Source organism: Mauremys reevesii, unplaced genomic scaffold (assembly GCF_016161935.1).
Source record: "Mauremys reevesii isolate NIE-2019 unplaced genomic scaffold, ASM1616193v1 Contig35, whole genome shotgun sequence".
Taxonomy (NCBI): domain Eukaryota; kingdom Metazoa; phylum Chordata; order Testudines; family Geoemydidae; genus Mauremys; species Mauremys reevesii.
In genome coordinates this window covers 313,741-456,668 of record NW_024100846.1, presented here as the reverse complement: position 1 = coordinate 456,668, position 142,928 = coordinate 313,741, and the positions used below count along the sequence as shown (strand labels likewise).

General features: G+C 50.7%; 1 long non-coding RNA gene, 5 other non-coding genes and 1 pseudogene across 6 annotated transcripts; 2 read left to right on the top strand and 5 right to left on the bottom strand.

The window, feature by feature from the left end:
• Nucleotides 1–4,785: 4,785 nt before the first annotated feature.
• Nucleotides 4,786–4,879, bottom strand: TRNAI-UAU. Its single transcript has 2 exons — nucleotides 4,842–4,879; nucleotides 4,786–4,821 (listed from the first exon to the last, which is right to left on the bottom strand). It is a non-coding gene; the product is annotated as a tRNA-Ile (tRNA).
• Nucleotides 4,880–64,029: 59,150 nt separating this feature from the next.
• On the bottom strand, nucleotides 64,030–64,103 carry TRNAI-AAU. The gene has a single exon. It is a non-coding gene; the product is annotated as a tRNA-Ile (tRNA).
• A 2,682-nt stretch (nucleotides 64,104–66,785) lies between these two features.
• TRNAF-GAA lies at nucleotides 66,786–66,858 on the top strand. Its single transcript has one exon. It is a non-coding gene; the product is annotated as a tRNA-Phe (tRNA).
• Nucleotides 66,859–80,276: 13,418 nt separating this feature from the next.
• LOC120393856 lies at nucleotides 80,277–87,094 on the bottom strand (annotated as a pseudogene).
• Nucleotides 87,095–95,966: 8,872 nt separating this feature from the next.
• On the top strand, nucleotides 95,967–96,040 carry TRNAT-UGU. The gene has a single exon. It is a non-coding gene; the product is annotated as a tRNA-Thr (tRNA).
• Nucleotides 96,041–97,103: 1,063 nt separating this feature from the next.
• TRNAK-UUU lies at nucleotides 97,104–97,176 on the bottom strand. The gene has a single exon. It is a non-coding gene; the product is annotated as a tRNA-Lys (tRNA).
• A 23,405-nt stretch (nucleotides 97,177–120,581) lies between these two features.
• Nucleotides 120,582–123,635, bottom strand: LOC120393854. Its single transcript, XR_005592144.1, has 3 exons — nucleotides 123,377–123,635; nucleotides 122,296–122,450; nucleotides 120,582–120,701 (listed from the first exon to the last, which is right to left on the bottom strand). It is a non-coding gene; the product is annotated as an uncharacterized LOC120393854 (long non-coding RNA).
• Nucleotides 123,636–142,928: the final 19,293 nt, after the last annotated feature.

Genomic DNA, 142,928 nt, shown 5'->3' with positions numbered 1-142,928 from the left:
ACAGTGAACTTGGCACACCACTTCTGAAAGGTTGCTGACCCCTGGTATAGACTGACCATATGTTGTACTAAGATTCTCCTGCTTTTTTTTTTCCTGTGAGTCAGTATAGCTTTTGCCAGCCCAGAAGTTGGGCAGCCAATGTTTTACGTTTTCACAATGTTTTCTCCAACTTTCATAAAGTAAATATATAGTTAATATAAGTTAAAAAGGCCAGGGACACTTCCTTGTGAAGAATCTGTACAGCAGCTCATGCTAGAGCTGTGAAAATGTCAGTTTTTGATGGAACTTTAGAGGCAGTGATTTATCATGTATTTTATCATGTGAATGTGCTGCTATTGCTAATGTCTTTCCAAACAAAATAAGGCACAATAGGACTTCTGTAACATTTCTGTGCTACCTTAATCTAGATGAGATGATTCTGTGCTGACTTCATTTTGGTCACTTTGTGCTTTACCTAGCAGTAAAACTAGGGTTATATTTTCCCGCTGTTTGGAAACCCAGCTTATTAAACTGATTTTGCAGCCAAAAAAGCCAGAAAGATTGCTTTTAATTAAAAACAAATCTTTGTTTCAATACCTCTTCATAGAAATTTCCAATAAACAAAGCCACACAAAATATAGAAAGAACAAATCCACACCAAAAAATACAGCAAAAGCCCACAACAAGAAAGCACAAAACCCACATACCAAAAGAATACTTAGCAAAAAACAATATTCATGCAAAAATCATACACACACCCATGCACACAAAACTATGCAAGGCATCCACCAAAATCACACAGGACCCACATGCACATCAACACGACAGATGAAAACTACACCAACATACAGAAAGCCAGGTAGGGTTTGAGTCTCACAGCGAAGAGGGTGAGCACACAGGTGGTTTGGGGAGCAAAGACTGAGGGGGAGTTGGGGGCAGTGCTCTGGGCTCTACTCGACCCCTCCTGACACAGGCGGCTGGTGGAGAGCAGAGCCTGGTAGATCTGTGGAATCTGCCCTGCTCTCTGTAAAGCAAGGGGACCTCGGTGTCTTCTGAGCTGCAATTGTATTTTCTGCAGGGCAAAATGATTGGCAGAAGCCATTTGCTTAAAAGAAACTAGTGCTGTAGGTGAGGTTTGAACTCTCAACCTCAGCATGATTCTACTCAGCACTGTTCTATAATTATTGGGCACTAACCCATTGCACCACTGGGCCCTGTTTTCAGGAGCTTATCTCCATGTTTCATGGATGGATTAGCAAAGTGGAGGGATTGCATTAGCTAAAACAAATCCATATTAAAGGCTGCAGGATGGCAGCAGCAGAGGTGGGGAGCCTTCTTCCATGTGATAGAGCTGGTTGCCCCTTCCGTTGCTCAGGGGAAGGTTGGTGCTTTGAGCCCACCCGGTGCTGGAACGTCCCATGGGTGAGATTAATGGGACTCTTGGGAAGGGAGGGGAAGTATTTTCTATGCCTGCCTAGCTCCATTGGTCTCCTGTGGCCCTTTCGGCTCTCTGCTCCCCTGTTGGGGAGATGCAGAGACAAGCCCCCATCTGGGTGAGTCACCGAGAGGCTGTGTCCCATGGCGTGTGTGGGGGAGAGGGGTAGGGGTGGGATGGGGCTCAAGGGGAGAAGGTTGTGTGTGACAGTGTGTGGGGGAGGGGGAGGGTGCATTCCTTAGGATAGAAATAATGGAAAACACAGGGGCAGTGACAGTGGAGCCCCGTGTCTGAGTGTTATGACCCTGTGTGGTGCTGCCGTTCACCTTCCCCTCCTATGGGCTCAGCTTTCATTGAATCCAGCATTTTTTCACCTGTCCTCACCACAGAGGTGTCCCACATGCCTCAGCTACGGAGTGTCCCTCTTAGAGACGCGGAGGACTGGAACTGATTTCAGCTGCTGGACAACTCTGCCAGGTCTTTATTCATTTGTACAGGAAAATGCTGAGTGTTTAAATTCATTTCAAGCCCCCGCCCCCATTCAGCGAACTCCTGAACATACTGGAGATGGGTCTGGAAATCGATTTTCATTCAAAAAAGTTTTTAAAGGGAATCACTTGGATTGGAACTAGGAACCCATTACCCTGCAGGGAAACATTCACCCACTGAGCTCTACTCTCAACAAAGAGTGTCATGTATAGCCCAGAGCAAGAACATTATTTAACCTGGGGGTTAGTAAACTTTATACAAACACCACAGCTTACAAACTCCCCACCCCCGCTCTGTGTCACCAGAGCACAACAACAACTCTCCTTGGGGCACACACAGCTCCCCAGCTCCCTGCCCGTCAGTCTCTCCAGCGTTGCTCCAATCCCTTAAAGCAGGGTCTCAACCACAAGTTACCTTAGGGCCGGTGCCAGTCCTCCAGTCCTCCCAGTGGCCAATAATGTCACTCATACTGCCCAGAACCCGCCCCCCAAAACTCTGCCCCTCACCTGTCTAAGGCTCTGGGAGGGAGTTTGGGTGGGGGGAGGAGGTCTAGGGTGCAGGCCCTGGGCTGGGGCTGGGGATTGGGGTGCAGGCTCTGGAGGGAGTTTGGGTGCAGAAGGGGTGAGAGGCTGGGATCTGGGAGGGAGTTTGGGTTGGGGAGGGGGTGAGAGGTTGGGCTCTGGGAGGGAGTTTGGGTGGGGGGAGGAAGTCTAGGGTGCAGGCCCTGGGCTGGGGCTGGGGATGGGGGTGCAGGCTCTGGAGGGAGTTTGGGTGCAGATGGGGTGAGAGGCTGGGATCTGGGAGGGAGTTTGGGTTGGGGAGGGGGTCTGGGCTGCAGGCTCTGGGATGGAGTTTGGGTGCTGGTGCAGGCTCTGGGCTGGGGCAGGAGGAAGGGGGAACAGGAGTAAGGGTGGGGTTGAGGGCTGTGGGAGGAAGATTGGGGTAGGCGGGAGGGGGGGTGTGGGAAGGGGGGGGGGGTGCAGGCTCAGGAAGGGGGTCAGGGGGGTGGCACTTACCTGGGGCTCCAAGGCAGGGTGGGCTGGGGGTCCTCTGCATGCTGCTGCCCCCAGGCATCACCCCCACAGCGTCCCATTGGCTGCAGGGGCTCGGGACGGGCAGCGCGTGGAGGCACAGATCCACCCTGCCCTGCCATGTGGGAGGGGCCGGCAGCCACTGGAGTGAGCAGGCAGATGACTGGAAGGGTTTTCCCATCCCTGTAATAGCTACATGAACAGAACAATTCTTCCTTTTCTTTAGCACTATCTAACCAGGGCTTAGGTCACCTTAACTCTATGTGTTTGGGGTGGGTTTCACACTCTAAGAGACGTTGCGCTGCCAGTTCAGTGCCCAGCGTACACCAGCCCTTAGATCCCTCTTGGTATTTCAATGCAGGCACTGACCTGTGAGAGGAAAACATCAGCTCACAAACACAGAGACTGAATTCCCCACATTTAATCTCGCTGCACTTTCCAGAAAGTCACAAAATTCTATTCATTCTTGCTAGGACAGAGAAAAAGTAAGTGACATTAAGTTTTCGGCTTGGTTAAATAAAATTAAGTGTTTAATTAATATAGTAAAAATATGTCCTGATTCCTCTAACTAACACTACAGCGTGAAATAGGAACAGAGACAAAGCTTGTCAGTGACGACTAATTTTGCAAATGATCTTCCCATTATTAATTTCCACGCTGCCCCCATTGGAGGTCTGGGCATCTCCAGTGTCATTGCTCTGCATTCACCTTCCCCTTAGACTTGTTCTTGGACATTTGCCTTCCTCTGCAGCATGGGGCTCGGGTCACTTGCTGGAGGATTCCCTGCACCTTGAGGTCTTTAAGCCACGATTTGAGGACTTCAATAACTTAGACATAGGGCAGGGGTTTGTTACAGGAGTGGGTGGGTGAGATTCTGTGGCCTGCATTGTGCAGGAGGTCAGACTAGATGATCATAATGGTCCCTTCTGACCTTAAGTCTATGAATCTATTAATCTTTACCCAAATTTGGAAAATTGTGCAGTTCAGAATGTGAATAGTGACCTCGTCTCCTTCCTGCATCTGCTCTACATTGCTCCACAGCAGCTTCTCCACTTGCAGAGTCACCCCAGCCCTGCAGTGCAGCCACCCAGGGTTCAGCAGGGGCCCCTGGCAAGGACCGTGCGTGCAGCTAACAGCCCGGTGTGCCTGGCCGTGAGGCAGCTGTAAAAAAGCAACACCCCCCCCAGAAGTACAGAGACTGAGTTTCCCAACTATAACATCATGACCCCCTGTAGAAAGCTGCACGTGTCAGTTGTAGTTTCACAGGGAGATGCTAAAATCAAGTGACACCAATTTTTAAGTTGAGTAAATAAAGTTGAGGAGATAGTTATTAACTTCCCAAAAATATACTAAAGATCCCTCAGCATAACACCTGAAGGCAAAATATGAACAGAGACAAACCTTGTCAGCAAAGGCTCATTTCCCAAATGATCCTCAAAATGTTACTAATTCCCACCCCTCCTCCACAGGAGCTCTGTGCAGTGTAACTGTTCTGCAGGCAGCTTCCCATTAAATGCTGTTGTGGGACATTCCCAGACCTGGAAATGTACCAACGACAGAATTTGAAGAGCAAACCTGGCTCCCCACACCAGGCGGGATTTGAGTGTTTTGTCCCTGTCACTTAGTGTTTGTCAATAGTACAGACGCCAGGGGCAGGACTCCAGGCTCTGCTTGAGGGATCCTGGCACAGGGGCTGGGAGTAGAAAGGATTGTAGAGTCTGACCTGTGCTCTGAAGAGGAGGTAATAAGTGAAGGGGGCATTTTTGAATCCTCCTCAGTCTCCCCCTGGCTGGAATTCTACATTCCACAGGCCAAATGAGGGGGTGATGCCCTGTGGTCAATGAAAACCAGTGCTCCAGGTGAGGCTTGAACTCACAACCTCAGCATAGCTCCTCTCAGCACTGCCCTATAAGTACTGTGCGCTAACCAATTGTGCCACTGGAGCACCTGTTAATTATGATGGGGGGAAGGGATGGAGAGCGGTGAGAGGGAGGTGGGATCATTGGGGAAGAGGCAGTGTAGGAGTGGGGCCTTGGGAAGTGGGGTGGTGCAGGGGTGTGGGCTTAAATGGAAGGGATGGGGCTACTGTTTGGGCTCTGGTGGCCACCACTTTTAGGCAGGGCCATCCTGGTGAGGCAGATGGGACAATTTTCCCCAGGCCCTGACCCCACAGGGGCCCCACAAGCCCTGGCCGAGAATCCCTTCCCTGGCTAGAGGCGCCTTTTTAATTTTTACTCACCCGGCAGCGGTCCGGGTCTTTGGATGCACTTCCGCAGAGGGTCCTTCAGTGCTGCCAAAGACGCGGAGCGAGTGAAGGACCCGCTGCCACTGAAGACTCGGCCGCTGCCCAGTGAGTAGAAGCATCGCAGCGGGTGGCACCTTTTTTTATGTCCGCTCTCCTGCTTTGCCCCAGGCCCCCGAATCCTCTGGGCAGCCCTGCTTTTAGGGAGCCTGCCCTGCTTCTGGTGGGACCACAAGACGTCCCAGAGCAGAGAGGGTGGCCAGCAGAGCGGTGACAGGGTGGAACAGCAAGTGACTGGCAATGTGGCCAGACAGCGGAGGGAGAAAGGGGCTTTCCCCCCATGAGGTGAGAGGTGAACTCTGGGTTTTCACTGATCCAGGACAGCAGCTGTGGGTGAGGTGCAGTGAAGGGAGGGGCACATCCAAAGAGCTTCTGGTGTCTGGATTTAGGAGCCCGAGGCAAAAGGCCACTGCCCAGCGCACTGTGGGGGGGGTGTTTTGCTCATAGTGTTGTTTTATGAATCCTCATTGTGGTGTTTTCCCAAGTTAATACAAGGTGATTTTCCTCCTTTTTATTAAAGTTTCTTTTCTGCACTCAGTGGTTGTGAGTGGGGAAAGTATCGCCTCTTGGAGGCACCCAGTGGCCAGGGTTAGTTTCCCCAGGTTACTGGGTGGGGGGCTTAGGCAGATTGTGTGTTGCATTGTTGAGGAGGAGCCCCAAGCACCCAAACAGGGAATTGTAACTTCAACCTTCAGAGTAAGAGCCAGAGGTGCTGCCAGCTGAGCTAGCCAGGCCGCCTAAATGTATTAACCCCTTTTACCACAAGAGCAAAGACCGGGTACTTCTGTGCTTCTCAGCAGCTGGAAAAAAGCCTCTTGGGGGAAATGTCTCCTGCCCCACTGCCAAAAGGAGCCCCTGGAGTGGGAACGGACAGAGGCTCCACTCGGGGGCTGGTCCTGCTTTCCAACCACCTTGTGATGCTGCTGCAGAATGAATGCTGGTCTGTGGGTGGCCTTCAATGGGGGTTCGGCATGCCAGGGAGCAGGGAGCAGGCTGGCCAGGTGTCTTTGTGGCTATCTGCTGGCCACACATAGGCATGGTTCTCCCCTCCTCTTGCCCTGCCCTTGGTTGCTCTGTGGCTTTTAAGCCTTCCCTTGGAGCTGTCAGCACCAGCCGCCTCTGCTCTAGGTGCCCAGAGGAGGAGAGGTGCTGGGCTCCAGCCTGGGACTCTGCCTCCCTCCTGCCTAGCCCTGACTGTGAAGCCTGGCCCTGGCCCTCCTTCCTTTAAATGCCATGTGGGCAAGAGGAAGAGTGTGGCAGCTGCAGGGACCAAAGTTGTGGGCATCAGGTGAAGCAGCGAGAAACAACCATATGGTGAACCCACAGGACTCTCTAGCCAGACTGTTAAGTTCTAGGACCCCAACCTATAGCCGCCAGCCCATTGAACCAGCCAGACCAAAGACCTATCTCCAGTGGGAGGGAAAAACTCACTCTAGTTCACCCTGAGAGAGGGTAGCCAAGCACATTGAGCTCCAGGGCTTTGCAGCAAAATTGCATATTTCCAGGAGGTCCCACTGAGATTTGAACTCAGATTTGAGGATTCAGAGTCCTGAGTGTTGCCCATTACACCATGGGACCTGCTGCTGTTTCATTTTCTAGACCCCTGTGACTCTCAGCTGGCTGGTTTGCACTCTGCACTTATTGCTTCCCACCAGCAGCTTCCTCTCGTGGGACTCTCTCTCCTCCTCCAGTGACTGTGGTCCTGCACTACCGGATCCACGGGTCCTGCCCTGAGTCCCTGCATCCCCCTGCTTTGTCTCCATTCCCTTCACTCGGTGCTCCCGCTCATATCGGCCAGCTGCAGCCTCATCTCCTGGAACTCGGGCAGCTGTCGCTTGATCCGATTGTACAGTCACACGCTGACTGGCTCCCCTGCCTGGATGCTCTTGTGGAAATCCCACAGGTGACACTGCAGGACTTGGCTCTGTTGGTTTCTTTAATGTTGTGGTGTTTCCCCGGCCACCGGAACAAAGCCCCCAACTCCTCTCTCACCGACTCCCATCAATCCCCCTGGTTGCCATAGAACCCTCTGATGCTTTCCTGTTCTGCCAACACTGACAGGCCTCACCCCCCTGCTCCTTTATCTTGCAAGGTCTGGATGTTCAGATTCCAATATCCTCTGCCCTGGGTCAGGGAATTGCCCACATTGAGCACACAGTGAGAGGTGTGTGATCCGAACAGTCCATTGGCACCACTCTGCACTGGGCTGTCGACGTGCTCTCCTTCACGTAAATCCAGTCAATGCAACTCCTGGTCTGTCCCTGCAGAAAGGTGTATCCCCTCTGCGGCTGGTGTGAGCTCGGGTCAGAGGAATAGGAGGCTACCGCCCGCCCTCCACTGGTTCCACTGTGCAGAAACACGTCCTCTAAGCCGACCTCACTACAGACCTGCGCCAGGTAGTGCTCATCATAGAAGAGTTTCCTCTGACAGTTGGGAAAACAGGACCAGCAGTCCTCAGTCCGGTGCAACAATTGAAATCCCCCCTGACACCAAACACCGTGCGGTCCAGAGGAAGGGAGCCATTTCCTTCCATAGAACTTTCCTTTCACGCCTTAACTGGGGACCATACACACTAATATAGCCATAACCAGTGCTACAGAGCACATCGCCCACCAGTAATGCCCCCCCTGGTTGGAGCTCCAGCCCTTTCTGTACTCGCACCATGAATGTGAAGAACAAGACTCCAACCCCATCATTCTTCACTGGCCTGGAGGACCAGAGAGATGGGCCCTTCCACCAATCACCATCAAGCTACCCTAGAGTTGTTAATGTGCATTTTATGAACACCCACCCTGTCTAAGTCCAGCTACTCCAAGGCAATGAACATCAAGTGCTGCCTCCTGGGCCCCAAATCCGTTCCACCTTCCACATGGCCATTTTCACAGATGACTCTTCCTGGCACTGCCCTCGCTCAGCCGCACAGAGGAGTTTCCATCCCCAGTCCCTGCCTGTCACTGCCTAGCAGCCCTCTGGCACCATTCCTGAGGGTCACCCTGCCTTGCTCTCTTCCTGCCATGTTGGGAAAGACAGCTCCCATCTCTCCTTGTCAAAGGTCAGATGGGCCAACTAGGGGCAGAAGCCCTTCTGTGTTTTCCTACTGCAGAGCAAAGATCAGAGACTCACCTTCAGTGCCACCCAGAGGGGGGGCAAGTGGGGCAATTTGTCCCAGGCCCTGCAGGGGCCCCATGAGGGCCAGCCTCCGTCACTCATTTCCTGCCATATTGGGTCCACCAATAACTCATGTAGGAGAGACAGTTCCTGTCCCTCATTGTTAAAGGTCAGGCAGCCAACTAGGAGCAGAAGCCCACAGTATCTTTTCCTACTGCAGAGCCCAAGCTCAGGAACTCACCCTTGGTGCAGGCACCACTGGGCTCCCAGAAAACAAGCCACCCCTGCATAAAGAGGGATGAAAGGGCCTGCCAAAGCCTGGGATTGAACTAGGGACCTTCAAATCATCAGTCTAACACTCTCCCAACTGAGCTACTTTGTAGTAGTCTTTTGGCCTGTTGCTTCTCTGCCTGGGATGTTTTTGCAGCAGTTGCACACAAAAAGGACGTCATTGGGAGCGGCCCATGAAGACAAGACTCACTTTGGCCTGCCTTGCTCAGCTTGACTTGCTGCCTCACCCCGTTCCTGCCCTAGTGCCCGGGTTGACCTGGTGGTGGAAGGGAACTGGGGGGCAGAGGCGCGGGGAGGAAGTTGAGCTGCACCCTGAGCTAGACTAGACCCTGGCGGTGAGAGTCTGGCCACCACTTGCCGCCCCACCCTGTTGTCCTGGCTTCCCCCACTGGGTGTCATTTCGGGAGGGAAGTGGGGCTTCTGCCTCCCCTCCCCAATTTTCACACCGCAGAGGAGTGCGAACAGGAAAACGAACAGCTGCTCCACACCCCACCGGAGGAACCCGACATAACCTCAGGATTAAGACCTAAGGACTCAGGCTGAGAACTGATATAACTCCACTCATGTGGTATTTAACAACTTGTTTTCCACGGAACAGGGCCAGATCCAGCGTTTTTCCTGCCCCAAGCATCAAAAAAAAAAAAAAAGAAGAGTCCACAATCGATGGCAGCTCTACTTTTTTCGGCAGCAAGTCTTTCCTCCGAGAGGGACTGAGTGGGCCAAATTGCCGCTGAATAGCTGGACGTGCCTCCTCTCCGTGGGCTGCCCCAGGCACCTCCTTGCTGTGCTGGCAGCACCACATGATGTAGCAGGCGATACCTAACCCAGGTGGGGACATGACCCCACACACCTCATTCAAAGGGCCTCTGCCATGTGCGGATTCTCTGATGTTCAGAAAGGGATGAGTGAGTGTGGAAAATGCTTCACTAACACCTCAGCGCTTTCTAAACATCAGAGAATCCATAGAGGGAGTGGCCCTGTGAATGCCCTGTGTGAAAAGCTTCTCTTGTCACTCAGCCCCTGTGAGCCATCAGAGAATCTGCCAGGGAGACCAACACCATAAACACCTCTCGGGCTCGCCAGACTTTTTTTCTTTAATATTTTTCCTGATTCCCAGACAGTAACTTTTGAAGCTGTTTGAATTGTTTGCAGCACCGTTATCCTCAGTCTGACCAGATGAGTGGCCCATTTTGCCTTTTGCAGTTTGCCCTGTTTTGAGGTGGATACATTTGTCCCTCTTCTGGCCTTTGTTCTGTTTCCCAGGCAAATTGGTCACCTGGCCTCCACCTCTCTCTTTGTTCTCTGAAGGACGTAAATCCACAACGTGTAGAGGTCAAGCAGAGGAGTTTATTACACACAGCGCTGGCGGAGTGTCACCTGGCTTATTAGGCTCAGAGGCACTGTCAGTCAATTGATTACAATAGAATATATAGGTTTTCCATGGGTGGGGGAAAGTGATGGGGAAGGCAGTTCCACACCCGGGACAGGTTTTGCAGCAAGACAAGATAGCACAGTAGCCAATTGTTAACAGGTTACATAATGTCTCCGCCCATGGTCTCAAGTTAGCAAGTTAACAATACTTTGATAAAATATTATTAGCATAAAATATGAATCTTGAATTCTGATTTGGGGTCCATAGGAATGGAGCAACTCCTTTGATTGTCCAACAGGTACATTCCTAGGGGTTAAAGCAAAGAAACAATGAAAGTATATGGCAATAAAGATTGTTTTTTGTGTGTTTTAAGGCAGGCATTGGTCCCTGGGAAGGGAGGTGGAAGGATGCCATATCTTATACTGACATGTGCCAACTTCTCGTAAACTCAAGGTTGTATCTGTGGGAAGAACGTCTCCCTACAGAAGAGACTAACACAATAGGAACAGGGATTCTTTGTTCAATCTGCAACTCTGAATAAAACACAATTCTTTAGTTCTTAGCTCCAACACCTGGCAATTTGCTGACCAGGCCTATCTTAGCAAGCAAGGCTTTCTGTTTACCCAGCTTTCTCTTAGCTGATCACGATTTGCTAGGCCTCTGGTCCCTTGACCATACTCTAGACTTTGGCTCTGGAAAAGAGCTGGCAAAATAAACCGGGTTGTTATATAAAATGCACATGGATTTTAACCCTTCACATCCAGTAATGGCAAAGTTCTTGGGTCAGGCTTGTAGCAGTGATGGAATAAACTGCAGGTTGAAATGAAGTCTCTGGAGTACATCCACACCTGGGATGGGTCATTCAGTCCTTTGTAGAGAGCTTCAGTTTGTAGCAAAGTCCCTCCAGAGGAATGAAGCAGGATTGAAGACAAGATGGAGACGAGGCATAAGCCTTTTATAGTCTCTTGCCATGTGGTCTTTGCTTTCTTTGTCCTAAGGACACTCTATCCAGCACATGACATAGAAAAAAACCTTAAAGTTCTGTCCATAGGCAGGTTCCTGCATACCTTGCTGAGTGACAAGGAGTATCTGCCTTCTCTCAGTGGGTCAGTTGTATAACTCATGGTCCTTAATGAGCCATCAAGCAGGCTAGGCAGAACTGACACCAACTTGTCTGGCTGGGGTGTTCCCCAGAAGCATTGCACAAGTTTGAAATACGGGCAGCATAGAGCCAAAATTCATAACATCAACTACAAAAAAGATGCACATCTAGAGATAGTATCATTATAATCAGCCAATCAGAACCTCTCCATAGACCCCTTACACGACAATCTTTCTACAATATTGGCTGCAAATATATGAGTGGTTGCAACAGTGAGCTATAGTTACAGATTATGTCAATAACGTCACAGGAGGTGACACGGCATCAGTGAGATTGATACTGGAATACTGCCTCCAGTTTTGGTGTCCTCATTTGAAAAAGATGTTGTGAAATTGGAGCTGGGGCAGCAAAGAGCCACCAAATGTTCTGAGGGCTGGAGAAAATGCCTTCTAGTGAGCTATTGAACGAGCTCAACCTGTTTAGCTTATCAAAAGAAGATTGAAAGGTGATTTCATTGAAGTGCTGAAGTGCCTTAATGGAGAGAAAAGATTGGGTATGAAAGGGCTCTTTAATCGAGCAGAGAAAGGCATAACAAGACCCAATGGCTGGAACGTGAAAAGAGACAAATTCATATTACAACTAAGGCACAAATATTCAACAGCGAGGATGATTCACCACAGGAACAAGCTACCAAGGAAAGTGGTGGATTCTCCATCTCTTGATGTCATTTAATGAAGACTTGCTGCCTTTCTGGAATGTGTTTGTCCCAAAAGTAGCTATTGTGTCATACAGGAGGCCTGTGATATGCAGGGGGTCAGATTAGATGCTCTAATGGTCTCTTCTGGCCATAAAGTCGACTAATTTCTGAAAAACTGAGTGTAGCATTGGGAGCAGCATCTGATGTTTTCCTGTCTAGCCGGCTTGCTTCCTAGAACGAACGCTCCTTGAGTGGGGTGATCCACAGGGAGTAGCTCAAACCTCCAAAGTGCCTGGCCTGGGGCAGGACATTGGCCCAGCAAGGGAGGGGGTGTGGCAGTGACATCACAAAGGCCTTTTGCAGGACCTCAGACTATTGGTCAAAGATGGTGGGAAGGTGGTGACCTCACAGAGAGATGCTGACATCAGCCAGGCAGGACAGGGGCGAGGGGTCAGGGAAACCTCAGAGACCCTGTGGCTTTGCTTCAGCAAGTCTCCTTCTCCAGGTCTCTCTTTGAGGACTGAGAGAGTATTCGGGTTCACGTACTTGAGCGCCAGGAGGGGCCTCTTTCAAGTTTTCTCCTTCCCTTTTCCTGATTTTACTGGAAAACAGATGTCCCTGTTTAGAAGGTAAGAGCCTCCTCAAGGTTTGAAACCTGTTCAGTCTGATCCATCAGGTGACAGTTGAATTCTAGGCATGGAAAACATGAGCTTAAGGAGGCTGAATTTTATTCTGCACCTGGAATTTTGTCCCCTAGAATCACTGGGGACATTAGGGTTTGTCCTTTTCGTTTCACCTTTTCCTCCATCCATCCCTCCCTTCCTCCTTTCTCTTCTTCTCTTGCTTCTTTTGTCCTTTCTCCTGTTCCCCTCCCAACACCAGGAGGGGGGTGGTGTGTATGTGTGTGTGTGGTGGTGGGGGGAGTGCTCTGCAGCTCCCACTGTGGCAGGTCCACCCAAAAATGTGGGGCTGAAATAGTGCTCGGGCAGTCAGGGCTGGATTAACCTTTTTTGAGCCCTGGCGCTAAACATATTTATGGGCCCCTATGTAGTCACTGTGGGCTCCGAGTGTGGACCTGGTGGGGCAGTGCCATTGGTGCCATAGTATAGCCAGTACTGAACCTCAGAGACATTTTTCATTTTGATCACACCCCTACATGACTATATGCATTGCAATACACAGCTCCCTCAGCCCCCAGGTTTTCTCATTGAGCTGTACACCCACATGGGTTTACCAGTGTCCACAGTGAGTAGAACTTTCACAGTGACCAAGGAAACTTCCCAGATGTATCTCCTTCCTCATTTAGACCCTCTCTAGCCATGTCTCCAGTACCCCCTATGTCACCAGCCACGGCATGTGGTCCTAGTCTCAGCTCAGAGTTCTAAAGCCAGCAGATACCTGATCAGTTCTGACAGATCCCTCCCTCAGCCCCCATCCTGCCATGTGAGCCAGCCACCTGCAAACACCATCTCCCCAAAGTCAGGACAGCCCTTGGGAATCTGAAGTCACCAGCCTCTCTCCCTCTGCTCCCGTCTACATACTAGTCTGCTACCTGGTCACCACCACCTCTCCCCAGGCTTGTTTCCTTTCTACTTTGGACATGCTCCCACCCAGCTGGAAGCTCCCTCTGCAAGCCTGACCTGCTCCCTCTTTCCCTGCTCCCCCTGACATTCCTGTCCTACTGGTGACCTCTGTTCCTTGAGGTTAACTCCAGTGTCTTTAGCTGCTCTAGCTTAATGGCCCCAGTAGTCACAGAGCCACTTGTAGCTTCTCTGGCTACAGCCATGGGGCCAATTACTAGAGGCCAGCCTTAGCCAGCTGCAGCTACCAGCCGCAGGAGGGATGGCAATGCCAGGGCTGAGCATGCTTGAACCTTGCAACGGCAGCACTAGGGACTCTAAATCCTCAGCCCTGGCCCTAGGCAGCTGCAGACTCTGGAGTTAGGCACTTCCTCCTCTAGGCCATGGCTTTAAGTACCTGAGCTGCCCATCACTGCAGCAGAGGCCACCAATTCCCACGCCCCCCTCAGCCAGCACCTAGTCATGCAGAAAGTGCAGCCTGAGTGATTTTGGAGGCTGGGGTGCCAGGAGGTTCCCATCCCTGAGCAGCAGCTCTGCAACAAGCTCACAAGCCCCTCCGCTGTGGGACCAGGACCCTGTGCAGACAGTGGAGTTACCCTGTGTATAACCAGTTCTGGCCAAAGCCTGTTGAAGTGAGTGGGAGTCTTTTCATTGTCTTTAATGGGCTGTGTATAGAAGCAAAGGGCCCATTCTAGACTCTAGGAGCAAAGTGCATTCTGTGCAGCACTGGTTTACTAGTGTAACAGGAAGGTCTCACTTCACCTAGTGAATAAGCAACACCTCCTACAGCACTTAACGCTTTCTGAGAGACTTCCCATCCAATTACTAAATGAGAACCTGCTTGCCTCACAAGGGCTGAACATATCAGGTGGGATGGTCACAAAAGCAGGGCACTTCTGCATTCAGTAGGGATTTTGGATGTGCACAGAACACAGACAGGACTGGTTCCCGCATGGTTACAGAACTGCAGTAAAGTGGAACAATTTTCAGCTTGTGTGTTTGGAAGATGTTTGGATCCAGCTTATAAGACTGTCCTACCTAAATGAGGAAAAGTTGAGGTGCCTTTATTATTCTTTTGTTCCATTCTTTGTTTCTATGGGGAATTTGCCAGTGCAATATCACTGTCTTCCTTTTAAACAAACAAAACAAAAAAAATGGTAATGGCTGTTGAAAATAGCAATTCCAGCCCTAGTTAGCACTGGGAAGACCCCAGCATTTGTTGCTCAATTGTATCCTACTTTTTCTACAGCAAATGACAGTGGATCAGCATATTTGATTTGGGAGAAATGAAATAACAGTTGCCCAAATTGAGCTTGAGCACTCCTGAATTGTGAGGGTGTTCAAATCTGGAAGGCAGGTGCTAGATTCTCTTTCTGAATATTAGATAAATCTGGAAAGGAAAAGTCAATTTCTATTTTCATGGCTCAGAAGTGGAAATCCTCCTGTGCTGTATCTGAAGCTGCCCAGGCCCTCTAGTAGAGCCTCCCCTCCCTTACTTACCATTTTAACTTCTGGTGGGATTCACGTACCTCCCTTGCTAGGCTTCAGATAGAGAGGGGCACTGTCCATTTAGTCCACCCAGTTCCTTCTTTGGGGGCTGCCAAGAGAGGTCACACCGGCATCCCTAAACCAGTCTGGGGAAGTCTTCTGAGGGTGCTATCTGAGCCAAAGCTTTCTACTCCTTGGGCACACTTGTTCCCCATTCACGCTGCCACCCCCTTCTAGCAGCCAGCTCTCCATTCACAGCAAGCTGCAGTGCATAGAGTCTCTCAGCTTCCCTTTCCTGTTGATACTGCTCTTGTGTGGATTGGTCCAGGCTGAGGTTGATGGTGGGATGGAAATTGTTGAAATCCTGGTGGAATTCCTCAAGGGCTTCTCTTCCATGGGTCCAGATGATGAAGATGTCATCAGTGCAGAGCAAGTAGAGATGGGGCATTACGGGACAAGAGCTGAGGACGCATTGTTCTAAGTCACCCATAAAAATGTTGGCATACTGTGGGGCCATGCGAGTACCCATAGCAGTGCCGCTGACATGAAGGTATACATTGTCCCCAAATCTGAAATAGTTATGGGTGAGGACAAAGTCACCAAGTTCAGCCACCAGGTTTGCCAGGACTAATTGGTGAGGGTATACTCTCAAGCCTACCCAGGAAAAGGGGTGTAGGGACTTGGGGGGGGGGGATTAGTCTCAAGGCTGTCCAGGAAAGGACAGGTTAGGGACTTGGGAGATATTTGGGGAAAGGCAGAGTTCCAAGTGGCTCTCCCCTAAGATTTGGAATACACTTGGTGGTGGCACCTTACTGTTAACCTAAGCTGGTAAATAAACTTAGGGGGTCTTTCATTCAGGTCCCCACATCTGTACCCTAAAGTTCAGAGTGGGGAGGGAACCTTGATAGGGGAAAACGGATTCCCCACTTGTCGCTTGTGCACTGTCCTCCTCCTTCTCCTCTTCATCCTCCAAAAAGTCATTCTCCCTGCAACTCCTGTAGAGAAATCTCTGTATTAACAATCTCTATAAATCTTTATGACGTTGCATTGTGTTATTTTGTATTAAGTATCTTTATGACATTGCATCTTGCATGATGTTATTTTGTATATCATATGACTTGGCATTGTGCCTCTCTGTTTTCATACAACTTTGTATTAGATCCCTATATAGAAAATTGGTAGAAAACTTTGTATCAAATGTTATAGCCCCTAAGCATAGTATAGTTACAGTAAAAGACAAATGTGCCTTTTTGCTAGAAGTAGAATAAGATCTTCCCCCCACTCTGTAATCAATTGCCCTATTGACTGAATGAGGTGTGAATGAGTGAGGCTTGGAAGACCCCCACCTCCAGACAGCTACAACAGTTGCAGAGGGAATGGGAGCCGGAGCAAAGGACAATACAGCTTGTCAAGTGGGCCCAACAAAGAAGAGCAGACATATTGACGGCCTCAGGGATTAGAAGCCAGCACCTTCTTTAGAAAACACCCTCTTTGAGCAGCATTGGGACAACACCCAGAGAAAAGCAGCACAAAGACCAACGGACACAGACCAACGGACACAGATCCAGATTTTGAATCTGGTCTAGATTTGCATAAGAGGGAAGCTGCTATAAATGTGAGGTGTCTTGCAGAAGGACCCCGGGTCTCGTCTTGTCACCATCGGAGCATCGATCCGGATCGGCAGAAGCCCGGCTCCATCCCTCCCCCATCTAACTCACCTCGCCAGTGCAGTTAAGGGGAGCAACTAGTTGGTAACAGCAGCAAGACGGAGTGTGTTTGTGTCTGTGTGTGTGTGTGAATGCATGACTGTGAGATATCTCATATGCATATCAGAGTATTAATTGATACCTGTATTACTAATAAATGTGGCGTTTTGCCTTAATCCCCCTGAAAAGATCCTGTATAGTACTTTGAGTACAACACTCCCAACTTGCATGTGTCCATGGACAGTGGTGGGGTAGTGGTGGCATCACCCCCCATAATTGCATGCAGTTCACGGTAGAAGCAGCATGTATGGGGCTGTGACCCAGAGAGCCCATTCGCCTCCCTAGCTTTTTGATACGCTTGCTTGAGCTCCTTGATTTTTACATGACACTGCTCTGTGTCCCTGGAGTAGCCTCTTTCCCTCATGACCCTGGAGAATTTAGCGTACATATACCTCTACCCAATATAATGCAACCCAATATAACATGAATTCAGATATAACGGGGGTGGGTGGGGTGCGGGGCTGACTCCGTGGATCAAAGCACGTTCAATATAACGCGGTTTCACCAATAACACAGTAAGATTTTTTGGCTCCCGAGGTCAGCGTTATATCAGGGTAGAGGTGTATTTGTGTTTCTTTTTTTGTGTTTCCCATAAGAGATGAGTCTCCCCAACATGCGATGAGATCCAGTACCTCCCATTCAGACCATGCTGGAGCTCATCTGTGAATCCAGGACTGCGTGGGCTCTCATGATGATGGACTCTGCATGGTCGCCTGTGATGGTGGATTGTCCTGATGGTCACCTCTGCTGATGAGCTCACCACAGTGGCCAAACAAGAAATGAAATTCAAAAGTTCCCGGGGCTTTTACTGCTTACCTGGCAAGTACATCGGAGTTGAGAGTGTTGTCCAGAGTGGTCACAAGGAAGCATTCTGGGATAGCTCCCGGATGCCAATAATGTCAAATTGTGTCCACAGTACCTCTAATTCGGAACTGCAATCTCGATTTTAGCACTACTCCACTTGCTGAGGTGGAGTACAGAAACCGGATTAAAGAGCCCTTTAAATTAAAAAAAAAAAAAAGATTTGGGCATATAGACGGAATCAGTTTTATTTTGAATTAACTCGCTAATTCCAAAATAACCACATACTGTAGACCAGCCCTAAGGTTATGTCTACATTTCAAACACTGGAAGTATTCTTCTGACAACCCAACCCAAGCCTGTCTACACTGGGGCTCACATTAACTACTTCTCTGTGGAGTAGATTTTTCACACCCGAGAGATGTGGCTATGTCAACATAGCTTTTCATTGTAGATCAGCCTCTAGCCGGCTTTTAGACATGAAAGGCAGTGGAGTCCAGCCTTTTCCTTGATATTGATGGTTGACAATTGCAGCTTTCCTACCTGTTAGACACATCCTATGACAGATGTCAGGCCTTTCCTTTGCAAATTAGAGACGTGGGGAACTCAGTGACCCTTACAGGCTAAGTGGGTAAAAGTTATACAACTTGTCTCCTCGAGTAGTTTTCCTTTTAATAGAAATAGAACGTATTTTGCTTAGCTTCAAAGTTTATCTGAAATACAAAAAATTTAAATCTATACTGGGCCAATATTCTCATACACTCTTTCTCACACACATTCTCCCATCTCAGCCTTTGGAGGGAGGTTTTCTACCAGAACTCCTTACACTACATGTGAGTTCATATATCCCTGGCTCTTTTGCCATGTGTGTTGGTGGAAGGGGTTTCTTATATAGGAATGTTTGCATCATGGGGAAAAATAACTCTCTTGTCACACTTTTTAATCTTTCAAAGAGAAGTGATGTAAATACATAAAACAAGAGAAAACTAAGGTCTAGTCTACACTAAAGACATTTATTGGTGTAACTATATTTCTCAGGGGTGTGAAAAATACACACAGGTGAGAAATGTAGTTACAAAACCCTCCTCCCCTGTGAAATAACACTACATCAGCAGGAGAGCTTTGCCTGCCAACATAGCCACCGCCACTTGTGGGGGCTGGACTAATAAAGTCCTAGGGAAGAGATTTCTCCCATTGGTGGAGAGCATCTGTAATAGCAGCGCTACAGCTGCACCAACATCAGCTTTATTGTGTAGCCAGAGCGTCAGACACAAAACCTTAGAATCAGGACTCAGCATGTGAGTATCCAGAAGTCTGAAATTGGAGCTTGACACATTTGTTGCCTCATTGGTTACCATCATTTCTACAGCCTGAAAGTCCTTGTTACCCACTCAGGCAGCCAGTTTGGGATCCACAGGGAAGGACTGTCCTATGAAGCACTCTCTCTTTGCATCCAAACGGTGAAGGATGATTGTTCTCAATCTAACCCTGGTATCCTCTGGAACGGTAATGAGACACACTGAACTAGGAAGTGGAGTTGGACAAAATTTCTTTGGGCCCTAAGGTTTTCCCACACTCACTTTCATAGGTTCTCTCACTTGTGTGGATTTTCTGATGCCTAATAAGGTTCCAGCTGCAACTGAAGGTTTTCCCACACTCACTGCATTCAAAGGGGCTCTCCTGTGTGGAATCTCTGATGCCTAATAAGGTGCAAGCTGCGATTGAAGGTTTTCCCACACTCACTGCATTCATAGGGGCTCTCCGCTGTGTGGACTATCTGATGCCTAATAAGATGTGAGCTGAAACTGAAAGTTTTCCCACACTCACTGCATTCATAGGGCCTCTCCCCTGTGTGGACTGTCTGATGTCTAATAAGGTGTGAACTGCGACTGAAGGTTTTCCCACACTCACTGCATTCATAGGGCCTCTGCCCTGTGTGGACTGTCTGATGTCTAATGAGGTGTGAGCTGCGACTGAAGATTTTCCCACACTCATGGCATTCAAAGGGCGTCTTCCCCATGTGGATTCTCTGATGTGCAGAAAGGGCTGAGCTCTCAGTGAAGTATTTCCCACACTCACTGCATTTATAGGGCCACTCCTCTGTGTGGATTCTCTGATGGGCAATAAGCTTTGAGTGGCAATAGAAGGTTTTCCCACACTCACTGCATTTATAGGGCCGCTCCCCAGTGTGGATTCTTTGATGGGCAATAAGGTTTGAGCTGCGAGTGAAGTTCTTCCCACACTCACTGCATTCATAGGGTCTCTCTCCTGTGTGAATTCTCTGATGATCAGAAAGTGCTGATCTTACAGTGAAGCATTTTCCACACTCATGGCATTTATAGGGCCGCTCCCCTGTGTGGATTCTCTGATGAGCAGAAAGGGTTGATCTTCGAGTGAAGTTTTTCCCACACTCAGTGCATGTATTTTCCCTCTTTCCCATGAGGATTTCCTGCTGTGTTGTGGTTTCCTTGATGCTCTTCTGAGTTCCCCGACAGGAAATAAATTTACCCATTTTCTCTCCTGGCTGGTTTCCCTGCTCTCTTTCTGGTGTGTGCTGAATCTCACAGGATCTTCCCTGCTCATGACTCTTCGACAGATTTCTTTTCGATCTTTGCGATAATTCTCTGTGTTTATCCACTTGCTCAACATTTTCCTGCTGAGAATTCTGCTCCTCTTTCTGACATACCATTGCGTCACCTGCTGCGATAGAGACAGAAACCTCAGACAGGGATGGAAAGGGGAAGGCCAAACCAAAACAAGTGCGGAAGGGAAGTCAAATAAAAATCAAGAACTGAACTCCCCCAAACTCTTCCCCCAAACAGGAGAGAGGAGGGGATCAATTCAGCCTCCACATCCCATCCAAGTTCACAGGGGGAAGGGAGGAAGCTACTGTCTGGTGTCTGCTAGGATCTACAGGAAGCCATGAGCTATATTTACCCTGAGGATACGACCCCTGCTAGGGACAATAATGAACTGAGAGACCTTCCAAGGGCATTGTAGGACATCCCAGATGATTCCTTCAGGCACTTACAGATTCTGAGTTGCTTTAATGTTTCCTCACCTGTGCAGGGAGCTCTCAGGATCTCTATTTCCTCTGAACCCTGGAGGTCTGGGACCCATGGCTCTTCCCCTTGTTCCAGCTGGGAGATCACATCAGGTTGGGAAACTGGAAACCCTGCTCAGATAAAAGAAAACAAAAGGAGTTCAGTGGATTTCTGAAGACTTGGTCATAAAAAACATTCTATTAATTTATCTTCAGTGCTTAGTGTGACCTGGTGTGCCTGGGTCAGGGCAGGTTGCAAAAGGGGAGCAGATGCTCCCCAAACTGGTGGTTAACACTGAAGTTAAACTCACTGACCAGACACAAACTGTGCTTCTGATCCCCCACACGGGTTATTGAGAAGCTGAAAAAAGAAATCACACGGCCCCCTTTATTGCATTGCACTTCTCTGACTCCCAGTCAGCACCTAGGTCCGGTACAGTGAGAGGTTATTTAAAAACTCTGCGCACATAAACAAAATGTTCTTTTGACCCCAAAGGGTCAGCCACGTTACCAAGTCAGTATGGGTTTGGATCTTACCAAAAATACCATGATGCCAGGCAATACTTTAGCATCTAAACTAAAAGTTTAGATAAGAAAGAGAAAGGAACCAGAAACAGAAAGAAAGTTGTTAAATGGGAAAGGAGTCAGATACATTCAGAAATCTATATATCAGCTTCTTAGCAGTATTGGTAAGTTGCCGGCTTGAAAGTCGGTTTGGAACACAGCCACAGCTTGGATGGGTCATCCAGTCCTTTGTTCAAGGCTTCAGTTTGCACAGGTGCTGACTTTTGGTTTTGCCGGTGGGTGCCCCATCCTGGCTTCGCCCCCTTCTCCAAAGCCCCGCCCCCACTGTACTTCTTCCTGCCCCATCTCCCTAGACTCTCCTGAATGCCGCCTCCTTACCGACCCCCTGCCCTAAATGCCTCCCACCTACCGCTCCCTCCTTTGCACCCCTTCCTGCCGTAAGGGCGAGGGTTCTTGTGCTGGAGGGGGGCTCTGCCAGTTTTGAGGGGAGGCTATTTTCAGCATATTTATACACTTCCAGTGTACTCATTGAAAGTGTGTCTATAACTGGTATCTCCCCTTCCTGATGTTTCTCAGTTCTTGTTCTCTACCTGGGACCCTTTTCCCATCTCTCTCTTTCTGCTCCCCACCTCCTGGTGCCTGTTTAGTGCCCGCTCCCACCCACGCACTCAAAGCAGCTCTGTCTTCCCCAAGCCCCACCCACTGTGGCCAGCCCAGGAACTGCCCACCCTGAGCCAGAGAGAGAAATTTAATTCAACAGCCCAGCATAGAAATGGCCCATTTATTCATCCGGCTGTATGGGCTGCTGTGTCACTCCAGCTCCTCCCAGTGCCCCAGGCTGCAGCCCACCCCCACTTTGAAGCTCGCTCGCTGACTCCTCACCCGCTCTGCAACGTTGTGGGCGGGAGCCCTGTTGGGAGCTTGGCCAAAGGCAGGGGGAGGGGTTGCTTCCTCCCCCGGGCTGCAGCAGCCCAGCACCCTGAAGGAAGACAAGCTCAGACATCCCAAGGTGAAGCAGGGCCGTGTCTCCTGCCTTGAAGCTCATACACGGGGGTGAATGCAGCTCCCAGGGAAGAGGAGATGGGGGGTGGATGGATCCAGGGGAAGGAAATCAATCTTTCCTGATGCAGATGCTGGTCAGTGCGGGAAGGGATAAACTTCCTCTCGGGGAGGAAAAGCCCCTCAGCCAAGCTTGCTCTGGGCAGGGGAGGGGGAGACAGCTTTGAGGGGGGCAAGCGTTACTTTCCCAGGCATGAGAGCCGGCCATGGAGAAGAGCCCACGGGGAGGATGCGGCTAGAAGCACTGGTGGTGTGTTGGCCCCTCTTGTCCCCCCACACATGGGGGAATGGATGCAGAGCCCTGGGACCTGGGTCAGAGCCGTAGGGGCTGGGAGCTCCCAGAGCCCCCATGGGAGGAGTCTGGGCACAGGCAGGGTCCGGGCGGGGAAGGGGGGCTGCTCATCTGCACCTGGGGCTAGGGCTGCAGTGAAGCCCCTCTCCCCTTTGGCCATGGCTGGGTGCACCCGGCTGGCTGGCTGGAGCACGGGGAGGGGGCGAGCAGCTGGCCTCAGGCCAAGTTCACTCATCAGACACCAGGGCAAGCTTTTCTTAAAGGAGCAATGTCTTTTGGTTTGTCCCCCTGCCCAGCACTAAGGGGGCCCACCGCTGGTTTCTCCTGGCTGGAGGGGGAAGCACAGGTCCTGGGGGAGACACCAGGGTGGGCTGAGAATGGCTGGCTCACTCCTTGAGAAACTCCCCCCCAGTCCGTACTGCTCCCATCAGCCCCCTGGGGCAAGCCGAGAAGCTGCCCAGCCGTCTCCCCCCAGCCCTCTGCCGCGAGGCTGCCCACCCCACCCCTAGCCCAGAAGCTGCCAAGCCCTGAAAATTAAAAGGACTCACACACACGGCTGCAGTGGAGCTGGGAGCTACAGCAGCTGCAGGGAAAACAGCTGATAGGCGGGCGTTGGCGCCAAACAGCTGATTGGCCACAGCCAGCCAAAGAGCTGCTGAGGGCTGCTGAGCATGCTAAATAGGGGATTGGCAGTTGCCAACAGCTGAGCTCCTGGTGGGTGCAGAGCCCCCCCAGAGTCGGGGTCTATGTCGGTTTGTAGAGAAGTTGCTCCAGAGGCAGGAAGAGGGATTGAAGACAAAATGGAGATGATGCAGCTGCCCTTTATATTCCCTTTGCCATGTGGCTTGTACTTCCTGTGTCCCAAACACAAGCTTCACAGCACATGGCATGGAAAAGCCTTGGTGGTCTCAGTACACAGGCATATCCCTGCATGTCTTGCTGAGTCAATAGGTGTATCCCTTGATCCTTTCAGTGGGTTCATTGTACAGCTGATGACCCTGGATGGACCATCAAACAGGGTAGGCAGTGCTGATGCCAATAGATCTGGGTGTGTCACCCAGAATCACAGTCCACAGTCTGGAATACAGATATACCCTACGTATCTATAGCTCATACTACAAAGGTGATACAAACAAAATGATCATACTTGGAAAATTATAACATTTTCCCTGACACCTAACATGGCATATCTAGCACAATTCATTGCAATTTTATCAGATTGGAATAATAAAGTAATAATAATATAAAGTGTCGCACAGTTCCAGACAGTGTCACACTTAGTAAACCAGTGAATTCCCAGAACCAGCTGCCCAGGTCCTTGAAGATGCAGAACACTCTGCTTAGGAGGGATTGAAATAGCCACATATCTGCTGGGAACACACACAGACAGGCCCTGTGTCAGTCTGTAATCCTATGTTCACTCTTCTGGAAAATTATGATCAATTTTGTACACAGTATGGTTTGTGAACTATCACTTGAAATTGCATAATCTACTGAATATTATCCTCCTGTTAAAATGTGTAACACTGTATGTAAAGTTATGAGATTTTACTGTATGATATTACAAAAAGTTACAATTCTGGGGAACACCCACAGACCAGTTCCTCAGAGACAGCAAGGCAAACCGCTGGTCAAACAGCCATTCGCTGGCAGGGGGAAGGTGTGAAGAAGACATTTACATTCCATCACAGGGACACTTGAAACTCATATCTACGAGAAGACAGCCTGGCACCATGATTCAGCTGAGAACTGAAGTTGTTTCTAATAGAAAGGACTGAATTATAAAAAGAAGTGAGGAAAATATCTCTCTCTCTCTCTCTCTCCCCTTTCCCTCTGCCCATGACAAATCCTGAAGAACTGAACTTGGGCAGCAGGGGCAGGTTAGGGGGAGTCCTGGCTGAAAGGAAAACCAGCCTGTCTCAGCACGTGGTGAGAGAACATTTGCTTTGAATCCATTTTAGCTTGTTAACTTAGGTGTTAGTTTGTGTTTTATCTTTGCATTTCTTTTGTAAACAATTCTGACTTTTATGCCTCATTACCCATAGTCACTGAAAAGATTTTTTTCCGGCAGTTAACAATTTTGTTTTATTGTTTTACCTAACCAGTGTGTTTGGATTCAAGTGTGTTGGAAACTCCATTTGGAATGACAAGGTTGGCACGTGTCATTTTCCACTGATGAAATAACAGACTTCATATGAGCTTGCGTTGTTCTGTAGTGTGCTGGACAGGACAAGATGCACATTTCTGGGGGAAGTCTGGGAACAGAGAATGTTCTGGGGTTCTCCAATGGGGTACTCTAATTCGTGAGTCACTGACTAGCAGCACTGAATACTGTGTAGCTGGGAGCGAGTTACATACTGGAGACTGCGTGTTACCTGCCCAGGAGTGGCTGCTCTCACAGTAGAGCAGTGTAAAGGCACCCCAGCCTGGGAACTGAGGGGACACAGCTGTTCAACACTCCAGATTGCACTGTGGTTAATGTCACAGACACTCAATTTCAAAGAGGCTCCCAAAACACAGAGAAAGTAAATCCATGTCCCAGAAATCCAAGACTCCAGAGAGAGGGCAAGTCTCCCTGCCACTGCTTCTTGCTGACGGTGAGGTCCAGAGACAATGAGAGAGTCCTGGGGAAGCTGGGAACAGTAACCATGGGCTGGTGGGGTTCAGTGGAGAAAGGGAACAGGAAGGGCAGGGAGATCACTGAATGCAGGATCTCAGGACTACTGGATGTCAGGATAGCACATAGTGCAGCCCATTGGAAAACATAATCCCAACCAGACATATAAAATGGTGTGGTCTAAATTATCTGTTTCCACTCAAGAGAGATTTCGGAGTCACTGTGGATAGTTCTCTGAACACATCCACTCAACGTGCAGCGGCTGTCAAAAAGCAAACAAAAAGTTGGGAATCATTAAGACAGGGATAGATAATAAGACAGAAAATATCATATCACTTCTCTATGTACCCATGGTATGCCCACATCTTGAATTCTGCATGCAGCTGTGGTCTCCCCATCTCAAAGAAGATATATTGGAATTAGAAAATGTTCAGAAAAGGACAAAAACATGATTAGGGATATGGAACAACTTCTGTATGAGGCGAGATTAAAAGACTGGGACTTTTCAGCTTGGAAAAGAGACAAAGGGGGGATATGAGAGAGGTCTATATGTCATGACTGGTGTGGAGAAAGTGAATAAGTGTTATTTATGCCTCATAACACAAGGACTAGGAATCACCAAATGAAATTAATAGGCAGCAGGTTTAGAACAAACAAAAGGAAGTATTTCTTCACACAACACACAGTCAACCTGTGGAACTCCTTGCCTGAGGAGGTTGTGAAGGCTAGGACTATAACAGGGTTTAAAAGAGAACTGGATAAATTCATGGAGGTTAACTCCATTAATAGCTATTAGCCAGGACGGGTAAGGAATGGTGTCCCTAGCCTCTGTTCGTCAGAGGATGGAGATGGATGGCAGGAGAGATCACTTGGTGATTGCCTGTTGGGTTCACTCACCCAGGGCACCTCGAGTTGGCCAGTGTCAGTGGACAGGATACTGGGCTAGATGGACCTTTGCTCTGACCCAGTACGGACATTCTTATGTTCTTACGTTATGCTGGACCTAAACCCCAGTTTTACTTGAGCAAACAGGAGATATTTGACACTGTGCGATACGGCTCCTGTGTGCTGTTCCCAAAGTGTTCTGCAGCAGGGGACGGTCTGTGGCAGTGTGTGTGTCACTGGCATATTGCAGTGATGCAGAAACAGGGCAGAGTAGGGATGTCATTGGGGGGTGGCATGAACCATCTCTCTTCATTTCCCCTTCCAAGAACCGAGGGGATGGGAATCCTTACCCAGTGAGGTCACATTCTCAGAGTTCTCCTGCATGACGTCTCTGTAGAGGGCTCTCTGAGTGGGGTCCAGCAGAGCCCCCTCTTCCCTGGTGAAATACACAGCCACCTCCTCGAAGGTCAATGGCCCCTGAAAGAGCAAGGGTCCAGCACTCAGTACCTGCTGCACCACTCACACTTTCAATCAAATGGAAGCTCTGTGGATGATAGTCAACAGAGTCCCACCCCCACCCCACTCAGAGAATCCTGGAAACACCAGGGTGAGGGGATGAAGCAAGAGCCCCTTGTCTCTCCCAGCAGATCCATCACACACCTACTAGCCACAGACTGATACAGATGGAGCTTCTAGCAGGGACCAGGGAGAGTTCGGTGGTAGGAAGCCCAACACTCTCCTCATTGTGAGGAGCTGGATATGAAGGGAGGGGAATCTCCCCTAACCCTCACTGGTGGGTGCCCCCTTCATATCTCACAGCAGCCGCTGGTTAGTCGGGTCAGGCTCCAGCACTGGGAGTCTGGTCAGTTTTCCTAGCCCCATGTAGGTGGGTTATTTTCTGTTCCAGAATTGAGGGCATTTCAACCTCCTCATCTCATGGGTCTGCTCCTAGAGTCTAAGCCATTTATTAAACAACTCCCAGCAGGTTTGCCACAATCTGTCATTCTCCCTTTCCCAACCTGTGCATTTCCTGCCCTGCTCCAACCTCCAAACCAGACTAGGCAAACCTTCCCATCTCTGGTGTACTTGCTGTCCCTCTCCCTCCTGCAGGAACCCACCAGCAACCCCCCGATAATCCCTACCTTAGCTGACTCCACTGCAGCCATTTCTCTCCCCTATCCCGTGGGAGGATGGGATGAGCTGGAGCGAAACATGGACGTCATTCTGCAGCCTGGCAGGGTGAGAAGGGCAGTTGTGGGGGTTACAGAACAGGTTTTAGTTAGTTTCACATCACGATTCCCCCAGGCCCTTTCCCTGCAGACAGACATCCTAGATTCTGCCATGCTGAGAAATGCTCAATCTCTTTATTACAGTGTAGACCTGGCCTCTTCTGTCAGGCTAAGCCCAGAGATTTTTAACCTCCCTTCTCCCTCCCCCCATCCCATAACAAAACCCAGGTCTACACTGGAGGTGGAGGTTGATCTAAGATACGCAACTTCAGCTATGAGAATAGCGTAGGTGAAGTCAGCTTACTTAGATCGACTTACTGCAGCATCCGACTGCTGCTGCTGCTAACCCATCGACTCCGCATTCGCCCCTTGAGGCAGTGGAGTACTGGAGTTGATGGGAGAGAGCTACCTGCCGATCCGGTGGTAGCATAGACCTGCCCTTTGTCTCTGAACACAAGGCTAGAAAGAGCAGAACCAAAGGACTCACTGTGGGGGATTCCCTCGGACACTGACCCCACGGCAGCCACACCCCAGCAGGGGGAATATGGAGTCTGGAAGACTTTTTTCCTCTGTCTGATCCTTTTCTTGTTCACTGGAAAGTGGTTCTGCCCAGGGATGTTGCAATACATGTGTCTGGTGGACTAGAGGGCTGAAAATCTCTCCCCCCGCTCATTTCTCCCACTGCCCCTTTCAGTCTCTCCTTCCCCAGTCCTCTCTCCCTGCCCCTCTGGCTGGGAAAGCCCATTCCTGGCTCTTTGCTCTCCCATGGCTAGATTTTCTCTTGGCAACTACTAATGAGAGGAGATATTGGGGGGTGAGGGGGGGTGCTGTTTGTGCAGAGTCACTTTCTTGCCAGTCCCCAGCACTTTCTCTGAGGTCTGTCTGTTACCTGGAGTCTGTGGCTCAGAATTTGTATTAACAAAGCCCAGGGCTGCTAGTACCAGCTGCAGAAAGTCATCACCTGGACTGGGCAGAGAAGCAGCTTTAATTCAGGTCACTTCCCAGCACAGAACCCGCTGGGGCAGCAGCTGCTAAGCCTGGTCTCCCAGATCACAATGGAGGCTGCAGCGTCTGACCCAGGAAGCTGAACCCCAATGTCCTGAGCAGAGAGGGACAGAGCGTTTGAGCAGCTTCCTCCTTTAGCTCTCTGGGGAGCTGCTAATGAGAGCCCCTCTTCATAGGAGAATCTCATTTGCCCCACTGTCCATCTGGAGTCACTCCCTGTCTTTCCATACAGTGACTCTGGATTAACAATGTTCTCAATGAATCCAGATTTCAGAAAGAATGAGTCCAGAATGCTGTGGAAGATAGTGATAAACCCCTTCCCACCTCCCTCACCCCCCAGATCTAGGACAAGGAATCAGGGCAGGAATTTTCTCTATGAAACCAGAAGTTCCTGCAGTTTTCAAGAGAAGAGAAAAGCAAAATCTGTCACTTCACCTCACAGTGTTTGATAAGTGGCTAGAAAGTTATCATGGCGACTGGGCCTGCCTGGGGAATGCCAGAAAGTGCTTGGAGCCAGGATTCTGGCACAAGCTGCTGAGATAGAAGGAGCATGGTTAGTAGCAGCCCGCAGAGCCTCCATCCAGGGGCCTCCCAACACCCCCCAGTACCCCGAATCCAGACCCCCCAGCCAGGGTCCCACCATATGTTCCCTGGGACCCAACCCCCAGAATCTCTGGCCAGAGACCCCAGATACCCCTCAGAGCCCCACCAGCCAGAGAACCCCCACCAGATCTTCACTGCCAGGCTAGGAATCCCAAAGGGTTCCCCCCACCAAGAGCCCCCACCAGCCAGGGACCCCAATTGGGAACTCACTGCCTGCCTAGGACCCCCGCCTGCCCTTCAGCAGAAAGGTAAGACATGTCCATGCCCTGTCACTAGCAAATAATGGTCACCATGGATCCACCCCAGAGGTGGCTACATCTTAGCAATGTGGGAAGCAGCCCCTTCCAGAGACCATTTATCATGGGCTTTGGGATACTTCTGGACCCACACTGCACTCAGTGACCTCCTCATCCCATGCCAGATGGAGAAAGAAAAGGGTCCAGCCAATTCTCCGTTACCAGCTGGGAACCACCGATCCCCAAACAGGGGAGGCCTCTGGCTTTGATGGGTATTAAACGTGTGTCTGGTCTCTTTCATCAGCAAACATTTTAACAGAGATAAAGGAGGAACAAATGATTCTCAAAGGAGGGGACAGATGATCACTGGGCAATTTAACCCCCTGCGACCTCCAGGATGGACAATGACTCAGGGCAACAGGTCCCCTCCAAGGAAGGAGAAGTTGCTGATTTAGAGACATGGGGAACAGCCCGAACCCGACAGGATTTTTAATTGATATTTGATAATGATGTAGAAAGAGGGAAATCCTGGGCTTTGAGATCAATGTTCAGAAATGAAAGAAAGGGTGGAAATCTGAGCGATTTTGGATCCATTTTGCCAATTATAGAGAAGAAAGTGTAAAATCGGAGGATTTTATATCAGTTGTTGGTATGAGGTAAAATCTGAGTGTATTTCACATCAATATTTGATAAATGAATAGAGCAGAAATGGGCAACATTTGCAAACATTTTTTATCCATGTTTAAGAATCTGAGGAAAGGTGTAAATCTCAGATTTCCTTTTTATTTTATCATTAGAGAGACAAGGAAAAAATCTCTGGGGATATTCACTTAGAAATAGACAACTAAAGGGAAGTGGAGCAAATGTTTAGGGGATAAACGTGTAACAAGGTAAGCAATTGACAACACGAGAGAAAAACACCAAGATCTGGGGGGATTTTATGTTGCTATTAAATAACTAGAGGGAAAAGGGGCGCTGTTTGACTGGATTTTATGAGACTATCCAATACATAAACACAAAGTGATGGCACCTCCCTCTGCCACCATTCCCATGGGCAGCAGGGAGCCCTTTGAGGAGCTGATTTAAGAGGGGGGGAGCTGGAAGGCTCCGTGGATAAAGGAAGGGGGCAGCAGTGGGGATGAGCAGGTGACTGGGGCTGAGGAAACGGTCTTGGTAGTTAGGGGCGGGGAGCTGGCAGGTCCTTGGAGGAGGGAAGGGGGCAGCAGTGGGGATGGGCAGGTGACTGGGGGCAACGGTCTTGGTAGTTAGGGGCAGGGGAGCTGGCACTGGATGAGGAAGGGGGCAGCAGTGGGGATGGGCAGGTGGCTGGTGTGGTGGGTAGTGGGGGCAGTAACTGGGGGGGGGGGAGCCGGGGTCGGGCAGCCCCCACGTGCCCCTCCCGTCCCCGCCCCGGCAGAGAACCGGCATCTCACCCCCCCCCCCCCCCCAGGGGCCCCCCCCTGCTGGGGACGGACCCCGGGCAACAAATTCCCCCCCCGACAAGGACCAATAGCTGCAGGTAAAACCGGGGGGGGGGGCCCCCCATGGGGGAGATTTTCAATGGACACTTGAGAAGCGTGGGGAGACCAGGGCACTATGGGGGGAGATCAGAGAGCTGATCATTGGGGGGGGGGGGATCTCCCTGGATTTTACAGCCCCGTGTGATAGCGAGAGAAAAGGGGAAACACTTGACAGACTTTGTACGTGGGAGGACGTGGCACAAACAGGGCAGGCTTCAGTGAACGGACCCCCCCCCCCCCGGGGAATTTCCTGGCTGCACAAAACAGTTCAAATTTCCCGCCCCAATGACCCCCCCCCGCAACCCCGACTCACTCCCCCTCCCCCCCGAGGCGGCTCCGAGGCTTCTCCCAGGCTCCCCGGGGCAGAGTCACGTGCCCCCCGGGTCTCTCACTCACCGGCTCACACGGAGGCGGCAGCAGCAGCTTTATTCTCCCGCCCCCAGCGGGGCTCGCACGGAGCATGCGCAGTTTCAGCTCCCTTACCCGGGCAGGGGAGGGCGGACGCGGCCCCGGGGCAGGCTGGGAGATGTAGTTCCGGGCTCTCAGTGGAGCGGAAGTGACGTCGGCCAGCGAGGCGGAGCCGGAGCGCGGACGCGTCTGGGTCGCTGCGGTTCTGCCTGGCTCGTGCGGGGCCGTTGGAGCCTCTCCCGGGCCGGAGAAGGTTTGTGCCGTTGTGCTCTGGGCATGCGCAGATCGCGGCGGGAGAGACCTTCATTAACCCCCCCGCGCCCGGCCCGGGCTCCGCCCCCGCTGCGGAGCTGCAGCCTCCAGGTGCCGCCGCGAGCCCGGGGGCGGGGCCGAGCGGGGGGGTCCCGGGGGGGCTGGGAAAGGGGCGGGGGGGGAAGTGTCGGTGCAGCCCGGACATGGCCGGGGGGAGCCGGTGACCCCCGCGGAGCGGGGAGAGAAAGGGGGCTGAGACCCCTCGGATTTACCGCTGCCCCCCCCGTGGGGACCCCCCCGCCCCCTTTCTCCCTAGAGCCACGAGCAGCCCCAGGGTGACCCCCTCCCCAACCCCTGAGAAGTTCCCTGCCCCCGGCTGTGCCCCATTTTCTCTCCCCTTCGCCAGTGTCCAGCTCTCCCTGGGGCTGGGGGCTCTGGGGTGTCTGGGGCCCTGGCCAGGGCTCTGGGGACTGGGGGCCAGGGAAGATCTGGCAGGACCCTGGCTGGGGCTGTGGGGGTGTCTGGGGCCCCGGATGTGGGGTCTGGGCTCTGGGCACTGGGGGGTGTCTGGGGGCTGCTGCTAACCCTGATCCTGCTCCCGGATCAGTTTGTGCCACAATCCTGGCTCCAAGCGCGGCCAGGCAGCCCCCAGCCAGGCCCACTCACCCTGGTAACTTTCTATCCACTTACCAAACACTGTCAGGTGAAATCACAGATTTTGCTTTTCTCCCCTCTTGAAAACTGCAGGAACTTCTGGTCCCGCAGGGAATATTCATGCCCCTCCCCCACCCAGTCCTTGTCCTAGATCTTGGAGGTGGAAAGGGGGCTAGAAATGCCACACAATGGTCTCTTCCACAGCGTTCTGGACTCCTTCTTTCTGAAATCTGGTTTCATTGAGGCCATTGTTAATCCAGAGTCACTGCATGGAAAGACAAGGAGTGACTCTGGATGGACAGTGGGGCAAATGAGATCAGCAGTTCTCCCTGTGAGGAGGGGCTCTCATTAGCTGCTCTCCCCAGAGAGCTAAAGGAGGGAAGCTGCTCAAACGCTCTGTCCCTCTCTGCTCAGGATATTGGGGTTCAGCTTCCTGGGTCAGACGCTGCAGCCTCCATTGTGATCTGGGAGACCAGGCTTAGCAGCTGCTGCTCCCCCAGCAGGGACTCTCTGCTGGGATGTGACCTTAATTAAAGCTGCTTCTCTGCCCTGCCCAGGGGATGACTTTCTCCAGCTGCTACTAACCCCTTGGGGCAGCCCTGGGCTCTGTTAATACAAATTCTACCAGACTCCAGGTAACAGACAGACCTCAGGGAAAGTGCTGGGGACTGGCAAGAAAGTGACTCTGCACAAACAGCCCCTCGTCATTTCTCCTCCCATTAGCAATTGCCAGAAGCAAATCCAGCCATGGGAGAGCAAAGTCCCCAGGAATGGGACTGTCCCAGCCAGAGGAGCAGGGAGAGAGGACAGGGGAAGGAGAGACTGAAAGGGGCAGTGGGAGAAATGAGTGGGCGGGGGAAGAGATTTCCAGCTCTCTAGTCCACCCAGACACATGTATTGCAGCATCCCTGGGCAGAACCACTTTCCAGTGAACAAGCAAAGGATTAGTCAGAGGAAAAGCCAGTTCCTGACTCTATATTCCCCCTGCTGGGGTGTGACTGCCCGGGGGTCAGTGTCTGAGGGAATCCCCCACAGTGACTCCTTTGGTTCTGCTCTTTTCTAGCCTTGTGTTCAGAGACTTTGTTATGGGATGGAGGGAGGGAGAAGGAAGGTTAAAAATCTCTCTGTGGGTTTAGCCCGGCAGGAGGGGCCAGCTCCACGCTGTAATAAAGAGATTGAGCATTTTCCCAGGATGGCAGAATCTAGGATGTCTGCCTGCAGGGAAAGGGCCTGGGGGAATTGTCCTGTGAAATTAACTAAAGCCTGTTCTGTAACCCCCACAACTGCCCTTCTCACCCTCCCAGGCTGCAGAATGACGTCCAAGTTTCATTCCAGCTCATCCCATCCTGCCATGGGACAGGGGAGAGAAATGGCTGCAGAGGAGCCTGTTCAGGTAGGGATTGTCGGGGGGTTGCTGGTGGGTTCCTGCAGGAGGGAGAGGGACAGCGACAGCAAATACACTGGAGATGGGAAGATTTGCACAGTCTGGTTTGGAGCGGGGCAGGAAATGCACAAGGTGGGGAAGGGAGGAGGACAGCTTGTGACAAACCTGCTGGGGGGAGTTTAATGAATGGCCCAGATTCTAGTAACAGACCCATGAGATTAGGAGGTGGAAATACCTAATTTGTGAAACAGAAAATAACCCTCCTACATGGGGCTAGGAAAACTGACCAGACTCCCAGTGCTGGAGCCTGACCTGACTAACCAGCGGCTGCTGTGAGATATGAAGGGGGCACCCACTAGTGAGGTTTAGGGGAGATTCCCCTCCCTTCATATCCAGCTCCTCACAATGAGGAGGGTGTTGGTCTTCCCTGAGGAGCTCTCCCTGGTCCCTGCTAGGGGCTCCATCTCCTGTATCGGTCTGTGGCTAGTAGGCATGTGATGGATCTGCTGGGAGAGACAAGGGGCTCTGTATTCATCCCCTTAACCTGGTGTTTCCAGGATGCTCTGAGTGGGGTGGAGGTGGGATTCTGACTGTGATCCGCCCAGAGCTTGCATTTGATTGGCTCCTCTCCCCCACAAATAGTGGGAGTGGGGCATCAGGTACTGAGTGTTAGACCCTTGCTCCTTCAGGGGCCAGTGACCTTTGAGGAGGTGGTTGTGTATTTCTCCAGGGAAGAGTGGGCTCTGCTGGACCCTGCTCAGAGAGCCCTCTACAGAGACGTCATGCAGGAGAACTATGAGAATGTGACCTCGCTGGGTAAGGATTCCTGTCCCCTCAGTTCTTGGAAGGGGAAATGAAGAGATACGGTTCATGCCAGCCCCACAATGCTACCTCTGCTCTGCCCTGTCTCTGCATCACCCCAATATGCCAGTGACCCACACCATACATTGCTGTATCAGTTTGTGATCGGTTACTTCTTAACTGGTGTAAACATTCCAGTGCACCTTCGAGAGGGTCAGCCTGTCCTTTTGTTCTGATTTAATCAATTGTCCTCAGGGGTGCCAGCCTTGACCTCAGGGTCATCAATCTGCCCTTCATTATGGATGCGCGTTGTTGATTCTTTGATGTCCTTTAAGTCTCTTGACTCCTTCTTCCTTGACTCTGGCTATAACAATGGCCTTTACACCTTCTCTTTTCCTGATGCATACATCCTCATTCACACAAACCCACTGAGAATACAAACAGTAGTGTTTTATATCGAGCAAAAAAGCATTGCAAATGAAACCTTGCCTTCAATGTTTCTCTAATCTACTTAACATAGACACAATAGAGAATCCTGTCTCTTATTTACTAAACCTTAAAACAAAGACATGTAGATTTAACTAGAGTGCCTAATTTGTAATACATAGAGGAAACCATAGTAGACAGTGTAACTTATCCTAAAACAAAAGGTGACCATAATCAGTCAGAAGGATTGTTCTGGTCTGTCATTCCTTTCTGCTATTCAAACAGGGTGGCTGACAGGATGAAATCAAATCATACATTAAATTCTCCCAGTACATTATAAAATCCAGCTCCTACAGCCGTATTCGAGATGTGGGTGCACCATAGATTTGTATACAGGCAATATGATATTTTCTGTCTTTTCTATCCCTTGCTTAATGATTCCCAGCATTCCGTTCGCTTTTTGACTGCCGCCGCACATTGCGTGGATGTTTTCAGAGAACTATCCAGACTCCGAGATCTCTCTTGAGTGGAAACAGCTAATTTACACCTCATCATTTTATATGTCTAGTTGGGATTATGTTTTCCAATGGGCTGCACTATGTGCTATCCTGACATCCAGTACTGCTGAGATCCTGCATTCAGTACTGTCCCTGCCCTTCCTGTTCCCTTTCTCTGCTGAACCCCACCAGCCCATGGTTACTGTCCCCAGCTTCCCCAGGACTCTCTCATTGTCTCTGGACCTCTCCGTCAGCAAGAAGCAGTGGCAGGGAGACTTGCCCTCTCTCTGGAGTCTTGGATTTCTGGGACATGGATTTACTTTCTCTGTGTTTTAGGAGCCTCTTTGAAATTGAGTGTCTGTGACATTAACCACAGTGCAATCTGGAGTGTTGAACAGCTGTGTCCCCTCAGTTCCCCAGGCTGGGGTGACTTTTACTCCGTTTTACTGTGAGAGCAGCCACTCCTGGGCAGTTAACACACAGTCTCCAGCATGTAACTCGCTCCCAGCTACACAGTATTTAGTGCTGCTAGTCAGCGACTCAGGAGTTACAGTGCAGCACAGGAAAACCCCAGAAAAGTCTCTGTTCCCAGACTTCCCCCAGAAATGTGCATCTTTCCCTGTCCAGCACACCACTGAACAAGGCAAGCTCATATGAAGTCTGTCATTTCATCAGTGGAAACTGACATGCACCAGCCTTGTTATCCCATGTAGATGAGTGGACTCATCCCTGCGGCACCCCCTGCTGCTGACTTCTGGGAATTAGCTCATTCCAGCTCCCGTGCACCCTCTGCAGGCTGGTGATCCGCCTGTCCTCTGGCCCCCCATGTCCCTCCCTGGACCTGGTGCCCCTTTTACCTGGGGTGCTGCCCTCTGGCAGTAACCCCTCAGTCTTAGGGTCTCCCCTCCCCAGGAAACTCCCATCCTCTATGTTTATGTATTGGACTGTAATATAAAATCCAATCAAACAGTCCCCCTTTTCCCTCTAGTTATTCAATAGCTGCCCAGCCCAGGTGATGACTTTCTGCAGCTGGTACTAGCCCCTTGGGGCAGCCCTGGGCCCCGTTAATACAAATTCTACCAGAGTCTGGTAGACTCTAACTGAAAGACCTCTGAGAAAGTGCTGGGGACTGGCAAGAAAGTGACTCTACACAAACAGCCTCTCCTCCCATTAGCAATTGCTAGGAGCAAATCCAGCCGTGGGAGAGCAAAGCCCCCAGAAATGGGACTGTCCCAGCCAGAGGGGCAGGGAGAGTGGACAGGGGAAGGAGAGACTGAAAGGGGCAGTGGGAGAAATGAGTGGGGGGAGAGATTTCCAGCTCTCTAGTCCACCCAGACACATGTATTGCAGCATCCCTGGGCAGAACCACTTTCCAGTGAACAAGAAAAGGATCAGACAGAGGAAAAGCTGGTTCTTGACTCCATATTCCCCCTGCTGGGGTGTGACTGCCGAGGGGTCAGTGTCCGAGGGAATCCCCCACAGTGACTCCTTTGGTTCTGCTCTTTTCCAGCCTTGTGTTCAGAGACTTTGTTATCCAATTGGGGAGGGAGAAGGAAGGTTAAAAATCTCTCTCTGGGCTTAGCCTGGCAGGAGGGCCAGCTCCACACTGTAATAAAGAGATTGAGCATTTTCCCAGGATGGCAGAATCTAGGATGTCTGTCTGCAGGAAAGGGCCTTGGAGAATCGTCCTGTGAAATTAACTAAAGCCTGTTCTGTAACCCCACAACTGCCCTTCTCACCCTCCCAGGCTGCAGAATGACGTCCATGTTTCACTCCAGCTCATCCCATCCTGCCAAGGGACAGGGAAGAGAAATGGCTGCAGAGGAGCCTGTTCAGGTAGGGATTGTCGGGGGGTTGCTGGTGGGTTCCTGCAGGAGGGAGAGGGACAGCAAATACATCGGAGATGGGAAGATTTGCACAGTCTGGTTTGGAGCCGGGCAGGAAATGCACAAGGTGGGGAAGGGAGGAGGACAGCTTGTGACATTCCTGCTGGGGGGAGTTTAATGAATGCCCCAGATTCTAGGAACAGACCCATGAGATTAGGAGGTGGAAATACCTAATTTGTGAAACAGAAAATAACCCTCCTACATGGGGCTAGGAAAACTGACCAGACTCCCAGTGCTGGAGCCTGACCTGACTAACTAGTGGCTGCTGTGAGATATGAAGGGGGCACCCACTAGTGAGGTTTAGGGGAGATTCCCCTCCTTTCGTATCCAGCTCTGCACAATGAGGAGGGTGTTGGGCTTCCTACCGGAGATCTCTCCCTGGTCCCTGCTAGGGGCTCCATCTCCTGTATCGGTCTGTGGCTAGTAGGAGTGTGATGGATCTGCTGGGAGAAAAGGGACTCTCTATTCGTCCCCTTAATCTGGTGTTTCCAGGATGCTCTGAGTGGGGTGGAGGTGGGACTCTGACTGTGATCCACCCAAAGCTTGCATTTGATTGGCTTCTCTCCCCCACAAATAGTGGGGCTGTGAGTGGGGCAGCAGGTACTGAGTGTTGGATTCTTGCTCTTTCAGATGCCAGTGACCTTTGAGGAGGTGGCTGTGTATTTCACCAGGGAAGAGTGGGCTCTGCTGGACTCTGCTCAGAGAGCCCTCTACAGAGACGTCATGCAGGAGAACTATGAGACTGTGACCTCGCTGGGTAAGGATTCCTGTCCCCTCAGTTCTTGGAAGGGGAAATGAAGAGATATGGTTCACGCCAGCCCCACAATGCCACCTCTGCTCTGTCCTGTCTCTGCATCACCCCAATATGCCAGTGACCCACACACTGCCACAGACACTCCCCTGCTGCAGAACACAGGAACAGTATTGCACAGTGTCAAATATCTCCTGTTTGCATAAGTAAACTTCTTTGAGATGGGGCAACCACATCTGCATGCAGTGTTATGCTCCTACAAAGCACACGGGATCTTTATAGAGGAAGGTAAATACACAGCATTTATTGAGAATATAACAGTTACCATATGCTTTTTACACACACACACACACACTCTCTCTCTCTCTCTCTCTCTCTTCATAGTTACTGGTCTGTTGTAGATGAAGTCAATCTAATGGCCAATTACACTGAGCACGAGTGTGGGGCTGGGCTCTTGTCGGTCGCAATCCAATGCTCCGGGAGTGTGGCAAGATGAACCCAAAGTCCCATGGCCAAGCACCCTGGTTCTTATAGGGTTTTTTCCTTTGTTGAAGTCTATGGATTTTGCTGTATCAGTTTGTGATCGGTTACTTCTTAACTGGTGTAAACATTCCAGTGCACCTCCGAGAGGGTCAGCCTGTCCTTTGTTCTGATTTAATCAATTGTCCTCAGGGGTGCCAGCCTTGACCTCAGGGTCATCAATCTGCCCTTCGTTATGGATGCGCGTTGTTGATTCTTTGATGTCCTTTAAGTCTCTTGACTCCTTCTTCCTTGACTCTGGCTATAACAATGGCCTTTACACCTTCTCTTTTCCTGATGCATACATCCTCATTCACACAAACCCACTGAGAATACAAACAGTAGTGTTTTATATCGAGCAAAAAGGCATTGCAAATGAAACCTTGCCTTCAATGTTTCTCTAATCTACTTAACATAGACACAATAGTGAATCCTGTCTCTTACTTACTAAACCTTAAAACAAAGACATGTATATTTAACTAGAGTGCCTAATTTGTAATACATAGAGGAAACCATAGTAGACAGTGTAACTTATCCTAAAACAAAAGGTGACCATAATCAGTCAGAAGGATTGTTCTGGTCTGTCATTCCTTTCTGCTATTCAAACGGGGTGGCTGACAGGATGAAATCAAATCGTACATTAAATTCTCCCAGTACATTATAAAATCCAGCTCCTACAGCCGTATTCGAGATGTGGGTGCACCATAGATTTATATACAGGCAATATGATATTTTCTGTCTTTTCTATCCCTTGCTTAATGATTCCCAACATTCCGTTCGCTTTTGACTGCCGCTGCACATTGAGTGGATGTTTTAAGAGAACTATCCATGACTCCAAGATCTCTCTCTTGAGTGGAAACAGCTAATTTACACCTCATCATTTTGTATGTCTAGTTGGGATTATGTTTTCCAATGAGCTGCACTATGTGCTATCCTGACATCTAGTACTGCTGACATCCTGCATTCAGTAATATCCCTGCCCTTCCTGTTCCCTTTCTTCACTGAACCCCACCAGCCCATGCTTCCTGTTCCCAGCTTCTCCAGGACTCTCTCATTGTCTCTGGACCTCTCCGTCAGCAAGAAGCAGTGGCAGGAGACTTGCCCTCTCTCTGGAGTCTTGGATTTCTGGGACATGGATTTACTTTCTCTGTGTTTTGGGAGCCTCTTTGAAATGAGTGTCTGTGACATTAACTAAAGTGCAATCTGGAGTGTTGAACAGCTGTGTCCCCTCAGTTTCCCAAGCTGGGGTGACTTTTACTCCGTTTTACTGTGAGAGCAGCCGCTCCTGGGCAGTTATCACACAGTCTCCAGCATGTAACTCGCTCCCAGCTACAGTATTGAGTGCTGCTAGTCAGCGACTCATGAGTTACAGTGCAGCACAGGAAAACCCCAGAAAAGTCTCTGTTCCAAGACTTCCCAGAAATGTGCATCTTTCCTGTCCAGCACACTACTGAACAAGGCAAGCTCATATGACGTCTGTCATTTCATCAGTGGAAAATGTCATGCACCAGCCTTGTTATCCCATGTAGATGAGTGGACTCACCCCTGCGGCACCCCCTGCTGCTGACTTCTGGGAATTAGCTCATTCCAGCTCCGGCGCACCCTCTGCAGGCCAGTGATCCGCCTGTCTTCTGGCCCCCCATGTCCCTCCCTGGACCTGGTGCCCCTTTTACCTGGGGTGCTGCCCTCTGGCAGTAACCCCTCAGTCTTGGGGTCTCCCCTCCCCAGGGAACTCCCACCCACTATTCCCGCCTCGGCTCAGTATAAGGCCAGTCATCGTCTAGCCCCACACCCTGGGGCAGGCTGCAGTATCAGCCACTCATCACTGGCAAGGAGGGTTTGGACCTGCTGCCTTTGCCTACCGCTGGGCTGCCCTCTGCAACCCCCCAGTACCTATTGCCTTCTGCTAGGCCTCGGCCTGGGGCTTTCCAGGCTGGAGCTCCCCAGCTCCTCTGCCTTTCCCCAGCCCTGCTTCACTCAGGTACCCTGTGTCCCGCTCCCTGCAGCCGGGCCCATCTCCCTCTACAAACAGAGAGAGACTCTATCTGCCCCTGGCTTCTGTGCCTTTATAGGGCAGCTGAGTCTGTTTGGGGCGTGGCCCCAGCTGCAACCACTTCCCCCAATCAGCCCAGCCTAAAAGCTGCTTTCTCCAGCCACAGCCCCCTCCCAGGGCTGTTTTTAACCCTTCAGAGCAGGAGCGGACGTCCACCCCGCTACATCCCAAATGCAGTTTCAACACACTTTAATCCAAACACGCTAGTTGGATAAAACAATAAAACAAGATTGTTAATTACCAAAAAAAAAGATTTTAAGTGACTACAGGTAACAAGTCATAAAAGTCAGAATTGTTTACAAAAGAAATGCAAGATAAACCACAAATAAATTTGTTAGTCTCTAAGGTGCCACAAGTACTCCTGTTCTTTTTACAAACTAACGTGTAAGTCAGGGTGGGTAAACTACGGCCCGCAGGCCACATCCGGCCCCTGAGCTCCCGGCCGGAGGCTCCCCCGTCCCCTCCTCTCCCCTGCTGTCCCCTCGCCCCCGCTGTCCCCCTGCAGCCTCAACATGCCGCACCCTCAGCGCTCTGGCCCACCGCTCCCGGGCAGTGCTGCAGCGGTGGGGCTGCAAGCTCCTACTGTTCTGAGCGGCATGGTAAGGGGCTGGTCTGCGCTCCTGAGGACCCCGTGTCTAGCTGCAGCAGGCCGCGTGGCTGTGGTAAGGGGCCAGAGCCAGGGGTTGGATAAGGGCAGAGAGCCCTGGGGGCAGTCAGGGGACAGGGAGCAGGGGACGGTTGGGCGGCGGTCAGGGGATGGAGAACTGGGGGTTGGATAGGCGTAGGAGTCCCGGGGTCTGTCAGGGGCGGGGTGTGGATATGGGTTCATATCCAGGACCCCACCCCTACCCAACCCCGCTGCTACCTGTCCCTTGACTGCCCTGACCTCTATCCACCCCCCTGCCCACTGACAGATCCTTGGGACTCCACACCTATCCAGCCCCGTCCTCCCAGAACCTCCGCCCCATCCAACTGTCCCCTGACTGCCCCTGGGACTCCTGCCCCTTATCCAACGCCCCACCTCCTTACCATGCCGCTCAGAGCAGCGTGTCTGGCAGCCACGTGGACCACGCAGAGCCAGACACACTGCCCTGCAGGAGCGCACAGCCCCGCCCCGCAGGAGCACTGCCCGCACGGTGGTGTGGCTGCGGGGGAGGGGCTAGCCTCCCCAGCCAGGAGCTCAGGGACCGGGCAGGACGGTCCTGTGGGCTGGATGTGGCCCGTGGGCCGTAATTTGCCCATCCCTGATCAAGGGCATAAACCTATTGAGTCAGCAAGACATGCAGGGTATGTCTGTGTGCTGAGACTTCGAGGCTTTTCCATGCCCTGTGCTGTGAAGCTTGTGTTTGGGACACAGGAAGTACAAGCCACATGGCAAAGGGAATATAAAGGGCAGCTGCATCATCTCCATTTTGTCTTCAATCCCTCTTCCTACCTCTGGAGCAACTTCTCTACAAATTGAAGCCTGGAACAAAGGACTGAAAGACCCATCGAACTTGTGGATGTGTTCCAGACGGACTTTCAAGCCAGCAGCTCAACAATACTGCTAATAACCTGATATATAGATTTTGGAATGCATCTCACTGCTTTCCCATTTAACAACTTTTTTGTGTCGTGTCCTGTCTTGTCTTTCCATGCTAAAGGATTGGCTGGCAGTGTGGTCTTTTGGGTAAGATCCAAACCTATAGTGATCTTGTAATGTGGTTGACCTTTTGGGGTCAGAAAAACATTTTGTATATGAGCAGAGTTTTTAAATAACCTCTCACTGTACTGGACCTAGGTGCTGATTGGAAGTCGGAGAACTGGAATGCAATAAAGGGGCCGTGTGATTTCTTTTTTCAGCTTCTCGATAACCCGTGTGTGGGATCAGAAGCACAGTTTGTGACTGGTCGGTGAGTTTAACTTCAGTGTTAACCACCAGTTTTGGGAGCATCTGCTCTCCCTTTTTCATCCTGCCCTGACCCTGGCATTTTCAGTGTGGACTGCCCCAGGCACACCCGTCACACTAAGCACTGAAGTTAAATTAATAGAATGTTTTTTATGACAAAGTTATGAAATCAAGTGACCTCCTTTGTTTTCTTTCATCTGAGCAGGGTTTCCAATTTCCCAACCTGATGTGATCTCCCAGCTGGAACAAGGGGAAGAGCCATGGGTCCCAGACCTCCAGGGTTCAGAGGAAAGAGAGACCCTGAGAGCTCCCCGCACAGGTGAGGAAATATTAAACCAACTCAGAATCTGTAAGTGCCTGAAGGAAACATCTGGGATGCCCTACAATGCCCTTGGAAGGTCTCTCAGTTCAGTATTGTCCCTAGCAGGGGTCGTATCCTGAGGGTAAATATAGCTCATGGCTTCCTGTAGACCCTAGCAGACACCAGGCAGTAGTTTCCTCCCTTCCCCCTGTGAATTTGGATGGGATGTGAAGCCTGAATTGATCCCCTTCTCTCTCCTGTTTGGGGAAGAACTTGGGGGAGATCAGTTCCTGATTTTATTTGACTTCTCTCCAGTACTTGTATTGGTTTGGCCTTCCCCTTTCCATCCCTGTTTGAGGTTTCTGTCTCTATCACAGCAGGTGACGCAAGGGTTTGTGAGAAAGAGGAGCAGAATTCTCAGCAGGAAAATGTTGAGCAAGTGGATAAACACAGAGCATTATCACAAAGATCGAAAAGGAATGTGTCCTGGAGTCATAAGCAGGAAAAATCCCATGACATTCAGCACAGACCAGAAGGAGAGCAGGGAAAGCAGCCAGGGGAGAAAGTGGGTAAATGTATTTCCTGTCAGGAAACTCAGAAGGACCTCAAGGAAACCACAACACAACAGGAAATCCTCAGCAGAAAGAGAAAAAATACATGCAGTGAGTTTGGGGAAAACGTATGTGATTACTCCATCCTTATAAAGCATCACAGAATCCACACAGGGAAGAGGCCCTATGAATGCAGTGAGTGTGGAAAATGCTTCCCTAGCAGCTCAGCCCTTTCTCAACATCAGAGAATCCACACAGGAGAGGCCCTATGAATGCAGTGAGTGTGGGTAAACCTTCAGTCACATTTCACTCCTTATTATGCATCAGAGAATCCACACAGGGAAGAGGCCCTATGAATGCAGTGAGTGTGGGGGAAAATTCAATCGCAGCTCAGACCTTCTTACCCATCAGAGAATCCACACAGGAGAGGCCCTATGAATGCAGTGAGTGTGGGAAAACCTTCAATTGCAGCTCAAACCTTCTTACTCATCAGAGAATCCACACAGGAGAGGCCCTATGAATGCAGTGAGTGTGGAAAATGCTTCACTAGCAGCTCAGCCCTTTCTAAACATCAGAGAATCCACACAGGGGAGAGGCCCTATGAATGCAGTGAGTGTGGAAAATGCTTCACTAGCAGCTCAGCCCTTTCTAAACATCAGAGAATCCACACAGGGGAGAGGCCCTATGAATGCAGTGAGTGTGGGAAAACCTTCAATTGCAGCTCAAACCTTCTTACTCATCAGAGAATCCACACAGGGGAGAGGCCCTATGAATGCAGTGAGTGTGGAAATTGCTTCACTAGCAGCTCAGCCCTTTCTAAACATCAGAGAATCCACACAGGGGAGAGGCCCTATGAATGCAGTGAATGTGGAAAATGCTTCACTAGCAGCTCAGCCCTTTCTCAACATCAGAGAATCCACACAGGGGAGAGGCCCTATGAATGCAGTGAATGTGGGGGAAAATTCACTCGCAGCTCAGTCCTTATTAGACACCAGAGAATCCACACAGGGAAGCGGCCCTATGAATGCAGTGAGTGTGGAAAATGCTTCACTAGCAGATCAGACCTTATTAGACATCAGAGAATCCACACAGGGGAGAGGCCCTATGAATGCAGTGAATGTGGGGGAAAATTCAATCGCAGCTCAAACCTTCTTGCCCATCAGAGAATCCACACAGGGAAGAGGCCCTATGAATGCAGTGAGTGTGGAAAATGCTTCACTAGCAGCTCAGGCCTTTATCAACATCAGAGAATCCACACAGGGGAGAGGCCCTATGAATGCAGTGAGTGTAGAAAATGCTTCACTGACAGCTCATCCCTTTCTCAGCATCAGAGAATCCACACAGGGAAGAGGCTCTATGAATGCAGTGAGTGTGGAAAATGCTTCACTAGCAGCTCAGGCCTTTATCAACATCAGAGAATCCACACAGGGGAGAGGCCCTATGAATGCAGTGAGTGTAGAAAATGCTTCACTGACAGCTCAGCCCTTTCTCAACATCAGAGAATCCACACAGGGGAGAGGCCCTATGAATGCAGTGAGTGTGGGGGAAAATTCAATCGCAGCTCAAACCTTCTTGCCCATCAGAGAATCCACACAGGGGAGAGGCCCTATGAATGCAGTGAGTGTGGGAAAACCTTCAGTCACAGTTCACACCTTATTAGGCATCAGAGAATCCACACAGGGAAGAGGCCCTATGAATGCAGTGAATGTGGGGGAAAATTCAATCGCAGCTCAGACCTTATTAGACATCAGAGAATCCACACAGGGGAGAGGCCCTATGAATGCAGTGAGTGCGGGAAAACCTTCTGTGGGCACTTAGCCCATGTTAGTCATCAGAGAATCTGCAAGGAAGATCAACAATATAAACACCTCTAGGGCTATCAATACTTTTTTTTCTCTAATAATTTTCCTGATTCCCACATAGTAACTTTTAAAGCTGTTTGAACTGTTTGCAGCATGGTTATCCCTCAGTTTGACCAGATGAGGGGCCCATTTTTGCCTTTTGCAGTTTGCCCTGTTTTGAGGTGGACCCATTTGTCCTTTCTATCACCTCCATTATCCCATGAGTAATTCTAGTGTGCCCTTCCTATCAGGAACCAGGGAGCATCAAATTCATACTATTCTTCCTATTTCAAAGTTATTGTTAGTCACCAGTGATACAGATTGTATCATTGCCACTTGTTCTCAGGTTGCTCTGGGTTGTGCTGAAGAGCAGATATAATGGGAATTTTTCAAATTATATTTAAATGAAGAGGAGCAGGGGCAGGAAAAAAGGCGTAATTTCAGCCTCTGACACTGGAAGAAGATGTGGAGACTCAGAGATTCCCTCCTTCCCCATCACTGCAGAACTGTTACCTTTTGTCTGAGCCATGCAGAGGTTATCATCATCACATTCTATCCATCCACTTCTCAAAGTGTCCTGTGAGGAAGAGTTCTCAGTTGTCTGTGCTTGGAGATGATGCTTTGACTTCTTTAATCCTATATCAGAGTTGCTATGACTGGAGATGAAAGTGTTAAAGACCTGGAAGGGGAATTCAAATGGATCCCAAACACAGTGTGATCATTGGGAGTTTAAATCGCAGGTTCCATCTATTGGTAAAGCCACTTCTGGCAAGGTGTGAGTGGTTTTGTCCCAAATTATAGCAATGCTTGGATACTAAAAATTTTGTAAATAACATAACTGGCTATTGAGACAGTGCTGAGTGAAGTATGTTTGAATGGATCAGAGGAGAATGTGATGGGAGAATCTCTTGTCCTGATTCTGAATAATCAGATGTAACCTGCTCTGGAATTTCACTTCACACTTTCATTGCCATGTATTCTAGCTCTCTGCGATGTGGGTTTCTATCTTTCCTGAAGGCTGTTTGGTCACTCAATTGGATAGTAGTTCAGTTTGATAGGATGTAGCGCAGATTTATTGGAGAATTTAAGACAAATGACTATTTGCTAAAGTCATCATTTCTCACTTCAGCTTTGCTTTTTCCCCATCCCTGCACAATGTCATGGAGAAAGGTTGAAGTGCAGTTCTGTCAGCATTAGAGAACTCTCCAATTTACTGGACAGGCTAACAAAGAAACAGCAGTGATTTAAAATCTCTACTCAGAAATGGTGAACAACAGCAGAACCCCAACTAACTGAAGGAAGTGCATATGATCACAGTGTAGTTCAATTGTTTAAGTCAATATTGTCCCAGATGTTCTGGGGAGAAAATTCCATGCTAAGTGATTTTTGAACTAGGCACAATGCCCATGTATTTGGTTCCAAAGCCTTTGTAACCCAGGCCCTACAGAAGTTCTTTCCTAGCTAATCTTATTGTATCGGAGATGCTGCCCTTCATGATGCAGATGTTGAGGAAATAGAAGTGGAGTTTTGTTGAAATTATCCTTTGTAGGTGCTAAAAATGTATATCGAATCAAATCAGTTTTGGAAATCTAATAGCTGCAGAAAAATAGCTATTTTTGAATAGAAACTCCAACTCTGGTCACTAATGAAGATTGTGATCCAGCCCTGTATCCAGTCCCTTGCCTGGAACTGTGCCACCAAATTAAAGAAAAGCTGGGCATGTTTTGGTAAGCCTCACTAACACTGCTGAGATTTGGAGTGGTTTTGTAAAGGATTCTACTTCGGAGAAGTGTAAATTTACCCTAACCAAGACCAAGGATTTGGAAAGAGCTGGGGCTGAAAGAGTCCACACCCAGTTCTTCGTTTCCACCACAGTAAAGGAAGCTATGGTGACCAGTGACCCAAGGAAAATTGTTTGTACAACTCCATTTCCTAGTTCAGTGTCACTGATTACAGTTCCAAAGGATGCCAGGTTACATTGAGAACAATCATCCTTTACCATTTGGATCCAAAGAGAGAGAGCTTCAAAGGACATTCCTTCCCCGTGGATCCCAAACTGGCTGCCTGATTGGGTAACAAGGACTTCAAGGCTGTAGAAATGATGGTAACCAATGAGGCAATGAATGTATCAGGCTCCAATTTCAGACTTCTGGATACTCGCATGTTGAGTTCTGATTCTATGGTTTTGTGTCTGATGCTATGGCTACACAATAAAGCTGATGTTGGTGCAGCTGCACCAATGTAGCTGCGCTGCTGTAGCGCTGCTATTACAGACGCTTTCAGCCAATGGGAGAGATTTCTCTCATCGGACTTGATTAGTCCAACCCGCAAGCGGCAGTGGCTCTTTTGGCAGGAGAAGTTCTGCTGCTGATGTATAGCTATCTACACAGGGGGTTAGGGCTGTGTAACTACATTGCTCAGTGGTGTGGATTTTTCACACATCGGAGTAATATAGTTAACCGATAAATGTCTTTAGTGTAGACCAGACAGTTCTCTCTTGTGTTTTATGCATTTACATCACTTCTCTATCTTCTCTCACTTCGAAAGATTAAAAGTGTGACACGAGAGGTATTTTTCCTCATGATGCAAAGATTCCCACATAGGAGACCCCTTCCACCAACACATACAGCAGAAGATCCTGAGATATCTGAACTCACAGAAGTGGTTGGGACAAACCACATCTTGAGCCAAGGTTCAGTTGTTGGCAATGGGCATTAGAAGAAAACTAACATATATGATAAGAATTTGTGATCTTTGAATATGTTTTTATCATCTATTAACATGAGATTATTGGTGAAGTTATTGGTTAAAGAAGAAGAGACTAAATGTGTGATAATCTGAAGTATTTTGGAAAACTGAAAGTTGTTTTTGTTTTGTTTTGTTAGTCGTACAGGAAATGGTGGCTAATCTTGAAAAGTTAATTTGATTTAATTTACCCCCTGTAGTGTAAGGAGTTCTGGTGGAAAACCTCACTCCAACGGTTGGGGTGGGAGAATGTGTGAGAGAAAGTGTGTATAAGAGAATATTGGCCCAGTATACATTTTAATATTTTGTGTTTTCAAATAGAATTTATTTTGTTTAGTTTCTAAGTCAATTTCTATTCAAAGGAAAGCTACTCGAGGTGACAAGTTGTATAAATTTTTACCAACTTAGACTGTAAGGGTCACTGTCTTCCCCACTTCTCTAATTTGCAAAGGAAAGGCCTGACATCTGTCTCAGGATGTGTCCAGCAGGTAGGACAGCTGCACTCATCAACCATCAATATAAAGAAAGACTGAAATCCATTGCCTTTCAGGTCAATAAGCCAGCTAAAGGCTGGTCGATGTTGAAAAGCTGTGTTGGCAGAGCACATCTATCAGGGGTGTGAAAAGTCCTCTCCACTGAGAGAAGTAGTTAATGTGACCTGAGCCCCAGTGTAGACAGTGTTAGGTTGTCAGAAGAATATTTCCAGTGTTTGAAGTGTAGACACAGCCTTAACATCAATTCCAAATTTGACCCATCTCCCTATGTGTGAGAAAGTTACTCGTATGGAGGGGGAGCCAGCTGTCCGCTCACCTGGTTCCTCAACTGTAGCTACAGCTCTTAGTGCCCATGAATGCAAAGACTGAGAGAAATGGAGAGTTCCAGCCATTGTCATTTTAGTATCTTATTGTTCCTCTCTCTGTTTTTTTGTGCTGGCCTTTCTGTTCTATCAGGGGGTGACGGTATAGCTCAGTGCATCTGTGACAAAAGCTCATTGGTGCCAATTGGCAAAGGGGGTCACAGTTCTTTACAAGCAACTCCTGTCTCAGACCTGACAAACTCCTCACAGCTTATACACTGCTTTTATGATATTTATCCAGGAAGCATAGCAGTGAGATCTCTACTGAAAGCTTGTAAATTATTGATACTCCTACTCACTGCGAGAGGTGTGTCCAAGTCATAGTTAAGGGTAATGTAAGTACATGGAAAATTATGCCCATATGGTATTGTTGTGAAAGTGAGTCACCCCAATCATAGGTCTTGTTGGGAACGGCCCATTCAAGTGGGAGGGAATTGGCACCTGTTCCTTGCTAGCCAGTTATGTGATGTATTGCTCCATTGAAGCAGCAAAGAATCCTGTGGCACCTTATAGACTAACAGAAGTTTTGCAGCATGAGCTTTCGTGGGTGAATACCCACTTCTTCGGATGCAAGCAGTGGAAATTTCCAGGGACAGGTGTGTATATATAAGCAAGCAAGAAGCAAGCTAGAGATAATGAGGTTATCTCTTAGCTTGCTTCTTGCTTATATATACACACCTGTCCCTGGAAATTTCCACTGCTACATCCAGAAGTGGGTATTCACCCACAAAAGCTCATGCTGCAAAACTTCTGTTAGTCTATAAGGTGCCACAGGATTCTTTGCTGCTTCTACAGAACCAGACTAACACGGCTACCCCTCTGATATTGCTCCATTGTCAGCCTTTGCACCAACCCAGAAAAGCCAATAGAAAACCATCAAAGACAAATTATAGACATCGAAACCCTGTGGAAGTGGCAAGGACAATATGAGAATGAGGAGATCGTCCTTTCTGTGAATAAAGACAAAAGACTGATTCAGTTCATAGCAGGGTGGAGAAAAACACTCTGGGTCCATTCACCAAGGAGATTCCTAATGACCAGTGGTGCTTCATGAAAGGCAGGGCCGTGGCTCCTAGGGACTAGGAATCAGTGAAATTGACTGAAGTGTGAGGTGAGAATCTACTTAGATAGGAAAGGTAACTATTAAAAAGTGTAGGTTGCATTTTCTGATTTTGTTTAGTTGGTAACGGTTTCCATCACTCACGTTTGTTTAAATCTCTATCGGTTGTTAAATAAATTTCTGCTTGTTTGATAACTATACTCAAGTGCTGTGTGAGATACAGTAGCAGTGGTCCACAGTAAAACTAGTAACCTGGGATATACTATTGCTTTGGGCAGAGAGAATCTGGGATTTCTCTGAGTATCTGGTGATCCGGGCTGGACCCCAGAGGGGACACATTGAAGGAACTCAGGGGTTAGGGTGGCTGCTGTAGCTCAGAGGAGGGTCCTTGAGTGCCTGACGGGCTGGGTGAGTTTGGTCACTAACATCCAGCTGCCAAATGCAAAACTCCCTCTTCCTAGTGGAAGGTGGCAACAAGGAAACTCTCAGCCCTCAGCTCCCTGAGAAGGGTCACAATATGTCTCTATGTTGATTCACCTGTCAAATTCACACAGGGAAAGCTCCCTATAGCATAAAACTCTGCCATATGAAATCATGGAACATGTGCTCTTCACTCTGTGAAAGCATGTGAAGAATCCAAGCGCTGGAGGGTAGGGTTTGGGTCCAGAGTGACCTAGACAAATTGGAGGATTGGGCCAAAAGAAACCTGAGGAGGTTCAACAAGGAGAAGTGCAGAGTCCTGCACTTAGGAAGGAAGAATCCCCTGCACTGCTACAGCCTGGGGACCGACTGGCTAAGCAGCCGTTCTTCAGAAAAGGACCTGGGGATTACAGTGGATGAGAAGCTGGATATGAGTCAACAGCACCCTTGTTGCCAAGAAGGCTAACAGCAGATTGGGCTGCGTTAGTAGAAGCATTGCCAGCAGCTTGAGGGAAGTGTGTTCATTTCAAACCTGCAGCTTATTCATTTCATGTGGTGACCCCTCCTAGTTCTTGTGTTATGAGAAGGAGTAAATAATACTCCCTTCCTTGGTCCTTTAGAAGATATTATGTGACCTCCTCCCCCTTGTTGTATCCATGTTGGTCCCAGGACATGAGAGACAACACCGCAAACAAGGTTCAAAGTCAATGCACATGGGAGAAGCATCTTGTGTTTCATTCCTTATGTCCTAGTCCCATCGTGTGGCCATTTCCTTTTCTTCCTTTCTGTCAAAAGTTTTGGTGTTTTGCACAGAAACATTATTTCCCCAGGAGAGACTCAGGAGTGAGGGCTGCATTCCTGTGCCAAACAGTCACTAGAAGGGGGCAGACAAAGGCCTTTGGACGAGGTGTCTGTCACTGTCAAAAAATCATCTCCCTCCTGTGGTTCCGCGGGCAGCAGGAGCAGCCGCAGCTCAGTGGCCCCTGGCAGCAGCACTCCTGGGGTGGCCGGAGCAGCAGCAGGCCCCCTGGGGCTCCCCCTCCCCCCCGCCGGGGCAGCAGCTGGAGTGGCAGCAAGTTCACAGGGTTTCTCCCCTGGTAGCTGGTGCTCATTATCCATCAAATAAATCAAAACACTTCCACCTGCAAGTGGATTTAGCCCAGGACCCTCAGAGTCAGCAGCTCTTACGCCCCCCACTGAGCTCTCTGGTCAGGTGTCCTAGTGCCGGAAGCCTCCTGTTTAGATCCTAAAATAGCATTTTTGCACCGGGGGGGGCTGAAATTTTGGACCAGACATTGTAGCTCCACCGTTATTTTATTGAATTGCTTCAAAACATCAAGTGTAGAAAGTCTCCTAAGTGCCAGGCTCTCTGCCATGGAAACAGCTGCCCCTGCTCTCCAGGAGTCTGTGCGTTCCACCCAACAAAGTACAAACCTCTGCACTGAAGGGGGGTCAGACAGTGACGGTAACACAAATCTTCCGACTATTAACCCAAGTCCCTTCCTTTCTTTAACCCAGGACGTGCCAGTCACCTGTGAACCATGGTGTTACCTTCATCTTAAAATACCTCTCAGGACATTGAACAGAGGAAGTGAAACCCCCTCCCCCGAATGGCTCCCTGTTGAGGCGTTGTACCTGCCCCTGGAGCCTGTCTGGTTTTATATCCTTAGAGCTTTTTCTCTTCAAACCCCTTATTCTAATCTATGGGCCACCTCCACATTTCAGAGTTTAGAATTTACTCTCATCACCCTCGTATGGCGCTTTCCATGTGAATTAGACAAAGTGAGTGGGGGAAACTCCATAGCGAATGAAAACCGATGCTTTGGGTGAGGCCTGAACTCTTAACCCCAGCAGTGCGCCTCCCTCCCTAGCCAGGTGTGCCCCTGTACATGCTTCATAGACAAGCTTGGGAAGTAGGGTAGTTACCTGGGTCTGTGATTAACCACTTTGGTGACCTAATTGAGAGGCTGATGGTTCAAACCCAGGTGAAGACAGAGGTAGGTTTTTTTTAGTGATGAGACTCCAGTACATTTTAACAGGCAGTAAAACGCCTCGATTCTGGTCTAGCCTCATTGGGCAAGTGTAAGTGGTACTTTTACCAGCTGCCTTTGTGGTATAGTGGTGAGCATAGCTGCCTCCCAAGCTGTTGATGTGGGTTTGATTCCTACCCAATACAGAGATGTGATGTTTTCTCTGCTGGGAATTGGTTTAATTTCAGTCACATTGTATCAGTTTAGCAATGGAATGAGAGAATCAATGTCCTGCAGGTCATTAAACACCCAGTGGAGGAAGAAAGGGGCGGGACTATACAATGAGCAGGTGAAGTCATCCTGGTATTACAATGTTTGGTTTATTATTAAAAAAGAATTCTTTACTTCCCTCTCCCTTTTAGACTCAGAGCCCTTAAGGTCAGAAGGGACCAGTGTGATCATCTAGTCTGACCTGCTGCACCTTGCAGGCCAAAAGACCCCACCCACCCACTCCTGTAATAGACCCAGGAGGGGAGGCAGCTCTGTGCTCTGCCCCTACCCCAGGCAGCACATGGAGACCCTCTGCTCCCCTCCCCCAATGGGTGTGCAGAGATGTGCCAGCAGCACTGAGGTGGCTCCCTGCCCACTCTGCCTCCGTCCTTCCGTGCCGCTCCCAGAAATGGCCGGCATGTCTCAGTATCCCCTGGGGCGGGGGAGTGTCTCCATTCACTGCCCCTGCCCCGAGTACCAACTCCACAGCTCCCATTGGCCAGGAACTGCAGCCAATGGGAGCTCTGGGGGCAGCGCCTGCAGGCAGTGGCACACGGAGACCCCCTGGCCCTGCCCACCTAGGAGCTGCTGCCGCAGGGTTGTGTGTACCAGTCACTTTGGGAGCTGCAGTGCCCGGGGTAAGTGCCACCCTGCCTGTACCCCAACCCCCTCCCCCAGCGCAGAGCCATCACCGCACACCCAAATTTCCTCCCAGAGCTTTGCTTGTCTTCCTTTCACCCAGAACTGTCCTTCTCCTGGGCTGCAAGTAGCCATCCCAGGGAAGCCAAGAGGCAGGCACAAGATTCTGCCTCCCAGCAGCCAACCGCACCTCCCCAGGCTTTGCAGAACGACTGGTGGTGCTCTACTAACCCCACTTAGCCGCACTGAGGCGCTTAGCTTCTGTCCTGCCTTCCTCAGCTCGACTTTCCTCTTTTGCCCCATTCCTGCCTCACTTCCTCCTTTGGCAAGTCACGCAGAGGAGGCAGCAGGAAGAGCCGGCCGCCATAGGCCAATCTCCAAGGGCAGAGGAGACCAAGCCACAAGGCTTCAAAAGGTGACTGGCCAAGAGCCTCTAGCTTTCCCCTGCTGATGCCAAGGCTTTTTCTCAGCTCATTTCATCACCCTCTGTCCTGCAGGGGTTGAGTTTCTCACAGGTGTTACCCAAAATTGGGCCAGCTAGTCAGCGTAGGAAGCACTAATCACCCACCGGAGTTTGGCAGAAAGCAGCACATTTATTATATTGATAGCTAAGCTAAAAACACGGGGGGGGGGGGGGTGTCACACTCACAGGACAGGCACAGCACTGGAGATGTCAGGATTCTGCAAGGTAAGTGTCCCACAGCGCAGCTATGGACGGTGTGATGAAGGTAACTCTCCCTGAGGCACAATGAAATACAATGCAGAGAACCACTGGCCAGGCGGTCCGGGCAAAGGGCATTCACTGGAGGTACAAGCTTGTGAGTGCTCTCCTGAGCACAGGGTCCCTTCCCCTTTTAAGGGCCTGCACCTCATGGCCTGCGACTAGAGATGACTTGGCTGCATCTGGTTGGTCACACTCCACCCTGGGCAGTGTCCATGCTCTGGGTGTGTGAGTGCTGCCTAATTAGAGTCCCAGACACCTTGTCTACCTGGGAGCTCTTCTGCTCTTCAACCAGCCCCTTCATCCCACGAGCATTCGAGGAGGGAGCGGGAAGGGAAAAGCCACTTCACAGGCATTCAGAGAGGGAGAGGAGACAAAAGTGGGAGCAGGGGAAGTATAACAGACCTTCTGAGCATAGAAATCACTGCTGCTCCTACAACAGCAGGGAATAGGCCAGTAGGAGCTGGGAAAATTAAACCCACATGTTTCTGCACCAGGGACCTTTTTCATGTTAGGCAAACGTGATAACCACTACACTACAGAAGCTCTGTCCCAGTGCTCTGCCCCTCCCTTCATAAGAACAGCCATACTGGGTCAGACCAAAGGTCCATCCAACCCCACATCCTATCTGCCAACAGTGGCCAATGCTAGGTGCCCCAGAGGGACTGAACCTAACAGGTAATGAGCAAGTGATCTCTCTCCTGCCATCCATCTCCACCCTCTGACAAACAGAGGCTAGGGAAACCATTCCTTACCCATCCTGGCTAATAGCCATTCATGGACTTAACCTCCATTAATTTATCTGCGAAAAGAACAAGGAGTTCTTGTGGCACCTTAGAAACTAACAAATTTATTTGAGCATAAGCTTTCCTGGGCTAAAACCAACTTCACTGGATGCATGCAGTGGAAAATACAGCTGGAAAATACACACACACACTCAGAGAGGACATGAAAAACTGGGTGTTGCCATACACACTATAATGAGAGTGATCAGTTAAGGTGAGCTATTATCAGCAGGAGAAAAAAACCTTTTGTAGAGGCTTTCATGGCCTTTGAGAAAGCAAGACAGAGCCTTGGAAGACCCAGCCGGGTTTGTGGCCCAGGAATTGTGCTCATATTCCACTGAGACTTCAACTCAGATTGCAGGATTCAAAGTCCTGAGTGCTGGCCCTTACACCATGGGACCAGCAGAGCACCTGTTGATTACTGTAGACTTCCAGCAGGGAGGACTCTGTGGGCAGGGGCGGCTCTAGGCATTTTGCTGCCCCAAGCACGGCAGGCAGGTTGCCTTCGGTGGCTTGCCTGCGGGAGGTCTGCCGAAGTCACAGGACCAGCGGACCCTTCGCAGGCACACCGCCGAAGGCAGCCTGCCTGCCACCCTTGCAGCGACCAGCAGAGCGCCCCCCGTGGCTTGCTATCCCAAGCACACGCTTGGCTTGCTGGGGCCTGGAGCCACCCCTGTCTGTGGGGACAATTTTTTCTGGCAGGGAGGACTCAGTGGGAACATGCCTCTGTGACCAGCCCTGCATTTGCTCAAAAAGTCAGCACCCAGCACTTTGCTGCAGGCCCAGAGGCCTTTCTTCCTCCAGACTGTGAGGCCAGTGGACAGGTGAGGCAGTAGCACCTTCAGTCCCAGGCAGTAAAGGACCCTTCCTAGGAAAGGCCATGTCCTGAAAAGGAAAAACTAAAGTCAAGGAAAGTCCTTCTGAAATTCTTCAGGGGTGTCATGGAGGGAAAGTGTTTCTTTGCCTGACCAGGGACTTGAATCCTGGATCCTCAAATTAAAAGTCTGAAGCTCTGCCAACTGAGCTAGCCAGGCTCACATGTGAAAAACTGGCAAATTTTGTACAGAACAGAAACTAGTCAAGAAAAATGAGGGCAGGAAACAATACAGAAAACCTGCTACTCTCGCTCTCTTAGCAGTCCTAACCCCAGCCTGCTCCTCCATCTGGTGCCTTGAGGCCTTATTCTTTTTTTCGTTAAATATCAAATCCAGGAGAAAACACAGTTGTACAAAACAAAACGAAATCACAAACAGAAATGTCATTGGAAATACAGAAATAAAAAAGGAAAATGCAATTCCCATCACTTTATCATGTCTGGGCCATTCCTGTATCGAGAGCACCCGCGAAGGTCCCTGTGTGCTTACAAGAAACCTGGAGGAACTCATCCCACAGCCTGAACATGAAACTCAACTGCTCCCAGGTGCCGCAGTAAAACCCTTTCCCAGCTGTGACGTTGCACTCCATAGGATTTTATGAAAATATGCTAATGAGTGTGAATATAAAGTGACTGGACTATGCTTCATGCAAAGGTCTCTTGTAAGGTATCATTACAAAGCTTATAATCTACTCTGTGTGTTCATCCTATTTGTATGAACTGATCATTCTTGGATCTGAAATTAGAAATATGAACTATAACTCTGAGGTCCTGTTGTAATGATGCAAATTGTGGGCCATTAATAGTGGTTTGGACTCTTGATGGCTCCTATTGTCCAGGACAATAGACTGTAGCTGGCTCTGTCCTGCACCATTTAATTTGGTCTTATTAAAATGTAACTAGGATGTTACACTTGTGTTTTTAAAGGTGGCTTCCCCAAGCAATCCCAAGTTGTTCTTCGCACAGCTGCACACTCTCCTACACCCCAACCTCCTGACTGAGCCCAGCTCCTGCACCCAAACTCTCTCCCAGAGCCCAGCCCCTCTCCCTCCCTCAGCAAACTCCACCCCAGAGCCTTAGGCAGGTGTGTGTGGGGTGTGGGGCAGGACTTGGTCCCATTCTGGGCACCACCAAAAATTATACAAACCTGCCTCCCCTGTCCAGCCCAACCTTCTGCTGAAGGTTGGGCTGGACAGCCCCCATCCCTGCAGGGTTTGAAGGTTCAGCCCCCACCCCTGCAGGGTTTGAAGCTTCCATTGCTTAAATTCCAGGACACTGAGGGGTTTCAGCTCCCCTTTGCCCAGAGGGAACCTTCACCCCACTCCCAGCCAGGTTCTTGTCCATGGGATCACTGTAGGGGTGCTGGGTCCCACTGGGTCTTTTCTCTCTCTGTGACAGGCCAGGGTGCAATAACTGGGGCATCAGAGCACCCAGGACCTTCTGTGGGGCTGCCATTCCCCTTCCCCTTCTGTGGTCTCATCAGTCATTGACTCCAGCCTTTTTTCTATCCATCATCAGCACCATCCCAAGCAAGCTGCACTCGCCTCAAAAAGACAAAGAGTCCTGTGGCACCTTACAGACTAACAGACATACAGGAGCATAAGCTTTCGTTGGTGAATAGTGGGAAGATGGGGGAATCAGGAAAAAAACATGGATTTGTTTATTTTGTAAGTGAAAAATAACTGAAGCAGTTTTGATTTAAAGTCACTTTTCCCTGACTGGGAATTGAACCCTCAGCGTGGCAGTGAAAGTGCCAGAGCCTAACCACTAGACCACCAGGGAAGTAACAAAGATTTTTTCTTCTCACTTATGTTACACTTTCCTAGGGTATGTCTACACTACCAGATTAGTTTGATATAAGTTAATTCAAATTTGTAGAATCGACCTTACAAAGTCGAATTTGTGCGTCCACACTAAGGACACTAATTCGACTTTGTGAGTCCACACTAACGGGGACAGCGTCGAAATTGGAAGCAGTGGACTGTGGGAAGCTATCCCACAGTTCCCGCACTCCCCGCTGCCCATTGGAATTCTGGGATTTCCCCCCAATGCCTGCTGGGGGAAAAACTGTGTCGAGGGTGGTCTTGGGTAACTGTCAGCATTCAACCGTCACTCCCGCCGGCGGGAAATCAGTTCGCGCACTTTTCCTGTTAGTGACAGCGCGGACGCCACAGCACTCCACTGCAATCATGGAGCCCGCTGCGATCATCGCTGCACTTATGGCCGTTGTCAACTCCTCGCACCTTATCGTCCACCTCTTCAACAGTCAGATGCTGAGAAATCGGGCGAGGCGGCTCCGGCAGCGCGGTGAGGACATGAAGTCACAGAGTGGCACAGACCTCTCAGAAAGCAGGGTACGCCGCGCCATGGAGATCATGGTGGCAATGGGTCATGCTCATGCTGTGGAACGGCGATTCTGGCCCAGGGAAACAAGCACGGACTGGTGGGACCGCATAGTGCTGCAGGTCTGGGATGAATCACAGTGGCTGCAAAACTTCAGGATGCGTAAGGGCACTTTCCTTGAACTGTGTGACTTGCTGTCCCCTGCCCTGAAGTGCAAGGACACCCGGATGTGAGCAGCCCTGAGTGTGCAGAAGCGAGTGGCCATAGCCCTCTGGAAACTTGCCACGCCAGACAGCTACCGGTCAGTAGCTAACCACTTTGGCGTGGGCAAATCTACCGTGGGGCTTGCTGTGATGCAAGTAGCCCACGCAATCGTTGAGCTCCTGCTCTCAAAGGTAGTGACCCTGGGAAACGTCCAGGTTGTCATAGATGGCTTCGCCGCAATGGGATTCCCAAACTGCGGTGGGGCTATAGATGGGACTCACATCCCTATCCTGGGACCGGCCCACCAGGCCAGCCAGTATATAAACCGAAAGGGCTACTTTTCAATGGTGCTGCAAGCACTGGTGGACCATAGGGGACGTTTTACCAACATCAACATCGGGTGGCCGGGCAAGGTTCATGACGCGTGTGTGTTCAGGAACTCTGGGCTGTTTAGAAACCTGCAGGAAGGTAGTTTCTTCCCGGACCACAAAATAACTGTTGGGGATGTGCAGATGCCTACAGTGATCCTCGGGGACCCAGCCTACCCGCTAATGCCCTGGCTCATGAAGCCCTATACAGGCGCCTTGGACACTGAGAAGGAACTCTTCAACTACCGGCTGAGCAAGTGCAGAATGGTGGTGGAGTGTGCTTTCGGACGTCTCAAGGGGAGATGGAGGAGCTTACTGACTCGCTCTGATCTCAGCGAAACCAATATCCCCATTGTTATTTCTGCATGCTGTGTGCTCCACAATCTCTGTGAGGGCTACGGGGAGACCTTTATAGCGGGATGGGAGGTTGAGGCAAATTGCCTGGCTGCTGATTACGCTCAGCCAGACAGCTGTGCAATTAGAGGAGCCCAGCGGGAAGCGCTGTGCATCCAAGAGGCTTTGAAAGATAGATTCCTCAGAGAGCAGGGTAACCTGTGACTGTTCAGTTTCTTTACAGAGAAGCTGAACCTGCCCTGTTTCAGTTACTGTTGACTTTCTTTTGTGGTTACATACCCCGTTCACCACGTTTCCCCCCTTCCAACACACATTTAAAAATAAAGTTAATGGAATATTGTTAATTAACAACGTTTTCTTTACTAATGAATTCACATTAAAGGGTTGAAACAGAGACGCAGACTGTGGTGGGTAGGGTGTGCTGTGATGCTAACACCGCTTCTGCACTCGAGGCATGATAGGCTCCTGCTCCTAGAGCAGTCTGCAGTGCCGGACTGGTTGTTTCAACGGAGCCTGCCATCCCTCCTTTTCGGGACTCTGTGTGCAGGGGCTATGTGGCCTTGTGGCGGGGGAGGACTGGGGGGAGGATGGTTACAGGTGGGTGTGCAGGGTAGGGGTGAGGAGTGCAGGCTCTAGGCTGGGGGCGTAGGAAGGGGTGCGGGGTGTGTGGGAAGGGGGAGGAGGTGTAGGGGGATGAGGGCTCTGGCTGGGGCTGAGGGTTTGGGGCATTGGAGAGGCTCAGGGCTATGGTGGAAGGGCAGGGTAAGGGCAGCCTGCCTTGCCATTTGTGGATGGCAGGCGCTAGGACCCTGGGGCAGCAGACAACATTTCTGCAGGGAGCTGCTCTACTGTCAGACCGACCAGGGTGCCTAGTGACTGCATTGTGTGTGTGAGACCTGCTGTGTGACACTGTGTGCTGTGACCTGCTGACCTGCTGTAGATCCTGCCCCGTGTCTGTACCCTGGTAATGGTGACTGTGCTATGCAATGACCAAAGCCCTCCCCCCGCTTCACACAAAGTCTTCTTCAAAGAAACATGACGGAAACAGTAATGAACAGCAAACTATTTTTAATAATCAACTACACAGTTAGGGGATGAAACTGGGATTTGGCCTTGGGTGACCCAGAAAGGGAAGGACTTCTCAAAATTTAGCGAATGAGTGCTTTTGGTACTAGAGCACTGTGCTGGGGTGGAATGACAGTGTTCACGGCCATTGGCGCACCTCCTTCTTGTTATTTAGGGTGAGGGGGTATTGGACTTTGTGGCGGGGAGGCGGTTGCAGATACAGTGCAGGGGCTCTGTCCTCCTGCCTGCGGTCCTGCAGAACATCCACAAGGCGCCGGAGTGTGTCCATTTGCTCCCTCATTAGTCCAAGCAGCGTTTGAGTCGCCTGCTGGTCCTCCAGACGCCATCTGTCCTCCCGTTCGCTGTGTGAGCGCTGCTGCTGGGAAAGGTTCTCCCTCCACTGGCTCTGCTGGGCCGCCTCGGCTCAGGAGCAGCCCATAAGTTCAGTGAACATCTCGTCCCGTGTCTTTTCTTGCGTCGCCTAATCTGCGCCAGCCTCTGTGAGGGCATGCTGGAGCAGGTCGGGATACAGTTGCAGCTGTGTGATGGGAAAAGGAGTGAATTCCTTACAAAGATACATTTTTGAATTCCTTACAAAGATACATTTTTGCAAAGCAACAAAGAATCCTGTGGCACCTTATAGACTAACAGACGTTCTGCAGCATGAGCTTTCGTGGGTGAATACCCACTTCTTCAGATGCAAGTCTTCAGATGTATTCACCCACGAAAGCTCATGCTGCAGAACGTCTGTTAGTCTATAAGGTGCCACAGGATTCTTTGTTGCTTTTACAGATCCAGACTAACACGGCTACCCCTCTGAGACTTGATTTTTGCAAAGAAGAAACATAGTCTAGTCAGTCTCTGTGAACAAGACCATGCACACCACCTATCTCATGCGCACTCACTCAGGGACAGTTCAAATTTTTGGAATTCGCTTTCATTGCCTGGGGTATTGCACTGCAGATCAGACAAGCGGGGCAGGACAGCAGAATCCGTGGAGCAGCCAGGCATAGTAAGCCAAAGACTTTTGGCTGCTTAAAAGTGAATGTATACCACTGTCCTCTTGCTGCAGGCAATCCTGAAAGCATAAACTCTGCCCCTGTTCCACCCCTTCGCGTCTGTTCCCTGGGAAAGATCCCTGTATGCTGACACTCTGCAGCCTCCACCACGTGGCTGTAAAGTGACGCTTCTTGTTATGCAAAGGAACAGTGAAGCACTCCCAATACTAATAGTAAACAACTTACTCTAATTTAATGCAGGAGTCTCTGAGCGAGATCACCCTGAGGAGGTCACAGAAAGAGATAGAGAGCGCATGCTACATGAAAGCGAGCACAAACCAGGGGCCTATGCTGCCATGCTCGTTGAGGCAATGGTCCCGGAGTACCAGATGAAAGCCTGGCGCGGAAAAGTGTGCTACTTCAGAGCACCCAATAAGGCAGCTCTCCCCAGGAACCTCATGCGTAGGCTTTTCGATTACCTCCAGGAGAGTTTCTCAGAGATATCCCAAGAGGATTTCTGTTCTATCCCCATATATGTTGACCTTCTTTTCAACTAGTAACTATTCCTGCTCCATTAAAAATAAATGTTAACATGTTTAAAGCACTTACAGACTGATCCTTCCCCTGATTCAGGGTCCGGGGTAACGGCTGGGGAGGGTTGGTAGGGGATCTCAGTGAGGGTGATGAAGAGATCCTGGCTGTCTGGAAAATCAGCGTTGTAAGCGCTGTCGACTGCCCCCCCCCATCTCCTTCCTCATCTTCCCCGTCTGCGAACATCGCCGAGGAACTGGCCGTCGACACTATCCCATCCTCAGAGTCCACGGACACTGGTGGGGCAGTGGTGGCAGACCCACCAAGAATGGCATGCAGTGCCTCGTAGAAGCGGCATGTCTGGGGCTGGGCTCCGGAGCGTCCGTTTGCTGCTTTGATTTTTTGGTAGCCTTGTCTCAGCTCCTTGACTTTCACGCGGCACTGCATTGCATCCCGGCTGTATCCTCTGAGTGCCATGGCTTTGGAGACCTTCTCGTAGGTCTTTGCATTCCGTTTGTTGGAGCGCAGCTCCGAATGCACAGACTCATCGCCCCACACAGCAATGAGATCCAAGACTTCCCGGTCAGTCCATGCTGGGGCCCCCTTTCTACTCTGAGATTCCCTGGACTCCTCTAATGGAGAGCTCTGCATCGTTGCCAGTGCTGCTGAGCTCACCACGATGTCCACACAGGAAATGAGATTCAAACTGGCCAGACAGGAAAAGGAATTCAAATTTTCCCGGGGCATTTCCTGTGTGGCTGGTCAGAGCATCCAAGCTCGGACTGCTGTCCAGAGCGTCAACAGAGTGGTGCACTGTGGGATAGCTCCCAGAGCTACTAAGGTCGATTTGCATCCACACCTAGCCTAATTCGACATAGCCATGTCGAATTTAGCGCTACTCCCCTCGTCGGGGAGGAGTACAGAAGTCGAACTAAAGAGCCCTCTATGTCGAATTAAATAGCTTCGTGGTGTGGACGGGTGCACGGTTAATTCGAATTAACGCTGCTAAATTCGAATTAAAGTCCTAGTGTAGACCAGGCCTCAGTTTTTCAGAAATTAGTCAACTTTATGGCCAGAAGAGACCATTAGAGCATCTCATCTGACCCCCTGCATATCAGAGGCCTCCTATATGACACAATAGCTACTTTTGGGACAAACACATTGAATGATATAAAGAGATGGTGAATCCACCACTTTCCTTGATAGCTTGTTTCTGTGGCGAAACATCCTCGCTGTTGAATTTTTGTGCCTTAGTTGTAATATGAATTTGTCTCTTTTCACCTTCCAGCCACTGGGTCTTGTTATGCCTTTCTCTGCTTGATTAAAGAGCCCTTTAATACCGAATATTTTCTCTCCATTAAGGCACTTCAACGCTTCAATGAAGTCACCTTCCAATCTTCTTTTGATAAGCTAAGCAGATTGAGCTCTTTCAATAGCTCACTAGAAGGCATTTTTCTCCAGCCCTCAGAACATTTGGTGGCTCTTTGCTGCCCCAGCTACAATTTCACAACATCTTTTTCAAATGAGGACATCAAAACTGGAGGCAATATTCCAGTATCAGTCTCACTGATGCCGTGTCACCTCCTGTGACGTTATTGACATAATCTGTAACTGTATAGATCACCGTTGCAACCACTGTTCTATATTTGCAGCCAATATGGTAGAAAGGTTGTTGTGTAAGGGGTCTATGGAGAAGTTATGATTGGCTGCTTATAAGGATGCTATCATTTTTGTAGTTGACGTTATGAATATTGGCTCTATGCTGCCCGTATTTCAAACTTGTTCTTTGCTTCCGGGGAACACCCCAGACAAGTTGGTGTCAGTTCTGTCTAGCCTGCTTGATGGGTCATTAAGGACCATCAGCTGTACAATCGACCCACTGAGAGAAGGCAGATACGCCTTGTGCCTCAGCAAGGTCTGCAGGGACCTGCCTATGGACAGAACTTTAAGGTTTTTCTATGTCACATGCTGGATAAAGAAAGCAAAGACCACTTGGCAAGAGACTATAAAAGGCTGATGCCTCGTCTCCATCTTGTCTTCAATCCTGCTTTATATCTCGGAGGGACTTTGCTACAAACTGAAGCTCTCTACAAAGGACTGAATGACCCCTCCCAGCTGTGGATGTACTCCAGAGACTTGATTTGAACCTGCAGTTTATTCCATCACTGCTACAAGCCTGAACCAAGAACTTTGACATTACTGAATGTGAAGCAGGGGTGGCTCTAGACATTTCGCCACCTCAAGCAGGGCAGCACGCCACGGGAGGCGCTCTGCCTGTCACCGGTCCTGCGGCTCCGGTGGACCACCTGCAGGCATGCCTGAGGAGGGTCCGCTGCTCCCGGAGCTCCACCGAAGCCGTGTGCAGTTTATATAACAACCTGGTTTATGGCTTTTGCCAGCTCTTTTCCAGACCCAAAGTCCAGAGTATGGTCAAGGGACCAGAGGGCTAGCAAATAGTGATCAGCTAAGAGAAAGCCTTGCTTGCTAAGATAGGCGTGGTCATCAGATTGCGAGGTGTTGGAGCTAAGACTAATTAATAGAGCCCTACCAAATTCATGTGTTCCCTTAAAGCTGTGTGTCTCCCTGTGGGGAATGTAATCCCCATATGCTTGTCATGCCAGGAATGAACCCTAGGCCCTTTGTCCTGCCAAGACTCTTTTGGGTGTCCCTTGCCAGAAATTCAATGTGTATATTCTTTCTGCCAAGAATGTCATACCCTGTGGTGTTCCAGTGAGGACTCTGAGCTCTGCGCTTGTCATGCCAGTGATGCTGAAGCTTTCTTTTGCCAAATTCAAATATATACGTTTGTCCTGTTCAGGACTGAACCCTTAAAAAAATCAGGGGTGGGGGTGGGGGGGGGTGTTGTTTGTACTCTTTTTGTTGTTCCCTCTCTGGATGGAGAGAGAGACCAGGAAGGAAAAACATCTCCTGAAAACATACCTGAAATGAGCATCTAAGATTACAAAAATTGTAAGTAAGGGCAAGGAAATGCATTAGATTATTTTTTGTTTTAGCTTGTGAATTTTCCCTATGATAAGAGGGAGTTTTAGTCCTGTTTTTTGTAACTTTGAAGCTCAGCCTAGAGGGAAATCTGGTTTTAGCCTCTGCCACCTCTAGCAGTCAGCCAGAAGACCAGAAGCCACCCTCTCCCTCCCACAGTGGCCAGCATGGGGCTTGAACCCATGACCTTGGTGTTATTAGCACCACACTCTAACCAGCTGAGCTAGCCGCCCTATGGGAAATGCTCCCTTGCCTGACCCTTTTGGAAGGAGTCACCGGCTGGCGCGGGGAACGATGTGGCCTCCATTATCGAATGGATGGATCAAGACACAGCCTGCCAAGGTAGGGGAATTAGCTGAAGTGGCAGAGCGCTCGCTTCGCATGCGAGAGGCAGCGGGATCAACGCCCGCATTCTCCAGCAGCAAGGCAGCCACAGGACCTTCTCTTGCCCTTCTTTTAGAAGCCATGGACAGTCAGCCGGCTCAGCTCCTCCAGTGGCCTCCATCCCTCTACCCGCTTGGCCTCCCAAAAAGCCAGCCCTTGTGGAGCACAAAGCTCTTCCTCCCCGGCCCTTCTCCCCCTTGCGCTGACTGGGAGGCTGGCGACAGCTGGGGGAAGTTAGCTCAAATGGAAGAGCATGGGAGAAGTAGTCAGACCCATACACACATTCTCCAGCCTGCTCTGCTCTGCTGTGCTCTGCTGGGCTGGGCTCTAGTGGGGGACCTGCACCTTTCTTTCTGAGCTCTCACTGGAGCACAATCCCTTTCCTCCTCCCTCCCTGCTAGTCTACGCCAAGCTCATTGGCCGGGAGGGAGAGCCACTCAAATACAGAATTACTCACATCCCAGGGGTCCATGAAGGGAATGAGGAGATGGGCGGGAAGTGGGCAGGGGAAGGGAAAGCCCTCTAACAATGGCTCCTTGCTTCTCTCCCTCCAGGCTCAGGGGTCAAGGATGGGCAGGACTCCAGGCTCTGCTTGAGGGATCCTGGCACAGGGGCTGGTGGGGGAGAAAGGATTGTAGATTCTGACCTGCACTCTGGAGAGGAGGTAATAAGTGAAGGGGGCATTTTTGACTCCTCCCCTGCCTCAGTGTCCCCTGGGCTGGAATTCTACATTCCAGAGGAGTAAATAAGGGGGTGAAGCCACTTGGTTAATGAAAACCAGTGCTCTAGGCCAGGTTTGAACTCACAACCTCAGCATAGCACCTGCAACTGCACATGGCTAAGCAAAGGGAACAAACCCCCAATCCCCCCTGGTCTTTGGGAGCCAGGTTTGCGGTGGGAATTCTGTAGTTCAGATGACTTCAAGCCTGGGCATTGGGATTATTTACCAGTTTCTCTGGCATTGAGGCAATTTTGTGCTTACAGCTGTGATGGCCGAGTGGTTAAGCTGTTGGCGTTGAAATCCAGGTTCAAATCCTGCTCGCAGCGAGGCCTGTGTTTTAGCCAGTCCCTCACCCGGGCAATACCTCTGTACAACCCCTGAGACACTCTCAATTCTCTCCCCACCCCCAGTAAATCCTGTTCTGCTCCTTTCATAGAGATCCCTGGGACACCCCCTCACACTGTGTCCCTGAGGGGTCAGGCAAACTCTCAGCGCCTGAAGCCTCTGCCACTCACCTGGTGCCCCATAGATCAGCCATAGCCCTGGTTCTGCTCCTCTCTCTAGAGTGTGAAAGGAGCCGAGTCAGCGACTCCATGGGAGCTACGGGGCTGCAGAAACAACAGAGAAAAAATAGGTGCTCAGCGCCCACTGGCAGCCAGCTCCCCCCCCCCCCCACTACAGGCCTTGGAGACAAGCTCCTCCTCTTCCCCTTCAGCACCTCCCACCTGCCAGTGATCAGCTGTTCAGTGGGGTGCAGGAGGCGCTGGGCAGGGACGGGAAGAGATGGGACGGGGTGGGGGGTTGGGGGAAGGGGTGGAGTGGGGGCAGGGCCTGGGGAGGAAAGGGGGTATTTGTCCCACACCCCGGATCCCTCTAGGGCCGGCCCTGAAGGGAAGCACTGACTATCACAGTGACAATACAACTGACCAGCCTTGCGGGGGAGGCTGAGGGAGATCTGCACTCACCAGGTCTCTTCTCTCCCCCACGGTGAGCCAGACACTGCTCTCTCCTGGCTCTCACTCTAGCAGCTGGACGCCAAGGAGCCATTTCCCCACAGGAAGTGCATTGAGTGCCCCTGTGGTGCTGGGGGGCTGGCGCTGCTGCTGCCTGTGGGGCTGGCAGGGGGGCTGATGTCTGCACAGACTCTCAGCTGCCAGGCCGGAGGGGGCACTTGGGACCTTACCAGACTGGCTCAGTGAAGACGGGGGGTTGACAGAGCAATACAGACGCTCTCCAGAGCACGGAGCAGCAGCCGCCCATGCAGCCAGGCAATGAGCATTTCCCACAGCCTGGAGCTGAGGGGGAGGCGGCAGCTGCTGTTCCAGCTCCTCGGGGACAGGCCCTGTCAGCCAACAGCCACTTCTTACTCGCCACAGCTAAGGGCGCCGGGTTCCTCCGGTGGGGGTGTGGAGCAGCCGTTCGTTTTCCTGTCCGCACTCCTCTGCGGTGTGAAAATCGGGGAGGGGAGGCAGAAGCCCCACTTCCCTCCAGAAATGACGCCCAGTGGGGGAAGCCAGGACAACAGGGTGGGGCGGCAAGTGGTGGCCAGACTCTCACTGCCAGGGTCTAGTCTAGCTCAGGGTCCAGCTCAACTTCCTCCCTGTGCCACTGGCCCCCAGTCCCCTTCCACCACCAGGTCAACCCGGGCACTAGGGCAGGAACAGGGTGAGGCAGCAAGTCAAGCTGAGCAAGGCAGGCAAAAGCGAGTCTTGTCTTCATGGGCCGCTCACAATGACGTCCTGTTTGTGTGCAACTGCTGCAAAAACATCCCGGGCAGAGAAGCAACAGGCCAAAATACTGCTCCACGGCTGCCAAAGTAGCTTAGTTGGGAGAGCATTAGACTGAAGATCTAAAGGTTCCTGGTTCAATCCCAGGCTTTGACAGGTTCTTTTATTCTCTTTGTACAGGGGGGCAGCTTGTTCTCTGGCAGCCCAGTGGTACTTGCACCCAAGGTGAGCAGAGCTGCTGTGGGGCAAAGCAATTTTGGGGGCCCCTTCCATTAAAAAAAGTTGCAACATTGTATTCTCATGGGGCCCCTGTGGGGCCTGGAACAAACTTCCCCACTTGCCTCCCCTGTGGGTGGCACTGATGGTGAGTCTCTGATCTTGGGCTCTGCAGTAGGAAAACATAGAATGGGCTTCTGCCCCTACTTGGCCCACCTGACTTTTACCAAGGAGAGATGGGATCTGTCTTTCCCAACATGGCAGGAAGACAGCAAGGCAGGGTGACCCTCAGGAATGGTGCCAGAGGGCTGCTGGGCAGTGACAGGCAGGGATTGGGGATGGAAGCTCCTCTGTGCAGCTGAGCAAGGGCAGTACCAGGGAAGGGGCATCTGTAAAAGTGGCCGTGTGGAAGGTGGAAGGGATTTGGGGGCCCAGGAGGAGGCGCTTGATGTTCAGTGCCTTGGAGCAGCTGGACTTGGCCATGGTGAGTGTTCAGGAAATGCACATTAACAACTCTAGGGTAGCTCAATAGGCAGAGGGTGATTGGAGGAAGGGCCTCCTGGCCAGGGAAGAACGATGGGGCTGGAGTCTTGTTTTTCACATTCGCGGTGCTAGTACAGAAGGTGGTGGAGCTCCAACCAGGGAGGGCATTACTGGTGGCTTTGTGCTCTGTGGCACTGGTTACTGCTATATTAGTGTGTATGGTCCCCAGTTAAGGCATGAGAGGGAAGATCAAAGGCTCCCTTCCTCTGGGCTGCATGATGTTTGGTGTTGGGGGGGATTTTAATTGTGTCAGCCGGCCTGAGCACCGCTGGTCCCGTTTTCCCAACCGTCAGAGGAAACATTTTTACAATGAGCACTACCTGGCGCAGGTCGGCTTAGAGGAGCTCACTCCAGCCACAGAGGGGGTTCACCTTTCTGCGGGGACAGGCCAGGACTCGCATTGACCGGATTTATGCTTAGCTTTTGTGTCTTTAGCATGTTGCTTCTCAGATTCTTTCTTGGCCTGACTTGTTAGACTTTGACACTTAACAGGCTAGAGTTTGTGCACCTTCCTATTATCCTCACTAGGATCTGATTTCCAAATTTTGAGGAATGACTTTTTGCCTCTAACGGCCTCCATTACTCTGCCATGTACCTAGAGTGGCGTTCTGCTGGTCGTCCTATTGTCGCTTCTGATTTAGGGCAAACGTTTCATCTGAGCCTCTAATTGCGGTGTTTTTAAACGCTCTGCATGCTGCTTGCAGGCACCTAACACTTGTGACAGCAGCTCCTTTTAATTCCCATCCAACCATCTGTACTTATGCCGATAGGTCGACTCTAGGTCTTTAACTCTGAGCGGTAGCTGAGAAGATGGTAAATGGGGCAGAAACCCGTTCGACAAACCTCTTCATTTCCTTGTATCAGAGGGGAGCCGTGTTAGTCTGGATCTGTAAAAGCAACAAAGACTCCTGTGGCACCTTATAGACTAACAGACGTTTTGCAGCATGAGCTTTCGTGGGTGAATACTCACTTCTTCAGATACCGCTCAGAGTTATTCTTGCATCCGAAGAAGTGGGTATTCACCCACGAAAGCTCATGCTGCAAAACGTCTGTTAGTCTATAAGGTGCCACAGGATTCTTTGTTGCTTCATTTCCTTGTTATTTCCTGACTTCTTTATTCATCCCCTTTTCCTTATTTCCTGGGTGAGGCGGCGGCCTGCCAGGGAGCTCCCCGGCACCTCTGGCTGCCTGGGCTGAAGGCAAGAGGCAGGCCTGGGCGTGGCGAGGGCCTCCTGTCCTGGCCTGAGGCTGCAGTGCTTCCTGGTCCCCTTTTCCCACCACCCGGCAGGCGGCTGCGGGAGAACACGAGGAGGCTCTGGGGCGCTAGGCAGCGCTGTGTGTGTGGCTGTCAGGGGAAAGAGCCGAGGCTCCGGACTCGACCTGCCATTGACTCGCGTGGCTCTGCGCGCCGTCAGCCGGGGCGGGCTGCGGACGTGACTCAGGCTTGGGCCGCATGGCCGCGCTTTCCTGACGAGGTATAACCCTGGGTGTCAGGTCGCTGTGCAGCTTTGATCTAAACTGACCAGCAGCCCACAGCCTCCCCCTGGGTCAGCCCCACCTGGTTACTCCTTACAGGCCGACCTCACCCCCCTTCCAGTCCCGGATTCACCCTCTAATCATCCTACTACCACTCAGAGCCACAGCCGTGGAGGTGCTGAAGGAGGGAGGGGTGACTCCAGGGTGGGGTTCTTCTCTAACGATGGCTGGCAGAAAGGTGGTGCTCAGCTCTGTCAGCGACCTGCCCAGTTGCCTCGCTGCCAGGGGATACAGACATTTCTGTAAGGCGATTAAATGGGGTATTTGGCTTCTGAGTGAATGTGAGAAATGTGCAATTATGAGAGGGAATTTCCATCTACCTTTCTACTGCTCTTCAGTGGCCTAATGGTGAAAACATTAGTTTCCTAAACCAGATATTGTGGGTTCAAGGCCCATCCGGGGTGAAAAACTCCTCTCTTCTTGTATAAAGTACTGGATCTTCAGAACAGTCCTCCAGGAACAGAATCTTCCATTTGACAAATGCTTTCTAAACCCATCAGTAGCAAACAGTTAATACTAGTGTTAGCCAAAAGGGCCCGATTCTCCCTGGAGCTTACCCAATTACGCCAAGGAAGCACGGAAACAGGTAGACGAGTACCATTAGCTTTATTGATCGATCAGCTGAGCGGGTGTTCTCGTCCCGGCTAATGCCCGAGAGAGACACACCTTACATGGCCGGATGGGCTTACCTTTATACCCCGAAACAAACAACTTTGTTGACGTCTTATTTGCGTTACTTGGCTGACCCTATAGGTCCTGTAAATGTATCTATAGGGAATATTGAAGTACATAGAATACATATATCAATCAAAAAGGAACAAGATATGCATAACTGTCACGGATACATCCATCATGATAACAGTGCAGCTGCACGGATACATTTATCATTGTAAGGAAGACATAAGATATCCCCTTTAACCCCTTATATTATCATACTAACTACTCTTGGCTTCATGCATGAGAAAATGACCCATTAGGCTAACTGCTTTTGGCCATAAGCAGAAAAAGACAGCTGCACATATGTTACGCCAAGCGTGGGCCTTGCTGATAAGCATGGACTAGTACAAACCAAGCATTAAACTGATAATAGCTGACACAGGCTTTTCTCTCTGCTTGCATCTCAAGGCCTTGATTTTACTTATGCTAAGGGCCTTGAGTCTACCCATGCTAAGGGCCTAGTTTTGCTAACAGGCTTGCATTGGCCTATTTTTCTAACACTAGTGTTTGTCTGAGAATAGAGTGAAGGGGAGTGTTTACTCTGACACAGACAGAAAGAGCAAGGCTGTTCTGAAAGAGAATGGATCTGTCTGGAGACAAAGCAGCCCATGAGACTGAGCAACCGTGTGAAAAGAAGAGGTTCAAATATGTTAGGTGTTATGTAGGTTGGCTTGGCAAATTTAGCGCTTGGCTACACTTGCAGATGTAGAGCGCTGGGAGTTAAACCAGCCCTCGGAGACCACAGCAGGGAAAATGCTGCTGTGTGTTTACTCTGACAGCTGCAAGTGCACTGGAATGGCCACACTAGCAGCTCTTGCAAATGCCACAGAGAGCAGTGCACTGTGGTAGCTATCCCAGTGTGCAAGTGGCTGCAATGTGCTTTTCAAATGGGGGGCGGGGGTGGAGTGTGTATGTGGGGGGAGAGACAGTGTGTTTTGGGGGTCTGAGAGTGTGTCAGCATGCTGTCTTGTGTGTTCGGACAGCAGCAGACCACCCCTCCCCCACCACTCTCTCTCACACACACACCCAGCAACAACGGCAGCAGCATTCCCCAGTAATGGTTGCTTTGTCCCGGAGCAGATAAGCAGCCGGCTGTCGGAAACAGAGCTTTGAAAGGGAATATCCGCATGCCGATTTCAAAACAATGACCACAGTGGGCACTTGACTTCAGGGGATTATGGAACGTTTTCAGAGGCCAGTCACAGTGCAGTAATACAACACGTCGTCACACTCACACCTGGGCATTTCAGCCGAGGCAAAGTGAACTTTATGCTTCTCATGGAGGTGGATTACCAGGAGCGCTCCAGCTGCAGAGCCCAGGTGCTCCATGTGCCTTGCGAGTGTGGACACCTCAGGAGATAGGGAACCCGGGGCTGCTTTAATGCGCTCAAACTTGCAAGTGTAGCCAAGCCCTAGACTTGCGACCTGACACCCAGGGTTATAAGACAGACATAGTGACCCCTGGCCTGGGGAACCCCAAACCCTTGTTACTAAGGGCACTGAGGAGTCTCTGTCCCTTAATAACTTCTGGGAGCTCCCCAGCAGGCTGCGGGCGTCAGCCACCTCCTGCCACACAGGTTAGACTCTTGGCGCTGTGCCAGCCGCCCCCTCGCTTGCAGGCCCAGTGTGAGAAGCAGGAGGCCTGGTGCTGGCAGAAGAGGGTTTTGATTGATCCACCTCTGTGTGCTGGGCACAGGACGCTTCCACTGTGTCCCTCTGCTGGCTTTTCTTCAGCAGCGCCTAGCGGCCCTGGCTCCAGCCTAGTGCCTGGTGAGCTCTGGCACTGGCAGGAAGCGCTGCAGGGTGCTGGGCAGCGGCCCTGGCAAACCAGCTGCTGGTAGGTGTCTCTGTGGTCTCATGGGTCAGTGAGTGCAGCTGTTAATGGAAAGGAGGGGGGGTTATGCTCCCCCAGGGATGCCACTGAAGGCTCCTCATGGGCTCCTCAAGGTCTGCTGGGAGCTGTGATGTCCCCCTTTTGCCGCCTCGAAGGCTCCCTCCTGGACACAGTGGATTCACCTGCTGCCTACAAGAGTGTCGGGGCCGCGCTGCAAAAGCGCATCTCCCAGCAGCCGTGCCGGAGGCTCAGGTTTAATCCTCAAGGCCGAGTGCAAAACCTTCAGCCGGGAACATTTCGCTCCCTTCCCGCCTCCGCCCAAGCGGCAAGGGAGAAGCGGAGGAGACAGGCCGGCTCAAAGACGCCTCCCTCCCACTTCCCTGTACGCTGTGCAAAGCTCTTGGCCTGCCTCATGCCTCGTCAGGAAAGCGCGGCCATGCGGCCCAAGCCTGAGTCACGTCCGCGGCCTGGCCCGCCCCTCCCCGGCTGACGGCCGCGCAGAGCCACGCGAGTCAATGGCAGGTTGAGTCCGGAGCCTCGGCTCTTTCCCCTGACAGCCACACACACAGCGCTGCCTAGCGCCCCCAGAGCCTCCCTCGTGTTCTCCCGCAGCAGCCGCCTGCCGGGGTGGTGGGAAAAGGGGACCAGGAAGCACTGCAGCCTCATTCCGGGACAGGAGGCCCTCGCCACGCCCAGGCCTGCCTCTTGCCTTCAGCCCAGGCAGCCAGAGGTGCCAGGGAGCTCCCTGGCAGGCCGCTTCGCCTCAGCCACCTCTTGCCTCATGGCCTAGGCTCTTGGTGCTCTGCTGGTCACCGCCTGGCTTGAAGGCCCAGAGGGAAAAGAAACAAGCGCTCACCTAGCAGAGGATGGTTTCGATCCAGCGACCTCTGGGTTATGGGCCCAGCACGCTCCCGCTGCACCACTCTGCTGGTTTTTACACCCTCCCCCTGCCACCCAGCTGCCACTATCCAGATTAGTGCCCTACGTGCTCTCGCGCTGGCAGACAGATGTGCAGGCTGCTAGGCTGCTGCCCTGGTCACAGGATTTTACAGCTTCTACAGGGCAAAAGGGATCTATTTGGGGTTTGGACCCCATTGGGAGCTGGGTAGCTGAGTGCCGGAGACGGGAGCACTTCTTAAACTGTTTTCAGTTAAGCCTTCAGCTTGTGGGGGACGAGGTTCAGCCTTGGATCCGTGTCTGCAGCAGGCAGCGCATCTGGCTATATCCTCCCCCTCTCGCTGTATTAGCAGACTATAACCCGGAGCGAACGCACACGCCTTGCAAAGGAACAGGAGCCGATCTCAAACAAAAGTCAACATTTTATTAAGATGACGTTCAAAGAAAAAATGTGTACGGTACAGAGTTTAGACGTAGAAGTTTCTGGTGCTCAGGGAACAACGTACAGCTTATCCAAGGGTGCGAAGTTCTGTTTAAGATCGGGTGGCGTAAGGAATACATAATCTGCAATAGCCCCAACTGGGGTAAAAGGTTAACGTACAGACTCTGAATTAGGAGGGTATGTTGTCCATAGGAGGGCTACTGTTCAGGTGTGGAGTATAACAAGCAGATTTGACGATGAGGATGGATTGACCCATGTTTGGTGAGGTTTAATGTTTGGTGTTTTGGAATCTTTGCCACAATCTAGTTGAGGCAGGGTCAGTATGAATTCTACCCTGCCATCTGTTGGTGATGTGTTGTCAAGGCCTTTTGGGGCTGATGTCATTTGCATGGTTACACCCACCTCAGGTTGCATGATGGGAGTGCTTGTCCAAACAGTCATTTCAGGTGTTGTGGGATCCCCAGTCTCTTTCTTATTGGGGCAGGAGTAATCCAGTGTATTTTCCTGTTGATTTCGGATCAAGGACAGAGTAACTGTACCTGGCATTTGAGGCCTGAGAGCGTCACCCTGTCCTGGAAAGTACTCACCATTAAGGGGCATGGGTTCCAAAGGACAAAATGGGGTGGGAGGTAGGAATGGATGTTTGGTGGTCTCTTGCAGGTGCTGGTCCTTTCTGTTGTCCCTGGTGTGGAAAGACAGAGGTGGTTTTGAATCCTTAAAATTGTTGTTTGTGCTCCAGTTGCTTGTTGTAAGCTTGTGCTGTTAGATCTCTTTCACGGTGTCTTTTGGTCCTGAGAGGTAAAGGGCTGCTCTGTGTGTGGTGTTATGGAGTGAAGTAGCAAGCATTAGTTTCAGAGATGGTGTGTGTGCCCCCCCCCGCCCCTTCTCCGGTCCATGAGTCTAGTATTTGCATAAACCCACCCACTGACTATTGACTAACAATTCTGCTCTGCTTTTTCTTCCAGCTAAACTATTCTGCCAGGTTTGGCTTTTATGTGAAATAAGAGACAACCCACTAAATTGTATCTAAAATGTACACTTAAGCATCAAAGTTTTTAAATGTTCTCTATCATAAATAATTATATTTTTTTAACTAAAGCAAGAAAAAAAAATCATAAAATCTGCATTTAGAAATTTTAAAAGAAACCTAGTATTAAGTGCAAATATTGATTTTCAATCTCTTTTAATTCACTCTGCTTTGGAACCCATGTCCCTTGTATACTGAGTTTCATGTGGGTTCTGGTGAGTCCAGAAATCAAGAACTGCTAAATTCCGTTCTACTGTCCTTGATTCATATCACCAGGTTCACTACACTTTGTTACTCTTGCCCTAATAAGAAAGAGATTGGGGATCCCACAGCAGCCAAAATCACCATTTGGACAAGCACCCCCATCATGCAATGCAGGGTGGGTGTGACCATGCACATCAGCAACTAAATGCCTTTACAACACAACACCAACAGATGGCAGGGTAGAGTTCATTCTGACCCTGCTTACACCCTCCCCCCAGCCAAGAATTGGTGGTCCTGATAAATCACACTCCCTGTTATACCAACTCATTGGTATTGAATGCTGAAGTTATGGCTAGCAAAAGTAGCCACCCATCTCTGCCCTGTAGCATCCAGCTTAGCCCTTGTTAACACATAAGTCAGTGGATTGTTCTCTGTTCATACCTGAAACTGAGCAGCAGACAAGTAGTCTCAAAATTTCTCAGTGATGGCCCATTTCAAGGCCAAGAACTGCAGCTGGTGGATGGGATAGCGAGTTTCGCTGTCTGACAGTTCTCAGCTGGCAAAGGCCACAGATTTACATTTGCCTTCCACTTCCTGGTACGAGAGTGCTCATAGGCCCTCCAAACTGGCATCAGCATGCAGGATAAACGGTTTGTTTGGGTCAGCAAGGACTAGGACTGGCACATGATCAGGGAAATAATGATTTCCCATCAAGCCCTGACACATCTCTCATCCCGCCATGTCCCCAATGGAGAGGAGAGGAGCCCCTCCCCTGTCCCAGGCCAGACACACCAGATTTGTGGGAATGAGATGTTCATGGTCCATTCCAGACCAAACCAAACTGCTGGCAAGTGGTGATTCTTCCTCAGTCAGCTCCTGTTAGAGTTGTTGGTGCAGCGGGGGAGAGGTATTTCTCATTTAGTTCTTAAATGCTCTGGGGTAGGGGGGTGTTTTTTTCTTACTTGTATCTCAAACTTTTCAACCCCCACCATTTTTTGTTCTAGTCTGATCTTTTTCTTTCTCATGTTTAAATTCTCATTTTACTGGCTTTGTTCCAGAGCTTTCACAGCCCAATTCTCTGCCCTAAGCTTGAGCTCTCTACTGCCCTCTGAACCTATCATTCCAACCCAACCCTAAAGCCTGCACCCCCAGAGCCAGTGCCCTCATCCCCCTGCACTCCAATTCTCTGTCCCATGTAGCCTGATTTAGGGTGTACTAATAATATTAATTTGGAAAATATGATGAAAATTTAATTTATTAGCTTACATTTTATTTAATATAATTGAGTTACAAAGTTACAGTTGCATTACTGCTATTCAAAAGATACATATGGCATTATATGCAACAAAGTTTTGGTTAATATACTCACACCTTTCCTTGATAACCTGGTGGTAAGAGACACAGGACCAGCCTTGCAGTTCAGGTTTCTCAATTCTTGAGTGAAAGATGCAGTGCTTAGAAAAAGCTAATGTTACTTAGGGTTCACTTGACTATGTTAAACTTATAATCAAAACCTAATAAACAAATAAAAACTTAGGGAAACTGAGCTTAGCCGAGTTACTTTGAAACTTAAAGTTTAAGAACAAGTACAGGCGCCTACTGATAGTAGATAGAGAGAGAGTGGAGGAAGTAAGTTAGAATGACAGAGCGACGTGCTCTAGCGAGGTGGGTTACCTCTTTCATAGGGCACAAGCGCCGGAAATCCTTCCTCCTATGCCCAAATTTCATTCCCCATCCACAAAACATTAGGGTATGCTTACTTCATAGGCTAGTATGTTTGTGCGTGTTGATGACATGTACATATGCACATAAGTTCCCTCTTGGTGTACCTGTTAATTCTGTGGGTACAACACTGAAAAACCCCTTATGCCATTCTCCATTGTCGATTGGTCTAGACAGGCGTGGGTACTTCTCTATTTAAGTAACAAGATAAAGGTCAAGTTTCCTTTCTGAGTAAAAGGTCACAATATAGATATGCTCACTTTGCCTTAGCTTAACATACAGGATATGGCCTGTAGGTCATTGTAAGTCATGTGCCCCAGCCCCCTAATCATTTTTATTGCCCTCTGCTGGACTTTCTCCAGTTTGTGCACATCCCTTCTCATGTGGGTCCCAACCCCAAAAGTACTCACATTTCACCCCAATGGCCCCAAAATGTACATAGGGTGCTGCCATGGTCAAGTCACTCCCCAGCTCTCCAGTGGAGCCTGCTGGCAGAGAACAAGGTGAAAATTAGCCAGGACATCACTCAGTCAATTCCCTCTGCTCCCAGCAGGGGGTATCGGAAAGCTCCAAGATTGCTCACTTCCCTTTCTCTCATCAGCTTCAGGCCCCAAGGTTACAAATGCACAAACCAGTTGGGAGTCTCCCCTGAGCTCAGGGGATGGGGCTACTCTGAGGGGATGGACTTGCACACTTGGGATACTAGTGCAAAGATACAATTTCAATTTCTCATAGAGAAAACTGAGGGCAAATTATATTTGGTAAAAATCTTATTTAGTGAAAGGAAAGCTGCAGTGACAGCCTGGTTACTGGGATGCAAAACACTTTCCTCCTGGGAGAAACAAGAAGTTAGAATTAGACATTTACATTGTTTGTTCCAGTGTTGGCAAAGGTTTAATTTTGCTTCTGTGTAGGTTTGTTTCAGGCTGTGACCGTTTTGGTTTATTGGGTTGTTTTGTCTTTTTTAGTTGGAATGGAGCTTTTAATTGACATTTGCTGGCTTCGAATGGCTGACCTGCAACACCAGTTTTGACATAATTCTACATATTTTATACAGGTTTGGCCAGTATTCAAGGATTCAATTCCTTTATAGGAGGCTTTAGTGGTCAGGCTTATTTATTTTGTTATTTTTCTCATCCTGCAGTAGCACACCTTTTTGATAAAATGTTGAAATTATTAATTTATGGCATTTGTTAGTTTTTGTTTTTAAAAACAAAGTTTTTCTTAATGTTTGGGTTTTAAATTAAACATTGTTTATTTCAATTTTTCATTTAGGTTTTGGTTATTGATGGGATCTTTAAGAACTTTGGATTTAATACTAAAATTAGGACAGATTTAGATTATTTAAAGTAAACCCTGTTTACTATTTTACTTTAATAAAGGTTGTATTGCTCTAAACCCTGGCCGAGGGGAGGGAGTGGACAGCTGGAGTAGTTCATGGGAGGGCTGGTGGAGCGGAGCAGAGCTGTTCATGGTGACGGCTGCAGCAGATCTCCATGGAGAGGCAGGGCAGTTAGCCTCAGCCCACATAAAATGCCCCTTTACACCCTGTGTGCCCCCCCCCCCATTTCCACCCAGGCTGGGGGGGGTAAAACTGCAAATGAACTTTTGAACTCTAGGGTGGCACTGACCAGGGACAGAGACTTTTGGGGTTGTTGGACTTTGGGGTGATTTGGACTTAAGACCCTGAGGGGAAAAGGACATTGCCAAATGTACTTGGAGATGGGTCTTTGCTCATGATTTGTGTTATAATCCTGTTTGTGGTGTTTCCCACATGATGCCACATTGTTTCCTCCTTTATTAAAAGGATTTTGCTACACTCAGACTCTGTGCTTGAGTGGGGAAGTATTGCCTCCTAGAGGCGCCCGGGGGTAGATAATTGTCCCAGGTCACTGGGTGGGGCTCGAGCCGGTTTTGCATTGTTATTGAAACAGAACCCTGGATAGTGAACCCGGCCCTTGTTGCTGCCAACTCGAGGGGCAGAAGGGTTCCACCAGCAAACTATTAGCAGACATTTAACAGCTATTTTCTTCACCAGTTTAGCCTTTTTTTCTGCTTTGTTTCTACATCAAATACATTACTCACAAAACCCCATGCTTACAATGCTTAGATATCTTGCTGTTCTTTAGCTGTTCTAAACCTCCTCCATGTTCCTGAATGTATTTTCTGGCAAGGTTTTCTAAAGCCATGCTATGGGCAATTCCAACGGACTCTACTCTTGCCCTTACTCCACTCACCTTAACCCAACATAGAACTCATTTGAATTCTAACACTTCACTAGCTTATGTAATAAACTAGAATGAACGTTCTGTTGCTTTATTCTGTAACTGAAGGCGTCCTTTCACAGAAGGAGGAAACAATACCCCAAACTGGTTTTCTACCTAGTTCAATAAGTCCCAAGTAAAAGATGGGGGGGGCATGTTCCCCTCTCTTCCCTTGATGGCTCATAGCTGATTGAAAGGTCTTTTCCCCTCTGTCGGGACCTGCCAAACAACTGGAGATACTGAGGCAGATGGATCAGAGGTGCACCCTGGGAGAGTTGTGGGGACTGAAGAACTATACAAGTTCTGAGTTATTGCAGCCTCTTGGTGGCAATTAATAAATCCATGTATTAACTGCCCCACCACCACTCAGTGTGGGTCAGCGGGCCGGTGCTACTGCTTATATTTTTAATCGGTACCATCTGTTACAACTTCAACCTCCAGCAAAGCCCCTTAAACACATTTAACAACATCACTACTACTTTATCTTGCAAGATAAAGTTCAAAACTGATACATCAAAACTAAGTTAAACCACAAAACAATGGAAATACTGGTCTTGCTGCCAAGCTGCAGCCACAGGAAATCAGGTTCCTGTGTTCTTAACAGTGAGTTAGCAAGACACACAACTCTTGCTCTCTAACTCCTTGCAACTTTAACTCTTTACTTATGTCTCAGGTGAGATTTTCAGGGGGTCTAAGGATGCCTGGAATCCCTGTCACACACTCCTTGAGACTCCTGGCTGGCTCACCAGCCTGTAGCCGGATTTAAGGTGTACTAATATATAGTTGGATAATATGGGAATTTAGTTTATTAATGTAATTTTATTTGATCTTAATAATTAAGTATGGGTGTAGGCTCACCAATCTGTTTGATCAGAAGATCAAAGTTTTGTCCTGAATCAGTCTGCACAGAATTTATAAAGGACCCTCAGGGTATGACAGGAAACTCACACTGAGACAGATATAGCTTTAAAGACTTTTATTAAAATCAATATTAGTAAGTAAATGGTAAAATACTCAAAAGTTACAAAGTTACAATTGCATTACTGCTATTTAAAAAGTTACATATGAGAATATAGTATTATATGCAACAAAGTTTTGGTTAATGTACTCACACCCTTCCTTGATAACCTGGTGGTTAGAGACACAGGACCAGCCTTGCAGTTCAGGTTTCTCAATTCTTAAGTGAGGGATGCAGTGCTTAGAAAATGCTAAGAGCTGTTAAAGCTGACTAGGGTTTTACTTGGCTAACTTAAATCAAAACCTAATACACAAAATAAGAATAAAACTTAAGGAAACCAAGTTTAGCCTAATTCCCTTGAAACTTAAAGTTTAAGATTTCATTCCTCACCCACAGAAATATTAGAGTACAGTTAATCCATAGGTGCACGTGTGTGTACACACTGATGACAGGTATGTACGCATATCACTCTCTTGTGGTGTACTTAGTCTGTGGGAAGACCCCTATGCCATTCGTTATTGTGCATCAGGCTACATAAAAGTTCGTAGACATAGGTGTGGGACACACACACACCCACCCCCCTCTAATAAAGTGCAATCGTGTTCACCTTCCCATCCCTGTGCACATGTTCAAGGATTTAGAATGCCTAAAATGCCCAGAAACAATTTATATAGCAGCTCAAATGGAGTTTTCTTCAACTGCTTCGATGCTAAGAAATAGCTGTTGTCAGCAGGGGCGGCTTTAGACATTTTGCCACCCCAAGCACAGCGGCACACCTGTAGGAGGTCCACTGAAGCCGCGGGACCCACGGACCCTCTGCCGGCACGCCTGTAGGAGGTCCATGGGAGCCGCGGGACCAGCGGCAGAGTGCCCCCCACACCCGCTTGGTGTGCTGGGGCCTGGAGCCGCCCCTGGGTGTCAGATGCCACCAGTGTGGTACTCTGCTCTGTTCAATGTTCAGATCAGTTGGCTGCATGCATGTTCCCTCTGTGTGCTACCCTGGCTCTGCAGAGAGCTGACAGCAGACCCTGAGAGAACTTCCAAGGACCGCAGATTCTAATAAGGCACCCGGCCAGGTTTATTGTCAAACGAAGCACAGTAATAGTTTCCAGCAGACTCTACAGGACATACTACAAATATGTGCCCCAACAATGGACCGGCTCAGTCAGTGGCAGGACACTCCACTGCCCCAGGGATGCATTCTTATCCCCAGGTACAAACAAGTTATACATCAGTCCTGACGTATTGAGGTACAACCCCTCTGCGTAGCAAGGTGCCGCCTCTCACCTTGTACACATGTTGGTATGAACAAAACAACTCTATCCATCATATTACCCCTTTGCCCATCTTCAGGATGGGTCAGCCTCTTCCTTGTTATCTGTGTGGAATGGGCAAGTATTGGAACGGTCTGATACCTGGTGTCCAGGACCTTTTAGGTCTGTATCTTGCTCTTTCCTTGCCAGCTTCTGTGAGCAGGGCCTGCCTCTGGCTCACAGCTTAACTTTGCTTTACATTAGTAAAGTCTTGACCATTACTTTAGTCCAGGCTTTGGGCTTCATACTGGGCCTCTAATACAAGGCTTTGTTTCAGGGCCTCCTCTTATTACAATAGCCAGCTGTGGAAGGTTGCTTCCTGTGCATTTAATCCACCTCCTCAAGGTCCAGATGAGGCCCCTCCAGATCGGGCAGCTCCAACCACCAGGGAATGCAACAGGCATGCCACCAGGCATCCCTCCTGCACTCTGCTACACTTGGTGATGATGGGGTTGCAGACCTTCGCCAGCTCCTTCTGTTGATGTTCAAACTCTTCTCTCTCAGCAGCCTGGAACATATAGAGAACAATTTGTACACTCACTGCAAGTGCGCCCCTGGAAAGCCAGCTCAAGAACCAACCTACTGCTTATATTTTCCCATTTACCTTGGGTCAGGGTTAAGATGGCAGCTTAAGCCACAGTGTACTTTATGCAAACCCCATGTGGGGTGGGGGAGGCTTGCACTATTAGTCAATTTCCGCTTGCCTGGGTGACAAGGATAGGTGGGGGAGAGTAGTATGCCAAGCTAGGCATTTGACAAGCTACATAGAGGAATTCAGAATCTAGAACAAAGTGTAAATATGGACAAAAAATTAAGCAGAAGGAAAGCTACAGATTAACAGTAACCACTGCTAAAGAGCTTGGAACCTATGTAATCTACAGCGTTAACATCTTATAGGCCAGTCAAAGAGACAGTCAGAGCAGTTTTGGCAAGGAATTGCTTTTTAATTCAATTCATGAGTGCAAGATGTCCACTCAGGAAAGGAAATATTCAGGAATCCCTTTCTTTTAGCTGAGTTGGTAACTAGAATCTGATCTGACATTGTATCTTGTACCACCAGGAGAAATCCATTTATTAAGGCAAGTCTTTTAGAAAGATTTTATGGTCACTCAGACATCCAAGAAAGGTACTTTAAGCCAACACAAGTCTTTCGACTGCTGGTGGAAACTACGAATGGCTTTGGTGTCACTCTCGTCATAGCGACCATTAGCTATCTCCTGCCACTCAATCTAGGCCAATAGCTACAGCCTGCCCATAGAAACTAGGATCCCACCTTGGATTTTGGTACTGCTGCCTTCTGTAAGCCATTACAATACAAAAAGACACTAGTTAAGATTACAATGGCAGGAGACTTGCCCATCTGTTGCTGCACACTTCGATAAGTGTGTTCCTTGTCAGGTTAAAATGAGTCAGGAAGCTTTGTTGGAGCTTTTAATTCCAGTTTTTGGATGATGAAAATTCTTCTCATGGAGCTATAATTTTCACATACCTGATTGTTATCCACCCAGTTGATAATTTCATTGCATTTGTCCAGGATTTTCTGTTTGTCCTCATCACTGATCTTGCCCTGAGCTTCTCATCTTCAACAGTGGCCTTCATATTGAAAGCATAGGATTCTAGAGAATTCTTGGAAGACACCTTATCAAGCTGTTTCTTATCTTCTGCTTTGTATTTCTCTGCTTCCTGGACCATGCGTTCAATGTCTTTCTTGCTTAAGCGACCTGTAAGATACGGTAAGTCAGTTGGATTAAGTTTGTAGGCCACATTACTATAAGAAATATTGTACTCATGGAATGAGATTTTTAGGCTTCAAACTATCTACATCAACCCATACTTCCTTTTTGGAGTGTACAGTATGCAGAACCACTGTATCCCTGAAGATGAGAGGAACAAATACAAAACAAAAAACAAGCCAATGTTAAGGTTTTATCAGACTGTAATGCCTGTGTAATTTGCAATATGGTTTTAACATTCCTCATCAGCATGAATGGGTGACCAGGCAGCTGCTTTAGCTTGGGGTACACCCCAGCAAGGTGGTGGTTGTTCTGGGAAAGGAGCTGGAGTTGGTGGTTCCAGTACCCCTAGAGCAATAAGATTGGCCTTCCATTCTACGAATCACTGGTATATGCACTCACCCACCCACTTCAGGTGACATTATGCAGTCCTACAAACTACTGCAGCCCTCTTGCATCTCCTCCCCCACCCCACCTGGACTATGCACTGCCTACCTTTGTCATTGGTAATTGTGATCTTGTTCTCCTTGCCAGTACTCTTGTCCACAGCAGACACATTAAGGATGCCATTGGCATCAATATCAAATTTTACTTCAAGTTGAGGTACACCCCTTGGAGCTGGACGGATGCCAGTCAGCTCAAGCTTGCCCAGCAAGTTGTTGTCTTTTGTCATGGTTCTCTCCCCTTCATAGACCTGGCCGGGGGTGGGGGCAGGGCGGAGAAGAAACAAGGGCCAACAAGATGAGTGTAAGTATTTTGCTATATGAAGTTTAATCTGTGTTACTTGCAAACTAGTATTTTCCTGAGGATCAGGAAGTCAAGTGAAGTATGTGTTATGGTCGCTCAGACATCCAAGGAAGGTACTTTGAGCCAACATGGGTTTTTCAACCTCTAGTAGAAGCTACAAATGATTTTTGGAATGTTATCATAGCAGCCGTAAGTTACTCCTTCACAAATCAACTCTCAAACAGGGAAGGGATTCTTCAAAACCTACCATGCCTTAAGAGAGAGTCTACTCACCGAGATTGACCTGCGCATTCATCAGCAGATAACTTCCATTACAAGTACAGTACTTCCTTACAAGAAGAGTTTGAAGTTTAAACTGGAGGTTCTCAGTACCTGAGACCAGATTATGCTAGTTTTGTTGCAGTACAGAGACTGAAGGGAATTGAGTAGCAGCCCCTTAACCATTTGAAGAATATTACTCCAGCCCAGATACATACTTGAATCAGAAAACTAGGCTGGTTGTCAGAGTAAGTGGAGAATGTCTGAGTCTGCTCGATGGGGATTCTAGTGTTTCGCTTGATCAGGACCGTCATGACACGTCCAGCTGTTTCGATACCAAGAGACAGAGGAGTGACATCCACCAGCAGCAGGTCTGCTACATTCTCAGACTTGTCGCCACACAAGATGGCAGCCTGAACAGCTGGAAAAAAAAAAAAAGAAGCTGTGTGAAGACACTACAAAGTAAAATACTGTCACTGGAAAGACAGGTTTCTTTTAACTCGCCCGGACATTCACGGAAGATTTTAACTATCAGTCCACTTCTGGTGGAAAGTATGGATGAATTTGGAACCAAATTCATCAACGCAAGTGAACTGGAAAGATGCTATCCAATAGGATTTAAGAAATATGCACAGTATTCAACTAAGTGTAAGTGATTTCTCATTGATGCCATTGTGATCCACAGGTCACCAACATTTAAGTGTAAACCTGGGAGACGATCGCTTACTAGCCATGGCTTGAGTGCTGTGTTAGTCTTTTGCAGACTTTACATACATCTATACCCATGATCAAACCTGGCATTACAAGCCAAAAAAGTTATTGGGGGAATGAGTTACCTGCACCGTAAGCCACAGCTTCATCAGGATTGATGCTCTTGTTCAACTCTTTGCCACTGAAGAAATCCTGGAGCAGTTGCTGAATCTTGGGGACTTGGGTGGACCCACCAACCAGTACAATATCATGGATCTGTGATTTGTCTAGTCTGGCATCCTGCAGGGCCTTCTCCACAGGATCCAGAGTGCCACGGAACAGATCAGCATTTAACTCTTCAAAACGAGCTCTGGTAATCGAGGTGTAAAAATCAATGTCCTCATAGAGAGTGTCAATCTCAATACTAGCCCGAGTGCTAGAGGAGAGGGTACGCTTTGCATGTTCACAAGCTGTGCGGAGACGGCGAACTGCTCTCTTGTTCTCGGTAATATCCTTCTTGTGCTTGTGCTTGAATTCAGCAATGAAATGATTGACCATGCAGTTATCAAAGTCCTCCCCACCCACGTGGTTATTACCTGCAGTTGACTTTACTTCAAAGAGGCCATCCTCAATAGTGAGGATTGAAACATTAAAAGTGCCACCACCAAGATCAAAGATCAGGACATTCCTTTCAGCTCCAACCTGTAAGGAATAGAGAGTTTTGTTACTGATGTTACATCTCACCAATATTGAACTGATTAACAACAATCTACTATGCTGTTTAGCTGTGTTATAGTACAGCTTGTTCACCTTCTTGTCCAAAGCATAAGCAATAGCAGCAGCTGTCGGTTCATTGATGATCCGGAGCACAATGAGACCTGCAATGGTTCCAGCATCTTTTGTGGCCTGGCGCTGGGAGTCATTAAAGCTGGCTGGTACTGTGACCACAGCATTGGTAACAGTCTATGGGCAGGAGAAAGAAGTCAGAATCATCTGAGACTTTCATCTACATGGTAGATGAAATCAAGCTCAAGCTAGGTTTGAAACTATTAACCCCTTAAATTCTAGGAGAGTTAGCTGAGTAAACTCAGCTCTTAATCTCACCTTCCCAAGGTATGCTTCTGCAATCTCCTTCATCTTAGTCAATACCATGGAAGATATTTCCTCTGGGTAGAAGCTTTTGGTCTTCCCTTTGTAGTTGACCTGGACTTTTGGCCTGCCAGCATCATTCACAACAGTGAAAGGCCAATGTTTCATGTCAGACTGGACAACAGCATCATCAAATCTACGACCAATCAGCCGCTTTGCACCTGAAAAGGGTTAACTATTATCAGTAACAACTCCAATTCATCATTCTACAAACACATGCTGTCATTAGCATTTCAGTTATGTCCTGTGTCTAAGTTAACATGAGGCAACTCCCACAATAACTCCGCTCCCCAAATATCTAGCTATTTTGGTCACTGGAATTATGGAGACTTAACTCCTGCCATGGTATGAGCACATTTAAGCCATCCTATCTACTAGTATCAGGACAACAGCAAAAATCTCCACTTTATAGGGTAAATGGAGGTTGCATGATTTAGAGCAGTAGTTTTCAACCTTGGATGTGCAGACTGCTCTGGATATCTTAGGCAGTCTGCAGATTACAGGTTGAACACCACTGATTTAAAGTCCAACTGTATACTAATTAAAATGGAACAGCTGAACTCAATGAAAGCTGAAAATAATAATTAACTAGGATCATTTTAGCTTAAGGACTATGAATCAAACTTGGAGTCTAAATAACTTATGCCTCATGCCAATTTGAGCACCAACCTGCACAACAGGATGTGCTGTAAAAAAGATGGCATTTGTTCCTCCATTCCCAGAATGTGTTCATCGAAAGCAAATACACTGCTACCTAAACTGATGCCAAAATGGAAACAATGGAGAAGCGAGGCCTCTAACTTCCATCTACATCCAAATTAGAGAGCCCAATTCTGCATGATGCTATACCCTGTAACATGCTGAAGAGCTATACACTTTATGCTAGCTAAGCAATGATACAGCAACTTTATTCAGTTTAATGGTTACACGATTGAAGTACTCTGATCTCAGTTTTAAAGTCTCATTTCATTTTTCTTACCAAAGACTGTGTTAGTAGGATTCCTTGAAGCTTGGTTTTTTGCAGCATCGCCAATCAGCCTCTCTGTATCTGTGAAGGCAACATAACTTGGCGTGGTCCTGTTACCCTGATCATTGGTAAGGATTTCCACCTTGCCATGTTGGAAGACACCAACACAGGAATACGTGGTGCCAAGATCAATTCCAACTGCTGGCCCCTTAGACATTTTGCCTGTAATAAGAAGCTTGTTTACTACACATGCAAACACTTCAGTTTGTTAGCCCATGTTTAAAAATGACCTACATCAGGTACAAGATAGAAGTTAGTGGAACTAATGTTTTCCTTTTTAAAAAAAACTAAAAACATTAGCAACAGTAGCAAGATTTAAACTTCATGAGTTTAGTAGCTCATGTTTCTATTTGCTTACGTGCAAAGTATCACTACTTAACATGGAGTTGAGTTGCAGAGTAGCTACTAGAACAAAGGCACGCAACATGCACAGGATACCATGTGGCCTCAGAGTGAACCAAAAAAGCTTATCTGATAGGACAAAATCCCTTACAAGTTAGTAGCTAAATGACTCATGAAGTCTACATTTACAGCTCAACCTTAAGGTCACATGGCCTTTTAGTCCGGTAGACAAGCCACAGTCCATGCCTAGGGTACAGAATCCTGTATTACATGTTGTAATTTGAGCCATTTGGCCAACAAAAGATGACGGGATGGAAAAAACGTAGCTGCAATTGAATCCTGCTCTGCAGAGCGAACCTCCCGGCATGCAGCAGCAGGTCATTCCAGCCCCATGGGATAAGGGGGCACAGTGCATGCTGGGAAGCGAAGTCTCCATACTGCACCAAAGCAGCAGCCAGGAAGCAAAGCGGGGGTGTGAAGACCCCAGCATGCATCACCTCACACAGACCCCAGGTGGGCCAGGCCCTTGGACTACATGTCCCAGCATCCCCCACCGCATCACAGGGCAGGGAAGCCAGGCGCTCTAGCGCTTGCGCTCTCGCCACCCCCTGCGTCGGGCCCCGCTCCCGCCCCAGGTGGTGCGCCCCCCCCCCCGAGAGCCCGGCCGGGCCGCGGCCGCTCGCGGGTACCCGCCAGACAAGGCCCCGCTCCTACCCGGCCAGCGCCAGCGGCTCCGGCAGGCGGAGAAAGCGAAAGCGAAGCTGCAGCCTGGAGAGCGGCCCCCGGCCCCGCCTCACTTTATATACCACGCCCCTTCCCGCCCGCCGGCCAATCCTGCCGCGCCTCCCCCGGCAGGAGCCAATCGCGGCGAGCGGAGCACGCCCCCTCAGTGACGCACACAGGAAGGAGGCGGGCCGGCCGGCCGCGTTCCCAACCTTCATGCCGGGGCCCGGCGGCCGGACGGGGTGGAGCGGAGGGAGGGCGGGCTCCAATCAGAGCTCCAGGATGCCGCTGTATTTGCATAAACAGAACTTGACGCCGGCGGGTGGGCCGGTAATTTAACCAATCGTATCACAGCGTGGCTGTATTTGCATATTCCGAACCGGGGAGGGAGGGAGGGAGGCGAGAGTCCGACCCGATCGCGGAGCTGGCCGCGCTCGTTGCCTAGGCGGGAGCCGCGGCCGCGGGGGGAGCGCGGGGCAGGGAAACAAAACGGCGGCTTAGCTGTGGGCGGGGCCGGGAGTCCAAGGGGCCCAATGAGAGACGCGCGGCCCAGGCCGGGGCTTCAGGACCCCAGTGGCGCTACAGCCACGCCCCGGAGCCCTCCGCCCGTCCCGTGGTGCCCCTCTCCCTGCCCCCTCCCCGCTGCCTGGGGCTGATGCCAAGGCCCTGCTCCCCCTCACCCCCCAGGCCCTGCAGCCTGTCGCTGGGCGCCGGTGGTGTAGACGCTGCGGCGGCCAGAGGGGTCCTTCAGTCGCTGTAGTCAGCCATCCTCACCCATAGGTGCTGGAACTGCGGGGGGGGGGGGCTGCAGCACCCCCTGACTTGCAGTGGTTCCATTACAGACGGGATTTACAGTTTGGTTCAGTGGCTCTCAGCACCCCCACCATAAACATTGTTCCGCACCCCATAACCCCACCCCAGGCAGGCAGCTGGGAAGAATTCTTCAATCACAGAGCCCTGTCTACACCAGGGCATAGGTTGGCATAGCCACGGCATGGGGGGAAGAGGGACCAAACGTCTCACTTCCCTGAGTGATGTAGCTAGGTCGGCCTGAGTTTATTGTATATAAGAGCTATGTATTATTAATGATTAAAGGCAAAAAAAAAAGCCCCTCTCCCACTGCCTGCTCGTCCGTACTCTTCAAGGTCAAGTGTTCTCGGTCAACCTTTGAAAACAAGTACAGGCACAGATTAAATATATTACCATTGGTTTGTTTTTGTTTGTTTATTTTACTTTTCAATAGTAAATGTCTGGGGAATAGTCACAAAACAATTTCGCGTTGAATAAGGAGTTGCTAATGTGAAGAGATTGAGTAACACTGCTTCCCAGAAAAGTGTAATGCACCCCACCTCTCCATCATCACATACTTCACCCACCATGCCAGACTAGAAGTACTGACAGTGGATCAGCCACTGACGCATCTAACCTAGTATCCTGTCTTCACCAGTGGCCAGGACACAGCTGTTTAATTCCTATGTATCCTACTGTGCAATATCATACCATAGGCTTCTCCATAAAGGGATAAATCAGTTGTTTAAGTAGTGTGGGTTCATTTCCAACAATGGCTAATACATGATATTTTAATGGCGATCATGCACTGTTTGCATCTCACTGTGTAATACCAAACCATACGGGAGGCAGTGTGGTTAGTGGTTAGAGCACTAGACTGGGACTCAGAAGACCTGGTTTGTCTCACGGGCCTACCATGGTGACCGCGGGCAAGTCACGGCATCTCATGCCTCAGTTCCCCTATCTATAAAATGGGGAAAATGATACTGACCTCTTCTGTAAAGCACTCAGCAATCTAATGAAAAGCACTGTAGATAATCTACCAATCATTATTACCACTACCATGCGGTGGAATAGATGAATAGTCCATTTTGTCTGCTGTCCTATCTCCAATAGTGTCTAATGCTGAATGCTTCAGAGGGAGGCAAAACAAATGTGTCTACTTCTTCAATCTTCTATTATAGAACATTACAGTATGCCACACCAGAACTTTCTGAGGTCTATTTTAGCTGATATTCTGCCTCAGACAGTGGCCAATTCTGGATGCTTTGGTGAAAGGTGTAATCCTGTTCCCCTGCATAATGTACTTCACTATCTAATATACCATAGGATTTTCCATAGCAAAATAGGTCAGTGGGCCTATAAGGTATCCTATCACCAACAGTGGCCAGTGCTACATGATTCAGAGGAAGAATAAAAACCTTCACAAGTTCCCATCTCTCCCCCCCCATCTTGCACAGCAGGAGGGGGCTGAGCAGGAAGTTCTGATGGGGTAAGAACTGCAAATCCTGGAAGGAGCCTGTGCCAGGAACCAGGTGGTGCAGAAACCACAGCCCCCCTCCCCACCTCTAAGCCCCCCTTGGCTGGCACTGGATCGTGCCTCCTGTGGCCTCACTCTGCCACCTACACAAGCCCTGGAGGGCAGGGAATAGCCATGGTGCTGGGCCCCCCATCCAATTGAAGTGGTCAGTGTCACAGTGAGTGACCCAAGGTGTGTGTACAGAATGGGGATGGCGTGTGTGTGTGTGTCTATTTCTGTGTGTTTTTGTGTATGTCTGGTTTTCTGCAGTGGTTGTGTGGGGGAGTTATTGCAGCTGTGGGGGTTATTGTGGCTGTGCAGGTGTGTGTTCATGTGGCTGGATTTGTGTGTGTGTTTGCATCTGTTAGTAGTTGTGTTGGTGTTGGCTGGACTTATGCGGGTGTTTGTGTATATTAGCAAGTGTGTGTGTGTGTGTGGCTGGATTCATGCATGTGTTTGTGTATGTTTGCAATTGTGTGTGTGTGTGTATGTGTGTGCGAATGCTCTGCTGCCCTCTGCCGGCGCAACAACCGTTTCTCCATATGTCACAGCCCCATACCGTCGACCCCGGTGGTGATTTCCATCTTACAAGGGCTGGCTGGCCTGACCCTTCTCCCCTCTGCGCAGTGTGGCGGGGCTGCAGCTCACCCCTGGGCAGAAGGGCCCAGGTGCAGGGCACTGGCTCCAATGCACCTGGAGAGTAGCTCAGGTGAGGCAGGGCAGGGCGTGTGGTGTCCGTTCTGTGTTGCCTGGTGCTGGGCCATTGCACAATCCCCAGCCACGTTGCACAGCGCCCCCGAGAGGGGCAGGGGCCAAGCAGACGAGCCAGCATGAGGGGGTGAGGATGTGTGGCTGGGGGGAGGAAAACCTTGGGCTGCACACATCATAGTTATGCCCATGGTGGCTGCAAAATCTTTTTATGTACTTCTTCTTATCAGCAGTGTATTGTTTTCTCTGGTGATTAGAACTTGACCAAGAAATTTGTACCTTGATAAAATAATCGACTGCCCCTGGTGAAGACAATGGACTTGACACCCATTGGGGTGTCCCTACACAGGTACAAGTACTAACAACAGTGGCTGCCTTTAGGCATAGTTTTTAATCAGGCCAATAAATGAAACAACCCCTTTTAAAATCATTTCTCAGCCTGAGTCCTTCACCCACATTCAAACACCCATATATGAAGTAATTGTAGCTGAGTGTTTAAGGCAATGGACTAGAAATCCATTGGGGTTGCCCTGTGTGGGTTCAAATCCTGCTAACTACAGAAACACTGAATTGTTATTATTATTATTATTACTGTAGTCTTAGTACCTGAGCATCCACAGTGCAAACTGGAGCCAGATCTAGTTTCACTCTGTCTACACTTAAAACGCTGCTGTGGCACTGCTATAGCACTTTGGAGTAGACAGTGACTAGAGGGGTTTTCCCATCCCTGTAATAGCTGCATTGACAGAACAATTCTAACCAGGGCTTAGGTCACCTTAACTCTATGGGTCTGGGGTGGGGATTTTCACACCCTGAGAGACGTCGCCTGCCAGTTCAGTGCCCAGCGTACACCAGCCCTTAGATCCCTCTGGGTATTTCAATGCAGGCACTGACCTGTGAGAGGAAAACATCAGCTCACAAACACAGAGACTGAATTCCCCACATTCAATCTCTCTGCACTTTCCAGAAAGTCACGAAATTCAATTCATTCTTGCTAGGACAGAGAAAAAATAAGTGACACTAAGTTTTTGGCTTGATTAAATAAAATTAAGTGTTTAATTAATATAGTAAAAATATGTCCTGATTCTTCTAACTAACACCACAACGTGAAGACAGAGACAATACTTGTCAGTGACGATTCATTTCACAAATGATCTTCCCATTATTAATTTCCACGCCGCCCCCGTTGGTGGTCTGGGCACCTCCAGTGTCACTGATCTGCATTCACCTTCCTTAGAATTGTTCTCGGACATTCCCAAATTTGGAAAATTGTGCAGTTCAGAATGTGAATAGTGACCCCGGCTCCTTCCTGCACCTGCTCAACATTGCTCCACAGCAGCTTCTCCCCCTGCAGAGTCACCCCAGCACTGCAGTGCAGCCGCCCAGGGTTCAGCAGGGCCCCCTGGCAAGGACAGTGGGTGCAGCTAACAGCCCGGTGTGCCTGGCACAAAGCAATACCCCCTACACACAAGTACAGAGACTGAATTCCAACTTTAACATCATGACACTCTGTAGAAAGCCACACGTGTCAGTTGTATTTTGACAGGGAGATGCAAAAATCAGGTGACATTATCTGATTAAAATATGAGCATATAGATCATTATTGCAACCACTGTTATATATTTGCTACAAATCTGGTACAAAATGTGGCATGTAAGATGTGTATGAAAAGATTATGATTTGCTGAATATGATGATGCTATTTGTATGCATGTATAATTTTTGTACTTGAAGTTGTGAGCACTGGCTCCATACTTGTATTTCAAATACGTTTGCTCCTGGGGTAACGCCCACAAGGTAGTTAGCCAGTGAGTGGCCCATCAAAAGGACACAACTCACAGTGGACCATGGCAGACACCCATCTACACTGAACAGACTTTTCTGTGAACGTTCCATCTGACGTATCCTGCAAAGTGTCCATCCTGCAATAACTGAGCAAAATCAAGCATGGATGTGGACTTGCCCATGTGACTCCAAGCTCCCATCTTTCACCTGTGATTTTCCACTAGCTGTGCTGAGGACTTTGAAACAACGGCTTTCCCTCCACATGGCAGAAGTTATGTGAGGCCCTGGAAACATCTCCACTGTGCCTCTTTCCTGCTCAACCTCTGGACTATGGACTTATAGGGGGGAGGAATAGCTCAGTGCTTTGCACATTGGCCTACTAAACCCAGGGTTATGAGTTCAATCCTTGAGGAGGCCACTTAGAGATCTGGGGCAAAAATTGGTCCTGCTAGTGAAGGTAGGGGGCTGGACTTGATGCCCATTTGAGGTCCTTTCCAGCTCTAGGAGATTGGTATATCTCCAATTATTATTACCTTGCCCAGCCTCACCTGAGCTGCTCTCCAGGTGCATTAGAGCCCAGCACCTTGGCACTTCTGCCCCACAGGGGGTGAGCTGCACCACACTCTGCAGAGGGGAGAAGGGTCAGGCCAGCCAGCCCTTGTAACATGGGGAAATCACCACTGGGATCGACGGTACGGGGGCTGTGACATACAGAGAAACAGTTGTCGCGCCGGCAGAGGGCAGCAGAGCACACACACACAATTGCAAACATACATGAACACCTGCACAAATCCAGCCAACACCAACATGAGCCAGGGGAGCAGAGCAGGCTGGGGCTGGGTCACTCCACTTACCATGCAGGGGTGGGGGGGTGGAACTGGGAAGCCCCCCCTGCAGGAGCTCCCCACCTCCGCTCTGCCTTCTCCCCTGAGCTCGCCAGCACAGCTCCACTTCTCCTGCCTCCCAGGCTTGCGGTGCCAATCAGCTGTTTAGTGCTGCAAGCCTGGGAGGGGAGGAGAATTAGACAGGGGGCAGCGTGCTCAGGGGAGAAGACGGAGCAGAGGTGAACTGGGACAGGGAGCGGTTCACCTGCACGCCCCCCCCCCCCGTCCTTGCTGCGGGCAGGCCTCCCGCACCTCCCAGCCCCTGCCCCAGCTCACCTCCACTCCACTGCCCACCCTGAGTGTGCTTTTTGGTGCCGCCAACCACTTGGCACGCTGGGCAGCCGACTAGTTTGCCTAGTGGTTGCACCGGCCCTGGCCACTGCCTGTCAGCAGGATTCCTCCTCCTCCTCCCTCCTGTGCCTCAGTGCAACTAAATCTCTGCACCTAGACAGCCGGTCCGTCCGCTGCACCCCAATCCCCCATGCCTGAGCCTCCTGCCAAACCCTCCACCTGGCTCCAGAGAATTAAGTCTCATATCTCACTGGGAACGCGACTTCTTGTGCCCAGGGAGTCTTGGCCCCCCTCAGTAGCTGACCTGAGAAACACAGTGTCTGCAAAAGCAGCAAAGAGTCGTGTGGCACCTTATAGACTAACAGACGTATTGGAGCATGAGCTTTCCTGGGTGAATCCCCACTTTGTTGGATGTGTCAGTGTCGCCTTTTCCAAAGAAGTGCCTGGAGGGCCTTTTTCTGTGTGACCACGTGGCCTAATGGATAAGGCGTCTGACTTTGAATCAGGCAATCGAGGGGTCGAGTCCCTTCGTGGTTGTGCTTGTGCAGTTTTATCTTTGGGCTGAACGTCCTGCTCCCTTCAGGGCTGGAACCTCTTCTTGGCCGCTCAGGCCAATGCTCTGGCTTCAGCTAGAGCCCCGGGAAGGAGTTGGGGGTTGGGCGTCACAAAGGCTGGGGCATGAGCCCCAGGTGCTTCCAGTCTCGCCTTTGCCCTTCCTCACTTGCCAGAGAAAATGGGCGGCTGCCCGGGCTAGTGTGTGGAGCAGTTTCCCTCTTCCAAGTGTGCGCCTGTCCCTGTGCTGGAGGGTACTTGCTACATAGCACCTTGGGAGCCTGGGTGTTTCTCTGCTTCTCGCCAGCTGGGGTAAAATCTCCTGCCCCACTGCCAAAGTGAGCACAGAGAGTGGGAACGGTAAGAGGCGCCACCGGGGGGCTGGCCCTGCTTTCCTACCATCTTCGATAATGGCCACAGAGCATCAGCAGCCTCTCCACATGCTGGTCTGTGGGTGGCCTTCAGTGGGGTTTGGCATGGCAGGGAGCAGCCTGGCTGGGTGTTTTTGTGCCTGTCTGCTGGCCACACATAGGCATGGTCCTGCCCTCCTCTTGCCCTGCCCTCGGCTGCTCTGTGGCTTTTAAGCCTTCCCTTGGAGCCGTCAGTACCAGCCGCCTGCTCTAGGTGCCCAGAGGAGGAGAGGTCTGCTGGGCTCTGTGACGAAGTGGGGGATTTTCTTAGGGTTTTCTGTGTTTTCCAGTGGTTCGCATGCACAGGGAGCGGGACTCAGTGTCCCCGGGTGTTACTGGTTTAACGAGGTGAGGGGAGAGGGAGTTTGTTGTTACAGAGGATCGGAGAGGGACTTGGGACCCTGGCTGATGGCCTGGAGGATGGAGACCCCAGCGACTGGTGACCTGGTGACCCGGACACCCAGCTCAGGAGTCACAGCCAGTTCTGGCCAGTGAGAGGACAATGGGCTGCGGGGAGAGGACCCCGTGACCAACCTGTTCCAGCCAGAGGGGGGCAGAGAGGGGAGGAGGCCCAGGCAACCCTGTTTACCTGGAGAAAAGACAATGGACAGAGGTGGGGCCTGGGGCCCGGGATATCGGAGGCCCAGCTGGGAAGCAGGGGGGCTCTGGGCTGGCGAGGGGAAGCAGGCAGAGCCCACCTGGCTGCAAGGGGACTGGGATGTGCTGTTACTGTGAGAGGCCAGGCCTGAGGCCCTGAGAGTTTCCTGTGCTGTGTTCAACTCTCAATAAACCCTCCTGTTTTATGCTGGCTGAGGGTCACTCCGGGCTAGAGAACAGGGGGCATCAACCCCTTCGGGGGTGAGGAGGCCCAGGGGGTCCAGAGCGCGTGGACTCCCTGAGGGGGCCCACGGCGAGAGACAGACGTGCTAAGGCTCAGAGAGGTGCGGCTCCAGGAGGTGGAGGGGCCTGACCCCGAGAGAGAGTGGACCCCCGTGAAGGGCTGTCGCACTGAAAGGGGCACCCCCCACGGACCGCACAGGGCCAAGAGTGGGCACGATCTGTGAGTCCGTGACAGGCAGTGACATCACAAAGGCCTTTTGCAGGACCTCAGACTATTGGTCAAAGGTGGTGGGGAGGTGGTGACCTCACAGACAGATGCTGACATCAGCCAGGCAGGACAGGGGCGAGGGGCCAGGGAAACCTCAGAGACCCCTGTGGCTTTGCTTCAGCAAGTCTCCTTCTCCAGGTCTCTCTTTGAGGACTGAGAGAGTATTCGGGTTCACGGACATGAGTGCCAGGAGGAACCTCTTTCGAGTTTTCTCCTTCCCTTTTCCTGATTTTACTAGAAAACAGCCGTCCCTGTTTAGAAGGTAAGAGCCTACTCTAGGGAAGGGGTGTCCTGGGGTGTCACAGTTCGATGCCGGTGACCCCCCCAATGTAAGGAAGTTCCCGCTACCCTGCTCTGTGTTCGCAGTGTGGGAGAGAGCAGCATCCACGGCAGTGATTTGCTCCTGGCTGCTGGAGCAGAGCAGCAGGCTCAGCTGTCAGAACTTCCTGGAGTGATGAAAGGGGAGGGGCCCATGGCTCTGTAGCAGGAATGCAGGGCAGGCGAGTTCACAGAGGGCATAGTGGGATACTGGAGGAGGCCAGTTATGGTGATATAATGAACAGCAGCGTCTACACTGACACTCTGTCACTTTAAGTTTGCTGCAAAAAGCTCATCGAAGTGGTTTTATTTGGTCACCAAAACAGGGCAGTTTTGTCACCAGATGTGGCATTGCAGTGCCAACCGAGGGAGCATAGTGTGTTTTTCACACACCTGAGCAATATAATTCTGCTGAAATAACTTTGTAGTGCAGACCTGGCCAAAGATTCATACACACACAGAGCTTGCAAGAAAACCTCACCTGCTGCTCTGCTTTGTGGGGCCCAGGTGGGGATGCAGGAGTCAGGTGTGAGCAGACACTCTACTTTAGCCACAGGCAGGCACCATGGTTTAGCTGGTTAAAGTACCTGTTTTGTAAACAGGAGATGCTGGGTTCAACTCCCAGTGGTGCCTTGTTGAGATGCTTTTAGAGCACCTGGTATTAGCTACTGTCAGAAGATAAAATACAGAGCTAGATGGACCTTTGGTCTAGCCCAGTGTGGTTTTTCTTATGGTTTAAATTACACTCACTGGCACTGATAATAGAGTTACTGAAAGTTTGGGAGTTAAGAGCTGATAGGTCAGTGGTCCAAGCCCCTTGCAGGTGGTCCCCTCCTCTGGGACAGGGGCAGGTCTGAGCTATCGCACCAAATGCTCATTATGGCTTCCAGAATCTGTGGGCAGCTCATTTAGTTTACACACAGGGTTGAGTCCTTGATTCACACATCAAGGATAACAACACTTTGTTTCTCCTGCCCCAATAACATGGAGACTGGGAATCCAACACCAGCCACCAGTGATCATTTCGGCAAGCAACCCAACCTATTTCCAACATACTGTGAAATCCACATGCAGACTCATACACGAAACCTTGCAAGAAAATCTTCCTGAGGGGGTCTGAAGCACCTGCTGCTGGAGGGAAGGAGGGAGCCGTGGGTTGGGATTGAGGAGCAGCATGAGGAGGGGGGTCTGTGGGTTGGGATTGAGGGGCACTGGGAATAGGAGGGGGCTGTGGGTTGGGGGTGAGGGGCACTGGGAATAGGAGGGGCTGTGGGTTGGGACAGAGGAGAAGGGTGAAGAGGAGCAGGCTCCAGTTGGGAGTGAGGAGCAGTGAGCATAGGAGGGACTGAGGGTTGGGTCTGAGGGGCACTGGGAAAAGAGGGGACATGGGTTTGGGCTGAAGGGCATCTTCATTTGGGGATCCAGCAGGACAGGGGAAGGCAGCAGGTGATTCTAATTCCTTAGGGATATTCTGTGTGTTTGTCTGTGTGTGTGTGTGTGCAGGGGAGGAACATGCTCTATGCCCAGAGGCCTTTATTCCTCCAGGCTGCAAGGACAGAGGGGATGTCAAGGAGTTGTTCCTTCAATACCCCACACACAAAGGCCCTTCTTAGGAAAGGAAAATCCTGAAGAGAAAGAGTAACACCAAAGAAGAATCCAGAAAGTCAGATTTTTACAATCATACTGAGAAGTTTATCACCTGACCAGGGACTTGAACCCTGGACCCTCAGATTAAAAGTCTGATGCTCTGCCAACTGAGCTAGCCAGGCTCACATAGGAAAAGTGCAAGTTGGTGCAGAGGTGAAGCTAGTCAAGAAAAATCAAGCAGGAAACTATTGGGGAAACCTGCTGCTCTCTCTCTCTTCCCAGCCCTGGCCTGGCCTGGTATTAGTGCTGGTTAAAAGAGGGGAAAATATCGGCATCTACCAGCCTCTCATAGCTGTACAAGACTCAGGCACAATACAGAGGTGCCCATCTGCAAGTGCCGAATGGTTGGATTGGCTAATGCAACCTGTAGACGTCCAGGGCACACTGGGATATCGAGCCGAGTGTCCATCACCATCATCATTTCGAAGGGATAATGATAATGGTAGCAAGGTTCACAACTGACTCAGCAGTTGCATACAAAGGTGCATGTTTGGCAGTTACATTGGGAAATTCTGGCTCCTTCTCAGGCTCAGGTTGGCCACCCCGGTCTAGATGTAGAAGTTACAACATTTAAACTTGAAAGAGGGGCCAATTTCCCCATCATTTCCCACCTTTACATCCAAACACAATGACTTTCTGAATGAACCTTCCTCGTTCAGCCAGAAGATCTTGGGGTGGTTGTAGGAGTCACTGGATAAAATTCTCTGGACTCTGTTCTGAATCAGGTCAGAGCAGAGGTCCCTAGTGATCTAGTCTGCCTGTAAAATCTATATATCAACACCAAATATGGTGTGAAATTAATCCTCAGAAATGGCTGTTCCCACCCAGACCCCAGCAAAGGGCTCTCCAAGGAAGGGGGCTGTTGAGGAAGGAAAGATGAAAGATGTCCTCTCCTGGAGGGACTGGGCTCTGCGCTTTGGACAGAAAGGAGGGGAAGGAAATGGTCACACGATGGCAGCAGAACCTAAGAAATGAAACACAACAGGCTTCTGAGCACGTTGCTTCTGAACAGTGAATGAACCTGACTCCGGGATCATGAAAAGCCAAAAGCCGTTTCTTTCTATGCCCGGGAGAAAAGAGTTCCAATCATTCCTGCCCGTTTACTTTTGAATTATTTTACATTATAAAGAAAATTGTAACAAAATTAGTCTGAACTTGAGCTGCCTGTTATTAAAAGCTGGTTCCCAATTCAGTTGCAACTGCCCTGCTAGAAACACCCCAGGTCCCTGCTCACCCCAGGAACAGGAAAGAGAAACCCCACTGGGCACTGTCCTTGGCTCCAGGCTGCTGTCCCGGGTGCGGTGGGGACTGATTGTTTGCTGCTGGGGAGGGAGCCAGTAGAGGCCTCTGGTGCTCTGCTCCTAGCATCTGCCTGGCCCAGGCTGTCCTCTGCCTCAGCTGCTGCTCCCGGCCTGCTCTAGAGTCAAACACGCAGGGCCCCCAGGGGAACAGAGGCTGGGACAGGGCAGCAGCCTGGGCTGGGCTGGGCTGGGAAGATGCTGGGAGTTCTCGTTCCCTGAGAACTGGCCTGGCTCCCTTCTCAACAGCAAACAAATCAATTCCACGTCCCCTCCCCAGAAAAACCAGCCTGGAGCCAAGGGCAGCAGGGGACGATTCCTCCAGTTCCCACTGAGGCAGGAGAGAACCCAGGGTGTTTCTAGCAGAGCTTATGGAACTGACGTGGGGAAACCAGCCTTTAACAACAGGCAGTTCCAGTTTAAGCTAAGTGTTTTTAACAATTTTTACAACATTAAATAACCCTTCAATCATAGTGTCACCATCCGTAACATTGCTTCAGCCTTACAGGTTCCCAAGTGCAAAACTAAACATCTCTTCAAAGACAAGGGAGTGGAGCTCAGTCAGTGTTCAGAGTCATCCCACATAAAAGAACCATGTTGTGGTACATACTGGCCCCATCATGTGGCCATCGCCTTTCCCTCCTCTCTGTTAAAAGTTTTAGTATTTTGCACAGAAACCTTCTTCCTCAGGAGAGACTTGGGAACCAGGGCTGCCAGCCAGACAAAAACTTTTAAGAGGAGGCGTAACCTGTCAAAAATGATCTCCTCCTTCAGTTCAGTGACACCTTGAAATGTTACTTGTCCCGGCAGAGCTGGAGGATTGAAAGCCGCTACATCAAACCCCTGTGTAGCTCACAGGAATGGACATAAACACTCCCTGGTATCTGAAGAGATGTTTAGTTTTACCCTTGGTAAACTACAAGACTAAAGGGAAAGGCAGTGGTGCCAAATATATAGAGTGAAACACGAAACAATCGTCATAGTTATGCCCATAGTGACTGCAAAATTTTTCTATATACTTCTTATTATTTTCTCTGGTATCTAGACATTGACTAGACCTTGACCAAGAAATTTGGCTCTTGATAAAATAATCAACTATCCCTGGTTAATGGAATGGACGAGAAATCCTTTGTGGTCTCTCCACGCAGGTTCAAATCCTGCCAGCTACAGCTGCAGTATATTGTCATTACTGTTGTCTTAGTGCCTGAGCATCCACAGAGCCAAACTGGGGCCAGATCTAGGGTACGTCTACACTACGGGATTATTCCGAATTTGCATAAACCGGTTTTGTAAAACAGAATTTATAAAATCGGGTGGAGCGCCATACTAAGCACATTAAATCGGTGGTGTGCGTCCATGGTCCGTGGCTAGCGTCGATTTCTGAGCGTTGCACTGTGGGTAGCTATCCCGTAGCTATCCCATAGTTCCCGCAGCCTCCCCCGCCCCTTGGAACTTCCGGGTTGAGATCCCAGTGCCTGATGGGGCAAAAATCATTGTCGCGGGTGGTTCTGGGTAAATGTCGTCAGTCACTCCTTCGTCTGGGAAAGCAACGGCAGACAAGCATTTTGTGCCTTTTTCCCCTGGATTGCCCTGGCAGATGCCATAGCATGGCAATCATGGAGCTTGTTTTGCCGTTTGTGACTCTCACCGTATGTGTACTAGATGCCGCCACAGAGGCGATTCAGCAGCGCTACACAGAAGCATGCTTTTGCTTTTGCATGACAGCAGAGATGGTTACTAGCCATATTGCACCATCCAAACCCTTCCATAAATTGAACTGAGGATGATCATGGCTACCAGTCCTTTTGTACCATTTGCTGCTAGTGCCCCTGGCCCATCAGCCAGGGGCGCAAAGCCAAGATTGGTTACTAGCCATATTGCACCTTCCATCGTTTTGTACCATTAGCTGCTGTCATAAGTGCCCTGGCCGATCAGCCAGGGGCGCAAAAGCAAAATTGGGAATGACTCCTGAGTCAATCCCTCCTTTTGGTATCTAAAAATAGAATCAGTGCTGCCTAATATAGGCAAGTGTACTAGAGAACCACCGTATCATAGAACCAGAGAGCACAGCTGCTCTGTGTCAGAGCCTGCAGAAATTATGATCTGTATGCTATTCACAGGGGGTGCTCCTGTAACAACCCCACCTGTTGATTCCGTTCTTCCCCCAGCCTTTCTTGGCTACCGTAGCATTGTCCCCCCACTTGTGTGATGAATTAATAAAGAATGCAGGAATAAGACACACTGACTTGTTAGTGAGAAATGAGTGGAAGGCAGCCTCCAGCTGCTATGATAGTCCAGACAGGACATTAAGCAGTGTATAGGAGAGAAGCCCAGCATCCCACTGCTAGTCCAGGGGCAACTGAATCTTTTCTTTACACATGAAGGGTGGGGGCTGATGGAGCTCAGCCCCCTGTTGCTATGATGAGGATGGTTACCAGCCATATTGCACCATCCATCCACCAGAAAAAAAATTAGGGCCAATAGGCTGATGATGAGGATGGATTTCCATCTTTTTGTACCATCAGCCGCCCATGGCGGGGGGGGGGGAGCAAGGATGCTGGTGTTGAGTGCTGCACTATCGCGTCTATCTGCAGCATTCAGTAAAGATAGGGTGACATGTAAAAGAGTCAGAGGATTGTTTTACCTTTCGCTTCTGGGGTGGGTGGGGGGTGGGTGAGTAGATTGCCAAGCTATGCCCTGACCCGCGGACACTGTGTTTGACCCTAGAAGCATTTGGAGCTCAGCCAAGAATGCAAATACTTTTCGGAGGCTGCAGGAACTGTGGGATAGCTTCAGTCCTCCAGTCCATGAGCATCCATTTGATTCTTTGGCTTTCCGTTACGCTTGTCACGCTGCAGTGCGCTGAGTCCCTGCTATGGCGTCTGTCTGGAGATTTTTAAAAAAGGATTCTGAATTTCATCTTCTGTAACGGAGCGCTGATAGAACGGATTTGCCTGCCCTTACAGCGATCACATCCGCATGGTCCATGCGGGAGCTCTTTTTTTATTTTGATTTCGACTGCATCACCACCCGTGCTGATCGGAGCTCCACGCTGGGCAAACAGGAAATATTCAAAAGTTCGCGGGCTTTTCCTGTTTACCTGACCACTGCATCCGAGTTCAGATTGCGGTCCAGAGCGGTCACTGGTGCACTGTGGGATAGCTCCGGAGGCCAATACCGTCGATCAGCGCCACACTAACCCTAATCCGATATGTTAATACCGATACTAGCGCATTCTCTCGTTAGGAGGAGTACAGAAACCGGTTTAAAGGGCCATTAAAATCGATATAAGGTGCCTCCTAGTGTGGATTTGGTTTTGGCGTTAAATCGGTTTTACGCTCCTAAAACCGATTTAAACGCCTAGTGTAGACCAGGCCCTAGTCTCACTCTGAGGCTGGCTACACTTAAAATACTGCTGTAGCACTTTGGAGAAGACAGTTGCTACAGTGAGGGGAGTGGTTTTGCATCCCTGTAATAGCTACATTGACAGAACAATCTTTCCTTTCATTTAGCACTATCTAACCACGGCTTAGGTCAGCTTAATTATACTGGTTCTGGGGTTTTTCACACCCTGAAAGACGTACTTGTTAGAGGGTTTATCCCAACACCCTCCCATTCCCTGGTCCTTCTTGCGTGACCAGAGAGCAGCAATACACGAAGTTCAAAGGTGCAAACAATTCAATGTTTATTGGGGTAAACTTCCAATGAGTAATGATTCCAATTTCCTTCCTCAGTGTCCCCCTTCCCAGCTCTGACACCACAGAGCCTTGCCTGTGTCCCTGTTCCCTTCCCTGTTCCTATTCCCCTTAGCAAAACATAATTCCAATTCCCTACCCCCATTCCCATTCCCTTACTTCCTGATTGACTGCAGACTATATAGTAAAACTGGAGTTCTGCTTAGCTATACCTTAACCAAGCATTTTACTGAAATGTAACTAACCAATCCTAACATAGTGTAACATGATTATCTAACCAATTATACCCCACCACCTTAATTGGTTTACACTCAACAAATTAATTATACAGCAGACAGAAAGAATCACAGCACCAGACAGAGATTATACAGACAAGCAATAGGAAAATGGGGACTACAGTGATAGAACAACACAGAAATGAGGATTTCACACCCCAGCTATTGATCAGTGAGTTGTTCCCAGACAGGATGCTATCATGGTAGAGGTTGTGGGTGCTGGTTGCTTAACTGTCTGGCCCCCAGGGCAGGATTTTGAGGTTCACCATTACTGTCTCAGAATGCCAGCACCCATCTTTTGTTCACTTAAAACATGAGCGGGGAGATTACAACACCGCAGAACTCATGGAACTCCAGGAAACGTGTAACTTTAGGTCTGGGTGAGTGGGTCTAAAATTCAGCTGTGCTGTAGAAGGTCTCCAGGAGTTCCTATTTGGTATGATGGGATGTTAGAGAAATAATTCCATTGAAGCATTCTGATTGCATCATAGCCAAGGAGAACATAGCCAAGGGGGGGGAGTGTGTGTGTGAGAGAGAAAGACCATGTATCTATTGGGTTTCCAGGAAACGGGGCGGGCAAAGCCCGCCCCATGCTAACGGATCCCCCCCCCATCCTAAGGGGAGGTTCCACCGGGCGTCAGAAACCCACTAATTGCGGGGACAACTAATAAAAGAACAGGGACAGGAGTGCGGTCAAAGGGTCATAAGAAGGAGCCTGACGGGGACACCGAGCAGAGAACCCCGGACAGCGCCCACCGCCTCAAAGGCGTCAAGGGAGCCAGCGGACGCCGCCCAGAGGAACTCCGCCCAGAGACGTGAATGGACTAAGGATCGAAACAAGCCCCACAGTCGCAGGAGTCTCCATTGGCCAACCGCCTCTCCCTGGTCACGTAGATGGCCATTTTTGAAAGAGATGTGCCAACTCGACCGCCCTAAAGAGTTCATCAATTATTAACAAAAACTAGGGTTCATAAGTCAGAGTCTTTGTAGCAGCAGGATGGTGGACTGGTCGAAAGTGCTAGTTTCAAGACACTTTTTTCCTATCTCTTGGGTGTTCTGGTCTCTGCATAGAGACGTGGTTTCAAATCCCACTGCTGACATGACCATCTGGAGAAAATGGCCTCACTTCAATCTCCTGTGCAACAATAGAACCCCATTTGCTTAGCTTTGCTATTCCAGTAGTTGTGAGAGAAGCTCCAAACCAGGGGGAAACAGGGCCTGTTCTCTCGACCCATCAATTTTTGTCTTCCTTCATTCCAAGCCATTTTCTCAGATACATCTGTATTTCCCACACTATTTTGTTTAATGTTCTTTGCTTTTATGAAACTTTAGAGTCATCATTTAATTGCCACACAACTGTACTTATGAAGTGAAGTGAAACACAATATTTTTTGGATATTCTTGCAGAAGAGTTTTGCTTTCTGACCTGGAATTGAACAGGGCCTACCCGAGGGGGACAATGCTACTCCCTTTTCTTGGCTCATCCAAAAAACATAAGTTCTTGGTGCCCTTTGTTTCCCTGTTCTTCAAAGGCAAATCAACTGGTGTAGCAGCTACTGAGAAAGCCTTAGAAAAGGGCCCCAAAATTGACAGCAGCTGGTTTCTGTAGTCTAGTGGTTATCACATTTGCCTAACTTGCAAAAGATCCCTGGTTTAAAACCAGGCAGAAACATTGATACTTTCCTTCCTTTGGTCCTTTATCTCTCCAGCTCCTTTCTTAAGTACATCCATAGCATCTATGCTTTCTTCCTCATTATTTTTTTCCTTTCATGGAGCTTTAAATTGAAAAGGAGAGGGTTAGCCGGCATTTTGAGGGAAGGAACAGACCATCATTTGGGAGACTGCCAGCTCCATAACAAATCTGAGCGGAGAAGAATCCCAACCCTTTGTCCTGCATATTCAGCTCCCAGCCAGCAGTTTTTCCCTTGCCTTTTTTTTTTTTTGAGCTAACCTTGAGTCCAGGGCGCGCACACTCTCTCCGCCCCACACATCGAATCTGGCCCTGCTGCAAAGTGACCCCTAAGAACCAGCAACCTGCACGAGAGCATGACTGGGGGGAAAGGGTTTCCTGTGAAGCTTATAAGCCACTGGATGCGTTGGAAAGAGGCAGGCTCTGAGTGTAACAGTCAGCAAAGAAGGCCTGTTTGGGGATGTGGCTCAGTGGTACAGTGCCTGATTCACATGTATAAGGCCCTGGGTTCACTCCCCACGTTTGCCTTTCACCCCTGCTGCTTTGCTCATGCCCAGCTGGCATATGGCCCAGCCAGTCTCCCTGCACAGGTTACAGTCCTGAGCAGTGATGGCAAAGTGCCAATTGCATGGAAGCTCTGTGGGGGTTTCTGCTCCTAAAGCACCAGGGTGACTCTAAGATTCCCATCCACTGAGCTGCTTGAGGAGCAGGGGCGGCTCTAGACATTTAGCTGCCCCAAGCACGGCGACATGACGCGGGGGGAGCTCTGCCGGTTGCCGGTCCCGTGGCTCTGGTGGACCTCCCGCATACATGCCTGCGGAGGGTCCGCTGGTCCAGCAGCTCCACCGAAGCCGCGCGGGACCAGCGGACCCGCCGCAGGCACGCCTGCGGGAGGTCCACCGGAGCCGCCTGTCGCCGTCCTGGCGACCGGCAGAGCGCCCGCGGCATGCCGCCCCAAGCACATGCTTGGCGTCCTGGGGTCTGGAGCCGCCCCTGGTAATCGGGGTACAGTTGTGTAAAAAGAGTAATCACAGTGCAAGGGATGTTAGACCAAATAGAATTGTGTGCGCACAGGAAAAGGAAAAGGGGAGCAATGATTGGCACACTGAGCCTTGGGGTGGCTCTGGGGGATCTGACTGTCACTTTGGGGGTGCATGAAAACTCTGTGGGCATGGGGAGGCAGTCACAGCTTGTGTAAAATTAATATGGCTGATATAATGGAGGTTAAATGATTTCCCAGGACATGTGCAGTGTATATTGGAGAAGGGGTAAAAGAAATGCAAACAAAACATGGTACTTCATTAAAATCCTGTTAGGGCTCCAACAGGAGCCAGAATAGATTGTGCTTTCTTTTTCAGATCTCTGTGTGTTTCGGAGCAGGAGATGAAAGTGAAAAGTAATCGAACTCTGGAGGAAGTGGAACCTGTCCCTTTTAAAACAGTCTCTGAGCTGCTGATAGCATTGGATCCAGAGGCAAGCCAAGAAAGCCTCTGTGTGAATGCAAATTACCTAGCTGATGGGGGAGGGAAGGAGGAAACTGCCCATAAGTAGCAGCACAAAGAACCTGCAAATAATAAATACATCTGGTCAGCAAACAAGCTACTAGAATACTGAGATTTTGGCCCTCCAGAAAAGGGCCCTGACATCCCCCTCAACCCCCCAACATGCCCTGTCCCTGGGTCCCTTCAAGCCCCCCATCCACCCCCTCCCCCAGCCCTGCCCTGCCCTGCCCCCCTGGGAACCCCTCAGTCCTGCTACCCAAACTCCCCGTAGTTCACCCCCCAGCCTCCCCCTCATCCCCAGCGCACCCTCCCCCACCCTGTCTTCTCTCTGTGGCCTTTTCCTTTGCCCTGTCAATGTGCTGCCTCCCCGAGTGTCATCCTCCCACCCCGCCCCCCACAACACCAAACCCTTTAGCCACGGGTTGGGTCCCATGTCCCTGTCACCCCACGGCCCCCTCCATCCCCAGTGTGTGGGTGGCTCCTCTCCACTCTCTGCTCCCCCCCACCTGCCCGGGTCCCCTTTTCAGCCCCCGTGGGGCCCTTCAACCCACCCCACCCATCCTCTCTGGGGTCTCTAAATCCCCCATTCCCACAGTGCACCTTGGTAACCCTACCCTCCTCTACCCCTAATCCCCCTAGTCCCTTCCCTTGGGTCCTCCTGGACTCCCAACCCCACACTCCGGCCCCCCTCATATATACCAGTCACTCATTCACACACTGAGCCAGGCCCTCGGGGCCCCACTACCCACCAAACTTCTCCATCCGTGAGCCCAGGGAAGCGGGGGCAAGCTCCCAGTTTGGCTGGGCTTGGTGTGGGTGTGTGTGCTGGGCTCACAAAGGCATTTTGCTCCCTTGGAGTGGGGTGTGGTTTTTGGCCAAAGGTGACACGGTTTGGTAGCCCTGTGGATGCCATGTGGTGTCTGGAATGGGGCGTGTGTGTTCCCACGATGCCCCTTCCCCTCTGCCTGCAGAGCTGAGGACAGACAGTGTTATATCCTTGGGGCAGCCGGTGTAGGAAGCAATCACTTGAGGCCAGAGAGCAGGCAGCTAACCAAAACCTCCATTTTATTTACAGATATACAGAGAGCTCACTCAGCCGGTTGAAACCGGCTGAGCTATCCCTTAATAGTCTAACTCAGTTGCCATAGTAACAAAACCCATGACAACCAAATACACAACATATTCCTCCCCCCCTAATAAGAACATCCCCTAAATAAAACACACACTAAACTAGAGAAGGAAGGTAGACTGCCTCCATTCCCGGCTAAACCCTGGGGATTATTTTGCCCCATAACCGTGGGTTCGCCCTAACTAAAGATCCAGCCGATGAGGAGGCCTTCTGTCTCTAGGTGGATTACGGCGAACTTCTGGTGTTGTTGCACCCGAAAGTACTAGGGGCTCAGGGTCCGCAGCACGAATAGGTGAGGAGGTGGTATCAGCTCGTGCTGGGCAAAGGGGTATCTCAGCTGCAGGCAGTAATGGAGGAGAACAGTCAGGAACAGGTGACTCATGATTCGGTGTCTCACCAGGAGGGGTGAAGTCAGCCCCTCAACTGCAGATGGGTCCTGAAGACTGGCATGACCTGGCAACAGCTGATCTACATGTTGCCGCCAGGTAAGATTCTCTGCAGTCCAGACTGTATAGGAAACAGGTCCTGTTTGAGTGATGACTGTGGCCGGGACCCATTTAGCTCTGGAAGTATAATTCCGAAGGGTAGGCGACAGTATCGATAAAGCCCCTTATGAGTCACAATAGTCAACAGCTCTTGGGACTTTTCATCGACGTGCATCTGTAAATATGCTTGACTCAGATCAATCTTACTGAACTTTTGTCCCCCAGCCAGGCCTGCGAAGAGGTCATCGATGCGGGGAAGCGGTATTGCTCTGCACACAACACTGGGTTGACAGTGACTTTAAAATCACCGCAAATCCGGAGAGAGCCATCTTTCTTCACTATTGGAACGATAGGAGTGGCCCATGAGCTATGGGTAACTGGTATTAGGACTCCATTGGTGACCAGGCGCTCCAGGTCTGCTTCAACTTTTGGCCTGATGGCATATGGCACAGTTCGGGCTTTCAGATATTTTGGTGGACTGCCAGGTTTAATGTTCAATGTCACAGTGATTCCCTTCATACTTCCCAAATCATCTCCAAAAACAGCAGCATGTTTCCTTAGTATAGGGTTAGACTGGTTTCTTCTTTAGTCATCCGGTGCACTTCTGCCCAGTTCAGCTGAATCTTCCCAAGCCAAGACCTACCCATTAAGGCTGGGTAGTCACCTCTCACCACAAACAGTGGCAATTTAGCCGCCTGTCCATTGAGCTCCACCTTAACATCAATAGTGCCCAACATGGGCACAGCTTCACCTGTATACGTCTTCAGAACAGTTTTTGTTGCCTTAAGCGGAAGATGCTGTAGCTTTTCCTTATACACAGTCTCAGGAACCAGCAAGACAGCTGCACCGGTGTCTAGTTCCATGCATATAGGTTTGCCCTCCAATAAGGGGGTTACCCAGTATTAATGTGAGCCCGCTGCCAAAGACAAAACATGCAGTGGCACTTCCTCTTGTGAGGAGGTGTCACCTTGATCATCCTGGGTCTGCTCTAGGGTATGCAAGGTTCCTCTTTTGTCGGCCAGACCACAGGCCTCTTTTTCTTTTGTTTACAGGCATACTCAATGTGTCCCTTTTTGCCACAGTGTCGACACACCAGGTCCTTATACCAGCGTTCTGATGCCTGGTGACCCAGCTTACCACAGCGGTAACATTCTTGACTCTGCACCGTTTTGTGGGTCAGTTCTTGTGACACTTTTTGCACCCTAGGGGATACACCGATGTATTGTGCCTCCCTTGTAGCCAGTTCCATGGAGACAGCAATATCAACAGCCTTCTGTAATGTAAGCTGAGCCTCTGTCAGTAGGCGCTTCCGTATAGCTTCACTGCAGAGGCCACACACTAACCTGTCACGCAGGGCATCATTTAACATCTCTTTAAATTCACAGTGTTCTGCTAGCTTTTTAAAATGGCTACAAATTGTACAACTGTTTCATCTTCCTTTTGGTCTCTTTTGTGGAACCTATATCTTTCAGCAATTACCAGTGGTTTTGGGGAGAAATGAGACCCCAGGATTTCCACAATGTCACTGTAAGATTTAGTCTCAGGCTTAACAGGGTGTAGTAAGCTGCGTAGCAGAGAGTAGGTTTTAGCCCCTACAACAGTTAAGAATATTGGCACCTTCTTCGCTTCTGTAATGTCATTTGCAATACCAAAAAGCTCAAAACGCTCAGTATACACATGCCACTGCTCTGTATTCTCATCAAAAGGCTCCAGGGCCTGGTCAGAGTAGCCATGATTTTTAGTTTCACTTTCACAGTCAGTGCAAACAAGCAGCTTTTTGTTTGTTTGTTCTTTACCTTAACTTCTACTTCCTTCTGTTACTGGAGCAGCACCGAATCCCATCCTCGTCGCCAGTGTTATATCCTTGGGGCAGCCGGTGTAGGAAGCAATCACCTGAGGCCAGAGAGCAGGCCGCTAACCAAAACCTCCATTTTATTTACAGATATACAGAGAGCTCACTCAGCCGGTTGAAACAGGCTGAGCTATCCCTTAATAGTCTAACTCAGTTGCCATAGTAACAAAACCCATGACAACCAAATACACAACAGACAGGTCTGAGGAGCAGAGCCGGAGTTCTGGGAAGGAGAAGAGCAATATGAAGATGGAGTCTAAGATGAGACCAGGTGACTTGGACTAACAGAGACTTGGTGGGATAACTCACATGTCTGGCGTACTGTCATGGATGGATATAAACTGTTCAGGAAGGACAGGCAGGGCAGAAAAGATGGGGGAGTTGCATTGTATGTAAGAGAGCAGTATGACTGCTCAGAGCTCCAGTATGAAACTGCAGAAAACCTGAGAGTCTCTGGATTAAGTTTAGAAGTGTGAGCAACAAGGGTGATGTCGTGGTGGTAGTCTGCTATAGACCACCAGACCAGGGGATGAGGTGGACAAGGCTTTCTTCCGCAACTAGCAGAAGTTACTAGATCGCAGGCCCTTGTTCTCATGGTAGACTTTAATCACCCTGATATCTGCTGGGAGAGCAATACAGCAGTGCACAGACAATCCAGGAAGTTTCTGGAAAGTGTAGGGACAAGTTCCTGGTGCAAGTGCTGGAGGAACCAACTAGGGGCAAAGCTGTTCTTGACCTGCTGCTCATAAACAGAGAAGAGTTAGTAGGGGAAGCAAAAGTGGATGGGAACCTGGGATGCAGTGACCATGACATGGTCGAGTTCAGGATCCTGACACAAGGAAAAAAGGAGAGCAGCAGAATACAGACCCTGGACTTCAGAAAAGCAGACTTTGACTCCTCAGGAAGCTGATGGGCAGGATCCCTGGGAGAATAACATGAGGGGAGAGGAGTCCAGGAGAGCTGGCTGTATTTTAAAGAATCCTTATTGAGATTGCAGGAAAAACCATCCTGATCTGTAGAAAGAATAGTAAATATGGCAGGCAACCAGCTTGGCTTAACAGTGAAATCCTTGCTGATCTTAAACGCAAAAAAGAAGCTTAAAAAAAGTGGAAGATTGGACAATTGACCAGGGAGGACTATAAAAATATTGCTCAGGCATGTAGGAGTGAAATCAGGAAGTCCAAATCACACTTGGAGTTGCAACTAGCAAGGGATGTTAAGAGTAACAAGAAGGATTTCTTCAGGTATGTTAGCAACAAGAAGAAAGTCAAGGAAAGTGTGGGCTCCTTCCTGAATGAGGGAGGCAACCTAGTGACAGAGGATGTGGAAAAGCTAATGTACTGAATGATTTTTGCCTCTGTCTCCACAAACAAGGTCAACTCCCAGACTGCTGCACTGGGCAGCACAGTATGGAGAGAAGGTGACCAGCCCTCTGTGGAGAAAGAAGTGGTTCGGGACTTTTAGAAAAATTGGAAGAGCACAAGTCCATGGGGCTGGATGCGCTGCATCCAAGGGTGCTAAAGGAGTTGCTGGATGTGATTGCAGAGCCATTGGCCATTATCTTTGAAAACTCATGGTGAATGGGGGAGGTCCTGGATGACTGGAAAAAGGCTACTATAGTGCCCATCTTTAAAAAGGGAAGGAGGAGGATCCAGGGAACTACAGGCCAGTCAGCCTCACCTCAGTCCCTGGAAAAATCATGGAGCAGGTCCTCAAGGAATCAATTCTGAAGCACTTAGAGGCGAGGAAAGTGATCAGGAACAGCCAGCATGGATTCACCAAGGGCAAGTCATGCCTGACTAACCTAATTGCCTTCTATGAGGAGATAACTGGGTCTGTGGGTGAGGGAAAGCAGTGGATGTGTTATTCCTTGACTCTAGCAAAACTTTTGATATGGTCTCCCACAGTATTCTTGCCAGCAAGTTAAAGAACTGTGGGCTGGATGATTGGACTATAAGGTGGATAGAAATCTGGCTAGATCGTCAGGCTCAACAGGTAGTGATCAACGGCTCCATGTCTAGTTGGCAGCCCGTTTCAAGTGGAGTGCCCCAAGAGTCGGTGCTGGGGCCGGTTTTGTTCAATATCTTCATTAACGATCTGGAGGATGGCATGGACTGCACTCTCAGCAAGTTTGCTGATGACACTAAACTTGGAGGAGTGGTAGATACAGTGGAGGGTAGGGATAGGATACAGAGGGACCTAGATAAAGAAACCTGATGAGGTTCAACAAGGAGAAGTGCAGAGTCCTGCACTTAGGACGTAAGAATCCCATTCACTGTTACAGACTAGAGACCGAATGGCTAGGAAGCAGTTCTGCAGAAAAGGACCTAGGAGTTACAGTGGACGAGAAGTTGGATATGAGTCGACAGTGTGGCCTTGTTGCCAAGAAGGCTAATGGCACTTTGGGCTGTATAAATAGGGGCATAGCCAGCAGATCGAGGGATGTGATCATTCCCCTCTATTTGACATTGGTGAGGCCTCATCTGGAGTACTGTGTCCAGTTTTGGGCCCCACAGTACAAGAAGGATGTGAAAAAATTGGAAAGAGTCCAGCAGAGAGCAACAAAAATGATTAGGGGGCTGGAGCACATGACTTATGAGGAGAGGCTGAGGAAACTGGGATTGTTTAGTCTGCAGAAGAGATGAATGAGCAGGGGATTTGATAGCTGCTTTCAACTACCTGAAAGGGGTTCCAGAGAGGATGGATCTAGACTGTTCTCAGTGGTACCCAATGACAGAACAAGGAGTAATGGTCTCAAGTTGCAGTGTGGGAGGTTTAGGTTGGATATCAGGAAAAAACTTTTTCACTCACAGAGTGGTGAAGCACTGGAATGGGTTCCCTAGGGAGGTGGTGGAATCTCCTTCCTTAGAGGTTTTTAAGGTCAGGCTTGACAAAGCCCTGGCTGGGATGCTTTAGTTGGGAATTGGTCCTGATTTGAGCAGGGGGTTGGGCTAGATACCTCCTGAGGTCCCTTCCAACCATGATATTCTATGATTCTATGACTTCTGCGGGGGGAGGCATGCTGGACAGCGCCAAGGATTGGGGAGACAACCAGGTGTGAGCCCAGGGTGCAGAGAGAGCTGGGGGAGGGTCTGTGTGTCTGTAACACTTCCCTGTCCACTCCCACAGATGGAGTCCAAGAGAGATAGGAAGGAGAGGACGAGAACCCCAGTACTAAAGAAAAATAAGGTGCATCCTAGCTGGACCTGGGGCTCTGTGGGGTTAATACCAGTGGAAGGGACAAGAGTCTCTTGTGCAGCGTGACTATGCTGGGTGCAGGAGCAGTGGGGTGCTTTCCAATTGTAGCTGTGACAACATCATGCAAAGGGGGTTCAGGGTAAGCCCTGGGGTGTGGGTGATGCGAGAAGGAGAGCCTAGCCATCACGGCAGATTGTGATGATAACTTTTGTTTTTCCCTCTTGTGTTGTGTTTGGCACCAAGGGGAAAGAAATGTGGGGGTGGAGAGGGAGGGGAAGGAGTCCAGCCCAGTGGTGAGATGGAAAACGAGTGAGAGCAGAAGCGTTGTTGATGCCAGGCAAGACAATCACCAACGAAATCATGCTGCCCGAGCATGGTGAGATTTTCCCAGGGCCCCCCGAGTTGCCCGAGGCCCCTGGGCATGGGCCCCCTGTGCGTTAAGCCGCCACTGCAATGGCTGCAGGGCTCAGGATACCGCTTCCCAGCATGCCTGGAATGCCGGGCGGAGACGGAACATGCGGGGAGCTACTACCAGAGCCAATCAGAAGTCAGCGCTCGGAGACAAAGGGGTCAGTTTACATTTGGTTATTGGCTGTTGGTGGAGTGGAGCAGAGGGAGCCAATCAGAAGCCAGCGCTCGGAGACAAAGGGGTCAGTTTATATTTGGTTGTTGGCTGTTGGGGGAGTGGAGCAGAGGGAGCCAATCAGAAGCCAGCGCTCGGAGACAAAGGGGTTGGTTTCCATTCGGTTGTTGGCTGTTGGTGGAGTGGAGCTGAGGGAGACGCGTCACAGCCTGGGAGGTGCCCATTGACACTCAGACCGAAGACCCGGTAAGAATCCCTTTTGCTTGTTTTCCTTGTGAATTTCAAGCCGGCCAAGGAGCACAGGGCAGCATCAGCCCCTAGAGAACTGATACTCAACTCCCATTCTGCTGCGCAGGGGCTGGGAGGGAGCTGGTTGGGGCGGGTCGGGCCCCTTGTCAATGCTGTGATTGTTGATGGGTTACTAGTCTAGTTGCTCCTGTTCTTTCCTTAACCCCAGGCCTTTCTTCCCTCTGCCCAATAAGCTCCCTCACTTGTTGTGTTGTTACTGGGAGATTGTGATAGATTTGTACCCTTGTGCCTGGATGACAATCCTAGTCTGTTATTGGGCACCAAACACTTCCCCAGGGCACAGCAGCCCTTGTGACTCAGGCACTAGGAGGGGCCCCCTGGGGTGGAGTCAGCAGGGGCCAAGAGAGTCCTGCACTTCGGACGGAAGAATCCCATGCACCGTTACAGGCTGGGAACCGCCTGGCTAAGCAGCAGTTCTGCAAAAAAGGACCTGGGGATTACAGTGGACAAGAAACTAGATATGAGTCAGCAGTGTGCTCTTGTTGCCAAGAAGGCTAATGGCATTTTGGGCTGTATAAGTAGACGCATTGCCAGCAGATCAAGGGACGTGATCATTCCCCTCTATTCGACATTGGTGAGGCCTCATGTGGAGTACTGTGTTCAGTTTTGGGCCCACACTACAAGAAGGATGTGGAGAAATTGGAAAGAGTCCAGCGGAGGGCAACAAAAATGATTAGGGGCTGGAGCACATGACTTATGAGGAGAGGCTGAGGAACTGGGATTGTTTAGTCTGCAGAAGAGAAAAGTGAGGGGGGATTTGATAGCAGCTTTCAATTACCTGAAGGGGGGTTCCAAAGAGGATGGAGCTCAGCTGTTCTCAGTGGTGGCAGATGACAGAACAAGGAGCAATGGTCTCAAGTTGCAGTGGGGGAGGTCTAGGTTGGATGTTAGGAAACACTATTTCACTAGGAGGATGGTGAAGCACTGGAATGGGTTCCCTAGGTGGAATCTCCATCCTCAGAGGTTTTAGGGCCCGGCTTGACAAAGCCCTGGCCGGGATGATTAAGTTGGGGTTGGTCCTGCTTTGAGCAGGGGGTTGGACTAGATACCTCCTGAGGTCCCTTCCAACCCTGAGATTCTATGATTCTAAGGACCCAGGTTCCATCCCCCCTGAGGCAAGACAGGCCCATTGCTGAGAGGCTTTGTTGCCCCAGACTCACGGCTGCTCCCTGCTCAGTTCCAGGATGGACGTGCTGAGAAGGTATCTCAGGAGGAAGGTGGCCCCGGAGCCAGAGGGGACCAGCTGCCAGCGTCCCCAGACAGAGAGCTGCCCCTCCATCCGCATGGCATGGGAAGCAGGCCCGGCCACCCCAGGAGATGGTCCTGCTCGGCCTTGCTCACTGGGAGGAAACCAGCCCCAGGGCTGGTGCTGAGCAGAGAGAGACAACATCCAGGCCGAGATGGAGGTGGCCTAAGTTCAATCTGGGCAGGCAGGACTCAGCCCATGGCAGGAGCCAGGCAACGCAGCTCTGGGTTTGCTTCTGCTGGAAGGCCTGCCCTCATCCCAGCTGCGTGGGCCAGCAGGAGGCATTCCCAGGGCAGGAGCTGGGGGATCGCTGCCTCAGCTGCTTAACTGTTGCCGGAGAGGAGAGCAGCTACTCTCTGGAGGTTCTCTGCAACACGGAGGCTGAGTGGTCCTCCACTGCAGGTGAGGAGACCCCCTGGGCATGGGGAGGAGCAAGGGCCATTAACACCCAGTCGCTCTGTCCCAGTCATTGTGGGGATCCCAGCCCAGGGGTCTGGCCAGAGCCACGTGAGCTCAATGACATCAGCGGGAGTTGCAGAGCCACCCCCTGCAATGGGGCATGGGGGGAGCTTCTGGGAAGTGGGTCCCTGATGATTTGGAGCAACTCCCAGGGAGGATGGGACAGTGAAGGGCCCACTCTGCCATGGGGCCACAGGGCTGAGGGTCTATGGGAGGGGCAGTGTGGGGAACTCTCTGCCATGGGGCTCTGGGACTGAGGGGCAGTGTGGGGATCTCTCTGCCATGGGGCCCTGGGACTGAGGGGTCTGTGGGAGGGGCAGTGTGGGGATCTCTCTGCCATGGGGGCATAGGGCTGATGGGTCTGTGGGAGGGGCAGTGTGGGGATCTCTCTGCCATGGGTCATTGGGGCTGAGGGGTCTGTGGACGGGGCAGTGTGGGGATCTCTCTGCAATGGGTCCTGGGGCTGAGGGGTGTGTGAGAGGGACACTGTGGGGATCTCTCTGCCTTTCGATGCTTACATGGGAGGGAGAAACATTAAATCTGCTCTCCCCATCCCTTCTCACCCCTGTCCTTCCTCTTCCCCCCTCCCCAGCAAGAGTCACCCTCTGCCCTTGTCTCTCTGATGCAGAGACCCCAACAGACCAGTCAGAGAAGGACTTTGCCCTGAGGAAAAGACAGAGGAGGATGAAGACCCTGACACAGAAAGAGAGGAAGAGGAGGAAGATCTAAAGACAGAGGCGGAGGAGGAGAAGCAGGAAGAGCAAGTCCTGATTAGTGAAAAGAGGAGGAGGTGGAGGAGCTAGTGATGAAAGAGGAGGAGAACATTACCACTGAGGAGGAGGAAGACCTGGACACAGAGGAGAAGGGGGAGGAGGAAATATCTATAGAAGAGAACAAGGAGGAGGATGAGAACCTGTTTGCAGAAAAGGAAGAAGAGGAGGAGGAGGAAGAGGAAGAGGAGAATGTGTCTGCAGAAAAGGAAGAAGAGGAGGAGGAGGGGGGGATGTGTCTGAAGAGAAGGAAGAGGAGAATCTGACTACAGAAGAGGAAAAGGAGGAGGAGAACTTGTTTGCAGAAGAGGAAGAAGAGGAGGAGGAGGAGGAAGAGAACGTGTCTGCAGCAGAGGAAAGGAGGAGGAGGAGAATGTGTCTGCAGCAGAGGAAAGGGGAGGAGGAGAATGTGTCTGCAGCAGAGGAGAGGAGGAGGAAGAGAACTTGTCAGCAGAAGAGGAGGAGGAGGACCTCTGCACAGAAGAGGAAGAGGACTTGATCACTGAGGAGGAGGAAGAAGAAGGTAAAGGAAGAGGAAGAAAGGAACACCTGATCATGGAGCAAAAGGAAGAAGAGAAGGACCTGGCCATGGAGCAGGAAGAGGAGCACCTGCCTGTGGAGGAAGAGGAAGAGGACCTGGCCACAGGAGTGGAGCACCTGGCCATGGAGCAGGAGGAAGAGGAGGAGGACCTGGCTCCAGAGGAGAAAGAGGAAGACCTGGCCATGGAGAAGGACCAGGCCACAGAGGAGGACAAGGAGGATCTGGGTCAGGAGGAGGAGAAGGGAGAGGACCTGGCAATGGAGGAGGACGAGGATGTGGCCATGCAGGGGGAAGAAGAAGAGGCGGAAGAAGAGGTAGAGGACCTGACTATAGACTAGGAGGACCCAGGAATGGAGGAGGATGAGGATGTGCCGATGCAGGGGGAAGAAGAAGAGAAGGAGGTGGACCTGGCAATGGAAGAGTAGGAGCAAGAGGACCTGGCCAGAGAGGAAGATGAGAAGGAGGAGAACCTGGCCACGGAGAAGGAGCAGGAGGAAGAGGACCTGACCAGAGAAGAGGACGAGGAGGAAAAGGAGGAGGAGAACCTGGCCACAGAGGAGAGGAGGATCTGGCCAGAGAGGAGGAAGTGGAGGAGGGGAGGACCTGGCCATGGGAATGGAGCACGTGGTCATGGAGAAGAAAGCAGAAGAGGACGACTTGGATGAGGAGGAGGATAAGGAGGGCAAAGCCAAGTCCTCCTCCACCTCCATGGCCAATTCCTCCTTGCCCAGATGCATAATCCATTCCCATTGCCAGACTCTTGCCCGCGGTGACAATGAAGGAGCAGGAGAACTTCTGGGCTGCACAGTCGGGTGTCACGGGGACGTCTGTGGGAGCCATTGACAGTGTGTTCTGTGTGGGCCATTTTCCTTCTCTGACCCAGGGGTTCTCTGCTCCCAGAATCTCAGCCAGGGAGGCCACCCTGCAGAATATGGCCCGCAGTTTGGTGATGGGCTGCAGGAGTCACCACGTAGCTGTGCAGCAGCCATAGCACCTGCATTGACCAGGGACCAAAACCTGCAGCCCTCACAGCCCAGGCTGCCCCACAGATGGCAATGGGAGTGTAGCCTGGGCAACTAGCTGCTGGGCCAGGGCATATAGAGAGGACTCAGAGATGCAGCAAACCAGTGGGCAGAGAAGTGAAGGAAGTAATGGAAAGAGGAGAGCGAGGAGATCGGGAGCTGCTGCAGTAAAGGGACCCCAGCCAGAAGAGAGAAGCTGGGTGGGTTAGACACACAAAGTCCTGCATCTTGGCAGGGGTTAGACTAGATGAACCTTGCCAGAGGCGGCGAGTTATATGGGCCTGTGGTGCCCGGGCTCCAGCAAATTCAGGGCCTCGAGGGCCCGGCTCCACCAATGTTCAGGGCAGGGTTTCTCCCCCAGCCCGACCTGCCACTCCCACGTGCCACCCCAGAGCATCCCCGGCCCTGCCTGCCACCCCACGTGCCTCCCCGGCCCTGCCTGCCACCCCACGTGCCTCCCCCAAGCGTCTCTGCCTGCCCCCTGCATCTCCACACTGTGCTCCCTCACTGGCCGCTGCCACTGCAGGCTACAGGGGAGCGGCGCTGGGGGCAGGCTGAGGCGGCTGCTGCGCCTGTGGAAGTAGGAGGCGCATGGCAGCCTCCCGCCCCACCAGGTGACTCCAAGTCGAATCTGAGGAGGGGCTTATCCCGGTTGGACCTCCTGAGCAGCAGCCTGGTGGGGCCTGGGTGAGTGTCTTGTCCCTGGGAATCCTCCTCTGGCCCCCCACCCCAGCCCCAGGGCAGCCTTCCTGCTGCACCCCAAACTCCTCATCCCTGGCCCAGACCCACACCCTGCACCCCCTCCTGCACCCCAACGCCCTGTCCCAGCCCAGAGCCTGCACCCAACACTCAAACCCCCTCTCACACCCAGCCCCCCAAACCCCCTCCTGCACCCCAAACCCCTGTCCCATCCCAGACTCTGCACCCAGCCCCCAAGCCCCCTCCTGCACCCCAACCCCCTGTCCCAGCCCAGACCCTGCACCTAGCACCCAAACCCCCTCCTAGAGCTTGTGCCCCCTTCTGCACCCAACCCCCAACCCCCTGTCCCAGCCCAGACCCTGCACCCAGCACCCAAACTCCCTCGTTTGTACCCTTTTCTGCTCCCAAACCCCAACCCCCTGTCCCAGCCCAGACCCTGCACCTAGCATCCACACCCCTCCTTTTGTGACCCCTTCTGCACCCAAACCCCAACCCCTGTCCCAGCCCAGACCCTGCACCCACCCAAACTCCCTCGTTTGTACCCTTCTGCTCCCAAACCCCAACCCCCTGTCCCAGCCCAGACCCTGCACCTAGCACCCAAACCCCCTCCTGCACCCCAACCCCCTGTCCCAGCCCAGACCCTGCACCCAGAACCCAAACTCCCTCCTAGAGCTTGTACCCCCTTCTGCACCCAACCCCCAACCCCCTGTCCCAGCCCAGACCCTGCACCCACCCAAACCCCCCAACCCCTGTCCCAGCCCAGACCCTGCACCTAGCACCCAAACCCCCTGCACCCCCCTTCTGCACCCCAACCCCTGTCCCAGCCCAGACCCTGCACCCAGCACCCACACTCCCTCGTTTGTACCCTGTTCTGCTCCCAAACCCCAACCCCCTGTCCCAGCCCAGACCCTGCACCTAGCACCCAAACCCCCTCCTGCACCCCAACCCCCTGTCCCAGCCCAGACCCTGCACCTAGCACCCAAACCCCCTCCTAGAGCTTGTACCCCCTTCTGCACCCAAACCCCAAACCCCTGTCCCAGCCCAGACCCTGCACCTAGCACCCAAACCCCTCCTGCACCCAACCCCAACCCCCTGTCCCAGCCCAGACCCTGCACCCAGCACCCAAACTCCCTCCCAGAGCCTACACCCCAAACCCCCTTCTTCACCCAAACACCCTCCCTGGACCTTGCAGTGCCTTCTAACCTGATGGGTCTATAATTCTTTGATTCTAGCATCTGTCACCTCAAAAGAAGGGCTGGCGTGTCTGGATTTCCTCCGCATCCTCTGCAGTGAAGACAGAAGCAAGGAACTTTTTTAGCTTCGCCGCAGTGGCCTGGTCTTCCTGGAGTGCTCCTTTAGCACCGATTGCCTAGTGGCTTTGCTGACCGTTTGGCAGACTTCCTGCATCCCATGGACCCCCTCCGCAAGCAAAAACAAGGAGCGCCGCCCCCCCTCCGAGCGTCACACCGCCCAAGGCCCCGCCCCCCGAGCGGCGCCCCGCCCAGTCCCCACCCTGAGCATTGCCCCGCCCAAGTCCCCGCCCCTCGAGCATCATGCTGCCCTAGACCCCGCCCCCTAGCGTCACCCAAGCCCCGCCCCCCGAGCGGCGCCCCGCCCAGTCCCCACCCTGAGCCTGGCCCCGCCCTAGACCCCGCCCCCGAGCGTCATGCTGCCCAAGGCCCCGCCCCGAGCGTCACCCAAGCCCCGCCCCAAGCGGCGCCCCACCCAGTCCCCACCCTGAGCGGCGCCCCACCCACATCCCGCCCCCGAGCGGCACGTCGCCCAAGTCCCCACCCCAGCCGAGCACCGCCCAAGTCCCCGCCCCCCCAACACGGCACCAAAACACCTAAGACCCGCCTCCCCCCAGCGCCCCCAGGCCAAACAAAAAAATAAAACCAACCCCGAGTGCCCCCTCCCAGGTGCCGCCCCAGCCCGTGCTTGGTAGGCTGGTGCCTGGAGCCGGCCCTGATCCCATGTACTTAACAACCCTTTGCTGTTAGTTGTTGTGCCTTGGCTAGTTGCTCTTCACGTTCATTTTGGCCTCTGCCCTATACTTTTCATTGGACTTGCCAGAGTTTACGCTTCTTTGTCTTTTCCTCACTAGGATTTGACTTGCCAATTGTGAAAGGTGCCTTTTAATGATCTTAGAAAGGCTCTAGCGGCTGCACCAGCGCGAGCCTCCTAAACAAGGCCTGCCATTTTACTTGCACCTGGCAACTACTCCAGCAAGCACTGGAGCTGTTTTGCTGCAAAAACAAATTGGCCAGGTGAGACCGATGGCCTATGGTTCCAAAACTCTCAGTGAGGTGGAGGCGAGGTTTTCAGCTTGCGAACGTGAGGTATTCGCCCTGGTATGGTCCCTAACACATTGGGAATATTTAAGTGGCACAGCTCTCATTGTGGTGAGGACATGCCATACTCCAGTAAAATATGTCATTTCTGGAAGAATTAATGAGGGAAGGGTATCCTCTCCCGGCTGGCGGGATGGACTCTAAGTCTGGTCAATCGGGATATTCGTACTGAGAAGATCCCCATACGAGAATCCTTCCCTATGCTCCGATTACACGCAGGAGATGAGCACGAATGTCCGTTGCCAGATCCTGATTTAGACTTACTATCTCCATTCTTCTTAGCAACATCCTGGGAAGAAGTACAAGGAAAAGGGTTAACACTCTGGGCAGTTGATGGGAGTGCTTGTCACCACGAAGGGCATCCTGTTGCAGGGTTTGCTGCAATCCAGGAGGGGACACAGCAAGTGGTGCAGGGTGCGGTGAGCCGCCGTCAGCACAAGCTGCACAATGAATTGCGGTCCTGGCAGTATCGTCTGGGGTAGCACCTGAGGAAAACATCTGTCTGTGTTCTGCTTCTAGTTGGGTGGTTCAAGCCCTTCCCATCTGGAAGAAAAGAGTTCAAAGTAAAAGCCCATACGAAGGGGTCGGTTCTGGCCACGCTTGACAATCAGGCCAATCAGCTAGCAAAACAAGCTGCTAGGTTAGGATCAGCATATACATGGGATAAGACCCAATTTCAGCTGCTGTAGTTAAGATGCCGTCTCCAGATGTGTCAGCAGGCCATGGCATCTTGACCCTGCAAAAACAGGATAATGATCTCCAAGCCCTTTTAACAGCAGGGAAACATCAAGGATATGTAAGGACAAAAACGGATTGATTATAGCAACATCACCAAACTGTGAATTACCTGTACTGGTTATGCCAATAACTCCACGAAAAGAACTAATAACTGTAGCTCATGGCCAGGGACACTATGCTGCGTCCAAAACTTTGGAACGGGTGTCTAAGTGGCGTGGTTGCCTAACATAAAGGAGGAAATACTGGAACAAACCTTTTCTCGATTTGGTATCCCATCAGAAATAGATTCAGACAGAGGACCACACTTTGTGGGTGAAGTCACAAAAGCGCTGTGTGCGGCCTTAAACATCAAACAGCGGTTGCACATAGCTGCTCACCCGCAAAGTCTGTTATCGTCGAGAGGCTAATAGAGCCATGAAAACTGCTCTTAGAAAAGTAATAGATGTGCAAGGAAGGGATTGGGATAGCAAACTCCCATATATCCTAGCGGCCATGCGATCTACTAGAACTGTGTGAGGGTTTTCACCGCACGAGATGCTAACTGGGAGAATTATGCACACCCCTGAACTTTAGTGGGTGGGAGGAGTTCCACCGGATGAGTACCTTCCCAGGGTGCAAATAGACTTATACATGTCACAGTTGCTAGACACCATCAGCAGTCTTCAACATCGAGTAGCTCCTCAACTAAAAGCTAATAACCAAGTCATTAGTGCTTGGTTAGGCCACATTAATGATGTAGGATGGGTGGTTGGTACAAAGGTAATGTTTAGGTATTATATAGAAAAGGCCATGTCCTTAGTCCTCGTTGGGTGGGTCCAGTTATCATAACAAACGGAGCAAGTGCCTCTGTATATCAGGTTCAAATACCAGCAAAGAAGGGGATCAAATTAAAGTGATTCCATAGCAGCCAGGTAAAGGAATGGAAAGGAAATCAACCCATTTAACTGTGCCAATCATATTTTCTCTTCCATTCCTAGATCGACATGACCGCCATCATCCTATTCTCTATGTATATAGGTTGCACTGTATTTGTTAAGGTTTGGTTAATTGATTTGGTTGAAGGTGACCATCTGTTCTGTATAACAGGAGTCATTATGCCACAGAGGATCCCATGGCCACCCTGGATCCTTTGGAACAAAATGACCCCATTTCTGTTTTAATGATCAAGGAAGAACCGTGCTGTGTGCTCAAGTGGGTCAAAGAAAGATCGAACAAGGCAGGTATATTTCAAGCAGTAATTTCAGAAATGTGCCTTAACTATCAGGCTGCACCTGTGGGATGCAGAGAAAAAACAGAAATGTCATGTAAGTGGGATATAGTAAAACCTCTTTTGGGAATTGTACCAAACTTAGGGTGCCCAACAGTTCTCAGATTTGCGGTTGCATTAAATTGGAAGTACCTGAGCATGTACCATGGGGTGGGTTTCTGGAAATATATCAGCTCCTTGGGTTCATGAAAGACCTAGTGCCATGTTCAGAATTAGTACTCCAGCACAGTCCTTCCTTCTCGGCTCTCAATGTACTGTTGTATCCACACCTTCTTGCGATAGTTCGTCTATGCAGGAAATGGATGTAAAGCAGGAAGAGTCTTTTCATTGTAAAACTTTCTACTGCAGTAAGATCAAGGTTAAATTTTCCCGTAAATAGTTAGACTTGTATAGGGAGGTTTAAAATGAATGTTACAACGGCAGACTCTGGTAAATGGTCTATGGTAGGTCCGTATGGAATAAGAGTATACCAATTTGTTTTGGTTCTTCCTTCTCCTATTCCTAGTTTAACTGGTCCCGTGGTAATTAGGAAGAAGCAAATCAAACAGTTATTACACATCCCCAGTCTGCGATAAGGAATGTTTTAATCAGCACTACCCCTCTGTAATACTATGGTTGTATTTGGGTTCAATGCAAATTTTTCGCCATGTGACAATTTATTCATCGGGTGGGTCATAATTTGGCAAAGCCACAGGTGTCGGCAGTTACATCTTTTAAAACAGGTGTAACACCGACAAGAGGGAAATGTTAATTTCAGTATACATGTTTGCCGAATTATTCTGTATAAAAGTTAAAATAAGTTCTGTAAATCAAAAGGCCATTTTGTTTTGGTAAAGGACAAGGCGACCTCCATTGGGGTCAGGTTCTTGTTCCTCAGTACCTAGAAAAGGCGGGAAAGTGGGAAGAGCAGGAATCTGACCTTGCCCAGCAACAGCTCCCTACAGAGACCAATGAGGGGAGGGGCCAGGGGCACTGGCTCTTGAGCTTTTGAGCTGTCAGAGGTGCAGGTGGCTGCTCTCTCTCCTGGTGCGGTACAATCTTGCCACTGGCTATGGGCCTGCAATAGCTACTTACTAATTAAGTTGGGGTTGTTTGTTTGTTGTTTTGGGAAAGCAAACTTGCATACACGGACCTGGTCCGATTAGTTAGATCAATCGTGCACTCAGGACGACGCAAAGCGGGTTAGGGTGGGAGTTAAGATAGGGATACGTACCTGTCTGTTTCATCTGTTGTCCACGGTCAGTGTTCACTACTGGCTTCTCTTTTCTGGATCCTGCACCCCTTTATCGCTGATGTCTGTAAAGATAGAACATCTTGTATTATAAGTGCCTGTGTGTTATTCCGAATCTCCAGAATCATTAATCCATTCCCCTTTCCATTCCTTCCTCTCCCCTTAGCAAATAAAGTGTTGTTGTTTTATTTTATAGCTTTGTGTGTGTGGAGTTCATTAAAGTCAGCTCTGATAGATGGCCTTAAAAGTAGGACTCAGCGGGAGATAAACTGTAAGGCTCCCCGAGATCTTCTGATCAGATCGGCCTAGAGAGATAAAAATCCTTACGCTTGTTGAACCTCATCAGATCTCTTTTGGCCCAGTCCTTCTTGAGAGTGGGAAGGGGCTGGGACAGCAGCTTAAAGCCACATCTCCCCAGGGCAGCACAGCACAGCGTGCAGCGCAGGGGGCACATTTCAGTTAGTTTCACTTTGTGCAACTTAACCCTGAGGTTCTCAGCCCTGTGAATGAGACTGTGGAATTACCCAGCCCGTGGGAAAGACTGTGAGTGTAAAATATTCCCCAGGGTTGTTCCATCCCTGGGGGACCATCTGCCTCTGGAGGCTGGGGATGGAATCAGGACCTTTCACTGCCAGGCTTCTGCTTATGACCAGGACTACGTCAGCCGTGATCAAGTCTAAACAGTGACTTCCAATGAGCCTTAGCCCACCGACTGTTGTTAACGGGCAAGGCGGAAAGGCCTCAATTTACAACAATGGCCTAATTTTGGGTACCTCAGTTTCTCCTTTGAACTACAGGACTGCAGGGAACTTGTTCCAACTGCAGCCACAGCTGCATGTGGAGTCCTTGGGCACTGCAGGTGTCCAGCCCCTACGCATGTAAAGGCAGGATCCCATATTTGGATCTGACATCAAGAGACATTCTTGAAATCTGGCCCCAGCCCACCACTGTGCTCTGCCTCCCATGCTGCCCAGGGTGGGCCAAAGGGGCTGTAGGGAAGGGGTAAAGCCCTCCCCCACCCTGGGAAATTCCTCCCACACAGGTGCCACTTGTGCCTCCCCCCAGCAGCTGTAGGCACAAGGAGTGCTCGGGAGGGGAGCATGGACAGGCTGGAGGAGGGGTGGAGCAGGGATAGAGGTGTGACCAGGGTGAAGCTGCACCTCAGTTTTATACAGGGCCGCCGAGAGGGGGCAAGAGGGCAATTTGCCCCAGGCCCCGCAGGGGCCCCTACGAGTTTTCGGGGCCACTGGAGCAGGGTCCTTCACTCGCTCCGGGAGCCCCGGAAAACTCTTGCGGGGCTGGGCCCTTGGAGCTTCTTCTGCTCCCGGTCTTCGGCGGCGGGGAAGCCTTCCGCTCTGGGGTGGAAGGACCCTCTGCTGGCGAATTACTGCCAGCGGGACCCGCCGCCGACGTGCAGCCCGGTCTTCGGCGGTAATTCGGCAGCAGGGGGTCCCCGCCACGGGTCTCCGGGGCACTTCGGTGGCGGGTCATGAAACGGAAGGGCCCCCGCCACCAAATTACCGCCGAAGTGGGGGCCCCTGCCGCCGAAGACCCCAGGCCCCCGGAATCCTCTGGGCGGCCCTGGTTTTATACCCTGGCAAAGCCACTAACACCATTAAAATGAGTGCAGCACACTACTCAGCTGAGCTGCAACCTCTATATTAACCATGTAGTTAAAGTGCTGCAGCGTCGTACTCAGGAACTAGCAGCATCTGCAGCAGCATCTCTGCTCAGCCCAGCTTCCCCAGCACAGCTGAATTCCCTCCTTCTCCCAGACGGCTGCTTTCCCGACTCCTGCCCCAGTCCCCTCGGGCTGCTCCCAGATCCCCTCCTGCAGTGGAATGGACACGTGGCCTGAGAGCCCTGGACACTGGATTTCTCTGTTCACCCCACACCATGGACCCTGCAGGAGCGCTAGTGCAAGCTCCCCTCACCCGCTGCCCTTGATCACTGGTTTGCAGCCCCAGCTGGGGGAAAGCTCATTCTCCATGGACCAATGAGTCCCTGGTCTCTCTGCTGGGACTCACAGACAGGGAGAAAATCGGTGCAGGCCTTGCTGGGTGTGGTTACGGGTGACGGGGTCACCTACCCCACTAGGGCCCAGGCCGAGATCCCAGCACATTCCACGCTAGCCCCTGACCTGCCATCAGATGGACTTTCAGCTTCTGTCCCTGTGGTGGGGGGAGGCATTGGGTCATTGCCCTGGGGGAGCTGCTGGGCGAGGGAGGCAATTTACCTGCTCACAGACCCAATGGGCTAGTTTTACTTTGGTTATTATAGTTGAAAAGTCATGGAAGATGGGAGAGATTCCAGCAGACTGGAAAAGGGCAAATGTAGTTCCCATATATGAAAAGGAAATAAGGACAAGCAAGGCAGTTACAGACCAGTCAGCTTAACTTCTGCACCAGGGAAGATAATGCAGCAAACAATTCAGGAATCCATCTGAAAACATCTAGAAGATAATAGGAGAGAAGCAATAGCCAGCTTGGATTTATCAAGGACAAGTTGTGTCAAACCAGCCCCGATAGCTTTCTTTGACTGGGTAACAAACCTTGCGGATGGGGAAGCGGCAGATATGGTTTATCTAGACTTTAGGAAGGCTTTCAATGCAGTCTCACATGACCTTCTCCTTAACAAACTAGGGAAATACAACCTAGATGGAACTACTCTAAGGTGGGTGCATAACTGGTTGGGAAACTGTTCCCAGAGAGTAGTTATCAGTGGTTCACAGTCAGGCCGGAAGGGCATAAGGAGTGGGGTCCCACCATGCTCAGCTCTGGGTCCAGTTCTGTTCAATATCTTCATTCATGATTTAGATCCTGGCATAGAGAGTACAGTTACATAGTTTCAGAGCAGCAGCCGTGTTAGTCTGTATCCACAAAAGAACAGGAGTACTTGTGGAACCTTAGAGACTAACAAATTTATTTGAGCATTAAGCCACTGAGCCATCCCACCCCACTCCAGGGGCAGCCATGTGCTGGGAATGACGCAGGGCAACAATTTCCCACCTACACAAGGACAAATCGCTGCAGATAACACGGGTGGAAAATGCCCTCACGAGAGAAGATTTTAAACTGACGTTTGAGACTCATGGGGAGAACGGGGAAATCGGGGAGACAGGAGAGCTGATCATTGGAGGAAAGGGAAATCGCCCCAGATTTTATAGCCCGTGTGAGACACTGAGCGAGAAAGGGGCAGAACTAGAGAGAATTTGTATCGGGGCGAGAGCCAAGTGGCACAAACAGGGACAGGATCAATTAACCCCCTCCCCTACCCCCGCCCACCACTTCTCCCCACTTGGGAATTTCCTGGCTGCACAGAGACAGTTCAACCCCCTCCCCCGCGTCCCACTGACCTTCCCCCCCCAGCTCCAGCTTCTCCCCTCCTGCCTGACACCCCCATCTCCCCCACACCACAGGATCCCCGCCAGGCCCCAGTCTCTGCCCCCCAAATCCCAGCGATGCCGGGGGCAGCTCCTGCTGCAGCTCCACTGGGGCTGAGGCAGCTCTGAGGCTTCTCCCGGGTTCCCCGGGGCAGAGTCACTTTCCTGCCCAGCCCCAGTGCCCCCCCCCCGGGGTCTCTCACTCCCCGGGGGCTCCGGGGGAGGCTGGACACCAGGGATGCAGGACGGCAGGAATGGGGGTGACAGGCCTCCGGTTCCTCAGTCTCACGGCGGGACCCAGGGGGTTCGTCGCTCTCGGCTCGGGAGCACTGGGAAGACCCGACCGTGGAGGGCCGTCGCTGGGGGGACGGCCCGCGCAGGCGCTGAGCACGTCCTTATATCACTTCTGTGGCGGGAAAAGGGCTGAGGAGATGGAACGCTGAGGGCTGGTTTTGGCGGGAAAAACCGGTTTGGACTGGTTTGAGCCTGTCCCCTGATGGTAAACAAGTCCCCTCTCAGAGATGGAGTCCAGGGGTCAATAGTTCATATGCTCCAGATTGGATCTTATTTTAAAGCCAGTGATTTACTTCGTAGACATCTTATTAACCAACTAATGGAACCTATTCAACAGTTCATACTTCTCACACCTAACAATGAGATAATATAAAGAACACAGACAAGCCTTGTCAGTAACAGCTAATGTCCCAACTGGGACGCACGTGAGCTTGTTGCAGAGCTGCTGCTCAGGGATGGGAACCTCCTGGCACCCCAGCCTCCAAAATCACTCAGGCTGCACTTTCTGCACGACTAGGTGCTGGCTGAGGGGGGCGTGGGAATTGGTGGCCTCTGCTGCAGGTGATGGGAATCGCAGGTATTTAAAGCCATGGCCTAGAGGAGGGAAGTGCCTAACTCCAGAGTCTGCAGCTGCCTAGGGCCAGGGCTGAGGATTTAGAGCCCCTAGTGCTGCCGTTGCAAGGTTCAAGCATGCTCAGCCCTGGCATTGCCACCCCTCCTGCGGCTAGTAGCTGCAGCTGGCTAAGGCTGGCCTCTGGGAACTGGCCCCATGGCTGCAGCCAGAGAAGCTGCAGGTGGCTCTGTGACTACTGGGGCCATTAAGCTAGAGCAGCTAAAGACACTGGAGTTCACCTCAAGGAACAGAGGGCACCAGTAGGACAGGAATGTCAAGGGGAGCAGGGAAGGAGGGAGCAGGTCAGGCTGGCAGAGGGAGCTTCCAGCTGGGTGGGAGCATTTCCAAAGTGGAAAGGAAACAAGTATGGGGAGAGGTGGTGGTGACCAGGTAGCAGACTAGCATGTAGATGGGAGCAGAGGGAGAGAGGCTGGTGGCTTCAGATTCCCAAGGGCTCAGTCCTGACTTTGGGGAGATGGTGTTTGCAGGTGGCTGGTTCACATGGCAGGATGGGGGCGGGGGGGGGGGAATCTGTCAGACCTGATCAGGTGTCTGCTGGCTTTAGAACTCTGAGCTGAGACTAGGACCATCTGCCGTGACTGGTGACATGGGGGGTACTGGAGACATGGCTAGAGAAGGTCTGAATGAGGAAGGAGATAAATCTGTGGGGAGTTTCCTTGATCACTATGAAAGTTCTGCTCACTGTGGACACTGGTAAACCCACATGGGTGTACAGCTCAATAAGAAAACCCGGGGGCTGAGGAGCTGTGTATGGCAAGGCGTACAGTCATGTAGGGTGTGTGATCAAAATGAAAAATGTCTCTGAGGTTCAGTACCGGGTATCCTATGGCACCAATGGCACTGCCCCACCAGGCCCACACTCGGAGCCCACAGTGACTACATAGGGGCCTACAAATATGTTTGGTGCCGGGACCCACAAAGGCTAATCCGGTCCTGACTGCCTGAGCACTATTTCAGCCTCACATTTTTGGGTGGACCTCCTACAGTGGGAGCTGCAGAGCCCTCCCCCGCAACACCCCCCCTCCCTCCTGGTGTTGGGAGGGGAACAGGAGAAAGAACAAAATAAGCAAGAGAAGAAGAGAAAGGAGGGAGGAAGGGATGGAGGAAAATGTGAAACAAAAAGGACAAACCCTAATGTCCCCAGTGATTCTAAGGGACAAAATCCCAGGTGCGCAATAAAATTCTGCCTCTTTAAGCTCGTGTTTTCCATGCCTAGAATTCAACTCTCACCAGATGGATCAGACTGAACAGGTTTCAAACCTCCAGGAGGCTCTTACCTTCTAAACAGGGACGGCTGTTTTCTAGTAAAATCACTAAAAGGGAAGGAGAAAACTCGAAAGAGGTTCCTCCTGGCGCTCACGTCCATGAACCCGAATACTCTCTCAGTCCTCAGAGAGAGACCTGGAGAAGGAGACTTGCTCCAGTAAAGCCACAGGGGTCTCTGAGGTTTCCCTGGCCCCTCGCCCCTGTCCTGCCTGGCTGATGTCAGCATCTCTCTGTGAGGTCACCACCTCCCCACCACCTTGGACCAATAGGCTGAGGTCCTGCAAAAGGCCTTTGTGATGTCACTGCCACACCCCTCCCTTGCTGGGTTAACGTCCTGCCCCTGGCCAGGCACTTTGCAGGTTTGAGCTACTCCCTGTGGATCACCCCACTCAAGGAGCGTTCGTTCTAGGCAGCAAGCCGGCTAGGCAGGGAAACATCAGACGCTGCTCCCAATGCTACCCTCAGATTTTCAGAAATTAGTCGACTTTATGGCAAGAGACCATTAGAGCATCTAATCTGACCCCCTGCGTATCGCAGGCCTCCTGTAGGACACAAGAGCTACTTTTGGGGCAAACACATTCCATAAAGGCATCTAGTCTTCATGAAATGACATCAGGAGATGGAGAATCCACCACTTTCCTTGGTAACTTGTTCCTGTGGTGAATCATCCTCGCTGTTGAATATTTGTGCCTTAGTTGTAATATGAATTTGTCTCTTTTCACCTTCCAGCCATTGGGTCTTCTTAGGCCTTTCTCTGCTCGATTCAAGAGCCCTTTAATACCCAATCTTTTCTCTCCATTAAGGCACTTCAACACTTCAATGAAGTCACCTTTCAATCTTCTTTTGAGAAGCTAAACAGGTTGAGCTCTTTCAATAGCTCACTAGAAGGCATTTTTCTCCAGCCCTCAGAACCGTGTCACCTCCTGTGACATTACTGACATAATCTGTAACTGTATAGATCACTGTTGCGACCACTGTTCTATATTCACAGCCAATATTGTAGAAAGGTTGTTGTGTAAGAGGTCTATGGAGAGGTTCTGATTGGCTGATTATAATGATGCTATCTCTAGATGTGTATCATTTTTGTAGTTGATGTTATGAATATTGGCTCTATGCTGCCCGTATTTCAAACTTGTGCTCTGCTTCCAGGAACACCCCAGCCAGACAAGTTGGTGTCAGTTCTGCCTAGCCTGCTTGATGGCCCATTACGGACCATCAGCTCTACAGTCGACCCACTGAGAGAAGGCAGATACACCTTGTGACTCAGCAAGCTATGGAAGGACCTGCCTATGGACAGAACTCTAAGGTTTTTCTATGCCATGTGCTTAGGGAAGATGTATTTTCCATGCCCTGGTTCCTCGCTGACCCAGAGAGAACAAAGGAACATGAAAACAAAACCTTCCCCACAGATTTGAAAGTATTTTCTTCCCTTATTGGTCCTTTTGGTCATGTGCCAACCAGGTTATCTGAGCTTTTAACCCTTTACAGGGTATTTAATGCTACCTGTAGCTATACGTTTATGACACCCTGTAAATAGCAATCTGCAGAATGATTCTGAGAAAGGGCAGGGTGAAGGGAAGTGGCTTCAGCAGATTTACTGAGCATGCTCAATGCACCCTAAGTAGCAAATTCCTACACACAGCAGTTTCTCACACTACACCTGAGGCAGCATGAGGCAGGGGCTCCATTGCTGTCCAGATCCCACCCAAGAGCAGATCCCCAGGGGCTGCGAGACCCTCAGCTTCTGGGACCTGTGTGTGGAGTCTCTTCTGCCCACCCAGGGCTGCCCCTGGGGTCCTTCTGGCCCCTGGTGCCTGCAGCCCCTGGCCAGGGGCAGCAGAGCCTGGGACTGGGTCCAGCTGGAGAAAGTCCCCACCTCGGATGGGCACAGAAAGTGCTTCAGTGAACGTCTGTCCCTGGAGCAGCCCCTCTGGCACCGCAGCAGCAGCCCGGAGCTCAGCCCCGGCTCCCAGCGCACACTGGAGGCAGCAGCCAGCACCAGCAGTGTCTGGTACCTTACAAAGCCCAGCCACCAGGAGCTGCCCCACGGCTCTTTTCCTTGTTTTTCCTGCTTCCTTCCTACCAGCCCCCCACTGCTCCAGCCCCTTCCTGGCTCCTTCAAGCCCAACCCAGGCTGCAGCTGCCGCACTCACCGGGCCAGGGACTGTCTGAGGTGGGAACTAGCCCCATCTCTGCTCCTCCTCCTGCCCCTGTGTGTCCCAGAGCCGCTGCAGGGACTGACCCGCACCCAGGCTCTCGCTCTATTAGCGCTCACAGGGGCCAATCCAGCTACGGGAGAGTGAGCGCCCCTGGGAGCAGGGAAGTGACCACATCTCCCTGCCAGAGGGTGGAGGAGGAGGAGGAAGAAAGGGAAAGAGGAGAGACTGAAAGGGGATAAGGAGAAATAAGTGGGGAAAGCAGCACGTCACTAAGGCTAAATGACTATAGACACCACTCAGCTAAGGGTTAAACAACACAGTGATAAAGTTCAGGTCAAATCAGGAAATCAATGAGTTAACAAGGATATTGCGCTGGAATCAAGTCGTCAATTTAGTCCAACCATCAGATTAATACAGTAGAAAAACCAACCCCTATAAATCCTAAAAGAGCAACCCAAGAAGGCAGGTGCACATTTAGTGATGCCAAAACCCCAATCAGAGATTTTGACCCAGGCAGTGCAACCCAGATTTACCCAGCTGAATATTTCAATGCTGAAACCAAATCATTGCTGACATTTAGCCCACAACCTCAAAGCTAATTACAGTTTTCTCCTTAGATTTCACTATTCTGTAGCTAATACTTCTCCTCGCCCTCTCGGCCCAGAACACATACAGACCTTAGAGAGACATTAGTAAAAAGTTCAAACAGCTCTCGCTGAACAATACGTATCTGACCGCTCAAGTCCTTCCACTGCTTGCGCAGGTGAGGAGCATTCGTTCAGTGATTCTATAGGGCAGGGTTTTAAGGCTATTAAGATTTGGGAACTATTCTTCCTAACATCTTCCCGTTGTAGATTTCAGAGGTGTTCACACACTGACACCCACTGAGCGACATCGTTACACTCCAATCTAATAGAAAGGCTGGGAGGTCTCCAAGTTCATAAAAGAAAGACAAAAATAGAAAAGGGAACAAAGAGTTTCTAAGATAATAAGGGGTTGGATCTCTGCACCTCTCGGGCTTTGGATTCACCCAGAGTAGGAACTGTAGCTGCAGTTTAGGAACCAGGTAATGGCATAGATTTCTCTCTCTCAGGAGCAGGGAGTGACCTATGTCTCATTCTCTCTGTCTCCCATCAGGTGATGGGACCGTGAGTGAGAATGAGGAGGGGAAACCCCAGCAGGAAGATGCTGAGGAATTAGAACCACCTGTGCTCTATTTTCACACTTTCTAGCCTTTCAAAGAAGCAGGAGGCAGAGAGGTGAAGGAATCAGCTGTTTTTCTCTCTGTGCTTCATCTAACTTTGGATCCAAATGGTAAAAGACAGTTGTTCCCAATTTAATCATGGCGTCCTTCAGGAGGGTGACCAATGTCACTTAACTAGGGAGCCGGGTTCTAAAAATAGTTTACCTGGGTCACAGGTCACCATAGCTTCCATCTCAGGGGTGAAAATCAACCACTAGTACCTGCAATTTCTACCTGAGCTCTTGTCAAATCTTTGACCTTCCTTGGAGTAATTTGACACTTCTCTGGTGTAGAATTCTTCACCAACCACACAACAGATCAGTAGCGACAGTGAGGCACAACTCCTCAACTATGCCCTTTTATTTCTTTAATCTGGTGGCACAGATTTAAATTAGGGACTAAATTCAGGTGCGGCTTAGAGTCCCTGTAAGACACCAAATGTCAGGTCTCTATTAAACATAGGTATCTTTTGCAGCTATATCACATTCAACACGGATTTCATTTTCTACACATTTGCAGCATCTCCCATGGGTGAGCTGAACAGAAGTGTCACTTCCATTTTTCCCATCTCTACCTAGCTAGGGATTGCATTTCCCAAACAATAGGCAACATGCAGCTGATTAGGAAGGAGATATCTTCAGGAGCGACCACCTGCAGCGCCTGGGCCACAACGGCTTTGGGAGCCCAATGCATGGGTACTTTTCTTATGTACAATTCATTTACTAGGGTATAAATCTTCCTAGCCCCTTAGAAAAATACTGACCTAACCAATTGAACAACAGGGGATTGGGATGGTGATGGGGAATAAGGGAATCCTCTGACTTACACTGTCTTCTTCTGTTGTTACAGAGGGTGAAATGATGTTTTCCCTATCCCTGCCCTGTTCCTGCTCTTTGTTATAGTTCAATATATTTTAAGTGAGGAAAATGATAGGAAAAATATCTGCTCTTCAGCACAACGTGAAGCAACATCAGAGCAACTGAGAATGAAACAATTTGTTCCCCAAAGGAGAACTCGATGACTAACAATTGCTGTGTACTGGGGGAACAGTATAACCGTGATGCTCAGGGTTTGTTTAGACTAGGAAAGTGATGGAGTTTAGGTCAGGTCAAGGGAAGCTAATGCCAACCCCTGCACCTGGGCTGCATCTGCTCTACAACTGTAATTGTCTTTTACCCCAAGATCACTAACTCGAGCAGCCAACGCCATGTGCAGCCCTAGTGGATGTCAGGCACAGGTAGTTTTTGCCTCAGTGTAGCTTGTTGGGAATCAAACCTCTCTCCCACCTGGAGCTGATGGAGTTTGGCTGTTCTCAGTGGGAGCAGATGACAGAACAAGGAGCAATGGTCTCAAGTTGCAGTGGGAGCCATCTAGGTTGGATATTAGGAAACTAATTTTGCTAAGGTGGTGATAAAGCACTGGAATGGGTTACTTAGGGAGGTGGTGGAATCTCCATCCTGAGAGATTTTTAAGGCCTGGCTTGACAAAGCCCTGGCTGGGATGATTTAGTTGGGGTTGGTGCTGCTTTGAGCAGGGAATGGACTAGATACCTCCTGAGGTCCCTTCCAACCCTGATATTCTATGGTTCTATGACATACACTCCTACGGCTCAATAGAAAAGATCACAGGACTGACCCCAAAGATGGGTGAGCTGGAAAAGGCAGAAGCAGGCAACTCATCTGGGGGAGCTGAGCTACTACGGTGAAGATGGTGCACAGATCACTATATGGGAATTAGCAAATGTGATTTAAAAAACAAAAACAAAATCTTTGCTCAGCAAGGCATTTATTACAGTTCTCTCTTACGTGGATTTTCTGATGCCTGATAAGGTGTGAGCTCCAACTGACGCTTTTCCCGCACTCAGAGCACGTGTAGGGTTTCTGTCCTGTGTGGATTCTCCTATGTGTGATAAGGTGTGAGCTCCAATTGAAGCGTTTCCCACACTCAGAGCACATGTAGGGCATCTCCTGTGTGTGGATTCTCTGATGTGAGATGAGGGCTGAACTATCAGTGAAGTGTTTCCCGCACTCAAAGCATGTGTAGGGCATCTCTCCTGTGGGGATTCTAAGATGTGTGATAAGGGTGACTGCCGACTAAAGCTTTTCCCGCACTCGGAGCACATGTAGGGTCTCTCTCCTCTGTGCATTCTCTGATGAGTGACAAGGTTTGAGCTCCCATTGAAGCTTTTCCCACAATCATGGCATGTGTAGCGTGTCTGTTCCAAGTTGATTCTCTCGTGTGGAATAAGGTCTGAGAGGCTACTTAAGTTTTCTTCTGACCTCTGCTGAGTCTCACAGGCTGTTTCTTTTTCTGGGAGTGCACAACTCCCGGAAACGTTCCCTTTGGGTCTTCCTGATAACGTTCCATGTGTTTCTACTTGCTCAGCATCTTCCTGCTGGGGTTTCTGGTCCTTATTTTCACTCACCATCCCATCACCTGATGGGAGACTGAGCGAATCCAGATATAGGTCACTCCTGCACCGGAGAGAAAGGAAATCTCAGAGAGAGGAATGGTAAAAGGGATGAACAAACCAAAATATGTGTGGGAGAGATCAAACCTATCAGGTGCTGATTTTCACCAGAACACTCTGGGGAAAGCTACATTGGGCAGGGACCTGCTGCCACTTGTCAGAGCATAGGTGGGAAGCCATGAGTCACATCTGCCTAATGATTCCACACCTGCAGGAACAATCCTGAATTTGGAGAGCTCATAGGGTCTTTGTAGGGCATCCCAAATGTTTCCTGAAATCACAGACAGTTTTGAGCTGATTTAACCAATTCCTTACCCGTGCAGGCAGCTCTCGGGAGGACTTCTTTCTCAGAGCCCTGGAGATCTGGGATCCACAGCTTTTCCTCTCGTTCCAGCTGCGAGATCACATCAGGTGTGGAATCTGGAAGCCCTACTCCAGGCAAAGAAAACAAGGGAGGTGAGTGGAATTTGTGGGATACTTGTCACAAGGAATAGTCCATGGTTTTACCCCCAGCTCATTTTTAAGCAGTAACATCCCAAGGCCAGCTTCCTTGGCTCAAAGTGGCAGGAGAGTTGTTAATCATATTCATTACCTTAGTGCCTAAGAACGAACTAACAGTGAGTCCCCATTGTGCTCGGCCAAGTACAAACAGAGAATAGTAGATGGCCCATGCCCTGAAGAATTTACAATCTGAATAGACAAGACAGACAGAATGGGGGGAAGGGTAGAACCCACTGTTAGAATAGAGATATTCAGGTCTGTCTGTAAAGCCTAGACTTTAAGAACTTAGGTGTATTTTTATCACTTAGCTAGTTACAGGGTATAAAACAAAGAATCAAAATCACTGTCTGCCTGTGTATGGGCCGTCTCTCACTAGGATAGTCTGAGGTCTTGTTCTTAGGCTAAGGCCTTTGGCTAAGCAGCAAGGGCAGCCATAAGGGTCTTGGGAAGCGAAGGGTCACATCCTCACATCACAAACCAGTCACACTGAAATAAGGTGCTATTGGGCTGTTAGGAAGTCGATCCTGTCCTGATAGTGCCCATCACCACCATATAAAGAAACAGATCTTAAGATGGTTAAAGAAAACTTAGTTTGACAGCATTCTGTCTGGCAAGAAATCACTTCTCAATGGTTGCGGTTGTGAAACTCTTTTCTGTATTGCTTTTTCTTTATGTCCCACAATTTTCTATTGTTAATCTGGCTGGTTCTCTAATTGCTTCTCTCTGCTGTATAATGAGTTTTGCTAGGCGTAAGTTAATTAGGGTAGTGGGATATAATTGGTTAGAGAATTATGTTACAATCTGTTAGAATTGGTTCATTAAATTTCAGTACAATGATTGGTTAAGGTATAGCTGAGAATATTACTCTATAAACAGGAGGGGGAAGGGAAATTGGAATCATGTTTGTTAACGGGGGGAACGTGGAACAGGAACACAGGCAAGGCTCTGTGGCATCAGAGCTGGGAAGGAAACACTGGGGAACAGACTCTATGGGCGTACAGAGATAAGCCCGACTGGTGTGAAGGACTTCGGAATATAGGTAATAATAATAGGTAATAATTGGAGATATACCAATCTCCTAGAACTGGAAGGGACCTTGAAAGGTCCTTGAGTCCAGCCCCCTGCCTTCACTAGCAGGACCAATTTTTGCCCCAGATCCCTAAGTGGCCTCCTTAAGGATTGAACTCACAACCCTGGGTTTAGCAGGCCAATGCTCAAACCACTGAGCTATCCCTCCCCCCCTTATCAGTGTAATATGCTTGCTTAGAAACTAACCCCAATAAACGTGGCATTGTCTGCGCTTCAGACTTCTGGTCTTTTGCTGCTTGCTGTCTGCGTGACAAGAACCAGGGAAGCGGGAGGCCTCTAACATAACTGACATGACCTGATAACTAAGAGGTAAGCTTTTAAGGAAGATTTTAATACACTTTGGAAATGATCAGGGATTCCCATGAGCACTGATGAGGGGACCATGCAAAATATGCATTTAGATCCTTGTCTTGTTTTATATCCTTTCCCCGTTAGGCACACTGGCACTGTCATGGATCCATGGGATCTGTGCAATGCCTGGGCTTTTAAACAGTGCTTGGGAAGCCTCTGGCTTCAACACTCTTACTTCAACCTGTGAGCTCTGCCAGCAGGTCCAGCTGAACGACACTCCTCTTCAGAGACTGTTCCTCAGTCAATGCACAGAGCAAGTTTTTGCTGTGGCACTGGGCAGACTGTTAAAACATAGCAGGATTCATTAATGAACCGAAACACAGCACTGGAAAGTCCTTAGATTAGCACAGGGAAGCGAAGACGACAATACAGTCCATATTGGCCAATGCCCTTGAGCCGAGCTGCTGTAGAAAACGCTTTGGTTTCCTTTAACTGCACCTGTCCATTTGTCTTTGCTCCAGTAGAGCTCCCAGTGTGACTTCTATGAGCCCAGTTATTCCTGCTCCCAAAAATGTAACGAGTCCATGTATGCTTCACTCAGCCAAGCGGAGATCTGTTGCGTCGCAGGAGAGCATGGACAGAGTCTGACAACCCATGTGATCATAAGCAGAGAGTACTTTATTCATTTCCAGCATGCTCTTATATACAATTATATCAAGCAATCAAGCAGTTGCTAATTGGTTAATAAGATACACACAAGCACAGCTGAAACTTCCTTGGATAATTGCCATTCCATGCAACCTTTTGATTTATTATTCTGTTTACTGCCTACTGGCGGATGAGAGCTAATCAAGGTCAGCTTCTCATCACAGCTCACAGCAAACTAGCCCGTCCTTGAATCCCACAGAGATCCTCCCATGGACAGGTGATAATCATTCCCTTGTCTCTGTTGGGTATTCCATTGATGTAGGTTGGTCCCAGCCTGTCCTTAACGACCCATTCATATCACTCCATAACAGCTACGTGACAAAACACCTCATGTCTCCTGCTTTTTAGAATCATGGCAATACCAACCACAGAGGGAAATTATGATGTGTATTGGCATCATACAAGTATCACCAAAATTCCCACCTCTCTCTCACACACACTGCTCACAGCCCTTGGAGAGAAAGCAACGCACAGGAGCTGGACGTTAGTCCAGTGAACACAGTGGAGGACAAGCTGCAATCCTCAAACCCTGGTGAAAAAGGAGAGGCAAGCGCGTGCCCAGGATGGCAAGCCGTGGGGGCCGCCCAGATGGTCTCTGTGAGGGGGGCAGTCAGGCAGCCTTCAGCGACTTGCCTGCGGGAGGGCCGCCGGTCCAGCGGATTCAGCAGTGGGTACGTTATGTGGATTGATCCCTGCCTATGATTTCAGTTATAACTGCCTCTATGAAATCAAGTGTCTGTGTGTTTCACCAGATTTCATCTTCTCCATTAACTTTGCGTAGCCATGTACAAGGGGGAGCTGTACCCCCAACACGTCATCTTATCGGTGTAAAAACTGTACAGGCTACGTCACCACCCTGTGACATCCTCAACAAAGTGCCCATTTGTGCCTGGGTAGGGGCCCTGCTCTGGGAGGGAGGATGCAGCAAGGACTCAGGGTCGGTGGCCGGGGTCTCTGTGCTCAGAGATGGGGAGGTTATGTGGGGAGGGGGGTAATGAGCGGGAGAGGGAGGTCAAGAGTTAAAATAATAATATTTGGGGAAAACATGTATATAAGTGAAACAGAACAGAAATAAAACTGGAGTGTGGGTTCTAAAGCAACAAGGCTTGGGTAGGGATTCGAGGTTAAAGCTCTGGGATCCCCCAGCGCTCTAGATCCCCAAACCTCTCCTCCCTCCCACTGACCCACCCAGCCCACTTCCTGGGTGCCCTTCCTCCACACTCTCCTCCTCTTCTTCCCATTACTCTCAGCCGGCATCACCTCCCGGCACCTTGGGAGCTTCTTGTGTTCCCTCCTCGTCTCTCACAACCTCCTCCGTCCCTGCTGCTTCTTAGCTCTAACCCTGCACATGCCCTCCCCATGTCCTGGCACCCCAGAATTAGCTACTCCTCCCCTCCCATGGCTCTCTTATCCCTTCACCCATGGGGTCATGAATGGCAACATTATACACTCTTCTGTCAAACCAGGAGCTCATCTGACTGTCACACAAGCCACGCATCGGTCACACACCTCTTTACTCAATTTAGAATTCTACAGGAGGTATATTTTCCTCTTAAAATGAGGAAAAGGCATGAAAGCGACAGTTATTAATGTAGCCAATAAGGACACATTAAATGCAATTTCAAAATGACTGATGACAAATGTCTAAAAATTATTCTAGTGGGTGGGAGATGAGGCAAAAAAGTGGGGGCAAGGAAACTTGTCAAAACTTGTATGAATAAAGGTATAAAGTTATTACTGCTCAGGTTCTTTAGAGACCCCACAGCTTGTAATGACCAAGGTAACAGAACTCCTTACCCAGGGAGGTCACGTTCTCATAGTTCTCCTGCATGACATCCCAGTAGAGGGCTCTCTGAGTGGGGTCCAGCAGAGCCCCCTCTCCCTGGTGAAATGCACAGCCACCTCCTCGAAGGTCACCGGCCCCTGAAAGAGCAAGAGTCCAACACTCAGGACCTGCTGCCCCACTCACAGCCCCACACTCATGGGGGAGAGGAGCCAATCAAATGGGAGCTCTGGGTGGCTCACAGTCAGAGTCCCACCTCCACACCACTCAGAGCAGCCAGGAAACACCAGGGGGAGGGGACGAAGCGAGAGCCCTTGTCTCTCCCAGCAGATCCATCCCCCCCCTACTAGCCACAGACGGGCACAGGAGATGGAGGCCCTGGCAGGTGCAGGGAGAGCTCGCTGGCAGGGAGCCCAGCGCTGTTCCCATTGTGAAGAGCTGGACGGGGCCAGACTCAGTGGGGGGCAGACGACATGACGGTCCAGGGGGGCCTTGCTGAGGGGGTTCCTCCAGCAGGGGTGTCCTGTCCCTCCTCCCCCCACTTCTCTTCAGCTGTCTGCCCCTGCAGCTCTTCCTGCAGCCCTGCCCCCCCCACGTGGAGCTGCCCCCGGCCAAGCTGCGCCCCGGAGCCGCCGGTGCTGTGCAGGGGAGGGGGTTGCTGATGTCGGGGAGGCCCCACCCTCCTGCCTCTGTGCCCAGTCTCTGCTGAGCTCCCCCAGCCAGCACCTACTAACCCCCACCCACGCTGAGGGGAGTGACACAGGACAGCAAATTCCCACCTATCCAAGGACAAATTGGTGCAGATAAACAGGCTGGGTTCACATCCCAAAGCTGAGGAGAATTTAAGAATTACAGAGAAAATAGGGCAAAATAAGAGACTAGAGAGTCAATAATTTTAGGGAAAACGAGGGAATCTCCTTGGATTTTCTAGCCATATGTGGGGAGGGGAGAGAGAAGGGGAAGAACCAGAGAGAATTCTTCTCAGGTTATGAGACGGAAAGAAATGGCACAAACAGGGAAAGGATGCAAGTGGCTCCCCCCCCCGTGGCCATAGGCGTGTACAGCACATTTCATTAGGGTGTGCACCCAGGGAGCCCCCCCTAGCCCCACCCCATCCACTGCCTCCCACTTCCTGCCCCCCTCAGAACCCCCAACCCCCCCTGCTCCTTGTCCCCTGACTGCCCCCTCCTGAACCCCCCCCACTGTAACTGCCTCCCTAGGACCCTACCTGTCGTCCTGACCCTTATCCACACCCCCACCCCCAGACAGACCCCCGGGACTCCCACGCCCCATCCAACTGCTCCTCGCCCCTTACAGGACCCCCAGAACTCCCGACCCATCCAACTCCCTCTGCTGCCTGCCTGCCCTGACCCCGCTCCACCCCCACCCCGAACCTCAACCCATCCAACCCCTGCTCCTTGTTCCCTGACCGCCTCCACAGGCCTCCCCAACCGCTAATCACCTCCCCAACTATCCAACCCCTCCCCACCTCCTGGCAGCTCTGTCTAGTGGCTGCTCCCACCCACACACTCAAAGTGGCAGAGGAGGTTCCTCTCCTTCAGGGGAAGGTTGCCTAGTGGTTAGGCCACAGGACTCAGGCTCAGGTGTTCTGGGTTTGAGTCTCTGCTCTGCCACAGACTCCTGTTTAGCCTTGGGAAAGTCACTTCACCTCGTTGTGCCCTAGATCCCATCTGCCCAATGGGGCCAACACTGACCTGCCTCCTGGGCTAAATCCATCCATGGCTGGGTGATGGGGGGGAATGGAGATACCAACATGGGGAAATTTGGGCTGAATTTCTGCACAGCCGGAGAGCGGGAGCCAGCTCCACAGGGGGGATGGGAGCGAGAGGGGCTCAGGCCAGCTCCACACAGAGGGGGGTCAGGCTTGGGCCCTGCAACTTTGCCACTAAGGTGGCTGGGGCTCCCGAGCCGGGGACTTCAGCCCCACATCTTCTGCCAGGGTCCGGGGTTCTCCTCCCTGCCCCAGGGTGGCTCCTCTCCCACTCCATCCCCCGCCCAGGGCAGCTCCTGCTGGGGTCTGGGCTTCTCCTCCCCACCCTCCCCTGTCCCAGCCCAACTGGGCTCCCGGGGCACCTGCTGCTGTTGTGGCCGGAGCCGAGCCTGGCGGGCAGGGAGCAGCGATTCACACGGGGGCCCTGGCAGAGACACCAGCCCGAGCGGGGCAGCCCCAGGAGCGGGCGGGGGTCTGCTGCTGGGCCCCACCGACCCCTGGGGCTGTTTCGGGGGTCTCACCACTCCCAGGAGCGGGGAGCAGCAGAGTGGACCTGCCCAGCAAACAGCTGATCGCAGCTGCGCCCAGGCCGCCCCTGGGGAAAAGCTCAGCGGAGGAGGCTCCACAAGCTGCCGGCAGCGGGTCATTCCCGGGGGCCGAGCACCCGCCTGCAGCCGCCGCAGCCACCCTCCCCGGAGCCCCCACGGGGAGCAGCCTCCAGCCGGGGCTCAGGGCATTGGGGTGCCGGGCTCCCCTGCGCACGCCTGGGCCCGGACACTCACACACACACTCTGCCCCGGGGCTCCCTGGTGCCCAGAGACCGAGCAACCCCGCCCTTCCCCGCCTGCAGCTCCGGCCTCTCCCCTCCCGCCCCGCCAGCCGCACCCCGGGAGCACCGGGCCCCAGGCTCTGTCCCCACCTGGAGCCCAGCGGGGCCGGGGGCAGCTCCTGCTGCAGCTGAGAACAGCGGCCTGCCTCCGGCCCGGGCGGCTCCAGCGCTGCTGGCAGCACGTGGCCACCAGGAGCAGCTGCTGAGCCCGGCTCCTGCGTCACAATGTGCCAGAGCCCCGCCCCAGGAGCTGCCCTGCCCCCGGACTGTGTCAGAGCCCCGCCCCAGGAGCTGCCCTGCCCCGGGCTGTGCCAGAGCCCTGCCCCAGGAGCTGCCCTGCCCCGGGCTGTGCCAGAACCCCGCCCCAGGAGCTGCCCCGCCCCGGGCTGTGCCAGAACCCCGCCCCAGGAGCTGCCCTGCCCCGGGCTGTGCCAGAGTCCCGCCCCAGGAGCTGCCCTGCCCCAGGCTGTGCCAGAGCCCCCCAGGAGCTGCCCTGCCCTGGTCTGTGCCAGAGCCCCTCCCCTAGGAGCTGCCCCGCCCCCGGTCTGTGCCAGAGCCCCGCCCCTAGGAGCTGCCCCGCCACCGGCCTGAGCTAAAGCCCCGCCCCCAGGAGCTGCCCCATCCCCTGGCTGTGCCAGAGCCCCGCCCCAAGAGCTGCCCCGCCCCGGGCTGTGCCAGAGTCCCGCCCCAGGAGCTGCCCTGCCCCAGGCTGTGCCAGAGCCCCGCCCCAGGAGCTGCCCTGCCCCGGGCTGTGCCAGAGCCCCACCCCCAGGAGCTGCCCCGCCCCCGGGCGGTGTCAGCGCCCAGCCCCAGGATCTGCCCCGCCCCGGGCTGTGCCAGAGCCCCGCCCCAGGAGCTGCCCTGCCCCGGGCTGTGCCAGAGCCCCGCCCCAGGAGCTGCCCCGCCCTGGGCTGTGCCACAGCCCCGCCCCAGGAGCTACCCCGCCCCAGGCTGTGCCAGAGCCCCGCCCCAGGAGCTGCCCCTGGGATTTGTTCTCCTGTTTCCTTCTTCCCAGCACCTGCCGCTCCCTTCCTGTGTCTGCAAACACCCCCCCGGGAGGCAGGGGCGGCTCTAGGCACCAGCAAACCAAGCTGGTGCCTAGGGCGGCCAAATCTAGGGGGCGCAGGCTGGGCCGGTGGACCTGCCGCAGTCA